General features: G+C 41.5%; 3 protein-coding genes across 3 annotated transcripts; all 3 read right to left on the bottom strand.

Moving 5' to 3' along the window:
- Window positions 1-8,972: 8,972 nt before the first annotated feature.
- Window positions 8,973-29,051, bottom strand: LOC120062115 (leucine-rich repeat, immunoglobulin-like domain and transmembrane domain-containing protein 3). The gene is made up of 4 exons (XM_039011926.1): window positions 28,936-29,051; window positions 27,095-27,561; window positions 10,235-10,540; window positions 8,973-10,021 (listed from the first exon to the last, which is right to left on the bottom strand). The coding sequence occupies exons 1-4, from the start codon at window positions 29,049-29,051 to the stop codon at window positions 8,973-8,975; spliced, it is 1,938 nt and encodes a 645-aa protein (XP_038867854.1).
- Window positions 29,052-35,799: 6,748 nt separating this feature from the next.
- Window positions 35,800-71,224, bottom strand: LOC120061985 (neuronal membrane glycoprotein M6-a). The gene is made up of 7 exons (XM_039011771.1): window positions 70,964-71,224; window positions 49,554-49,746; window positions 40,619-40,775; window positions 39,994-40,147; window positions 39,645-39,721; window positions 39,304-39,369; window positions 35,800-37,943 (listed from the first exon to the last, which is right to left on the bottom strand). The coding sequence occupies exons 1-7, from the start codon at window positions 70,998-71,000 to the stop codon at window positions 37,791-37,793; spliced, it is 837 nt and encodes a 278-aa protein (XP_038867699.1). The 5' UTR covers window positions 71,001-71,224; the 3' UTR covers window positions 35,800-37,790.
- A 17,803-nt stretch (window positions 71,225-89,027) lies between these two features.
- Window positions 89,028-92,879, bottom strand: LOC120061876 (ankyrin repeat and SOCS box protein 5-like). The gene is made up of 7 exons (XM_039011654.1): window positions 92,684-92,879; window positions 90,867-90,946; window positions 90,668-90,775; window positions 90,301-90,451; window positions 89,834-89,968; window positions 89,297-89,488; window positions 89,028-89,155 (listed from the first exon to the last, which is right to left on the bottom strand). Exons 1-7 carry the CDS (start codon window positions 92,877-92,879, stop codon window positions 89,028-89,030), a joined length of 990 nt encoding a protein of 329 aa, XP_038867582.1.
- Between the last annotated feature and the right edge of the window lie 33,730 nt (window positions 92,880-126,609).

Raw genomic sequence — 126,609 nt, 5'->3', positions numbered from 1 at the left:
AATAATGTTATATTTCACTCAAATATAATTACTTCATGCTGTTTGGAAGAGAAACTGTTGACTGAGTGAATCCAAAATCGTATTGTTAAGTGGAAACAGAACATCTCAGACAACCATTGTCTTGTGACACGTTGAAAAGGTTAACAACATGAATGCGAGATGTGTTGTGTTCGATAGCTCTTCCTTTGACCTTGACCCAAAACAACATGCTCATCTAGTCTGACATGCCCATGTCAACACATGGGTGAAGCATCATTATCATGTGCATCCATGGACACCAGTCACTGGTGTTGAGGAATGAAGACAACAATGAATCTCCATAGGCCAGGGGCAGAAAAACAATGAATCATCTGTCTGTGTGGTGGTTCATGAGGTCAATGATGCCCGATGGTGAACTTTAAAAACAGGTCATTGCTAAGTTGCTAGGATACACAATGCAGACCATTTAGGGCCATCCTTGGGGGCCATCTTCGTTTCTGAATTTTTTAAAATCCCCTTAAACAATGGTGGTCATTTTGTGTAAATCATGCATTTATGTAAATGGGAGATATTTGTGTAACAAGTGACATATGTTGACATCAAATTGGAATTTCCCCCTATAATCTAGTACACCTGCCATGGAAGTGACCCAGTCTAGGGGATAACCTCTTGACCATGGAGAAAGCATTCCACAAGTCTTCACTGCGTCCACTACACTTGTCATGATGATGATGGGAGTGGCATGACCCGGTCATAGGGGATAACCTCTCCGGGTGTGAGGGGATAACCCTGAATTAAGCCTCCACTGACACCACTAAAGGCAAGCACTCGTCCAACTGACCAGAGACCAGTACTGTCTACGGCCAGCTAGGACCGGCCCTACCCAGATCACACACTCTGCCCAGCCAGCTCGCTGTGACGCATGAGGAGACCGTCTGTTACCCTCCCACTCACTGTTTTCCCTCAGGGATAAAGGTAACCCTTGTGTAAGGGTCACTATTTACCAACTTGCCACAGCCAAAAACGAAATAGTGTCAGACGCCTTCGGTTACATGTACTGTAATGCATATTGGTGTGGAGACTGACTGAAAATAGTGTAAGGCTAATGTAAAGGAGAGTACTACCAATACAATGTATCTTGTCATTTGTGAATATTAGACAGAAAGTCAATGCTTGATAATGGAGCTCAATATCATTTGTGCACTGGTACTGGTTATCGTTTACATGTGTCAAAGTGGAAGACTTTAGGATGAAGTTACATTTATTAAAGGTCCAATTTGTTAAACTTCGATTTTTCACAAAATCTAAAAATAAAAAGTAAATAGACATAACACTATGCTCCTTAGTCCATACAACCAGTTTGTCTTGGTTCTAGAGTGAACAAAACTGTTACTGTACCAACCAGTGCACACTTTGCTAAAGTACAGATGTGAACCCAACTCACCCACACAGCTCCCATTACCCACACCTGACGGGTTTCCAAGCCAACATGCCTTCCCAGGGGCCGCTGAGGCTCCGTCGTTCTGCACTGAGAAATAGACCAGCACTGCTGCGACCGTCACAACCAACATAATCCTGCGCTCCGTCTCAATCCGGGGAGCCGCACTTTACTCACACCAGCCAGGCATTCCTTATCTTGGTCAGACCGTGCGTGCGAGAACTCCACCAAAACTCTGCGACGGTCGCTGATGGCCGTTGGGCATCCTTCTCCAAGGCCCCGGCGTGAAGAGAGAAAGGAGAAGCCAGTTTCACATCCCAAAAGAGGTGGAAAAAGAGATGGAGGCTGTGGACACAAAAGGGAGGGTCAATGAGTTAGCCAGTGGATTCTCTGCCGCAAACTAGGCTGTGTGGGATCTTTTGGGCTCCTCACTCTGGCTCCCAGGTTGCTTAGCTGTTTTGGAAGCAAAGTATGAAATTCCGGACACCCCCGTGGTAAATTTTACACATCCCGGGCCCGGCTGGGGAAGGATTTTCCTCGAACAGGAGTCGGTGTCTGAAGCAGAATGCAGAATATGCAAGTAATGAGACAAGGACTGCAGCAAAGTCCCAGAAAACAACAGCAGCTCCTAGTCCTCACCCCACCCCCTACCCCTTTGTGTGTATGTGTGTATGTGTGTGAGTGCGTGTGTGCGTGTGGATTCATTAGCATAGATATCTGACTCTTTTGTGGATTCTTTTCAGAAGAGAATTAAGGTGACCTCTGACATCCTTAACCTTCCACACACATCTGTACACACACATAGGGTAACAGACAAACAGACATGCACTGTCAAACACACCTATTGACACGCACCACACACACACACACACACGCACACACGCACACACGCACACACGCACACACACACACACACACACACACACACACACACACACACACACACACACACACACACACACACACACACACACACACACACCACTGTTATACCCTTTCCCCCATTTTCTTCAACAGGGACAGTCATGTAAGGAAGACTCTCTGTGCTCAATTGTACACTGTTGTACAGATTGTACAGATATCGTGTGTATTCGGATTAGAACGTGTACCTTATGTGTGTATCTGTCTCTCCTGTATGACCGTCTCCCTGAGTGAATCAGACTGGATGAGTAAGCGGGAGATCTCGGAGGAGTGGAGGAGACTTGTCAGTGGCCCGCTTGTTTTCTGTTTACTCAGGAGTGCAATCGTCAGACTCCACCAACCAAACCCCTATTCATACCCAGGATGACTAGCATATTGTTAGCAGCAGTGTCACAAGTGGCCGTTGACGTAGCTGTAGGAGGGCTAACGAGGCTGGAAAGGGCTCAGTGTCCACAGCTATAGTTGAGTTGGAAACGTGCCTAAACAATGGCCTTTGTCTTGTGATTTCACCTCTGTTGACCACATTTGAAAAATCACTCTACATCAAATTCTGCACATAGTGGACTCTCATTGTCATCTAAACACTATGATGTATTTGGAAATGTCATTGAATGCACCTTGGAATACTGTGTCACTCTTAACTCTTTCGTTGTATTTTGAGGGACATGGTAACACAATAACTCGTGTTTTTATTACTGTGTTAGCTACTATAATGATTGTATGTTACACTGAAGAATAACTACTCAATAGTAAGAACACAGTAAAGTGTTACCAAAGAGGCAAGGGGGTGTGCTCAGGACTAGCAGGTTTCTGGCCCACTAACCAATCCCATCACCACACCATCCCATCTGTTTGTCAAACACCTTGGCCATTGTCATGTTAACAGAACAGCTGGCATGACGGGCAGAACCCAGACACATGCAGCTGGTGGCATAGGACAGGGTATCCATGGGAATGTCTTTCCGGCTCCACCCATGTTATCGGGATTTACGGCCATGCCTGTTCAGGCACCCAGAAGGCCGTGACCCATTGATTACGGTCCCGCTTTCTCACTGTGCTCGCCAGCCAGTGGGATAGGAAAGGAACACACATGGGTGACAGTGGATATATTTTGACATTTACATGCTCATATACACAGTCACACACATGGTTGGTGTATGTACAGACATCGACGTTCTCAATACCTAACATCTGTGAGACAGTGGAAGTGGGGCTCACTGTGGGATCGACAGAGAGGACAGAGGAAGGGTTGTAACATTGAGAAGTATATATGCACCTGTTGCTCAAGTGAGGAAAGGGCACAGAATCCCATTATTCATGGACAAAGACCAGAGATTATCACATTGGGAAACACCACACCTAATAGACAATAGTGGAGTTGTTGTACAGAGAGCCTATGACAGCACTGTAAGTGGTGCATCACACTGACCAACACTGCCATATATACCCAAATGCTTATATGAAATATGAAGAAATGAAATGCATAAAGATTTGTTTTATTAAAAATATGAATATAATACAATTTTATGTACAAATATATGCAATAGGTCACACAGAAACTGTGGCATTTGTTTGTTGTGCAGGTCAAATATTTTAATATGCTAGGGATCGAGAAAATGTTTTAGGAAAGTAAGGCATCGATTAGCTTGAAGGTTTGACTTTAAGTGAATAATTCTTGTCACCATTGCCAGCAGTATAAATAAATGTGTTGTTGGACTTACATGGAATAGGATAGCGGGTGTGTCTATTGATACCATATTGAGATCAATGAATGTCATATCTGTTTAAACCTGGTACGGTGTAGTGTATAGTGACAAAGAAGTAGGCCATAATGAACACTGAGACATACTATTTGATTACAGTATTATGGAAAATTGCATTCAACTGAGTTTAATTTAAGCACTGAGCTGTATAGACAGCAATATCAAAATTGAGTTGTTACGATACCAGTATCATGAGCCCACTGAGCACACACTGGTTGAATCAACGTTGTTTTCACGTCATTTCAATGAACCAACCTAGAATAGACGTTGAATTGACATCTGTGAGCAGTAGAATACGATGATGATACTATGACAAAGTTTGTTTTCAATAGGGCTGTTTTCCTCAAGAAATTGAAACATGGTTTGTTTACTTGCCACGATACATCTGAATATCGCGGTATTGGTATTGTCACAAACCTACAGTGAGCTCCAAAATAATTGTGACAGTGACACATAGTTGTTTTGGCTTTGTACTCCAGCACTTTGGATTTGAAATGATACAACAATGTTAAATAAGGTTAAAGTGCAGACTGTCAGCTTTCATTTGAGGGTATTGTCATCCATATCGGGTGAACCGTTTAGAAATTAAAGCACTTTCTGTACATGGTCCCCTAAGATGTGGGGACTAAAAGTATTGGGAGAAATTCACTTAAATCAAATCAATTTGTATTTGTCACATGCACCGAATACAACAGGTGTAGACCCCGTGAAATGCTTACTTACAAGCCCTAAACCAACAATGCAGTTCAAGAAATTGAGTTAAGAAAATATTTACAAAATAAACAAAAAAATTAAGTAACATTTTTTATAAAATATTTACAAAATAACAATAATGAGGCTAGATACAGGGACTACCGGTACAGAGTCAATGTGCAGGGGTACAGGTTAGTCGAGGTAACATGTACCATAGGTAAGGGTAAAGTGACTATGCATAGATAATAAACATTGAGTAGCAGTGTAAAAACAAAGGGGGGTTCAATGTAAATAGTCTGGGTCGCCATTTGATGAGCTGTTCAGTAGTCTTATGACTTGGGGGTAGAAGCTGCTTGCACAGCTGCTTACTGCTTGCCATGCGATAGCAGAGAGAACAGTCTATGACTTGGGTGACTGGAGTCTTTGACAATTTCTTGGGCCTTCCTCCGACACCGCCTAGTATATAGGTCCTGGATGGCAGGAAGCTTGGCCCCAGTGATGTACTGGGCCGTACGCACTACCCTCTGTAGCGCCTTATGGTCAGATGCCGAGCAGTTGCCATACCAGGCGGTGATGCAACCGGGCAGGATGCTCTCGATGGTGCAGCTATATACCCATGCCAAATCTTTTCAGCCTCCTGAGGGGGAAAAGGTGTTGTTGTACCCTCTTCACGACTGTCTTGGTGTGTTTGGACCATGATAGTTTGTTGGTGAAGTGGACACCAAGAAACTTGAAACTCTCAACCCACTCCACTACAGCCCCGTCGATGTGAATGGGGGCGTGTTCAGCCCTCCTTTTCCTGTAGTCCACAATCATCTCCTTTGTCTTTCTAACGTTGAGGGAGAGGTTGATTTCCTGGCACCACACTGCCAGGTCTCTGACCTCCTCCCTATAGGCTGTCTCATCGTTTGTTGGTGATCAGGCCTACCACTGTTGTGTCATCCGCAAACATAATGATGGTGTTGGACTCGTGCATGGCCACGCAGTTGTGGGTGAACAGGCAGTACAGGAGGGCACTAAGCACACTTCCCTGAGGGGCCCCTGTGTTGAGGATCAACGTGGCAGATGTGTTGTTACCTACCCTTACGACCTGGGGTTGGCCGGTCAGGAACTCCAGGATCCAGTTGCAGAGGGAGGTGTTTAGTCCCAGGGTCCTTAACTTAGTGATGAGCTTTGTAGGCACTATGGTGTTGAACAGAGCCGTAATCAAAGAACAGCATTCACACATAGGTGTTCCTTTTGTCCAGGTGGGTAGGGGCAGTGTGGAGTGCGATTGAGATTGAGTAATCTGTGGATCTGTTGGGGGCGGTATGCGATTTGGAGTGGGTCTAGGGTTTCCCGGTTGATGGTGTTGACATGAGCCACAACCAGCCTTTCAAAGCACTTCATGGCTACCAACGTGAGTGCTATGGGGCGGTAGTCATTTATGCAGGTTACCTTCGCTTTCTTTGTCACATGGACTATGGTGATCTGCTTGAAACATGTAGGTATGTATTACAGACTTGGTCAGGGAGAGATTGAAAATATCAGTCAAGACACTTGCTAGTTGGTCTGCGCATGCTCTGAGTACACGTCCTGGTAATCCGCCTGGCCCTGCGGCCTTGTGAATGTTGACCTGTTTAAAGGTCTTGCTCACATTGGCTACGGAGAGCGTGATCACACAGTCGTCCAGAACAGCTGGTGCTCTCATGCATGCTTCAGTGTTACTTGCCTCGAAGCGAGCATAAAAGGCATTTAGCTCATCTGGTAGGCTCGTGTCACTGGGCAGCTCGCGGCTGGGTTTCCCTTTGTAGTCTGTAATAGTTTGCAAGCCCTGCCACATCCAACGATCATCAGAGCTGGTGTAGTAGGATTCAATCTTAGTCCTGTATTGACGCTTTGCCTGTTTGATGGTTCGTCTAAGGGCATAGCGGGATTTATTATAAGGTTCCGGATTAGTGTCGTGCTCCTTGAAGCTCTAGCCTCAATGCAGATGTTGCCTGTAATCCATGACTTCTGGTTGAGGTATGTACCTATGGCCACCGTGGGGACGCTGTTGTTGATGCACTTATTGATGCACCAGGTGACTGAGGTGGTATACTCCTCAATGCCATTGGATGAATCCCAGAACATATTCCAGTCTGTGCTAGCAAAACAGTCTGACCACCTCCGTATTGAGGGCGTCACTGGTATTTCCTGCTTTAGTTTCTGCTTGTAAGCAGGTATCAGATTTGCCAAATGGAGGGCGAGGGAGAGCTTTGTATGCGTCTCTGTGTGTGGAGTAAAAGTGATCTAGAGTTGTTTTTCCTCTGGCTGCACATATGACATGCGGGTAGAAATTATGTCCAACGGATATAATTTTGCTTGCATTAAAGTTCCTGGCCACTAGGAGCGCCACTTCTGCGTGAGCATTCTTTTTTTTGCTTATGGCCTTATACAGATAGTTGAGTGCGGTCTTAGTGCCAGCATCGGTTTGTGGTGGTAAATAGACGGCTACAAAAAATATAGATGAAAACTCTCTTGGTAGATAGCGTGGTCTACAGCTTATCATGAGGTACTCTACCTCAGGCGAGCAATACCTCGAGACTTCCTTAATATTAGACATCACGCACCAGCTGTTATTGACAAATAGACACACCCCCCCACACCTCGTCTTGCCAGATGTAGCTGTTCTGTCCTGCCAATGCACAGAAAACCCAGCCAACTGTATATTATCCGTGTCGCAGTTCAGCCACGAACTCGGTGAAACATAAGATATTACAGTTTTTAATGTTTCGTTGGTAGGATAGTCTTGATCGGAGCTCATCCAATTTATTCTCCAGTGGGTGCACGTTGGCCAATAGAACGGATGGTAGAGGCGGGTTACCCGCTCGTCGATGAATTCTCACAAGGCACCCCGATCTCCGCCCCATTTATTTCCGTATTTTCTTCATGCGAATGACGAGGATTTGAGCCTGGTCTCCGAGAAGCAGTATATCCTTTGTGTCAAACTCATTAAAGAAAAAAGTCTTCATCCAGTTTGAGGTGAGTAATCGCTGTTCTGATATCCAGAAGCTCTTTTCGGTCATAAGAGACTAACAGTAACATTATGTACAAAACAAATTACAAAAAATAAACAAAAATAAACAAAATAGCACAGTTGGTTAGGAGCCTATAAAACATCAGCCTCCCTCCGGTGCCATTACGGTGCCACTATTAAAAGAGTAAAAAGTTAAGTATTTGGTCCAATATTCATAGCATGCAATGACTACATCAAGCCTGTGATTCTACTCATTTGTTGGATGCACTTGCTGTTTTTTATTTTGGTTGTGTTTCAGATTATTTTGTTCCCAATAATAATGAATGTCTAGTAAGGTATTGCATCATTTTGGAGTCACTTTTATTGTAAATAAGAATAGGATATGTTTCTAAACACTTGCTTCCATGATTACGGATAATCCTTCATGAATAGTGAATAATGATGAGAAAGTTATGGAGGCATAAATTTCATACCCACCAAAAAATGCTAACCTCCCATGTTATTGCAATGGTCAGAGGTTAGCATGTCTTGCCGGTCTGTAACTTTCTCACTCATCATTATTCACAACTCTTTCAGGACTATCCGTAACCATGGTAGCATCCACATTAATGTAGAAGTGTTTAGAAACATATTCTATTCTTATTTACAATTGAAGTGATTCACAAATGACACAATACATTATTTACCATTAATTTCTATTGGGCACAAAATAATCTGAAATACAACCAAAACAAACAGCAAATGCATCCAACATATAATTATTGCGTGCTAGGAATATGGGACCATATAATACAGGTTTGACTACTTTAATACACATATAAGTGAATTTGTCCCAATACTTTTGGAGGGACTATGTACAAAAAGTGCTGTAATTTCTGAACAGTTCACCCTCAAATTAAAGCTGACAGTCTGCACTTTAACCTCATAGTCATTGTATCATTTCAAATCCAAATAGCTGGAGTACAAAACAACAAAACATTTGTCACTGTCCCAATACTTTTGGAGCTCACTGTATCTCAAAGTTAGTTTTTTTTACAACGAAATTAAGGCTGTAACAAACAGTGATTCATCTGGCAATTATTGTCATAAAGCTTTGAACACGCAAAACCTTGTAGTTTTCCTCAAAAAGATCTCCAGAGTTTGTATTAACTTTCGAGTCATGTTGAGTCTTAATCTAACGCTAGCACAAAAATTCTGATCTGGAACTGTCACTCTTGTATGTCATTTGTGAGTCAATGCTCGACCTGGAGCAGAGGAGCATCCTCTCTTGGGACTCCTTGGTCTGCCTGTAGGTCCACAATTCAGCGGGATTAGCGTGCAAGGTCCTCTGCTTCATTGATATCGTCTCAAACTTCACATACGTGTCTTTAGATAGCTCCTCGTCCGAAGAAGGCACATTGCTCCTGCAATAGAGTGAGAGGATCTTGTAGACCAGCAAACCAATGACAGGTAAAGCCACGGCGCAGGCAAAGCTGCTGATGATCATCAGCAGCTTGTTCGCAGCATTGTCCTCAACAAGGTCCAGGGTGAAGAAGTTGATACAGGGGTCTTTTCCCGCGGCACTTCCCTTGGAAACCAGACAGACCTGGTACCTCATTCCAGAAGTCAAGCCTTCGAGTAGAACTTTGCCACTCCCAGCATCGGTATCCATTGTCCTTTTGGAGTTGTCCTCCTCATCATAAGTGGAGTAAACAACGGTGAGAGGTGCGTTGCTTGGCAAACCTTCGGTCGTCCAGAGTAGAACCGCGCTGTCCTGCGTTTCCTCCACGATCTCAAGATCTTGGACAGACTTGGAAGCATCTTTCTTTTCACTCTGATCCGCCGCTAGCTTCCTGTCGCTGCCTTGCGCAATCTCGGATGGTTTGGATGGTGCTATCTGCTGCACGTTGCTGGGCGTGGGTTTCTTCTTGGTGAGGATGGGTGGCAAGATGGCTGGATGCGTGGTCGTGGGTGGGGCGGTGGTGGTAGATGGGGCGCTAGGGGAGTTTGAGAAGCCAGTTTCCGGAGCAGAGGACGTTGTGGATGGGCTATTCCTTGCAGCCTCTATGTTGGGCCTCTCTGGAGGCATGTTTGTAGTGACATAACCTGCCACAGACAGGGTGATGGCAGCCTCTGCGTTGCCGGCGAAGTTCTTAGCCTTGCAGCTGTACTCCCCGTTGTCTTTGTACGAGACCCCATTCAGGCTGATGATGGACCATCGAACACCCTCTCCTGGAGACTCCTGGACAACTATAGGTAGATCATGAAAATGCAAATACTTAATCATTGCCAAGATCTAGACTTTATTTTATTGAATCACAAAGATTATTTTATTGAATCACAACTGTAGAACATAAGTAAATCTTAACAAAGGAATTTGTTCATTTAAAACAATTTTTGATAAACATGTTGAATAACACACTGTATGCGTTTTCTTATAATAAAATGTTTCACTGTTGATACCTGTGTTGTTGACACGTGAGCCATCTGAAGTAGTCCAGATGAGGGTAGGCGTGGGGTAACCCGTGGCGTCACAGCGCAGGAGCACGTTGCTGCCCTCCGAGGCTGTGATCTTGGTGGCTGACATCATGACGGATGGCTTGAGACATTGGTCCAGTTCCACCCTTTGGAACATAACACCAGCCAGGTTTTCAGGCTCGCTGCAAGACAGGAACTGGTCCATTAGTACCACTGACGTGTCAGACATTTTGGAAAGCTCGATCAGCTTTGAGATCCTGCAGTCGCAGACCCACGGGTTGTCCTGAAGACCTGCAGAGGACAAAAGTGGAAATGTTTGTGACTGTTATGTTAAATTCAACTTACATTTATGTTTGTGAAAAGTTTAGGAACATGGCAGTGGATCCGAGATTAAGAACATGCAAACAATGCTATGATCAATGCTAATGCTAATGTGGCTATTAACGTAAATTGCAGTTTCTCCTAGCTCATACACAAATTATACACATTTTGTATTTTAGTTTAAGTATAACTCTAACATCTCATCTCTATACACATTGTACATATCTAAGTTCAACAAAAACATTCACTGCATAATATGCTAGGATTTCCATGTTCATAAATATTTCCACCCAAATTATAGAACAAAGACTATACGTAGTTACTTTTTTGAACAGCTAGAACTGTAATTCAGTGTTCTGATTCTAGGTATGCATACAGTAGTGTCACAACTGAGCCATCCTTCTGCAATGATCAGATTTACCAAACCGCTTACCCCTTCAAAGTAGGAGGATACATATGCAAATAAAAGATGACTGATCATTGGTCAGAAATCAGATCAGATTGTGATGTCATGTTGTGGGCCAAAAACTCCATTCCACCAGAACATAATGAAATTCTAGGACACTATCATAATTTTCACAATTTCACAGTGTGGAAATATCATTAAAAACTACAGGAAAATCACGTTGTTGATTGCACTGTCCCTTCAAGGCAACACAATTACACAAACTATTATTGAGTAGTAAACCCAAAATGTTAGTGTTTCACAAACACAATTTTAACATTGTTTAATGTATTTGATCATTTGCCATTTTAACCCACTTTGTCAGGCATTGTTGAGCACAGTGCTCAATCCACCAGCAGTAATGGGCTCCCGAGGGGTGCAGCGGTCTAAGGCACTGCATCTCAGTGCTAGAGGCGTCACTACAGACCCTGGTTTGGTTCTGGCTGTATCACAGCCGTGCATGATTGGGAGTCCCATAGGGCGGAGCACAATTGGCCCAGCATCATCCGGGTTAGGGTTTGGCCGGGTAGGCTGTCATTGTAAATAAGAATTTGTTCTTAATGCCTAGCTAAATAAAAAAATATATGAAAAAAATTGGAGGTAGAACCACAGTGTTGCAGCATGCTGTGATTGCCTCTGTCATGAAGAGTGGTGATTGTAGAAATCGGTGGTCTCATCATTGAACGTCAATTTGCCTGACAGTTTTGATATCCGTTCATCATGATCCATTACACCTCATGACACAGCAGGCTGCTTAATACTAAAGTAGAAATACAATTTTATTTCTTAAAACATGCATAAAACGTTATGTCAAATTATCATCAAGTCTAAACATTTTGAATTACCCACAATCCTCTAAAAACGGAGCCCCGTGGCACATTGTTGCAAGAACTTAAAATTATTACGTTTATAGAAATATTATTAAAATTGAGTAAATAATTCACTCAATGTTCTCTCTCTTTGGTTACCCACATCAAGAAATCAAGCACCATATTAACTTGGATTTGTTGTTAAAGGTAGACTCACATAGTCACACAAAGTATCTGTGCATGTACACAGGTTTGCTTCACGTGTACAGTGTAGTAGCCAGGGCACCAGAACAGAGGAGAAGTTGAGCCTCATGCTTCAGAGCTCTTAGTTGTGGCAGAAATGTACCCACTCTACACACACACACACACACACACACACACACACACACACACACACACACACACACACACACACACACACACACACACACACACACACACACACACACACGTGGAAGTGCATCTGTGTTGCAGAAACCCTGTAGCTTTTCCTGCAGTCAAATAATCAAATCTCCCTCTAGTGGCCTCATGGGTGGAATGTTATTAATATTTTTCATAATTTCATAATTAATGAACCAAATTTATTTTCAAACACCGAAAATGCTGTGTTTCTATGTCAAACGGTTTTGTTATATTACAGTCTTTTGTGATGTACAGTGCATTTGGAAAGTATTCAGACCCCTTGACTTTTTCTACATTTTATTGCGTTACAGCCTTATTCTAAAATTGATTGAATAAAAGTTGTTCCTCATCATATACAATACCCCGTAATGACAAAGCGAAAACAGGTGTTTAGTGGCTTTCATCATTCTTAAATGGAAGAAGTTTGGAACCACAAAGACTCGGCGGAAAGGGCCTTGGTCAGGGAGGTGACTAAGAACCCAATGTTCACTCTGACAGAGCTCCAGAGTTCCTCTGTGGAGATGGAAGAACCTTCCAGAAGGACAATCATCTCTGCAGCACTCCACCAATCAGGCCTTTATGGGAGAGTGACCAGACAGAAGCCAATCCTCAGTAAAATGCACATGACAGCCCGCTTGGAGTTTGCCAAAAGGCACCTAAAGGACTCAGACCATGAGGAACAACATTCTCTGGTCTGATGAAACCAAGATTGAACTCTTTGGCCTGAATGTCAAGCGTCACGTCTTAAGGAAACCTGGCACCATCCCTATGGTGAAGCATGGTGGTGGCAGCATCATGCTTTGGAGATTCTTTCAGCTTCAGGGACTGGGAGACTAGTCAGGATTGAGGGAAAGATGAACGGAGCAAAGTACAGAGAGATCCTGAAAACCTGCTCCAGAACGCTCAGGACCTCAGACTGGGGAAATGTTCACCTTCCAACAGGACAATGAACCTAAGCACACAGCCAAAACAACACAGAAGTGGCTTTGGGACAAGTCTCTGAATGTCCTTGAGTGGCCCAGCCAGAGCCCAGACGTGAACCTGGTCGAACATCTCTGGAGAGACCTGAAAAGATACCTGAAAAAAGCTGTGCTGTGATGCTCCCCATCCAACCTTACAGAGCTTGAGAAAATCTGCAGAGAAGAATTTGAGAAACTTCCCAAATACAGGTGTTTCAAGCTTGTAGCGTCATACCCAAGAAGACTCAAGGCTATAAACGCTGCCAAAGGTGCATCGACAAAGTACTGAGTAAAGGGTCTGAATACTTATGTAAATGTCATATCATTTTTTTTTTTTATACAATTGCAAACATAAATTCTAAAAACCTGTTTTTGCTTTGTCATTATGGGGTATTGTGTGGAGATTGATGAGGGGGGAAAACAATTTAATACATTTTAGAATAAGGCTGTAACGTAACAAAATGTGAAAAAAGTCAAGGTGTCTGAATACTTTCCGAATGCATTACAGTGGGGAGAACAAGTATTTGAAACACTGCCGATTTTGCAGGTTTTCCTACTTACAAAGCATGTGGAGGTCTGTAATTTTTATCATAGGTACACTTCAACTGTGAGAGACGGAATCAAAAATCCAGAAAATCACATTGTATGATTTTTAAGTAATTAATTTGCATTTGCAACTGTTGGTGCAATTATTAGAAAATGGAAGAAGTTAAAAAAAAATACAAAAATAGAAGAGGGCCAACCTCTGAACAGTGCTGAAAAGGGTATTCTATCATGTGATGGTACGGGAGGTATCTATATTCTGTACATGGGACATGTGTGTCTTCCTTAGGGAAAAGCTAATCTTGTTTCTCCTTCCAGTCCGCCAGGGCATACAGTACAACAAGCTTTTTCGTCAGGGATAAAATAGCCTGTCCTTAAACACCCCATTACCCCACCAGTGGCGGCCCGCCCATTGGGCATTATGGGCTGTGCCCCACTTATGATTGGTTAAAACATTTTTTTTTTAATTGCAATTGGTCTAAAAAATAAGTATAAATATTTGAATAAAAACTAATTGATTATATAATTAATGGATTATGTTTTAAATGCTCATAAAAGCGTGGTAAATTTGCAAATGTTTCTGTTTCAAAAAGATATTGTTTAAAACAAGCTATTTAGTTACGTACTAATTTGCCCCTCAGTGACAGCCAGCAGCAGCAGCTCTGCCTCTGTGGGGAGCATAGGTCGTGCAAACATTGCTTGGATTGTTTTGCCAGCTATTTGCTATGAGGGGGAACTGCCCCAATGAAATAGCAGGATTTCATAGCATAAATTATAACAGCACAAAGTAAACAGCACAAAGACCATCCTGGGGCGCTCAAATGTGCATCCGTTCAGTCAGAACTTCAGGGTCTGCTCTGGTGTCCAACCCAATGAGTCTCTCGTGCCAGACGGCTTACTTCCACACTTGAGACTAGATCTGCTCTATCAGGTACAGATGACCCTAAAGCAAAAAGCAAATTGTAATTAACTTGTAAATAAATAATCATAACAGTCATGGAATCCTAGGACCTGATAAACCGGACAACTACATCCAACAAGAGTCAAAGGACAGAGGGATACACTAGCTAGAACCTTCTCATCACGGATCTGGTTAGCTCCCATGCCAATGTCTAGTCTTTTTAAACTAATATCTCACTAACTCTGAAATATTAAGTTATTTCAGAATGAAATGTAACTGTCTAGCGCATAATGTTTTGTGACATTATGTTAGTTAGCTATCTCCAGTTAGACAATGTGTTTCCACTTATTGCATCTGCATGCATGTGGCATTCTCGCTGGTTTCCAGTAGTTACCACAGCCACAGCCAAGTCAAAACAGTCTAGGGCCTATATTGTAAAAATTCATGAAAACAAGAATGACCTATTTGGTCTTCATTTAAGGTTAGGGTTAGGCATAAGGTTAGTAGTGTGGTTAGTGTTAGGGTTAAGGTTAGGTTTAAAATCACATTTTAATTAGAGAAATTGTAGCTGTGGTAACTAGTGACGACCATTCTCCCTGGTGCACTCGTTTGTTCGTGAGCTTGCTGTCTGTTCTATATACACTGAACAAAAATATAAACACAACATGCAACAATTTCAAAGATTTTACAGAGTCACAGTTCATATAAGGAAATCAGTAAATGTAAATAAATTAATTCAGGGCCCAGGGCAGGGGTGCAGCCATGTATTTTTTTTGTTATTTTTTCCACCTTTATTTAACCAGATAGGCCAGTTGAGAACAAGCTCTCATTTACAACTGCGACCTGGCCAAGATAAAGCAAAGCAGTGCGACAAAAACAACGACACAGAGTTACACACGGGATAAACAAACATACAGTCAATGACACAATAGAAAAAAAATCTGTATACAGTGCAAATGAAGTAAGGAGGTAAGGCAATAAATAGGCCAATAGTGGCGAAGTAATTACAATTTAGCAATTTACACTGGAGTGATATATGTGCAGATGAGGAAGTAGAAATACTAGTGTGCAAAAGAGCAGAAAAACTAAAACAAATATGAGGATGAGGTAGGTCGTTGTTTGGATGGGCTATTTACAGATGGGCTGTGTACAGCTGCAGCGATCGGTAAGCTGCTCTGACAGCTGACACTTAATGTTAGTGAGGGAGATATAAGTCTCCAACTTCAGTGATTTTTGCAATTTGTTCCAGTAATTGGCAGCAGAGAACTGTAAGGAAAGGTGGCCAAAGGAGGTGTTGGCTTTGGGGATGACCAGTGAAATATACCAGCTGGAGCGCGAGCTATACCTAGCAAAGACTTATAGATGACCTGGAGCCAGTGGGTTTGGCGACGAATATGGAGTGAGGACCAGCCAATGAGAGGATACAGGTCGCAGTGGTGGGTAGTATATGGGGCTTCGGTGACAAAATGGATGGCACTGTGATAGACTGCATCCTATTTGCTTTCTCCCACTGGGGAGATATGCTCACTAACAAGGATGTGATCAACTTTGTGCAAAACATTTGAAGCAAATACGTTTTTTGTGCGTTTGAAAAATTTTGAGGATTTTTTATTTCAGCTCACGAAACATGGTACCAACACTTTACATGTTGCGTTTATATTTTTGTTCCGTTTTTGACATGCGAAAGTGAAATGCTGTTGTTCAAATGTACGGATCACTTTATATACATTATCTTCTCACAGATCACTTTATATACATGATCTTCTCACAGATCACTTTATATACATGATCTTCTCACAGATCACTTTATATACATTATCTTCTCACAGATCACTTTATATACATTATCTTCTCACAGATCACTTTATATACATTATCTTCTCACAGATCACTTTATATACATTATCTTCTCACAGATCACTTTATATACATTATCTTCTCACAGATCACTTTATATACATTATCTTCTCACAGATCACTTTATATACATTATCTTCTCACAGATCACTTTATATACATGATCTTCTCACAGATCACTTTATATACATTATCTTCTCACAGATCACTTTATATACATTATCTTCTCACAGAAACTCTCCGGTAGTTCAAAAACTTGCCATCCTATTTCTGTCATGCTGCTTTGTTGACAAATCCAACCACCTCGTGCCCTGGATATCCAGCCAATCAGCGGCCGCCGCTGTACCCCACTCTTCAAGCTAGTTCTCAGACAGAGAGTGGAAGAGGGAGTGTTTTCTTTAAGCTGGACAATCTTCAGTCATAACAGTCTATACATATTTCTTCAGTCATAATGAAGTCCATATTTTGCAGCTGGCTTAGTTGATAGGTGTCTATTGTACATGTTGTGATCTGAAGAGTATATCACAAAGTATAGTATATTATAAACTGGTTACATTGGTAACCACTTTATAATAGCAATAAGGCATATCAGGTATTTTTGTTATATTGCCAATATACCACGGCTAAGGGCTGTATCCAGGCACTCCAAGTTGCGTCGTGCAAAAAAGAATAGTCCTTAACCAAGGTATAGTCCTTAACCAAGGTACAGTTTATAGGCCATATACCGTATACCACACCCCCTCGAGCCTTATTGCTTAATCAATAATTCATTAATTCATTTTTTTTTTTAAACTATCTATTTATTTGTTATGCTTTATTGTATCCGAATGCTCTTAAAGATGGATACACCAGTGGAAAAATCAGTTGGTACATCAGCTTTCTATTCAGCATCTGACATGTCAATTCAAAGTTGAGTACATCTGAGGGCCTGCTTACACCTTCAGACACCTTCACAATCTGTGAGATTTAGTGTAAAGCCCAAAATACATGGCATGTTTGTGCAAATCGAAGCATGGAAAAATAGCAAATTAGATTTGTCAAAGCCAGGGGTCAGAAAGGACTATCATCGCATGATAACTTCAACTCCACACTTCTTATGGGGTGGATCTAAAATACGTTGACAAGAGGCGCTTTCATGCATTTGCAAACATTTGCTGTGAACTGTGTTTGTTAAAAACATCATTTGTAACGTTTTTTTTTTTTTTGCACAAACATTTGCATTCCGTCAGTTCTAGCTATTCTTGCTGATAACATAATGGACCGACCATGCAAAATGAGTTTATTGGCAAGTGCATCGGAGATGTCGAATCCACCGTGACAATTAAAACCTTTCCTAACCAGAAACCGTGGATTGGCGGCAGCATTCACGCAAAACTGAAAGCGTTAACCATTGCTTTTAATCAAGGCAAGGAGCATGACTGAATACAAACAGTGCAGCTATTCCCTCCGCAAGGCAATCAAACAAGCAGAGAGTCAGTATAGAGACAAAATAGAGTCGCAATTCAACGGCTCAAACACGAGACGTATGTGGCAGGGTCTGCAGTCAATCACAGATTACAAAAAGAAAACAAGCCCCGTCGCGGACATCGACGTCTTGCTACCACTCACCCTTATGGGGCCCCAGTGTTGAGGATCAGCAGGGTGGAGATGTTGTTTCCTACCTTCACCACCTGGGGGAGACCCTGGGTCTCGACCCTGCCCTGTGCAACTGAGTCCTGGACTTTCTGACGGGCCACCCCCAGGTGGTGAAAGTAGGAAAAAACATCTCCACCCTGCTGATCATCAACACTGGGGCCCCACAAGGGTGCGTTCTCAGCCCGCTCCTGTACTCCTTATTCTTCCATGACTGTGTGGCCATGCACGGTTCCAACTCAATCATCAAGTTTGCGACGACACTACAGTGGTAGGCTTGATTACCAACAACAACGAGACGGTCTACAGGGAGGAGGTGAGGGCCCTCGGAGTGTGGTGTCAGATGATTGTGGACTTCATGAAACAGCAGAGGGAGCACCCCCCATCCACATCGATGGGGCAGTAGCAGAGAAGGTGGGATGTTTTAAGTTCCTCGACATACACATCAAGGACAAACTGAAATGGTCCACCCACACAGACAGCGTGGTGAAGAAGGAGCAACAGCGACCTCTTCAACCTCAGGAGGCTGAAGAAATGTGGCTTGTCACCTAAAACACTCACAAAATTTTACAGATGCACAATCAAGAGCATTCTGTCGGGCTGTATCACCACCTGGTACGGTAACTGCACCGTCCTCAACCGCAAGGCTCTCCAGAGGGTAGTACGGTCTGCACAACGCATCAAACTACCTGTCCTCCAGGACACCTACAGCACTGATGTCACAGGAAGGCCAAAAAGATCATCAAGGACAACAACCACCCGAGCCACTGCTTGTTCACCCCGCTATCATCAAGAAGGCGAGGTCAGTACAGGTACATCAAAGATGGGACCGAGAGACTGAAAAACAGCTTCTATCTCAAGGCCATCAGACTGCTAAACAGCAATCACTAACTCAGAGAGGCTGCTGCCTACATTGAGACCCAATCACTGGCCACTTTAATAAATGAATCCCTCGTCACTTTATACAATGCACTCTAAATAATGCCACTTTAATAACATTAACATATCTTACATTACTCATATCCCATGTATATACTGTATTTTACACCATCTATTGCTCATCCATATACTTACATGTACATATTCTCATTCACCCCTTTAGATTTGTGTGTATTAGGTAGTTGTTGGGGAATTGTTAGATTACTTGTTAGATATTACTGCACTGTCGGAACTAGAAGCACAAGCATTTCTCTACACTCGCATTAACATCTGCTAACCATGTGTATGTGACAAATAACATTTGATTTGCAATATCTTAGGTCAATAAGTATTCAACCCCTTTGGAATGGTAAGCCTAAATAAGTTCAACAGTAAAACATGTGCTTAACAACTCACATAATAAATTGCATGGACTCACTCTGTGTGCAATAATAGTGTTAAACATGATTTTTGAATGACTACTTTACAGTATCTCTGTGCCCCACACCTACATTATCTGTAAGGTCCCTCAGTCGAGCAGTGAACTTCAAACACAGATTCAACCACAAACACCAGTGAGTTTTTCCAATGCCTCTCAAAGAAGGGCACCTTTTGGTAGATGGGTAAAAATAAAAAAAGCAGACATTGAATTTCCCTTTGAGCATGGTGAAATTACTAATTACACTTTGGATGGTGTATCACTAACATAGAGAGCCTGCTGCCAACATACAGACTGAAATCTCTGGACACTTTAATTAATGGACTTAATAAAAGTATCACTAGTCACTTTAAATAACGTCACTTTAATCATGTTTAAATATCCTACATTACTCATCTCATATGTATATACTGTGTTCTATACCATCTACTGCATCTTGCCTATGCCGCGCGGCCATCGCTCATCCATATACTTACATGTACATATTCTCATTCACCCCTTTAGATTTGTGTGTATTAGGTAGTTGTTGGGGAATTGTTAGATTACTTGTTAGATATTAGTGCATTGTCGGAACTAGAAGCACAAGCATTTCGCATTAACAGCTGCTAACCATGTGTATGTGACCAATAAAATTTGATTTGGAAACCTTTCAGGTAATTTGCATGTCTAGACGGCCTCTTTGTTTTGATTAAAGTAGACTTAATAAAGTTAACCGTCACGGAAATCCCCAATGATTGCAGCATCTAGTTAGCTATCTATCTATAAGTAATTGCAAATGCACACCAGCCAGCAAGTTAGTTGACCGTCCAGACAGCTGGGTGGGTGAGGTGTACAGTCAACCAACCAGACGGCCGGGGTGTGATAACTGATAGGCTATAAAAATGCAATACCGTACCCAATTACTTTATAATCAGTAAAATTGTTATTTATGCACGTTTGTAATGAGCACGATGTGAGACAGAGAGCTGGTTTCAAGCGCAGGGCGCAGCAGGTGTTTATTTGTAAGGGACCGCAGGGGGAGGCAGGTAGCTGGGTCCAGGGGCAGGCAGAAGGTCATACACAGGGGGTCCAAAAAGGCAACAATACAGGCAGGGAAAAGGCTAGTAACGTCGTCCGGGAGATCAGGCAATAGGTTGATAACAGGAAATCCGATAGGCTAAAGGACAGGCAGGGAATAGGCAAAAGGCGTTGTTAGTGAGGCAGGAAAAAAACTATTATACATGGGAGGATCAAACCTACGGGAAAAACAGAGCTCCGAATAGAAGTGTGTCACAAAACGAACAATACCTCACAATGATGGGGTGCAAAGAACGGAACTAAATAGTGTGTGATAATGACATACAGGTGTGTGAACAGGTCATCAGAATTCAGGTGATTTGGATCTGGAGCGTGAGCTGCGTTCAGGGGATCTACGTATTTGAGTGTGAGTTGGAAGCAGACGTTACAACGTTATACAGTAAGTACTGTATATTATTTATAAGGCCCCTTATCTATCAACACTTGCCAAAAAGGGCACATAATCCAAATGTAGCCTACATTGTGAACAGTAAGACTATAATGAACAATAGATAATTGTATCGTTAATAATTGCCTCTGTGTTACAGTGCTGAAGGACAAAACACTAACATGACAGAATACAATTTTGTTTTGTTTTTCAGATATTGCGTGAGGAACTCAACCCTCTGGTTCCATACAGAGGAGAACGCCTGTAGGATCGCATGCTGGCCTTTCTGTGGCTGTTGGCCAAACAGCAGAGTTCTTGTGGTGTTTCCGACCTCTTTGCAAAGGGATTTTGCTCCAGTAACTGCTCCAAATAGTAGATGGCCTGAACCAGCTTATGACCACCTACATAAAGTGACAAACACCCACCCAGTTTCTAGTTCTGGAGGCTTGGTTCCAGAGGATCAGAGGGTTCCCTGGTGTGATTGGGTGCATACATGTTGATGGCACTCACATTCCCATCAGGGGGCCTTCCGAAATACGGGATGCCTACATAAATCGTAAAGGCCAGCCCAGCTTCCAGCTGCAAGCTGTGTGCGGCATGGCTATGCGGGCAAAAAACGTAAAGGCCCACCCTCTGCCAGAGCAGTACCACCTCTTGGGCTACTGCTTATCCCCTAAGCCTGGATCTACATGTGCCATTCGGGGACAATGGTCAACTATTGGACGAGCACAAGAGATTGAAGCAGATCCACCCAAGTCCAAATTGAGACGTCCTTTGGGCTGTTAAAGTGCAAAGGGAATAGGTTCCCACTTCTGAACATGCTGCTGCTGGAGAAAATCACAGATACCATGGCCAATGCTTGAGTCATCCACAACATTTTAAAATGTTTTTATTTAACCTTTATTTAACTGGTTCTCATTCAACATGGTCCTCATCCATTAGGGCAGTACCAGTCTTACAGTACCAGTCAAAAGTTTGGACAAACGTACTCATTCAAGGGTTTTTCTCTATTTTTACAATTTCCGACATTGTAGAATTATAATAAAGACATCAAAACTATGCAATAACACACATGGAATCATGTAGTAACCAAAAGAAGAAGAACAATTCAAAATATATTTTAGATTTTAGATTCTTCAAGGTACTGTAGCCACCCTTTGCCTTGATGACAACTTTGCACATGCTTGGCATTCTCTCAACCAGCATAACCTAGAATGCTTTTCCAACCGTCTTGAAGGAGTTCCCACATATGCTGAGCACTTGTTGGCTGCTCACTCTGCGGTCCAACTCATCCAAAACCATCTTTTTGGGTTGAGGTCATCTGATGCAGCACTCCATCACACTTCTTCTTGGTCAAATAGCCCTTACACAGTCTGGAAGTGTGTTGGGTTATTATCCTGTTGAAAAACAATTGATAGTCCTACTAAGCGCAAACTAGATGGGATGGTGTATCGCTGCAGAATGTTGTGGTAGCCATGCTGGTTAAGTGTGCCTTGAATCCTAAATAAATCACTGACAGTGTTACCAGCAAAGCACCCCCACACCATTGCACCTCCTCCTCCATGCTTCACGCTGGGTACCACACATGCAGAGATCATCCATTCACCTACTCTGCATCTCACAAAGACACGGCGGTTGAAACCAAAAATCTCAAATATGGACTCATCAGACAAAAGGACAGATTTCCACAAGGTCTAATGCCCATTGCTCGTGTTTCTTGGCCCAAGCAAGTCTCATCTTCTTATTGGTGTCTTTTAGTAGTGGTTTCTTTGCTGCAATTTGACCACGAAGGGCTGATTCACGCAGTCTCCTCTGGACAGTTGATGTTGAGATGTGTCTGTTACTTGAACTCTGTGAAGCATTTATTTGGGCTGCAATTTCTGAGGATGGTAACTCTAATTAACTTATCCTCTGCAGCAGAGGTAACTCTGGGTCTTCCTTTCCTGTGGCGGTCTTCATGAGAGTCAGTTTCAATATAGCTCTTGATGGTTTTTGCGACTGCACTTGAAGAAACTTTCAAAGTTCTTGAAATGTTCCGCATTGACTGACCTTCATATCTTAAAGTAATGACAGACTGTCATTTCTCTTTGCTTATTTGAGCTGTTCTTGCCATAATACGGACTTGGTCTTTTACCAAATAGGCCTATCTTCTGTGTACCACACCTACCTTGTCACAACACAACTGATTTGCTCAAACGTATTAAGAAGGAAAGAAATTCCACAAATGAACTTTTAACAAGGCTCACTTGTTAATTAAAATTCATTACAGGTGACTATGTCACGACTTCTACCGAAGTCGTTGCCTCTCCTTGTTCGGGCGGTGTTCGGCGGTCGACGTCACCGGTCTTCTAGCCATCATCGATCCATTTTTCATTTTCCATTGGTTTTGTCTTGTCTTCCCACACACCTGTTTTCAATCCCATCCATTATCCTCTTGTGTATTTAACCCTCTGTTTCCCCTCATGTCTTTGTCAGAGATTGTTTCCTGTTAGTATTGTTTTTATGTGTATAGGTGCGCGACGGGTCTTTGTACCCATATTTGTTTTGTTCATTTCTTATTTAGTGTTATGGAGCATGTATTTGGACTTACATTAAAAGACTCCATTTTACACTACGTTTGACTCTCCTGCGCCTGACTTCCCTGCCACCTATACAAACGACTCTGACAGACTACCTCATGAAGCTGTTTGAGAGAAAGCCAAGAGTGTGCAAAGCTGTCATCAAGGCAAAGGGTGGCTACTTTGAAGAATCAAAAATATATTTAGCTTGGTTTACTACATGATTACATATGTGTTATTTCATAGTTTTGATGTCTTTACTACTATTCTATAACGTGGAAAATAGTAAAAATAAAGAAAAACCTTGAATAGGTAGGTGTGTCCAAACTTTTACTGGCTCTGTAGATGAAGACCATGTTGTGGCATATATTACATAGAGCCAGTCCATGATCCTGCAGACAACAGAGTGGCCCTCCGGAACCTGGCTGTCCAGAAGAGGGACAACATAATGCACCTGCTCTTCAAAAATGTATAATTGTTGTTGATACATTTTTTCTGGTGTCCATGTTTAAAGAAATAGCACTTTCAATGGTTGAGGTGCTTGACATGCTGTAGAATGTAATGGAATAAAATAACTTTTACAGAAATAACTTAGTTTTGCAGAGAGAACAAGATAAGAACTGACAGGGAAAACAGACAAACATTTTCTATGAGATTGCATACATAAATAACAAGACTATAAAATTGAAAAACATTTAAAAAATTGATTTAATTGACTATAAAATTGAGAAACAATGATCGACTTCAATTAACAATCACTGCTCATAAAAAAAGAAATAATAAGTATTTACTTCAATTTCACAATCACTGTTTCAGGCCTACAATAGATAGTCCTATAATCTAACAATATAATGCTTATCTTTATACAAAATATTCTGATAGAAAATGTACAAATTAGCCTCCTTCTGTACATCTATATCTGTATAGCAGACGCAGTAGCCATCTGACATAAATAAATGCATGTTGGTGTTGTAGCATGCCACCAGCATATCTCTATCTCTCTCTTTCTCTATCTCTCTGGGGTTAGGCCTAAGCTTCTCTTCCTTCATATAGGCTATATATAATACATGAACAAAAGTATGTGGACACCTGCTCGTCAAACATCTAATTTCAAAATCATGGACAGTAATATGGAGTTGATCCCCCATTTGCTGCTATAACAGCCTCCACTCTTCTGGGAAGGCTTTCCACTAGATGTTGGAACATTGCTGCAGGGACTTTCTTCCATTCAGCCACAAGAGCATTAGTGAGGTCAGGCACTGATTTTGGGCGATAAGGCCTGGCTCGCAGTCGGCGTTCCAATTCCTCCCAAAGGTGTTCGATTGGGTTCGAGGTCAGGGCTCTGTGCAGGCCAGTCAAGTTCTCCCACAGAAATCTAGACAAACCATTTCTGTATGGACCTCGCTTTGTACAGACGATTTTTATGCGCTATGCTCTTCAGCACTGGGAGGTCCCGTTCTGTGAGCTTGTGTAGCCTACCACTTCGCGGCTGAGCTGTTGTTGCTCCTAGACGTTTCCACTTCACAATAACAGCACTTACAGTTGACTGGGGCAGCTCTAGTAGGGCAGAAATTTGACGAACTGACTTGTTGGAAAGGTGGCATCAGATGCCATCATTGTAAATAAGATTTAGTTTTTAACTGACTTGCCTAGTTAAATAAAGGTTAAATTACAATAAAAATGATGGTGCCACGTTGAAAGTAACTGAGCGCTTCAGTACGGGCCATTCTAATGACAATGTTTGTCTATGGAGATTGCAGGGCTGTGTGCTTGATTTTATACACTTTTGGCTGAAATAGCCAATGCACTAATTTTAAGGGGTGTCCACATACTTTCGTATATATTTGCTTTAAAATGTAACACTCCACTTGAGCCCCCCCCCCCCCCATACTTAACTAAATAAAAATCTATAAATGGTATAGTTAACACTGCCCAATAATAATTGTGGGATGAGTTCCTGTTATTAGTGGTCTGTGTTGGACATAGAGACTGGTCTGAGACCTGTGTGCCTGGACAGGTTCAGACCTGAGGAGGTCCAAGTCTCCCCTAACCACTGGTACAGGATCAGATTTATTCAATGTTGTAATGGTTAACCTTAGGATGGTGTGAATGTTTATAATAATTGTGGGAGTAGTTACATTTGTCCTTACGAAACAAGATTGCAATTAGAGTGCAGTATAACTGCGGTATGGTGCAAATACTGTGTCCAAAATATTTTTTTTTTACTGCAGTAATTTTGCTGCATAACTGAAGCTGGAGTGCAGTTTAACTTACTCCACAATTACTGCATCCAAAATGCCACAGTCGACTGCAGTTAATGCAAGGGATCCCCCTCCGTAAGGGGGTGCAAGGTGACTGAGTTGATACATACTGTGTTGAAGACAGATAAAGTCATTCATGTTTCCTACTAGCTAACTATGGTGTCTGTGTCTCCTCACTTCATAACTTAACAATAATAACTATGATTATCTTGTAACACCTAACCACAGATGAAATGGGAAACCATTAGCTAGCTAGGTTCACTTTTACTTTTAGCTAGCTAGCGTTAGCTAGATCACATAACGTTGAATGGCTAACTTTATCTTTAGCTAGGCTATTTCATTACCAATATCCATATTTGTAGATCAACTAAAAAAATGAACAGATGGGTATCTAGATAGCTAGCTAGCTAAGTATTTACACGCTATACTGTTACTGTTTTGTGATAGTTAGCTACAAGTTGGCTTACCTTTTTCTCCAGTAGCCCCACAACCTGGTTGTGCATCTCTCTCGCCTGTAACGTTACAACAAGTCAAGAGGGTCAAAAAAGATGGAAAACCTAAACAAAATCATATGAAAGGTCAATAGACGCAAAGTAGAAAAGCCATAAATGATGAATATAATGTCTATTACGTTTAGGTCTTCAATACATATGTAAATAATATCGACTCACTTGAATCCATCTCGGCAAAGTCCATTTTCTCTTCGTCGCCCGCTACCTTTTTGAGCCTCGTTGCCTCAAACTGTATATATTCATTATAAGTTAACGAGCATTTGCTAACGTTAGCGAACGTTCGCAAACTATTCTCCTTGTTGAACACGCCTCCGGTAACCTGTAGGTACTGGACCTTAAAGTCCACTTCCAAAAGTCGTGGACATGATGTTGATAGTCTGTTGATAGTTTTTTGAGCATCTATAGTAGGACTTTCCAAATAAAGAGTTACCCAACTAGGTATTGGAACCTCAATGTGAAGATTGAAATATGCCTTTGGGTTAAAGTTAGCAGTCACTAAGTATACACAATGCATTTATGGGCTATGTAACGACCAAAAACTCTACACACTCCTATGCAGGTAAATCCCATTTTCTGTTATCTCTGAATACCTGCTTTGCTGTAGGGGTGGCCAACCCACCTCCTGGAGAGCCACTGGGAGTGCAGGGTTTTGCTCCAGCCCTGCTCTAATACAACTGAGTCAGCTAATCAAAGTCTTCCTGAAGAGCAGCTGATCAGTAGAAGCAAGTTTGCTAGAGATGGGAAAAAGCATGCACAACCAGTAGCTAGTGAGGGTGTGTTAAGTCCTAACCTTAAACCCTCATCTCCATATCACCCACTCACACCCTATTCTCAGTTCTCTTACCTAGCACCACTTTCTGGGACAAGTTGGAGGAGACGGGCATTCCGTTGAAAGGCAGCCAGATATCCACGAAGTCCGAAGACAGAGTGGTCAGCTTGTTGCTGGAGATATCCAGATAGGTGATGTTGACCAGGTATGGGGTAGCCTCCACGGCCACAGTGTTCAAGCGGTTGTTGTGAAGATCCAGCGTCCTCAGACTGGGCATCTCCTTCAGGGACTTCCAGGGGAAGGTGGAAATCAGGTTCCCGTCCAGACGCAGTTCGTGGAGGACCTTGAGGTTGTAGAAGGCGGCAGCGTCCACAGAGGAGATAGAGTTATAGGTGATCCACAGGTAGCGCAGGTCGTTCAGGTAGTAGAAGGCCTCGGTGGGGATGCGCCGTACAGCCGTCTTCTCCACCTGCAGTTTGACCGTATCTATGGGGACGTTGACCGGAATGTCGGACATGTCTGGGTCATTGCATAGCACCGATCTGAGAGGAACAGAAAACATGGACTTGGTTTAAATATGTTTGTTTATGTGTAACTCTGTGTTTTTGTTTTTGTTGCACTGCTTTGCTTTATCTTGGCCAGGTTGCAGTTGGAAATGAGACCTTGTTCTCAACTGGCCTACCTGGTTAAATAAAGGTTAAATAAAAAAATAAAAAAATAATACATACAAAAGAATTTGTGGATTCGACTATTTCAGCCACACACATTGCTGACAGGTGAAAAGCCATACAATCTTCATAGACAAACATTGGCAGTAGAATGGCCTTACTGAATAACTCAGTGACTTTCAACAGAGTGGAGGCTGTTATAGCGTCAAAAGGGGGGACCAACTCCATATTAATGCCCATGATTTTGGAATGAGATGTTCGACGAGCAGCTGTCCACATACTTTTGGTCATGTAGTTTGCATCACAAATCTTTCCTCTCTCCGTTCCATGGAGTTATCATTTTTCTGGATTGATCAAATCTAGGGATCCATTACATAGCTTCGGCCTATCAAGTCTAGTCAGATAAGTGATTACAATTCAGGGGGGGGGGGGGGGTTCAGTCTGTGTCCTTGAGAACCACAGGGTGTGCAGGATTTTGTTTCAGCCCAGTAGCCTACTAAACTACCTGATTCATCTGATAATCCAGCACTTAATATGTTGAGTCATGTGTGTTAGTGCTGGGCTGGTACAAAAGCCCAGACAACGGACCAGGATTATAGACCTCTGAGCTGGATGGCGTGTAGGCTTATACTTTGTGCTTCCACCTGCACAGTTTATTTCTCACATACTTGGGGAACTTTAGAAAAGTTGTTCTATCATCCTTTTCCTTTATCTACTTGCAAGCAGACTGTTTTTCAAGACTCCAAAAATGTCCAGAACTCTTGAATTCCGGTCATCCTAAACGTGTGATAGATATTGAGAGAGAAAAAAAAGTGCTCCTCTATTGAACTCATAATAAGTCTAAGAGGGGCCTTATGTGAATTATTAGAGACCTTTGGATCACATGTTCTACTACTCTATATCTGTATATTCAATCAAACCTACAATCCAGTTTCCAGGGGAAAACAAACAGCAAACCTCCTACACGTCTGCTAGAATGAATGAATGAATTTGATAAAAATTAAAATAAATACTGAGAAGGACCCACTGTCTTGACATAATAATTAATCCAAATGTAAATGTTTCATAGTTGCCAGATGGCAAAACAGGTAAAATAATCACAATAAAACTGATGAATTATGTTAGTTATTATACAGTCATGGACCATTTTAAAAAGATAGTGATGCTGTATATCTGTGGAAAAGGGTCCAGATTACACTATAATACAATATCTATAGACACCGTCCTCTAAGAAACAATTGTAAATACCTGGTCCCCGTTCCATCACTCCGTCCGTGGTAAACACAAGTGCACTGGGAAGGACAGAAGGAATGGGCCACACTGAAGCAGCACAAGAAGACATGGGCGTAGAGAAGACGATGCATGGTTCACCAAATCAACCCAAAGTGCTCACATCACAAGGTCAGGAGAAAGAGGAGAGGAAAACACATCCGAATTCATTTCGAAAGGTCGAAAATAACTCATCTTAGAAAGGAAAAAATATGAATAGTCCCTGAGTCCTGAACACACAAGAAGTGCTTACAGGTGATCCATTATTAGGATGGGAGAAGGGGGAGGGGGAGGACAGTGAGACCAGATTAGCGTAGGATATTACGGGGCAGACTAGGTCACGCAAGCCAGGACAGGGAGGATGGAAATCAGCCTTGGGGTCACGAGCGCTAATCGGCTACCACACTTCTGCCAGGGGAGGTCCCCCCCCAACACACACACACACACACACACACACACACACACACACACACACACACACACACACACACACACACACACACACACACACACACACACACACACACACACACACACACACACACACACACACACACACACACACAGCCTTTGTCAGTCTATCCAGCCCTGGCCTGCCCCTATGCCTTTACACTGCTGACTCCTCCCTTACACCTCTTCTAACCTACACTGTTATGGCACTAGCCGTGCCCGTGCTGACACTGGGTTGGGCCTTTTCCTAAAGGTTGCGTGAGGGAGCTCCAAGTGACACAAAGGTGCAAGCTGTAGTCTGGGGAGTGATTTATCTCCCTGGAGGGGATGATGGGGGTGGTTTGGGAGGCCAGACTGTACTGGGCATGGACTGACAGCTCAACAACATGGCCTCCAAGAACACACACACATACACACACACAGGAAAATATGACATAAGTAGTGCTTGAGGTTCCATATTCAACTCAGTCTAGAGTAATGTAGTTGATGGACCACAGGAGACAATTTAAGTTTGTGTTTGATGTATTTGCATGTTATAAAAGCTAATTAAAGTACATAAATGGGGCTTAAATATTAGAAATGTATGGGCTGATGTTGAAAAAATTAATGGCTATGCCTGATATTTGGGGGGGAGTCGGGGATATTAGTTGAAAGATTTTATATATTTGTTGAAATATATCAAGCATATAATGTACTGCCAAATATGGTATTTTACATAAGGATTTCCTTCAGTGACGTGCCAGGTGAATATATCAGTAATGTAAGAAGAATGTATCTGTATTGCGTCTGTGTGTAGCTGGTGTAGATGAGTCAGGCGCAGGACAGCAGATATGAGTAATATACGCAACTTTACTCAACAATAATCACAATACACGTCAAATAAATCCAAGGCCACAATAACGGACCGCAATACAATAAACAATCACTCACAAACAAACATGGGGGAACAGAGGGTTAAATAATGAACAAGTAATTGGGGGATTGAAACCAGGTGTGTAAGACAAGGACAAAACAAATGGAAAATGAAAAGTGGATCGGTGATGGCTAGAAGGCCGGTGACGTCGACCGCCGAACGCCGCCCGAACAAGGAGAGGGACCGACTTCGGCGGAAGTCGTGACATTATCTTGAATGAGCTCCACCTGTTATCTAAATCTTAGAGGCGTGATATTCAAATCCACTGGGTAGAAATAGCTACTTCACACATCTATTGCATGGAGAACATGAAAATACACTTATTTCTAGGAAAGAAGGATACGTTTGCCATTTTACTCATCAAAACAGAATAGTGATAAATTATTTGTGATTTTTATATATTTAGCTATGAATAGATCATAAACAAATTGTTGCTGGTCTTAGCTTGATCGTGACTAAGAGAAAGAAGGTTATCTAGTGGTAGAATAGCAGTTGGTTGGGTAGTACTTTTGCCTGTGTGGGTAATACAGCAATACATACATACATACATACATACATACACACAGTGCATTCGGAAAGTATTCAGACCCCTTGACTTTTTCCACATTTTGTTACGTTACAGCCTTATTATACAACTGATTAAATAATTGATTTCTCTCATCAATCTACGCACAATACCCCATAATGACAAAGCAAAAACATACATTTTTTGAAATATCATATTAACATAAGTTTTCAGACCCTTTACTCAGTACTTTGTTGAAGAACCTTTGGCAACAATTACAGCCTCAAGTCGTCTTGGGTATGACGCTACAAGCTTGGCACACCTATATTTGGGGAGTTTCTCCCATTCTTCTTCTACAGATCCTCTCAAACTCTGTCAGGTTAGATGGAGAGTGTCGCTGCACAGCGTTTTTTCAGGTCTCTCCAGAGATGTTAGATCGGGTTGAAGTCCTGGCTCTGGCTGGGCCATTCAAGGACATTCAGAAACTTGTCCCGAAGCCACTCCTGTGTTTTCTTGGCTGTGTGCTTAGGGTCGTTGTCCTTCACACTAGTCTGAGGTCCTGAGCACTCAGGAGCAGGTTTTAATCAAGGATCTCTCTGTACTTGGCTCCGTTTATCTTTCCCTCTATCCTGACTAGTCTCCCAGTCCCAGCCGCTGAAAAACATACCCACAGCATGATGCTGCCACCACCATGCTTCACCGTAGGGATGGTGCCAGGTTTCCTTAAGACGTGACGCTTGGCATTCAGGCCAAAGAGTTCAATCTTGGTTTCATCAGATCAGAGAATCTTGTTTCTCATGGTGTCAGTCCTTTAGGTGCCTTTTGGCAAACTCCAAGCGGGCTGTCTTATGCCTTTTACTGAGGAGTGGCATCCGTCTGCTCACTCTACCATAAAGGCCTAAATGGTAGAGTGCTACAGAGATGTTTGTCCTTCTGGAAGGTGCTCCCATCTACATAGAGGAACTCTGGAGCTCTGTCAGAGTGGCCATCAGGTTATTGGTCACCTCCCTGACCAAGGCCCTTCTCCCCCTATTGCTCAGTTTGGCTGGGGTCGGCCAGCTCTAGGAAGAGTCTTGGTGGTTCCAAACGTTTTCCACTTAAATATGATGGAGACCCCTGTTCTTGGGGATCTAAATATGCAGCAGATTTTTTTTGGTACCATTCTCCAGATCTGTGCCTCGACACAATGGTTTTTGCTCTGAAATGCACTATCAACTGTATGACCTTACATAGACAGGTGTGTGCCTTTCCAAATCATGTCCAATCAATTGAATTTACCACAGGTGGACTCCAATCAAGTTGTAGAAACATCTCAAGGATGATACATGGAAAGGATGCACCTGAGCTCAATTTTGAGTCTCATAGCAAAGGGTCTGAATACTTATGTAAATACGGTATTTCCATTTTTTATATTTAACACGTCTTTGTCATTATGGGGTATTGTGTGTATATTGATGAGGAAAAACATGTATTTAATACATTTTAGAATTAGATCGTAACGTAACAAAATGTGGGAAATGGGAAGGGGCCTGAATACTTTCCGAATTAACTGTACATGCTTGCTCAATAATATTACATTTTATCTGTAAAAAGCTTTTCAAAAACCCAAAGTGCCACAAAAATGTATATAATAAAACATCAGCTCAATAAAAACACATATGGCAGCTCTGCTTCTAGCTCCTAAGCAACTTTGCATTATTTCGTTTTTTTGTGAGTTATTTCTTATATTATTAGCCCAGAATTTTTTGGTGTTAATACATACAGCCGGAAATAACTTTCAATCCTTTGCTCGTACCCCCCAGGGTAATTTCATTTATTCTAGAGGCTGCTCCAAAACACTGCTGGCGGAGAAGAGGTATTTGGAGTGGACTTCTAGTCCGACTCAGGAGGCGTGCACACCATCCACCGCTTCAGAGTAAATTACTCGCTAAATGTTAAGTATCTTAATAATAAAGTAGACGAGCTCAGAGCGATGATCTCCTTTCAGAGAGACATCAGGGATTGTAACATACTCTGTTTTACGGGAAACATGGCTCTCTCTGGATATACTGTCCCCATCCATACAGCCAGCTGGGTTCTCAGAACATCGCACAGACAGAAATAAAGAACTCTCAGGGAAGAAGAAAGGTGGGGGTGTATGTTTCCTGATTAACTACTCATGGTGTGATTGTGATAACACGCAGAAACTCAAGTCCTGTTCACCCAACCTGGAATAGCTCATAATAAATAACCTCTCACTCGACATCAACAAAACAAAGGAGCTAATCTTGGACTTCAGGAAACAGCAGAGGGAGCAAGCCCCTATCCACATCGACGAGACCATAGTGGAGAAGGTGGAAAGCTTCAAGTTCCTCGGCATACACATCACTGACGATCTGAAATGGTCAGCCCTATCATCCAGACAGCGAGGTCAGTACAGGTGCACCAAAGCTGTGATTGAGAGACTTAAAAACAGCTTCAATCTCAAGGCCATCAGATTGTTAAATAGCCATCACTAGCTGGCTTCCACCCAGTTACTAATTAAACTAAAATAAAAAAATTAAATAAAAAGTAACACAATAAAATAATAATGTGGCTATGTACACGGGGTAACGGTTTTGAGTCAATTTTGAGTCGACAACCGTGCGGGGATGCAAGGTTGTCGAGGTCATTTGTACATGTCGGAAGTTTACATACACTTAGGTTGGAGTCATTAAAACTCGTTTCTCAACCACTCCACAAATTTCTTGTTAACAAACTATAGTTTTGGCAAGTCGGTTGGGACATCTACTTTGTGCATGACACAAGTAATTTTTCCAACACTTGTTTACAGACATATTATTTCAGTTATAACTCACTCTATCACAATTCCAGTGGGTCAGAAGTTTACATACACTAAGTTGAATGTGCCTTTAAACAGCTTGGAAAATTCCAGAAAATGATGTCATGGCTTTAGAAGCTTCTGATATGCTAATTGACATAATTTGAGTCAATTGGAGGTGTACCTGTGGATGTATTTCAAGGCCTTCCTTTAAACTCAGTGCCTCTTTGCTTGACATCATGGGAAAATCTAAAGAAATCAGCCAAGACCTCAGAAAAAAATTGTAGCCCTCTACAAGTCAGCCTCATCCTTGGGAGCAATTTCCAAACGGCTGAAGGTATCACATTCATCTGTATGAACACCATGGAACCACGCAGTCGTCATACCGCTCAGGAAAGAGACACGTTCTGTCTCCTAGAGATGAACGTACTTTGGTGCAAAAAGTTAAAATCAATCCCAGAACAACAGCAAAGGACCTTGTGAAGATGCTGGAGGAAACAGGTACAAAAGTATCTATATCCACAGTAAAACGAGTTCTATATTGACATAACCTGAAAGGCCGCTTAGCAAGGAAGAAACCACTGCTCCAAAACCGCCATAAAAAAGCCAGACTACGGTTTGCAACTGCACATGGGGACAAAGATCGTACTTTTTGGAGGAATGTCCTCTGGTCTGATGAAACAGAAATAGAACTATTTGGCCATGATGACCATCATTATGTTTGGAGGAAAAAGGGGGAGGCTTGCAAGCCAAAGAACTCCATCCCAAATGTGAAGCACGGGGGTGGCAGCATCATGTTGTGGGGGTGCAGGAGGTACTGACTGGTGCACTTCACAAAATAGCAAAGTAGCAGCAGTTTAAAAACAATGCGTCTGTAGTTAAATCCGAGACATGTTACGTTTCGTATAGTATTAATTTGTGGATGTCCATCATCCATTTAGTATGATATGTTACAAATTATAATTCGCATGATATGTTACAAATTGCAATGCATACAATATGTTACAGATATGGAAAATGCACAACATGTTACAAATTTGAAAAAAACATATGATATGTTACGAATTCCAATTTGTTGTGGCTAACATTAGCTAGGTGGCTAGGTGGCTTATGGGAATTTTAGGTAGCTGGTTAATGTTAGCTCTAGGGGTTAGCGTTAGTGGTTAGAGTTGAGGTTAGGTTTAGCTAAAAGGGTTAAGGTTAGGGTTAGGATTAGCTAACATGCTTCGTTTATTCAAAGAAGCTAAACAGTAGTAAGTAGTTGCAGAGTTGCTAATTAGCTCAAATGCTAAAGGTGTCCTTGGCATTCACATTATATGCCCACCCACCCAGCCCGACCAACCACCCTCTGTTCCTTTTTTATTTAACCTTCTATCTTTTGTATCCATACCAAACGTAACATATGTTATCATACAAATATGAGTGTCCCCTATTTACGTTTTTTATAGTCTATGATACCAGTCCGGATGATTTGACCAGAGGGAGGGGATGTAGCCAGTCTGCCAGAAGGTGTTTGTGGTTGATACTGGGAGGTGTTTGTGGATAATATTTGCTGGGGTTGAGTGGGAAAACTCTCTGCCAAGGTCCCTGACCAAACAGGTGTATGCAGAGCAGACTGAGCAATAGGTGGATTTCTCTCAAGTCATTGGATGCAGGGGATAGGTTCAGCAGTGCTGGTAATGTTTCTGGGTCTGCACACCACTTGTGCATATGTCAAGCTGCATCGGTGAGGCTCCTGTTGCAGGGTTGGGGCTGTCATGGAGGGCAGCAGTGGCCCAAGCCTGTCCTGTAGATAGCCGTTTGGAGGGTAACCAAATGATGCCTCGGGTCATTGATCTACACAAAATACTCTATAATGTTAAATTGAAAAGAACGTCTGACAAATATTAACAAATGAAAAAATATTCAATTAGTAAAATATATTAAATGTAGACTGCGTCTGTCACCAGGCCTCGACGAGTCTCCACCTGGTGGCTTCTCTGCCACAATACATACCATTATCTTTTTGTAATACTCAGTGTTACACTGTACTGTACTTACTACATTAACCCTAACTCTTACCCCAACCCAATTGGAAATTACAATACTTGTTACATTGTACTTACATGAATAGTTACAGAGTATTACCAACACTGCAAACTGTTAACAGGGAATACACACACAAGACCCACAAACTATTTATTAACAAGTACACAAGTAATTTTTATTTATGCAAGCACATTTTTTCAATTGAAATCCTGCTACGTAAGTAATCTTTCTGTTGAAAGTACAAAAGACTAATTGTAGGATAAAGCCGAAAGCATTGTCAAGTCATTTACTGTAGAAGCGACGTTGGCACAAGAATCAGTTTAAGACATGGTTGATAGCTCATTACAAACTAAACAGAGACAACTCAAACAATACAGTCTAATATCAGTAGTATAATGCTGTTAGCGTGGGGGGGGTTTAGTACTGCACATAAAGGGTTGACACAGCAAGACAGGCAAAGTGTAAATAAAATGACTTTTGAGTTAATAATTCTATACCATTAATGCATGTCCATGCCACGAAAAACATCTAAATTCACAGTCTTTACCTAACATTACAGTTATCCAACTCTGAGTTGAACATCAATGCGCTTACACCTAGAGAGAGCACAGAAATGGTCAAATAAGTTCCCAAAACTAGCTCTTAGAAATACTGATTAAACAAATATTGCCAGGCAATGAAATGGTAGGCCACCTTCGGAGTCCTATGGCATAAGGATGTGTAAGCAAGACAATCACATTTTTGATGTCATAAACATAATAACTAACTGTGTGACACACACTTTTCTTACGTCTGATGAATCCACCAAATAGTGACATGTTACACCAACAACTTTTTTTAGCATCAAGATTTTTGTAAGACTGAGAGATCAGTAGTGGATTCAACCACAGTAACTTATTTTTATTATCTTATGAATTGTCCTGAATTTGTAGTGCTAAACATATAAGTATGCATTTATATCTCAATATATACAGCGCAGAATCTGCAAAAACTTGTTTTATACTAATATTTATAAAGTTAAACTTTATGAAATAAAAAAGAGGGTATGAGAACATATTTGCATGTGCTTGTGTGGCGTATGATTAATAAAGACATTCGAATCATTCCCAGTCCTTGGAACAGGGTTCTCCAACCCTGTTCCTGGAGAGCTACCCTCCTGTAGGTTTTTGTTCCAACCCCAGTTGTAACTAATCTGATGCAGCTGATCAACTAGTTAATTATTAAAATCAGGTGTGCTAGATTAAGGTTGGATTGAAAACCTACAGGATGTTAGCTCTCCAGGAGCAGGGTTGGAGAGCCCTGCGTTACAGTCGATACACAGCTTTAAATTCGCAAGATGCCTCAAATAGTAACAAAATTATTAATTGTTTATCATTTTGGGGGCTAATTTTTTCTTTGATATTGACCTAAGTGTTTCCTGTTTAACAGGCTTGGCACAGCTAGAAAATTATATTTTTTTTAAATAAAAATTTGGTAACACTATCGTGTAACCGGAGTAAAAAATAAAGAATATGTTAAAATATGATTCAAATTTCTTTCACTTCAAAGTTAATATTTAGATCCCTGGCAGTACTGGTATGTAAAGGCTTCAGGAGCTTTAAAAGTTCCCCTGTGTGATTGAAAATATTGAAGTCTTCAAAACTGATCACCCACCATTTACATAGTTCTTTAAAATGAGATCTAAATAGACACACAAACACGAGAAATGTGCTTGAAACCCTTTTAAGCCCCAACTGACCACCTCAAAAATGAAGAGAAATAAATAATACAAGGTGGAAAAATAATGACACTTGATCAAATCCAAATAAAAGTTCTCCAAAGTAAAAACGTATACGAAAAATACTGCTGCTAGCTACTTCTAATTCTACTACGTACGAAACTACCAAATACTATAAAAAACACAATAATACAGGTGATGATGATAATAATAATAATAATGCAGTCCATGAGAGTGATAATGGGGCTTGTCATCTGAAATGCTGTTTGGGGGGGTTGTATGAGGGTCCCCCGGACCACTTTGTCATATGATGCACCAGTGACATCAGAGGGGGCGAGGACCCCGGGCGCCACCCACCCCCCTCTTTAGGGGATGGTGGAGAGGAGGGGAGAGGGTGGCAGGGCCAGGCCTCCCGCTGGCCTTATGTGTAGGCGTTGAGACGCTCCTTGGAGCGGGTGGAGTGGATGTCGTGGAGCTCCTGCTCTTCTTTGGACTTGATGTCCTCATACTTCTGCATCCTGCACGCGTCCTTCACGTAGGCCCAGTTGGCCGAGAGCACCATCAGGTAGTGGATCTGAAACAGAGATAAGTCACCCATAAGTTAATTCAGGGAGAAAATAAAAAATGCAGAAAATTATTGGTCTTTCAATTCTCCACTGACATTGATTTGGGAAAGAAGAATGCCTTCCACGAAATGGAAGAAAGTGTACCCTATTTTCACCATGTACTTAATTGGAAAACACACTTTTTTGGGTCCATTTCTCTTTCAAATGTGGAAAAGTCTTCACAAATGAATATACCCCTCTAATCAAGCATGCTCTATCAGAAGAGAGATGTTCACATCATGACATCATCAGCAGAAATATAAAGTGCTATAATTGTGGCCCACGCCTTTTTTTCAAGCTGAAAAAAAGAGTTACAATAGGTCTTCTCGAGGCGAAAAACAATGTATTGATTATATATGTTCTTTTTTTGATGTACAATTGTGTAATTTCACTGACATGCCAGCAGGTGGCAGTACATTAGAAAAAATGGGCGGTATGCAGGGTTTCCGTGGCAGCAAAGGATCCTTTGAGACACTGCCATTGTGAATGTATTGTGCTTAAATGACTGTGGTTGTTACATTGCCACACCTTTCGAATTGAATCTTGGACATTATTAGCAGCCTGCTAATGGATTTAAATCTACACAAAGACCAACTGGTCTCTAAAGGATTCGAACAAAAGCTGCAGTCTGAGCTGTGAGGACTGGAATAGTGAAAACACTCTACATCCATTCCGTTTATCATCTCGTCTTAGTATTTTGTTTTATTAATCATTTAAATAATCATTAATCGGTGTCTGTATCTGTGTACCACCACTGTTTAATTTTGCCAGCAATTTGTTTAGTTAAATGTTGCGCTGCACTTTGCACCATCATCATTGACTAACGACCACATTCCCTTTCTTAGAAAATGGCTCCTCACAAATTACTGAGTGATGTTTTCACCAAGCTCTGGACCTTTCTTCTCCCAGTTTCCATGACAACGCTGTGACATGCCTTGCATCTCTGAGAGAGCGAAAAATCTTCTCTCTCTACTCCGCCAAATACTGCCTCACTAGCCACACCCACACGCATGTAGCAAAACATAGATTTTTACTGTAGCTATAGAAATCAACCCAGTTAACGCTTGTATTCGACCTATTATTGTCATATGTAAAATGGCCACGTCAAATCAAAACCTTGTACTTCCATTTGTAAGCCTAGTTCAATAAAACAGACATGTCTGATTCATATTTTCTCACATGAGGAACATGAGGTATAATCCATACAGCGGCTTGTACAGATATCAGCGGCTCATACAAATGGCATGGTCCATTAGATGTGATATTGCCTTCAAATGGATATGAATCAACGCTGTAATGTCAGAAAAGTCATTGGTTTTTGTGTCTCACCATAGCAATGACAGCTGCTCCAGCACCAGCCAGGGCACAAATGAACAGGTGGAATGTCATGTCCAGCTGTGTTAAAGACAAAGGAGAGGACTTGTTAGTCAGGCTTCCCCATTAAACTCACCTTTTACTTTGTGGTCAAATGAATTACTTGAAAAACAAAAGCCTTCGTGTAAATGGGAATGTTTTTAAATGCATGGTTATTCTGGCTTTCAAACATCAATATTTCAATATTACTTGAGATGTTTTACTACTTTGGAAGCAAGAATCACATATGGCATAAACAAACATATACTGTACTCACATGGTATGTCAATGTTTGTCAAGTGTTTTATTTGATATACCTCATTTGATTCACACATTTTGTAAAACTTCTCAGAACCAGCACATACAGTTTTCCCCTCCCCAATTGGCACAATACCTGAAATGAGAGGAGAAAAAAAGGCCACTTAGATATTTGCACCTGTTATTTCCACTGTGGCAAATACAAGACCGAAATCAAACTAAACCATGAACCTGTCCTTTACACATCATGCCTCTCCAAAGCTGTATTTCACCTTTACAACCCATTCATGTGCAACAGTAACAACACTTAGTAAAGCTGTCCATCAGTAGCTCACCCCATGGACAATACTGTATGTAGGAAAAACCCCAGAGAGAAGCATCAGACCAAGCTATATCCTGATTCTTTACCATACTGGCGTGGGTCCAAGCACAGAGTAGCCCCCTCCAGGATGGTGGTGTTTTGGCAAATGGTCCAGATGTTGAAGTACATGAAGACGGGGAGGGAGGTGAACGCTGTCACCCCGAGCCAAGCCAGCATGAAGATGTACGTCAGCATGATAAACTAAGACAGATAGAGGAGACTCGTTAGATTCCAGGTTGCAATTGCTATACCGTGCTTCAAAGAACGATTTAGGAATAACATTGACGTCCCACCAATTTCCTATCGGGATTTATTGAGACCGAGTCTGTATCGGTGTGTCCCAAACCTCTCCTCAGGTACTCCCCATTCCACTTATTTGATCTATTCCAGCACACCTAATTAAATTCATCATGGACTTGATGATTGGCCACTTGAAACAGGTGTACCAGTACTGGAATAGAAAGTGGAATGGATGGGGCTACTCAAAAGAAATTTGGGAAACATTATGCCCATTAACTTCTAAATTATGACAATAATTGTGATATATGGCAACAAAAAAAAGATTGGCCCCCTAAGGGCCATCGCATTACATACAGGTCATTCATATAAAACATAACGAGATACTCTTGAATGTCAATAAACCTTATCATTCAGTGATCAGTTATCCCTTACCCAAGCACTGACGCAACGTCCACAGGTGGTGATCTTAAAGTCTCCATACAGGTCCTTGATGGCTCCGCTGGTAAAGAAGCCCTCCACCATCAACAGAATGCCGTAGACAAAGAACGCTGAGGCGATGCCATAGATCACGTACTTGATTATGTCAATCCTAGGGGGAAAAAGGCAAATGTGTACTTTTTTATTTATACAGTAATTATACAAGTGACTTATTCTCCCCCACAATGAAATCGGGGAGGGGACAGTGGATCTGTTCTCCGTCCGTTAGTACATTAGTGCGGTCGTACATTCGTCACACGAGATATCTCAGACAGCACTGGACTGATTTTGACGAAACTTGGGTGAATGACCTGGGTGTCTTGCAATAGAGATTCGTAATCTACAAAATTTCACTGATTGGAAAAAGATGGGTGCTATAGTACTCAACTGAAATTCCAAAATTACACCGATTGGCCCAAGGGAGGGTGCTATAGTGATCAACGGAAATATCAAACTTTGAACAAGCATGTCTCCTGTCATGTTTGAGCTATTGTCATGGAAATAGGTTCATATACAATACCATTCAAAAGTTTGGACACACCTATTCATTCAAGGGTTTTCCTGTATTTGTACTATTTTCCACATTGTAGAAAAATAGTAAAAACATCAAAACTATGAAATAACACATATGGAATCAGTTAGTAACCCAAAAAGTGTCAAGCAAATCAAAAGATATTTTAGATTTTTCAAAGTAGCCACCTTTTGCCTTGATGACCACTTTGCACACTCTAGGCATTCTCTCAACCAGCTTCACCTGGAATGCTTTTCCAACAGTCTTGAAGGAGTTCCCATATATGTGACCCGTTTCAGGAAACTAAACGTATGTCACGGGTCACTACTTCACAGGAAAGACATTTTTTTTTTTTTATCAAAATATCTTTTTGGGCAGAAATGACTTCTTGAAACGTGAACTTTCATGTTTTTAAAAACAAACTTGTATGCCATCTGTAAATACGAATAAAATTGTTAAATTACAAGCCTAGTTGGTTAAAACACAGAAAAAGTTAGCAGCCTTCCCACTAGCCATGATTGGCTGAGATAAAGAGTGGACATGCTGAGCTGGACATGCCGAGAGATGAGTTTGGATTGGTCTGCCATATAGCACGCTTCTGTCAATTTGAGCTGGTCAGTATGTGTAATTACTCCTGTCTAACGCAGCTTTTTTTAATGTATCGTGTAGTTAAACTTAACAAAAGACTCCACTATGCAAGTATCCATTGCAATAGAATGTCACTGCAACAACTGTTTCAGAGCACTCTCGTCTGTGTGTGCCAGAGTGCAAAATAACGGATGAATTTATGTTGGAATGTACAGTACCAGTCAACAGTTTGCACACACCTACTCATTCACAGGTTTTTCTTTATTTTTACAATCTTCTACATAGTAGAATAATAGTGAAGAGATCAACACTATGAAATAACATGGAATCATGTAGGAACCAAAAAGGTGTTAAACAAATCAAAATATATTTTATATTTAAGATTCTTCCACCCTTTGCCTTGATGACAGCTTTGCACACTCTTGGCATTCTCTCAAACAGCATCACCTGGAATGCTTTTCCAACATTCTTGAAGGAGTTACCACATATGCTGAGCACTTGTTGGCTGCTTTTCCTTCACTCTGCGGTCCAACTCATCCCAAACCATCTCAATTGGGTTGAAGTCGGGTGATTGTGGAGAACAGGTCATCTGATGCAGCACTCCATCACTCTTCTTCTTGGTCAAATGGCCCTTGAGGATGACCAGTGAAATATTCCTGCTGGAGTGTGTGCTACGGGTGGGTGTTGCTATGGTGACCAGTGAGCTGAGATAAGGCGGGGCTTTACTTAGCAAAGAGTTATAGATGACCTGGAGCCAGTGGGTTTGGCGACAAATATGTAGTGAGGGCTGGCACACGAGAGCATACAGGTCGCAGTGGTGGGTAGTATATGGGGCTTTGGTGACAAAACGGATGGGACTGTGATAGACTACATCCAGTTTGCTGAGTAGAGTGTTGGAGGCTATTTTGTAAATGACATCGCCGAAATCAAGGATCGGTAGGATAGTCAGTTTTACAAGAGTATTATTGGCAGCATGAGTGAAGGAGGCTTTGTTGCGAAATAGGAAGCCGATTCTAGATTTAATTTTGGATTGGAGATGCTTAGTGTGAGTCTGGAAGGAGAGTTTACGGTCTAACCAGACACCCAGGTATTTGTAGTTGTCCACATATTCTAAGTCAAAACCGTCCAGAGTAGTGATGCTAGTCGGGCGGGCGGGTGCGGCAACAATCGGTTGAAGAGCATGCATTTAGTTTTACAAGCATTTAAAAGCAGTTGGAGGCCATGGAAGGAGTGTTGTATGGCATTGAAGCTCGTTTGGAGGCTTGAAATTAATTAAGGATCGGCATCCCATCAACGGGACAGTTGTAAATCATTCAGCGCGTTTTGTCAAGATCGCAGATTTTAGAGTAAGAACAAATGTCGGTTTATAGAACTGTCTTATATCGGCTGAAAGCTTAAATTCTTGTTAATGTAACTCTACTGTCCAATTTACAGTAGCTATTACTGCGCAAAAATGCCATGCTATTGTTTGAGGAGAGCTCCTAACAACAAAACTGTTTTTTCCCCACGATAGGTTTGATAAATTCACCTCTGAAGGTGAAATGTGTACTTACATTCTGAAATCTTGCTCTGATTTATCATCCAAAGTGTCACGTTCCTGACCTTATTTCCTTTATTTTGTCTTTGTTTAGTATGGTCAGGACGTGAGCTGGGTGGGCATTCTATGTTATGTGTTTCTATGTTTAGGTTCATTGTTAATTAGCCTGATATGGTTCTCAATCAGGGGCAGGTGTTTTACGTTTCCTCTGATTGAGAACCATATTAAGGTAGGCTGTTCACACTGTTTGTTTGTGGGTGATTGTTCCTGTGTTAGTGTTTATGCCACACGGGACTGTTTCGTTTGTGAGTTTGTTCGTGCGTTCTTCGTTGTCTGTAAGTTCTCATGTTCAGGTCTATTTACGTCGTTTATTGTTTTGTAGTTTGTTAAGAGTTTTTTTCGTGTTCGTCTTTCTTTAAATAAATCATTATGTCTTCATACCTCGCTGCATATTGGTCCGATCCTTGCTCCTCCTCAGACGAGGAGGAGAACGAACGTTACACAGAAAGTCCCAGAGATAACATGAAGTGTCGTTTGGTTAGATAAAATCATTTTTCATATCCTAAAAAGGTCCATATAGCATGCACTATCGATTTTGTATTTCCACTCGTTCAATTTGCAAAGAAAGGAATCTGTGAAAATCTCACCCTAAATGTTGTTTCAACGAGTCAAATCACATTCGTATCCATTCCTCAGAGATCCTAGAAGGTAACAAGACTTCACTATTTCATTAGGGGTGTAGTATATCTTATAGGGACCATATTTGTTCAGAGAGCGTCGCCTTCATGGCACACCGATGACGTGTGTGGCCATCTCTTGAACGACTGTATCTTTGTCAAATAAGCACCAATCGTGGTCAAACAAAGCTAGCTAGATAGCCAATGAGCTGGGCTTTATGGGAGTAAACTGTGTATATGTTGTAAAATGTAGTTTCTTACCTTGTATGACACCATGCCTTTTCATTTTGGACAAAAGTATAAGGATATTCAGGGTTATAAAGTTATGAAAACTGGTTGTTTTGCAAATTTTGAACTTATAATATGGCTACTACTACTTGGAAAGCTAAATCAAAGTCCAAGTATACAGATTTGATGACATACTTGCAGAGAAATGGAATATGAATGTGAATGTCTTAACGATTTCCCCAAATGTACCTGTGGACTTCACACTAAAAGTCTTGAGGATCAGTCATACTCCAGGTTATCAATTTGAAACTTTGCACATACACTGCTGCTATCTTGTGGACACTATCTGAATTGTAACCAGAGTGATGGCTATAACAGTCATCTTTCTCTTGCATTTCAAAGATGGTGGTAAAAAAAACACCAGTTGTTTTTTTCTTTGTATTTTCTTCTACCAGATCTATTGTGTTATATTCTCCTACATTCAATTCACATTTCCATAAACTTAGAAGTGTTTCCTTTCAAATGGTACCAAGAATATGCATATCCTTGCTTCAGGGCCTGAGCTACAGGCAGTTAGATTTGGGTATGTAATTTAGAAAAACATTTTAAAAAGGGGACTATCCCCAAGAAGTTTTTAACACAGTGTCCAAAGAAGGGCCAGATGTATACAGAATGGTGTCGTCTGCGTAGAGGTGGATCAGACAATCACCAGCAGCAAGAGCGGAATCATTGATATATACAGAGAAATGAGTCGGCCCGAGAACTGAACCCTGTGACACCCCCATTGAACCCTGTGGCACCCCCAGCTTTCAAATCTTTGGGGATCTCAGACGATACAAAAGAGAGGAGGAACAGGCTAGTAATAGGGGTTGCAACAATTTTGGCTGATAATTTTATAAAGAGAGATTCCAGATTGTCTAGCCCAGCTGATTTGTAGGGATCCAGATTTTGCAGCTCTTTCAGAACATCAGCTGTCTGGATTTGGGTGAAGGAGAAGCAGGGGGGGCTTGGGCAAGTTGCTGCAGGGGGTGCTGAGCTGTTGGCCGGGGTAGGGTTAGCCAGGTGGAAATACGGCCAGCCGTAGAAAAATGCTTATTGAAATGATCGATTATCGTAGATTTATCGGTGGTGACAGTGCAGTGGGCAGCTGGGAGGAGGTGCTCTTATTCTCCATGGACTTTACAGTGTCCCAAAACGTTTTGGAATTAATGCTACAGGATGCAAATTTCTGTTTGAAAAAGCTAGCCTTAGCTTTCCTAACTGACTGAGTATATTGGTTCCTGACTTCCCTGAAAAGTTGCATATCGCGGGGGCTATTCAATGCTAATGCAGAATGCCACAGGATGTTTTTGTGCTGGTCAAGGGCAGTCAAGTCTGGGGTGAACCAAGGGCTATATCTGTTCTTAGTTCTACATTTTTTGAATGGGGCATGCCTATTTAAGATGGCGAGGAAAGTACTTTTAAAGAGCAACCAGGCATCCTCTACTGACGGGATGAGGTCAATATCCTTCCAGGATACCCGGGCCAGGTCGTTTAGAAAGGCCTGTTCGCTGACTTGTTTTAGGGAGCGACAGTGCTGAGGGGTGGTCATTTGACCGCGGACCCATCACGCACGCAGGTAATGAGGCAGTGATTGCTGAGATCCTGGTTGAAGACAGCAGAGGTGTATTTAGAGGGCAAGTTGGTCAGGATGATATGATGTTTACAAATTTAGGGTTGTACCTGATAGGTTCCTTGATCATTTGTGTGAGATTGAGGGCATCTAGCTTAGATTGTAGGACGGGTGTTAAGCATATCCCAGTTTAGGTCACCTAACAGTAGAAACTCTGAAGATAGATGGGGGCAATCAATTCACATATGGTGTCCAGGGCACAGCTGGGGGCTGAAGGGGGTCTATGACATGCGGTAACGGGTGAGAGACTTGTTTCTGGAAAGGTGGATTTTTAAAAGTAGAATCTCGAATTGTTTCGGCACAGACATGGATAGTATGACAGAACTCTGCAGGCTATCTCTGCAGTAGATTGCAACTCTGCCCCCTTTGGCAGATCTATCTTGTCAGAAGATGTTATAGTTAGGGATGGAAATATCAGGATTTTTGGTGGCCTTTCTAAGCCATGATTCAGACACGGCTAGGACATCAGGGTTGGCGGAATGTGTGCTAAAGCAGTGAGAGAAAAAAAACTTAGGAAAGAGGCTTTTAATGTTAACATGCTTCATGCACCAAGGCTTTTACAGTTACAGAAGTCAACAAATGAGAGCGCCTGGGTTATGGGAGTGGTGCTGGGGGCAGAATAGAATCAAGGCATGATGTACAGGCAAGAGTATGGTAGGATGTGAGTACAGTGGATGTAAACCTAGGCATTGAGTGACGATGAGAGAAGTTTTGTCTCAAGAGGCACCAGTTAAGCCAGGTGAGATCACCGCATGTGTGGGGGGTGGAACAAAAGGGATATCTAAGGCATAATGGACAGCGCTAGGGGCTCTACAGTGAAATAAGGCAACAATCACTAACCAAAACAGCAATAGACAAGGCATATAGACATTAGGGAGAGGCATGTGTAGCCGAGTAATGATAGGGTCCAAAGAGTAGCACTAGATGAGTCAGGGAGCCAATTCCGTAGTCACTGCTTCGCTAGGCGAGCTGGAGACACGGTGATTCAGACAACTAGCAGGCCGGGGCTAGCAGATGGGCATCCGGCGACGTCGCAACGGAAGAGCATGCTGAAACCACCTCGGACGGTCCCGCGGCAGACCAGTCGTGTTGGATCGGCGGGCTCCATGTCGGCAGTAAAGGGTCCAGGCCAATTGGCAAAACAGGTGTTGTAGCCCAAGAATTGGCTGGTGGACCTCTTTGGCTAGCCTGGAGATGGGCCTAGCTCGAGGCTAGATCCAGGCTAACTGGTGCTTGCTTCAGGACAGAGACGTTAGCCAGGAGTAGCCACTTGGATAGCAGCTAGTTAGCTGCGATGGTCCGGTGTAAAGGTTCAGAGCTTGCGGTAGGAAGATGTGGTAGAGAAAAAGCAGTCCGAAATGCTCTGGGTTGATATTGCGCTGGCAGACTGGCAGGAATTGACCGGGTTGAGGCTGGCTGATGTCTGAGTTAACGTTGAGGACCGCTAGCAGTGGCTAACTGACTTGTAGCTAAACTCAGCAAAAAAAGAAACGTCCTCTCACTGTCAACCAGGCACTATTTTCAGCACACTTAACATGTGTATATATTTGTATGAACATAACAAGACTCAACAACTGAGACATTACCTGAACAAGTTCTACAGACATGTGACTAACAGAAATTGAATAATGTGTCCCTGAACAAGGGGGGGGGGGCAAAATCAAAAGTAACAGTCAGTATCTGGTGTGAACATCAGCTGCATTAAGTACTGCAGTGCATCTCTTCCTCATGGACTGCACCAGATTTGCCAGTTCTTGCTGTGAGATGTTACCCCACTCTTCCAACAAGGCACCTGCAAGTTCTCGGACATTTCTGAGGGGAATGGCCCTAGCCCTCACCCTCCGATCCAACAGGTCCCAGAAGTGATTGTGACTGCCCGTTCTGTGTGTGATTGAGATCCGGGCTCTTCGCTGGCCATGGCAGAACACTGACATTCCTGTCTTGCAGGAAATCACACACAGAACGGGCAGTATGGCTGGTGGCATTGTCATGCTGGAGGGTCATGTCAGGATGAGCCTGCAGGAAGGGTACCACATGAGGGAGGAGGATGTCTTCCCTGTAATGCACAGCGTTGAGATTGCCCGCAATGACAACAAGCTCAGTCCGATGATGCTGTGACGCACTGCCCCAGACCATGACGGACCCTCCACCTCCAAATCGATCCCGCTCCAGAGTACAGGCCTCGGTGTAACGCTCATTCCTTTGACGATAAACCAGAATCCGACCAACTCCCCTGGTGAAACAAAACCGCGACTCATCAGGGAAGAGCACTTTTTGCCAGTCCTGTCTGTTCCAGCGACGGTGGGTTTGTGCCCATAAGCAACGTTGTTGCCGGTGATGTCTGGTGAGGACCTGCCTTACAACAGGCCTACAAGCCCTCAGTCCAGCCTATTGCGGACAGTCTGAGCACTGATGGAGGGATTGTGCATTCCTGGTGTAACTCGGGCAGTTGTTGCCATCCTGTACCTGTCCCGCAGGTGTGATGTTCGGATGTACCAATCCTGTGCAGGTGTTGTTGCACGTGGTCTGCCACTGCGAGGACGATCAGCTGTCCGTCCTGTCTCTCTGTAGCGCTGTCTTAGGCGTTGCACAGTACGGACATTGCAATGTATTGCCCTCACCACACCTGCAGTCCTCATGCCTCTTTGCAGCATGCCTAAGGCACGTTCACGCAGATGAGCAGGGACCATGGGAATCTTTCTTTTGGTGTTTTTCAGATTCAGTAGAAAGGCCTCTTTAGTGTCCTAAGTTTTCATAACTGTGACCTTAATTGCCTACCGCCTGTAAACTGTTAGTGTCTTAACGACCGTTCCACGGGTGCATGTTGATTAATTGTTTGTGGTTCATTGAACAAGCATGGGAAACCCTTGCAATGAAGATCAGTGAAGTTATTTGGATTTTTACGAATTATCTTTGAAAGACAGGGTCCAGAAAAAGGATGTATAGTTAGCTGGCTAGCTTCTGATGGGGGTTCCGGTTCTAAAGTATAAAAATAGCAGATCCGTACCACATTGGGTGAGGCGAGTTGCAGGAGAGTATATTCAGTCCGTAGACGGAAAGTGACATTAAAATACATACATAAGAAATTAAAATATATATGAAGAAAACGATGTAAACACAATACAGGACGGGACAAGACAAATACACACGTCTGACTGTTACGCCATCTTGGAAGTTATCAATGTCATGATGTCACAGTCAATTCATTGAGATCAACCATTGTGTTACTATCAGTATAGTCTGGCAAGACTACTATTAGTACAAATGTCTGCCCGTAAAATCAAATCATTTTTTATATCAATGCATCTTCCTATCAAGCAGTATAGTCCATTCTCTAACATACCGCCCATAGTCAGCTATCAACTTAAAATTTCCAGCAAAGGGAAAAAATCAAAAAAATTTCTCTCTCTCTCATTAATCCATTAATCCACACAACATACATTGGAATAATTGTCACTAATTGGAACAAAGAAGGAGCGCTGCATCATTCGTGGGGGACATGTTTGTCGACTTGTTTGAGACAGTGTTCTTTTACCAGAATACAATGTTTGTTTTTTCTGCCCCGTCTGCAATTACTGTACATAGCAGCTGCTTGGTATAGGAGTAACTTTCAGTTGGTACACAGCAGTACATCTTGAATGTTTCCAGTGTAGCTCCCAGGTGTGTAGTCTACTCACATGGTGAACACGTCCAAGGAATCCACGGGTCCCCGGACCACCTCGAAGTAGTTCTGCAGGATGGTGACGGTCCCGGAGAGGGCCTCGTGCCCGCAGCCGCAGAACAGTGCCACCCCAGCGTACAGCAGGATGGTAGCGATGAGCGACGGGTACGGGATGCCACCCAGGCATTTGATGCAGCACTCCAGGCATCCTGAGCACACACAGAGGAGAGACAGAGAAGGTCAGACATCACTCATGAAAGATAAAAGGGAATTGTCACTATATGCAGTAAATCGCAGCCATGGGACAACAGAACGTTGGAGAAAAACATGATTGAGAGTATTTGTTGAGAGTGCTGGACAATAATCTTGAGAGGAATCAATCAGACTAACCTGGGGTCAGTTCAAGGCCTTTTTTTGACCACGACAACAACTAAAATGTTGTTATGATAGTTGGTAACCATAGTAGTAGTTACCATAATCAATATGGTAACTGTTTTTAAACATTAATATTATGTGGCTGGGTGGCACACTTCATGGGGTTTCGACACAGGAGATTCTTGCCACGCCCTGACCTTAGAGTTCCTTATTATTTTCTATGTTTGGTTAGGTCAGGGTGTGACTCGGGTGGGAAAGTCTATGTTTTCTATTTCTTTGTTTTTGGCCGTGTGTGTTTCCCAATCAGAGGCAGCTGTCTATCGTTGTCTCTGATTGTGGTTCATACATAAGTTGTCATTTTCCTTTTTGGTTTTGTGGGATCTTGTTTTTTTGTTTAGTGTTTCTGCCTGACAGAACCGTGTGCGTTTGTTATTTTGTTTGAGTGTTTTTGAATATTAAAATCATGAACACTTTCCACGCTGCGTCTTGGTCCACTCTTCATTCAACAAACTAGAGAGGTAACAATTCTTCACCTAAGAACAATGTGGTACAGTATGGTATCTTTATACACAGTGGTCATCCTCTACACATTGGTGAACTGCAGTCTAGGTCCAGAAATTGATATACAGCTTAGTATGAGGAATGAGATGAACTCAACTGAACACCTACTGAACCCAGCAAAGCCCTGGTGCAGTTGACCCTTTCAGCCTGAGCCCTAGGTAAAGTCTGACCTCTAGGCATTCAGGCCGTCCACTCTGTCTGGCCACACATCCCAGGGGATCAGGGGGAATAGTTAATAAGAGTTCTCCGTTCCTCAGTCTGTGTCTTTGTGTCTGTGAATGGAATGTAAGGATGTATTTGACTGGATTATTGTTTCATATTAGGAAAGCATCACACACCCATGGAAATGTTAATGCTTGTGTATGTATCTGGACAGTGAGTTAATCCTATGAGTAATGGCTGCTATGCCAACATACTCTACAAATACATTTTGTACATGCGTGGCTTTCTTTCAGGCTAATGCAATATGCATCAGGTTTGTCCCATTTCAATTTTATTAGTGAACCTCACTCTTTCCCGGTCAGATATTGAGTCAAATAGTATTTGCTCTCCTCCCACTGCACTCTGAAATATGCTCCCCAAATCAATGAACAGCGCTATTGAAATGCACAAATGTAATTTCACGCTCATACGACTGGAGAATTTCCTCCAGTGCATCTACATCGCTTGATGAATTCTTCCCCATTCATCCTTATTCAATCCCCGCTCACGTTTCCCATTCAAAAAGAAAAAGTCTATAAACCAAGCCGAGTCCATTTTTATTGTAATTCTCAAAGATACCAATCAATTACATCTCATCATAGCAGCCAGGCAGTCATTTACTCTATCACGCCTCGTGTTGATCTTCCCTTTCTCTGCGATGCGAACGCAATAGCCCTCTTCTTCCTCCCTCCTCCACACTCTGCTTATGTTTCTATACAGACTGTGAATGGAATACCAAGTAGTCTAGCTAGCTACCTCCGCCACAGCCTGCTAGGTTGGGGAGGGCTGAGAGTCTCAGACTGATCCTCATCCTAGGCTAGCCTATCTGCATCCTCGCAGTTGTAATCCAATGCCAGCCTGTATCGTCATGGCCGATTCACATCATTTCCCAGCTAGGACATCTCTATTTAAGGGCTCTCTTCACTTTCAGTGGGAATGGGTGACAATAAGAGTGTCAAGTGTGCCTAGCTGTAACAGAGACCTCTCTGTTGTATTGAGGGCATGCGACTTAATTGCCCATTGATGTTAATGACTCGTCATGTTCGTTAAAATGGTTTTATTAGGCTTATGCATTATTCAGGTGTGTCACCCATAATTGGAGGACACATTTATTTGAGCTGTATTTTAAAAGGGTAATCTGAAACTTTGTAATGCTTTACACTAAGTTGTGTCTATTTATCATTACAAACCATTAGTATGTTACAACACATGTAAACTACACAAGTTTAAAATAGGAACCTAAGGTAAACATGTATATATAAATGTTTGTCTTCTTTTCATAACTTATACATTTTTTGGCATAGCTTGGCTTCCACACTTCCATTGCAGAAACGTTGCAGGAATTGACATTAGTGTTGATGTATACGCCTGCCATTGGAATCAATAATGAAACACTGTGGCTGCTTATGACTGGACAGAGTTAATAGGCGGTGGTGGGATTTATGGATCACTAGCCACGACAAATACTGTTATAATATCCCTGGGACCTGAACAATGAAGACTAAAGCTACATGGGATAGTGTTGCCATGGCAACTGGGATGGATATGGGTTGATCACATCAAACTCTGTCTCGAGGGATAGGGAATTCATGATTGGCAGGCAATTGAGGTTACGGTATGCTTTGTCAGTATAAAGGCAATTAATTGATGGTATCATATAATGACAAGGATCGGTAGCAAATTCGCATTAGACCAATAGGCCGATAATATACAGTATGTCATCAATATATTGTATAAATAATTCCAACGACCGTATGTATCACCAAAAGATAATATGGCCATATTTTCATTACTCATTCAATATTTATAAGCGGAGATACCATATCTTGGCATTAACACAGATTTCCATGGCACTTTTGTCTTCTAACAAGTTTTCAATCTCAACAACTCTCCACTGGAAAACAACAGCTACTCCTCCCAACAGCTACTCCACAGTCTAATTTCACAGCATTACATTGATCTTGAGATTCCTGACTCAATCTTTGTGTGTTGATGCTATGCTAAGGAAAATGACAACTAGTGTGAATTGACTGAAAGAGCCAGTGGATGCTTTCTTCATAATTTAGCAAGGCAGCACAGGCACAGCACAGCGCCAGCCACTTCCATCCGTTATTCACGGCGGCTGCAATAGTGTTACATTACCTGGGATGAGAAAGATCCCTGTTGAATGAGCTACCACTGGGTGTTCCAATTGATCATGTTCACAGTGAAATATGATTGGGTGTGTTGTTGTTGGGTATCAACTGGCCAAGATCAGTTTAGGTGCACTGTAAAGCTACAGCGTTATACTGGTGCCAGAGTTGCCAGCTTAATGCTGTAATTTTGCTTTACAGCAAAGATGCTGTAATATTTTACAGTACTATTTTCCTTAGTAAAAACATATTACAGCATCCCTGCTGTAAATGTTTTGTGTATATGTTATGAAAGGGAGCATTCACTCTCTCTAGTGCGACGTATTTAGCAAGAAGACAAGGTTTGCTAGCCTACTGTAGGTACCAGTCTGTTTGTGCCATCATGCCACTTCTTGCTACTCCTTGTCATGCCAAAACTGAGAGCAGCTACAGTGTTGCTTGGAGACAAGTTAAATTAACTGTTACATCTGTTTTCACAGAATGGCCAAAGGTGGCTAATGGTTAACAATTACATATATTGTCTTTTATAGCCTACTTAACTCATTTTTATAAATCAAATCAAATTCTAATTTGTCACATGCCCCAAGTTCAACAGGTACAGTGAAATGCTTACTTGCAAGCCCCAACCAACAATGCAGTTAAAAGAAAATTAAAAAATACCTAAAAATATAAAATAAAATAATAAGAAATAAAAGTAACAAATAGTTAAAGAGCAGCAGTAAAATAACAACAGCGAGGCTAAATACAGGGGGTACCGGTACAGAGTCAATGTGCGGGGGCACCGGATAGTCAAGGAAATTGAGGTAATATGTACATGTAGATATAGTTATTAAAGTGACTATGCATACATAATAACAGAGAGTAGCAGCAGTGTTAAAGGGGGGGGGGGGGCATAGAAAATAGTTTGGGTAGCCATTTGATTACATGTTCAGGAGTCTTATGACTTGGGGGTAGAAGCTGTTAAGAAGCCTCTTGGACCTAGACTTGGCGCCCCGGTACCGCTTGCCATGCAGTAACAGAGAAAACAGTCTATGACTAGGGGGGCTGGAGTCTTTGACAATTTTTAGGGCATTCCTCTAACACCGCCTGGTATAGAGGTCCTGGATGGCAGGAAGCTTGGCCCCAGTGATGTACTGGGCTGTACGCACTACCCTCTGAAGTGCCTTGCGTACGGAGCCCAAGCAGTTGCCATACCAGCCAGTGATGCAACCAGTCAGGATGCTCTTGATGGTACAGCTGCATAACATTTGGACCATGATAGTTTGTTGGGGATGTGGACACCAAGGAACTTGAAGCTCTCAAACTGCTCCACTACAGCCCCGTCAATGAAAATGGGGGCGTGCTCGGTCCTCCTTTTCCTGTAGTCTACAATCAACTCCTTTGTCTTGATCACGTTGAGGGAGAGGTTGTTGTCCTGGCACCATACGGCCAGGTCTCTGACCTCCTCCCTATAGGCTGTCTCGCTGTTGTCGGTGATCAGGTCTACCACTGTTGTGTCATCGACAAACTTGATGATGGTGTTGGAGTCATGCCTGGCCGTGCAGAGTACAGAGTACGTGGGAGTACAGGAGGTGTGTTACAGCGTGCAGATGTGTTGTTACCTACCCTTACCACCTGGGTGCGGCCCGTCGAAGTCCAGGATCCAGTTGCAGAGGGAGGTGTTTAGTCCCAGAGTCCATAGCTTAGTGATGAGCTTTGAGGGCACTAGGGTGTTGAACGCTGAGCTGTAGTCAATGAATAACATTCTCACATAGGTGTTCCTTTTGCCCAGGTGGGAAAGGGCAGTGTGGAGTGCAATAGAGATTGCATCATCTGTGGATCTGTTGGGAAGTATGCAAATTGGAGTTGGTCTAGGGTTTCTGGGATAATGATGTTGTGAGCCATGACCAGCCTTTCAAAGCACTTCATGGCTACAGGCGTATTACATCTGGAGTCCTGGCAAAACTGCCATGTCATATTACAACAACAAAGAAGTTAATGCCAACAACAAACTTTTTTTGTCCCTCTGACATCAATGCATGCGGATAGAACAGCACCATATGTATGGGGAGAGTGGTGGTAATGAAACAACAAGGGTTTCTAGGAAACCATACACAAAATGTATAATTTTACCAAATATTTAGGAAGAGGTGAAGGAAGAAACCACATAGAGAAAGTTAGGTAAAAAAAACAAGATTTTCAACAAAGTCAAATTAATTTGTGTTAAAGGTTGCTTGATGCTTGTATCTAAACCAAAGTAGATACTTTTAAGATTGTTCTATACATCAGTTGGGGGCTCAATGATCTTTGATATGAGGTCCAAACCTAGCATGAAAGTGCATCCTTGTGTGGGATAATATAATCAAAATGATTGCCTTGAGTTGAGTTGAGCCAATGGTTGAGACAATGGAAAGCTGAGACAAAAAGTTTTCTTCCCAGGCATAATGCAAGGCGTCGCTGGGATAGGAGGTAACATCAGGCCTGGCCTATGTTAAAAGTGTAAGAAAATGTATAAAGTGTTTGTTAGGCGTTAAGCCTGTGTTAAAAGATGCTTAATTAAAGAGCGACTGCCCCTAAAAAAACAACTAATCCCTTTGAAAACAGCCTATGTGGCATCGATATGAGTCAAAAACATGTATTCTAGTGTCAAAATTGGCTACAAAGTGTAAATAGGATAATTTTGGTCATAAAGTCAGTCTCGTCTTAAACAAAGTTTGGAACAGTGCGTCCAAATGAGTAATTGAAGGTTGGGTTTGGATTATAATTATCTCAACAAATCATGCCCCTTTTTGCCAAGCTCCACATGCAAATCACCCCCACGCCCACTTTGCTTCCCTTCGTTGAATGGGGATCTGTTTCATCACCCCCAACCAACGCGTTCAAAGGACCACTGCCGTTTGAGACTGAAAAGCCCTATATGGATTGAACATGCAATGTATGCTTCCAGCAGGATGCACAGCCAACAACTATGGTTGGAACCTGTCATGATGCGGAATAGATGGTTGGAGTTTGTTGGTCCCCAGTGGTGGTGAGTATACCAGCAGCTAGACCATAGACTGCTGGTTATGTATTTGGTAATCTTATACACCTGTCAGCAACGGGTGTAGCTGAAATAGCCAAATTCACTAATTAGAAGGGGTGTCCACATACTTTTGTATATATAATGTATTGTTTTACGAATTCTGCCAGTAACAGTAATGGCAACATTGCCATTTAAAGTAAATTTGACCACATCATATGGCAAAGTTGTTTCCTACTAATTATTTGCCTACTTTAGCAATGTCATCATATTTCCATGCCACTGTAACTTAGTGTAATTTAGACTGAACAGTCACCAGCATCCGAGGTGCAATCAATGTCTATGGCACAAATAAATATTGGATGCAGCTATGGTGGTACTAGCTAACTCATGTCTGACTACTGTACAACAGTGTACTAACTAGCAGCAACAAACTCAAACCAACCCAGGGCCATAGCAAAACATGTCACAGTTGGTTGCATACTGTAACGTATTCACTGGCCTGAATCTAATTCAATCTGGAGCCAGTCAGTCTACATCTGGCATTATGGTCAGATTTGCCAATTGGAGGGTGAGGGAGAGCTTTATCTGTCTCTGTGTGTGGAGAAATGGTGGTCTAAAGTTTTTTTTCCTCTGCTTGCACATGTGACATGCTGGTAGAAATGAGGTAAAACGGATTTAAGTTTGCCTGCATTAAAGTCCCTGGCCACAAGGAGCGCCGCTTCTGGATGAGCATTTTCTTGTTTGCTTATGGCCTTATTCATCTCGTTGAGTGCGGTCTTCGTGCCAGCATCGGTTTGTGGTGGTAAATAGATGGCTACGAATAATATAGATGAGAACTAATGTCCCATTGGTAGGACAGTCTTAATCGTAAATCGTCCAGTTTGTTTTCCAATGATTGTACGTTGGTCAATAATATGGAGGGTGGTGGTGGTTTACCTACTCGTTGGCAAATTCTTACAAGGCACCCCTTTTTCTCCTTTTCTTCACGCGGGTGACTGGGATTTGGGCCTTGTCTTGACAAAGCAGTATATCCTTCGCGTCGGACTCATTAAAGAAAAAATCTTTGTCCAGTTTGTGGTGAGTAATCGCTGTTCTGATGTCCAGAACCTCTTTTCGGTCATAAGAGACAGTAACAGCAACATTATGTACAAGATTAGTTACAAACAATGCGAAAAAACAAACCAAATAGCACAGTTGGTTAGGAGCCCATAAAAAATATGGGACACCACACAGGAAGGTATGACCACTCTGACATGTTTCCAAGGTAGCCCTATTACCACAGGACGAAATGCCGATAGCCATTGTATCGGCTGGGAATGACAATGAAAGATGAAATGTGCACATTGTTATATTAGCAGAACACTGCTTCTATAGTATTATATAAAGGTTGTTTATTCTACATGGACCTGTTACTACATTTGACAGTTATCAAAACACTTAGATTAGAATATCTACATAAATTCAGCAATTGCGTTCTTCTCACATTACACTGTAGGCTACTGACCTATTCAAAGCTTCCTTTGGCATCTCACCATACACCTGCCTGTAGTTATTGAACTCAACTTGCAGGAGGTTTGTTTGTCTGCAGGCAAGGTTCTGACAGATGGGTGTGTCTTGGTGGTGGAAAGCACACACCCAAGAAACACCCACATCAAACCACACCCCCAAGCCAAACCGCTCCGAATGTATAATTACTTAGGTGTTGCCAGCTGTGGGTATGTGGGCAGGATTAAAATGAACTCAACCCAAGGAACACTGTTACGGTACCTTCAATTCCGTGACATACAGTACCAGTCAAAAGTTTGGACACACCTACACATTCAAGGGTTTTTCTTTATTTGACTATTTTACACATTGTAGAATAATAGCGAAGACATCAAAACTCTGAAATAACACATATGGATTCACGTAGTAACCAAAAAAGGGTTAAACAAATCATAAAATATTTTATAGTAGCCACCCTTTGCCTTGACAGCTTTGCACACTCTTGGCATTCTCTCAACCAGCTTCACCTGGAATGCTTTTCCAACAGTCTTGAAGGAGTTCCGACATATGCTGAGCACTTGTTGGCTGCTTTTCCTTCACTCGGCGGTCCAACTCATCCCAAAAGATCTCAATTGGGTTATGGTTGGGTGATTTTTGAGGCCAGGTCATCTGATGCAGCACTCCATCACTCTCCTTCTTGGACAAATAGCCCTTACACAGCCTGGAGGTGTATTGGGTCATTGTTCTTTTGAAAAACAAATGATAGTCCCACTAAGCGCAAACCAGGTGGGATGGCGTATCGCTGCAAAATGCTGTGGTAGCCATGCTGGTTAAGTGTGCCTTGAATTCTAAATAAATCCGTGTCACCAGCAAAGCACCATCACACCTTCTCCTCCATGCTTCACGGTGGGAACCACACATGCGGAGGTCATCAGTTCACCCACTCTGCATCTCACAAGACACGGCGGTTGGAACCAAATATCTCAAATTGACAGATCAAAGGACAGATTTCCACCGGTCTAATGTCCATTGCTCATTTTTCTTGGCCCAAGCAAGTCTCATTTTCTTATTGGTGTCCTTTAGTAGTGGTTTCTTTGAAGCAATTCGACCATGAAGGCCTGATTCATGCAGTCTCCTCTGAACAGTTGATGTTGAGATGTGTCTGTTACTTGAATTCTGTGAAGCATTTATTTGGGCTGCAATTTCTGAGGCTGGTAACTAATGAACTTATCCTCTGCAGTAGAGGTAACTCTGGGTCTTCCTTTCCTGTGGCGGTCCTCATGAGAGCCAGTTTCATCATTGCGCTTGATGATTTTTGCGACTGCACTTGAAGAAACTTTCAAAGTTCTTGAAATTTTCCACATTGACTGACCTTCATGTCTAAAAGTGATGATTGACTGTAATTTCTCTTTGCTTTTTTGATCTGTTCTTGCCATAATATGGACTTTTTTTACCAAATAGGGCTATCTTCTATATATCCCCCTACCTTGTCACAACACAACTGATTGGCTCAAACGCATTAAGAAGGAAATAATTTCCACAAATTAACTTTTAACACATGTTACACATGTTAATTGAAATGCATTACAGGTGACTACCTCAAGAAGCTAGTTGAGAGAATACCAAGAGTGTGCAAAGCTGTCATCATGGCAAAGGGTGGCTACTTTGAAGAATCTGAAATATACAATAAATGTCGTTTTGTATAACACCTTTTTAGTTACTACATGATTCAATGTGTGCTATTTCATAGTTTTGATGTCTTCACTATTATTCTACAATGTAGAAAATAGTAAAAATAAAGAAAAAACCTTAAATGAGTAGGTGTGTCCAAATGTTTGACTGGTACTGTATATATATTTTTTCTAACTTCTCGCAAATCTCAGTTTTGGAAGAGACTGACTTTATGACCAAAAGTATCCTATTTACGCTTTGTAGTACATTTTCACTATAGAATAAATGTTTCTGACTCATATCGATGACACAAAGGTCATGTTCAAAACAAGAAGTTTCTTTTTAGGGACAGTGTGAGATTCTGGTAGACTTCCAGTCATTGTGCTTATGCTAGTTAGCATTGGCTCGCAAAACTACCAACAACTTCCTTCAAACTGCACGTACAGACATAAAAAATGGTATCCATGAGTTCATCTGAGTCATCTGCTTAATTGCCAGAATCTTGCACTATCCCTTTAAATGATGATCATACTATGCTCTTGAACTTTATTTGTATGAAACCTTCAACTTAGGACACCATTAAATATAAAATGAACTTACATCAAAACATGGCTACATGTGGATAAGCTTTAAGCTACAAATAAATGCTGAATCAAGAGACAGGCTCCACCTTCAATTGACCCTTCACTATGCCCCGTCCCAGAATTTGGAGCAACCAATCGCAATGTTCTGGTGGATAGCAACTGGCATCAAGTCCAACTCCTCGATCAAGCTCAGCTTGGTTGATGCCAATGAGGGCAATGGCAAAAACAGAGTTTATCAAATGACAAATTGTTTAAATTGGCTAAATAATTTAACAGTGCACCAAGGGTACTTGCAACTGTGATTCCTGAAATGCAAGGCCTGTTGGAGTATTTGTTAATCTGAAATTGCTTGGTTGCTGGTTAGCTAGATCTCAGTCTCATTGGCCACCATTGAAAGTGTTTCTAATGCTAGAACGCCAGATAGTTAGTTAATATGATTTGTTTACTCCAATTGAATGTTAGCTAGCTAAGTTAGCTAAACTTCGCAAAAAAAGAAATGTCCTCTCACTTTCAACTGCGTTTATTTTCACCAAACTTAACATGTGTAAATATTTGTATGAACATAAGATTCAAAAACTGAGACATAAACTGAACAAGTTCCACAGACATGTGACTAACAGAAATGGAATGTGTCCCTGAACAAAGGGTGGGCAAAAGTAACAGTCAGTTTCTGGTGTGGCCACCAGCTGCATTAAGTACTGCAGTGCATCTCCTCCTCATGGACTGCACCAGATTTGCCAGTTCTTGCTGTGAGATGTCACCCCACTCTTCTACCAAGGCACCTGCAAGTTCCCAGACTTTTCTGGAGGGATGGCCCTCACCCTCTGATCCAACAGGTCCCAGACGTGTTCAATGGGATTGAGATCTGGGCTCTTCGCTGGCCATGGCAGAACACTGACATTCCTGTCTTGCAGGAAATCACGCACAGAACAAGTAGTATGGCTGGTGGCATTGTCATGCTGGAGGGTCATGTCAGGATGAGCCTGCAGGAAGGGTACCACATGAGGGAGGAGGATGTCTTCCCTGTAATGCACAGCGTTGAGATTGCCTGCAATGACAACAAGATCAGTCCGATGATGCTGTGACGCACTGCCCCAGACCAAGACGGACCCTCCACCTCCAAATCGATCCCGCTCCAGAGTACAGGCCTCGGTGTAACGCTCATTCCTTTGACGATAAATGCGAATCCGACCATCACCCCTGGTGAGACAAAACCGCGACTCGTCAGTGAAGAGCACTTTTTGTCAGTCCTGTCTGTTCCAGCGACGGTGGGTTTGTGCCCATAGGCAACGTTGTTGCCGGCGATGTCTGGTGAGGACCTGCCTTACAACAGGCCTACAAGCCCTCAGTCCAGCTTCTCTCAGCCTATTGCCGACAGTCTGAGCACTGATGGAGGGATTGTGTGTTCCTGGTGTAATTAGGGCAGTTGTTGTAGCCATCCTGTACCTGTCCCGCAGGTGTGATGTTCGGATATACCGATCCTGTGCAGGTGTTGTTACTCGTGGTCTGCCACTGCGAGGACGATCAGCTGTCCGTCCTGTCTGCCTGTAGCGCTGTCTTAGGCGTCTCACAGTACGAACATTGCAATTTATTGCCCTGGCCACATCTGCAGTCCTCATGCCTCCTTGCAGCATGCCTAGGGCACGTTCACGCAGATGAACAGGGACCATGGGCATCTTTCTTTTGGTGTTTTTCAGATTCAGTAGAAAGGCCTCTTTAGTGTCCTAAGATTTCATAACTGTGACCTTAATTGCCTACCGTCTGTAAGCTGTTAGTGTCTTAACGACCGTTCCACAGGTGCATGTTTAATTTTTTGTGGTTCATTGAACAAGCATGGGAAACCGTGTTTAAACCCTTTACAATGAAGATCTGTGAAATTATATGGATTTTTACGAATTATCCTTGAAAGACAGGGTCCTGAAAAAAAGGGTTTCTTGTTTTGCTGAGTTTATATTATGAATAGAACTCTCATCTGCTGTCGACATCAGAATACGATTTGAGAGCAAGTTAGCTCCAAGTGGTTAATAGCTTTGACTGTATGCTTACAGTGCAATTGTAATAACAGTCCACCACAACATACCCAAGAATCTTCTGATTAGCAAGGGGTAGTCTGTTTAATTTCACTGTGTAATACAACCACAATTTGAGATCATTGAAGAGGGGTTTTCTCTTGTAGTTTGAATGAGGAATTGGGTTTCAGAGGGAAATGTTGTCTGATGTTGCAACAGTAACCAAGGGGGGCGGGCTTAGAGAAGGATCAATTGTCCCCCACAGAAAAAGCCCCTCTTCAAAAATGTAAGCCTGTAATTTGGCCGTGACTAGTCTCTCCAGTCCAATCAACAGAAGGCGTCTCGCTCTAATACAAAGAGAAAGGACAACCCCCTCCCATGCCCCCTCCCCATTCCCACCTCTCTCCCATCTGTCTGCACCATGTCCGACAGGCAAAAGGGGTACACAGACACACACAAATGCACATAAGCACACAAACGTGCACGCATGCACAAACCCTCAGAAACCCATGACTCATATAAATGGTTGAGGTTGCCATCATATAATGGTCACCTCTCATAAAACATTGATGATGCAAAGTTTGATGATGAAGAGGTGAGGAGACAGAGAGAAGGAAAGAGAATACATGAGAGAAAGCAAATGAGTGCGGTTGGAGTGGCTTGTGGTGTACGTAAGGTACATTTGCACATTTATTTTTCACTAGATCTGGAAGCCTGGAGACTTACACTAAGCAGTGGTATGGTTGGATGTTTTAGTCTGTGAATGTCGGAAGAGTTCGTGTCTTGACGCTCGCTTTCCCTATACCGTTCGTTCGGCCTCTTCCCCTGCCTGGAGCAAGCAGGTTTTCAGAGCTCTCCACACCCCTTATTACTCTGCACATGTTTAATCAACCAGTATGGTTACCATGTCAACCACGGTGCAAAATCTGAGAATAGACAGGGTACTTCAGAGCTGTGACCCAGTTACTGTGTGTCAACAAATTCACTAGGACAATGGGTGAATGAGACTCATTACACAGATAACCCTCTGGGGTGAAGTACAGTACAGGCCCAGGTCAGGTCTGAAAGCCCAGGCATTGGTTTTGAAAGGGACTGAATTAATCAAGCCCCCAACCGATGTACATGCTTCTGTAATGGTTGGTGAAATATTTAACCATGCTAGCAGGTTTCTCCAATGTGTGATTTTAAGTTCAGTCCAAAATTATAAGATTTACCATTAAAGTTTATAGATGCTCAATTCATATTTCTGGTAATATGATCACATCATATAAAATCATAACTTTCGATAAAAGATAAGACATTCCCGACCGAAAAGTTATTGAAATATGTTGACGTGTTTTTTGAGCACCTGCTGGACATTATTGAGAACAATGAGAAAACCCTCAGACGTTGGCCATTAGGGGAGAGTGGGGTAAGTTGAGCCACCCTTTATACGAAACGATATACAAAATATATAATTTGACCAAATATTAATGAAGAGGTCATTTCATGGAGTCTGTGAAGAAAGAAACCACATGGAAAAGTGGTAAGCAAGTTAGGTCTGAAACTGATTTTCACCAAGTCAAATACATTTATTGGGTTAGAGGTTTCATGATGCTTGTATCTAAACCAAAGTAGCTAAAGATCTAAAGATCTCTAAGCTTCAATATGAGGTCCTAAACCTAACATGAAAGTGCATCCTTGTCACTGTGTGGGCTAATAGTCAAAATGTTTGCCTTGGTGTAAGTGGCATATGTTAAAATTGTAAACAAAAAGTACAAAGTGTTTGTTAGGTGTTAAACCTGTGTTGAAAAGATTAAAATGCTTAAAATGATTGGAAGACAAAGTGATTGTGATTGTGTCGAATTGTGTTTACAGAACATTCTGAAATATATAGGACCAGTCAAAAGTTTGGACACCTATTCATTCAAGGGTTTTCTTTATTTTTACTATTTTTACATTGTAGAATAATAGTGAAGACATCAAAACTATGAAATAACACACATTAAATCATGTAGTAAACAAAAAATTGTTAAACAGGTCAAAATAGAAGATTCTTCGAAGTAGCCACCCTTTGCGCACTCTTGGCATTCTCTCAACCAGCTTCATGAGGTAGTCACCTTGAATGCATTTCAATTAACAGGTGTGCCTTGTTAAAAGGTATTTTTTTTATTTTAAATAATGTTTACCCCCCTTTTTCTCCCCAATTTCGTGGTATCCAATTAGTAGTTACTGTCTTGTCTCATCGCTACAACTCCCGTACGGGCTCGGGAGAGACGAAGGTTGAGAGCCATGCGTCCTCCGAAACACAAACCAACCAAGCCGCACTGCTTCTAAACACAGCACGCATCAACCCGGAAGCCAGCCGCACCAATGTGTCGGCGGAAACACTGTACACCTAGTGACCTGGTCAGCGCGCACTGCACCCGGCCCGCCACAGGAGTCGCGATGAGACAAGGATATCCCTACCGGCCAAACCCTCCCTAACCCGGACGACGCTAGGCCAATTGTCCGTCGCCCCATGGACCTCCCGGTCGCGGCCGGCTGCGACAGAGCCTGGGCTCGAACCCAGAGTCTCTGGGGACCACTGCGCCACCCGGGAGGCCCGTTAAAAGGTCATTTGTGGAAATTATTTCCTTAATGCGTTTGAGCCAATCAGTTGTGTTGTGACAAGGTCGAGGTTGTATACACAAGATAGCCCTATTTGGTAAAACACCAAATACGTCCATATTATGGCAAGAACATCTCAAATAACCAAAGAGAAACGAAAGTCCATCATTACTTTAAGACACAAAGGTCAGTCAAGTGCAGCCGCAAAACCATCAAGCGCAATGATGAAACTGGCTCTCATGAGGATGGCAACAGGAAGGGATGACCCAGAGTACCTCTGCTGCAGAGGATAAGTTCATTAGTTACCAGCCTCAGAAATTGCAGCCCAAATAAATGCTTCAAGTAACAGACACATCTCAAAAACAACTGCTCAGAGGAGACTGTGTGAATCAAGCCTTCATGGTCGAATTGCGGCAAAGAAACCACTACTAAAAGACACCAATAAGAAAAAGAGACTTGCTTGGGCTAAGAAAAACAAGCAATGGACATTAGACCGGTGGAAATCTGTTCTTTGGTGTGATGACTCCAAATGGGATATTTTTGGTTCTAACCGCCGTGTCTTTGTGAGACGCAGAGTAGCATTCTGCAGCGATACGCCATCCCATCTGGTTTGCGCTTAGTGGGACTATCATTTGTTTTTCAAAAGAACAATGACCCAATACACCTCCAGGCTGTGTAAGGGCTATTTGACCAAGAAGGAGAGTGATGGAGTGCTGCATCAGCTGACCTGGCCTCTACAATCACCCAACCTCAACCCAATTGAGATGGTTTGGGATGAGTTGGACCTCAGAGTGGAGGAAAAGCAGCCAACAAGTGCTCAGCATATGTGGGAACTCATTCAAGACTGTTCGAAAACCATTCCAGGTGAAGCTGGTTGAGAGAATGCCAAGAGTGTGCAAAGCTGTCATCAAGGCAATGGGTGGCTACTTTCAAGAATCTAAAATATATTTTGATTTGTTTAACATTGTTTTGGTTACTACATGATTCCATATGTGCTATTTCATTATTCTACAATGTAGAAAATAGTAAAAATATAGAAAAACCCTTGAATGAGTAGGTGTGTCCAAACTTTTGACTGGTACTGTATGTAAATATCTTTGTTAGAAAGTGTATCATATTTCCCTTGGCGGAGTGATGCTGAATGTAAAAGATGGCTCAACTTAACCCCACTCTCACCTAATAACTGTGACAACATTTTGGGGAACAATTGGTGGAATTCCCTTGACCTCCATAGGGATGCAGCTGGAGTCCAAAACAATGGAAGTGGAAGAGCAGGTCAGCTGGCAGTGGAGAGAGCCAGAATTCACTGTGTGAGAAGATTAACTCCATGGATAATCAGTTTTGGGGAGAGGGAAAACCATGTATGAAACCATGAAATGTCACAGGCCATGTTAGAGGGGCTCAAAATGTGCAATGCTGCATTATACCACAAATGTCCAGTTTGTAGGGGACAATAGAGCATATGATGTGTGGTAATGGTTCCAGATTACACATTTCATTAGTTTAAATGTAATATACTACAGCAATACAATACCTGATTTTTCCCTCTATTGAGCCTAGACTCCTGAGCACATTATCACACATTGGCAATAAAACTTGATCAACCGAGTTGAACAGAAGGAGATCTATTTTCCTTCCCTTGGCTCAGGTAGTCTTAACAGGTGGGCCCTACTCAATTTTTCCTTTCGTTCAGAGCTGGAGCAGTCACAGCAGTATGTCATTACAATTGCTACCTAAAGTGGAATTGATTCCTCGGTATCAAGCGAGGACAGATGATTATGACTTAATTTAATGTTTTGACATAACATTCGTTTTGATTTAAGCCATTTTTATTTTGGGGAATTAGGGTTGTCCACTGTTGTTGTCGGTGACTTGTGGCACGCGGCATGAAGCGCTACATTTGGCTAACAGATGAAGAGAGCAGCTGGTGCATCTGACTCACAATCTGAGATTTGCAGTCTGAGTAGGAGGACCATAGAGATCCCATAATACAATATTTTCCAATATTTGATCAGTTTCTTGAACCCTACAATAATTGTAAGGCCCAATCTATAACTCTGTAATTGACATTATTATTAATAAGTACCCCTCTTCTCTCTCTTACGGAAAGCTAAACTACATCTGTAATATCAGTAGCAATATAACAGAAGATCAACACTAAGATGATCAATTCCTGTCACATGACAATTGAAAGTCCCTTAAAATAGACCTTGTAACCCTTTGTTAATGGTAAAAAAAAAAAGAATGTGATGCAAACTATTTGTGGGTGTTTATTGTTATTTTGAGGATTTACAAAGCAGTACTGAGAGGTATAAAATATGCTCTTTTACAATGCATGTACAGTTACGTTGTGTCTGAAAACCATTAAATGTCATGTTACGTACAGTACGTGCATGACATTTGCTCTTCTCTCATGTTAGCCCCCTGGCTAGTCCATGGTGCCCCTAATGCCAGGAAAGGGCTCCAGATGACCTATAGAGCTCTGGTCCACATATAACAGGTGACCTCATAGAAGGTGACAGTTGGTGGAGGAATGACCCCAGAGAAAGTGCACTTACAAGTGATTGTCCTCTTAAATACATCATGGACTCAGGGTTCTCTGAGGTTGGGGGGTCAGATTGTGACCAGACACCCCAAAATGATAGGTTTGGTCACATAGACTATTAAATAAAAGCATAACTGTTTAATGACGCTGCTTCCTGAGAGTTTGCTCAGATTTCTGGTTACAGCACAGAGCACATAACAACACTGTATATATAAGTGGGGGGGGGGGGGGGGGGGGAGCATGATAAAAGCTAGGTGGCATGACTAGTGAAAGATCAACGACTTCAGTTCAGACTAAAATCAACGCTACTGTAGCAGTGTTTGTCGTGGATAATCGTCTCAGAAATATAACACTCTTATAAGAACTTGTAAAATCAATAAAGACTTTTAATACAATGTATCACAAGCCGGGGTGATCCGCGGATCACACACCTTCCCAGAGCACTGGCTCTGTCTTATACACACACACACACACACACATGAGATCATTACATACTTTAATTAAATTACTTCTCCTAGGTCATCTGCCACTATTATCCTTCATTTCAGGCTTCCTGCTTGTTTACGCCCAATAACGCCTGTATCCGCTCTTGATTAGATTATAATGGTGGCAGGACCCTCCTGTCTCCTAAAATTAATATATGTCTATCTTACCCTAAGCACTTATGGCCTTTACCCTAAGCACTTATGGCCTTTCCTCTCTATTTTATCTTCATAATGGTGTCCTGCTGTAACGACCAGAGTTCTTATGTGTTTTGCTTGTTTAGTGTTGGTCAGGACGTGAGCTGGGTGGGCATTCTATGTTGTGTGTCTAGTTTGTCTGTTTCTGTGTTCAGCCTAATATGGTTCTCAATCAGAGGCAGCTGTCAATCGTTGTCCCTGATTGAGAATCATATATAGGTGGCTTGTTTTGTGTTGGGGATTGTGGGTGGTTGTTTCCTGTCTCTGTGTTTGTGTTCTGCACCAGATAGGTCTGTCTCGGTTTTCACATTTGTTATTTTGTTATTTGTATTAGTGTTACCGTTTATTAGTCTAATTAAACATGTTGAACACTAGCCGCGCTGCATTTTGGTCCTCTCCTTCATCCCAGGAAGAAAACCGTTACACCTGCTCTTTCCATAAATGCACTTCAAGGCACGTATGGCTTTGGCCATCTGCTAATCTTTGGTTTCCTGTATTTACCAGAATGGCAAATGCACTCATGTCTGCCTTCTTCTCCTATTTTCTAATGTACACCTGTCTATTGTTTAATAGTGTGATATCTGCCTCCATATGTAACAATAACTCCTACATGTTCCTGTTCATTGTTTGCAACAATGTCAAATGATCTCCACAACTCCTAAGAATGTCAAACGGAAAATAATTTGTCATCTAAGAAAACACCAAAAAACATTAAATATAGACATCATAAAGCCATTTGAGAGGCCCTCAAGGCAGGGACTCCAAGTCATTAATTGTCCTTCCTCCCAGGAGGGTTTTAAATCTCCGCTGTCATGTGCTCTTAAGCCAGTCTTTGATAACAGCAAGGTGACCATGCTGTTCTTTTCATCTAGCACCAACGTAGTACAATTTGCAGTGGGCATGTGAATAATTGTCTCATCCAAGCGACAAGAGACTTAGAACTCGTAATATAAGAGAAAGGCCCAATCTTCCCTTTATGAGGGGTTGTTGTTTTATAGGTAGTTTATAGATCATTATTAGATCATGTAGTGTGTTAATCATTATTACATAGTTATAACTCAGTGTTGTTTTCGTGCTTGCCAAATAATAGGTTTATTTATGGCTGCACTGTGGATTACTACTGTTATTTTTTTTAAGTATACCATAAAACACACAACCTCACTGTGAGGGTAATACTGTGAGACCATACTCAAGTCCCCCTCAATATGGCTACTCTAGCTGTGCATAGTCAAATGTATTTTCCTTGTGTCAGTACTTGAAATGTCATGACAGTTTTGGGGCAATTTTCTGTTTTTTTGATGTTGCTTTTTCTGTTTGGGGGGGGGGGGGGGGGTAGGGATTAGGTTTGCGAGGTGGAACCAAACTGCAAATATTAAAGGAGAACCAAAATTCCATTATTTTCTAGTGGGCAAGACACACTACATATACTATAGCAGCATGTAGGCCAGCCTATTACATTGGCGCTTACATTATTCATGCATTCGGACCTCATAATTGCAAACAGGAGCATCAAATCATCTTGTTTCAAGCACTAGACATCTAGCTAAGTGTCCCTAGATGAAGTTCTAGCATGTGTAACAGTGTTGCTTCCGTCCCTCTCTTTAGCCGAACCTGGGCTCGAACCAGGGCCCCTCTGAACACAGCAACAACCGCCACCCACGGAGCTCCGTTACGTATCGCTCCACAAAAGCCACGGCCCTTGCAGAGCAAGGGAAATAACTTCTTCAAGGTCTCAGAGCGAGTGACATCACCGGTTGAACACTACTAGCACATACCGCTAACTAGCTAGGCATTTCGCACCGGTTACACCTGGTCTGTTTGTGCTGTATCCAACTCCTATGATCATTGTCCTGGTTTAGCATGACGTAAGGCCATAGGCGTTGGATGTACAGCACAAAAAGGTCTGGGACCAGGTTACTGAAGTTCATCAGTCAGTGTGTTGATTCAGTGAGGAAGCAATAAAGAAGAACGTTAATGTGAAGCAGCACTCAGGCAAACTGATTTAGTGCCATGTTTTATGTATAACTTTCCAGATTTGATGGAGAAGATATGTGCCAGTTGGGCTGCAGAACCAGTAGCGGAAAGCGTGGCTGGCTAAGTAATTATATGTGGACTAACTAGCTGGTTCCCTCAGCCAAATGAATGGATGTGGTGTACTACAGACATGCATGTAAAGCCTGAGTGCTCGTCTCTTTCAGATGGATCAACATTGAGGGAGATTGCCAACTGTATGATGTGACAGAATGGGATTCAAGGATATAGAATTCACACAGAGTGCACACCTAGTAACGGTGACTGATCGGTATTTAATCAACACTGCTATCAGGAAGTTTCCGGTAGTCATCCCACAGGTTGGAGACATTATAGTCTTATAGAGTCATGAACCATACTGTGAAAATAGAATTCCTGAGCCAATGTCATATTGCAGCCACTAATGGTATTAACACCTTACCAGACAATAAAGGTATGCCACTTTGCAATAAGTATTTCTAGGTAAACTAGCATCCATGACACTCACACACACACAAACACACTCATATGCACACAGACACTGAGTAAACTGATTGGCCAGGGTACCAAAATGTAATCTGCAGGAACGGAGCAGAGAGTAGCTGCAGGGATGATGACTAGACTTGGCCAGTGCCATGGTAACTGTTTCAGCTCTCACTCATGCCTGTGAAGCACTCACTGGTTTTCAGGGATGAGAGGAAGGAGGGTGGGAGGGACGGGGAGGAGGGGAGGAAAGAAGCACAGACGTATGAAGCCCTGTCACGTGCACAGAACTTGGGATGGAGGGAAAAAAGGAAGGAAGGAGGAGTGAAGGGGGGAGACACACCTCAGAGAATGATAGCATCCTTTTGTCATACAGTGAGCAATTTTATTAATATGGAGGAATGCAAATTCAAACTAATGCCAGCGCCCTGGTAAACAAATGTATTTATACAGTACACAGCTATTTACCCCTCAAACATACACTTAACACTGGTTTAGTGGGAGGCGGTGGGTTTGCATTATAAATAGCAACCCCTCTGCACAAAGCAAACAACATACCCTGCATGCACATGAACAAGAGAGAAATTCTGACATGCAACAAATCCAGATTTTTTTTTTGGGGGGGGGGAGTTTGTTAAAATAATAAAAGAGCTTTGATTTAAATACAATAGCTGGACATGTGGATAGTCTGGATACAATGGTTTTATTAGTGAACGGAGCTGGCTCGAGGTCTCTTGTCTTCAATGTTCCCCTGAGCCATCTCGACAGGCATGCGAGAGCCTTACCGAGACGCCTGTGAACAAAGACAATTCTCCCTGTGCTTTCACAGTCAACGCTCATAGAAGCCGTTCACACCACTCTCTGACTGTCTCGACAGCGGACGACACACAAACACACTTCAGTCAAGCAGACACTCAGTGGACAAAGGAACAACCATAACAGATGCTCTTTTATACCCAGAGTATTAACCAACTATTTACCCAATCCTTTCTGAATAAATAGTCCACTGACAGACAGACAAAGAAATTAGGGGAAGATTTTACTCAAAGGGAATCTCAATCCATCCACTTAAATGTAAAAAATACTCTCTCTTTCCTTACCTTTCTGAGTCTGACCCTCATCCAAATCTTCTTCCATCTTGGCTATTCTAGATGTAGAGCAACTAGAGATGTGACAGAAGCTCCTTGGTTTGCAGGTTCAAAACCCTGTTTCTTTGTGTCAAAGATAGTCCACAGAGTCCTCCTTCTCTCTCGCTTTCCCTCTTGCTCTCTCACTCTCTTTCTCGGTCTCTCGGTTCTGTGTTAAGACCGCTTGTCAGCAGTGATTTCATTCAAGTGGTCGTGCCGTGAAAGAGATCATTGCATCTTCACAGCGCTGTCCATTGCGAGCAGCTCTGGCAAGTGCTGGAAACCTGTTCTCTACAGTGGAGAAAAGGGGGGGGGGGGGGGGTCTCAGTAGGCATTATGTTTGCAGGAGGGCGGGCTAGCAAGCGCAGGTGCTCAGAAAGCAGAGAGAGGCAATGGTAGAAACAGTCTCAACCATGAACACTGACCCGAGCAGGCGGAGGAGTTGCTTCGTTGGGTTGAATGTGTCCTTCGCTATCAAATAATGTTTTAAAACATGTTTTTATTCATAATGTCCATAATTTTCCACCTGTGGGCTGCCATTGTAGTACTCCATTCAAATACTGGTTCACTTTAAGACATAAATGGTCATACATGGTCATACAACAAAGAATAAAACTGTATTTAGTATATAATATCAGTTTAGTTGTTTACCTTAGGACGTGCATTAACCACAGTGATAAAATAATAAAATCCCCAAATTATCCTGCGGCATACTCTCATAGAAAACAGGTGCTAAGTAGAACCAAAAAGGGTTCTTCTGCTTGTCTCCATAAATATATACAGTCCCTTCAGTATGTATTCACACCCCTTGACTTTTTCCACATTTTGTGTCACTGGCCTACACACAATACCCCACAATGTCAAAGTGGAATTATGTGTTTAGAATTTTTTTTTTTTACAAATTAATAAAAAATAATAACCTGAAATGTCTTGTGTCAATAAGTATTCAACCCCTTTGTTGTGGCAAGCCTTTAATCAATTCAGGAGTAAAAATGTGTTTAACAAGTCACATAATAAGTTGCATGGACTCGCTGTGTGCAATAATAGTGTTGAACACGATTTTTGAATGACTACCTAATCTTTGTACCCCACACATACAATTATCTGTAAGGTCCTTCAGTCAAGCAGTGAATTTCAAACACAGATTCAACCACAAAGACCAGTGAGGTTTTCCAATGCCTCGCAAAGAAGGGCACCTATTGGTAGCAGACATCGAATATCCCTTTGAGCATGGTGAAGTTATTACTTACACTTTGGATGGTGTATCAATATACCCAGTCACTACAATGATCCAGACATCCTTCCTAACTCAGTTGCCGGAGAGGAAGGCATTCGGTCAGAGATTTCACTATGAGGCCAATAATGACTTTAAAACAGTTATAGAGTTGAATGGCTTTGGTAGGAGAAATCTGAGGATGGATCAACATTGTAGTTACTCCACAACACTAACCTAAATGACAGCGTGAAAAGAACGAAGCGTATTTACAGAATAATTTTTGGGGGAAAACATGCATTCTGTTTGCAATAAAGTAAAAGTAAAACTGCAACAAAACCAAATGTGGCAGAGAAATACACTTTATGTACTGAATACAAAGTGTTATGTTTGGAGCAAACACAACACATCACTGAGTACCACTATTCTTATTTTCAAGCATCGTGGTGGCTGCATCATGTTATGGGTATGCCTGTGATCGGCAAGGACTAGGGAGTTTTTTTAGGATAAAAAGAAACAGAATAAAGCTAAGGCACAGGGGCAAAATCCTAGAGGAAACCCTAGTTCAGTCTGCTTTCCAACAGGCACTGGGAGATTAATTCACCTTTAAGCAGGACAATAATCTAAAACACAAGCCCAAATATACAATGGAGTTGCTAACCAAGATTACGTTGAATGTTCCTGAGTGGCCTAGTCACAGTTTTGACTTAAATCGGCTTGAAAATATATGGTAAGACTTGAACATGGCTGTTTAGCAATGCTCAACAACCACGTTGACAGAGCTAGAATAATTTTTTAAAGATTAATGTGCAATATTGTACAATCCAAGTGTGCAAAGATCTTAGAGACTTACCCAGAAAGACTCACAGCTGTAATCATTGCCAAAGGTTATTCTAACTTGTATTGACTCATATAAATGCGTCGAAAAACCCTTCTCGCCTTCCAAAGATTCCATCTTGCCTTCCAAATAATCATCACGTAACCCTTTCGTACAAAAACAGTTCTTAGGATGAAAACATTTCTAGTCACAAACCACAAACCACTTCCCACATGAAAATATACTATGGTAGAAATACTATGGTATTCACTGTAGTGAATAAAGTCCTCAAAGATACTACCGTGAAAACGGTGTTATCTGTTGGATGTTGTATGAAAACGGTATTTACTGTTGTATGCTGTAGTATTTATAGATAACTAAATACTGGATTGGATTGATAGGGTGGATTGATGGATGGATGGATGGATGGTAGACACTGAAAGTCCCCCAAAAAATGGTTGATGCTTTTAAGTCCGGGAATATGTCAGTATCAGACAGGAAGGGTATGACGTATTGTGTTATTGTATCATGTTATGAAAGACAACCCTGAAGGGGTGTAATGACGTAGCATGCATTAATGTTGCTAAGTAAAACTACAGTGTGTCTGAAGTGATTTCAAAGAATCACATACCAAGCATTATTAATGCAAAGTACTACGTAACATACATTATATCTTAGGTGAAACTGGAAATCTGTGCGAAGATGATTCTTATCACTAGGATGATAACAGATAGATTACCACAATGTCTCACCTGATATCAGTTTACCATGCATTTGAACTGGGGTCCCTGATGATCTTCTTGGCCTTCCTGCGTAGGTGTCCTGGAGGGCAGGCAGTGTGCTCCCAATGGTGCATTCGGCTGACCGTACCACCCTCTGTAGCGCCTTGCGGTCAGCAGTGCAGGTCAGTATGCCCCCTATGGCGCTCCTGTAGAACACTGTGACAGCCCTCGGGGACAGGCTGAATTTTTTCGGCCTCTTGAGTTTGAAGAGACTCTGTCGTGGCTTCCTCACCATGGTGTCCATGTGGTTTGACTGTTTCAGCTCCTGAGAGAGGTGTACGCCGAGGAACTTAACATTTTTGACTCTCTCCATGGCGGACCCATTGATGAGGATGGGGGCGTGTCCAGCCTGGTTCCTCCTGAAGTTCACAATCAGCTCCTATGTTTTGCTAATGTTGAGGGAGTGTTTGTTTACCTGGCACCAATCTATCAGAGTGCCCACCTCCTCCCAGTAGGCCATCTCATCATTGTTGGTAATCAGGCCTACTACTGTCATGTTAGCAGCGAACTTGATGATGGAGTTGGACCTGTGACAGGCCACGCAGTCATAGGTATACAGGGAGTACAAGAGGGGATTGAGGATGCACCCTTGGAGGGCCCCCGTGTTGAGGGTCAGTGTGGAGGAGGTAATGATGCCTACCTTCACCACCTGGTGGTAGCCCGTCAGGAAGTCCAGGACCCAGTTGCATAGGGAGGAGTTTAGTACCAGGGCCTTGAGCTTTGTGGTGCGCTTGGAGGGCACTATGGTATTGAATGCCGAGCTGTAGTCGATGAATAGCATCCTCACATATGCATTCCTTTTGTCCAGGTGTGTGAGGGCAGAGTGCAGTGTAATAGCGATTGCCTCATCCGTGGATCTGTCGGGGCGGTAGGCGAATTGGAAAGGGTTGACTGTTCTTTGACTAGCCTATCAAAGCACTTCATGATGACGGAAGTGAGAGCTATGGGTTGGCAGTCATTCAGTTCAGTTACTTTCCCTTTCTTGGACGCGGGGATGAAGCAGGTGGGAGTAACTGCCTGAGCTAGAGAGAGATTGAAAATGTCTGAAAACACAACAGCTAGCTGGTCTGCAGACGGGATGCCGTCTTGTTTGAACGACTTACCTACGTCCTCCGTGGAGACCATAGCTCAGAGTAGTTATGCTCGAAGCGAGAGAAAAATGTGTTTAGCTCGTCCAGTAGGGCGGCGTTGGTGTCCGCGAAGTGACTGGCTTTCTTTTGTTATCCGTGATCCTGAAAAGACTCTGTCACATATACCTCTTGTCCGACCAGCTGAATTGCTCCTCCATTTTGTCTCTATACTTGTAATTCGCCATCTTGATCCATCTGCGTAGGTCGTATTTGTACTGTTTAACCATACACTTGTCCCCGGTCACAATCTCTCTCCTTCAATTACCGACAAGGCTGCCATCAATCCACGGTTGTTGATTCTTGTAAGTGTTGAAAGACACCATCGGTATCACGTCATCTATGCTCTATGCATTTTTTTAAATAATTTGGTGACTGAGTCGGTGTATTCATTGATGTTATCCCCAGAGGCGACCCAGAACATATTCCAGTCCATGTGACCAAAACAGACTTCACCAGAACTTACCTCTTCAGTTTTTGTTTGTTGGCGGGGAGGAGCAAAATGGAGTCATGGTCAGATTTACCGAAAGGAGGAAAGGAGAGGGCTGGTAATGTTCTGGTAATTATGTGAGCTGGCTAGCTACAGATGTAGGATTATAATTTGAGCCAGTTTTCTACAGCAGGAAAATAACCCTGCTGCAAAAGGAAATGTGAATTATTATGTGGAATATAATTGACATTTCTGCAGGGGTTGATACATTTTCACAGACTGTTCTCTCTGCTACCGCATGGCAACCGGTACCGATGCATCAAGTCTGGAACCAACAGGACCCTGAACAGCTTCTACCCCCAAGCCACGAGACTACTAAATAGTTAACCAAATAGCTACCCAAACTATCTGCATTGACCCTCTTTGCACTAACTCTTTTGACTCACATACACTGCTGCTACTGTTTATTATCTATCCTGTTACCTCGTCAATTTACCCCTAACTACAGTTCCTTCAGAAAGCATTCTCAACACTTTACTTTTTCCACATTTTATTGTGTTACAAAGTGGGATCACAATTGATTTGTCATTTTATGTCAACGACCAACACAAAATACTATTTTAATGTCAAAGTCTGAAAAAAATCCACAATATGTAAAGAAATGTGTAAAAAATGAAACACTAATATATCTTGATTAGATACGTCTTCAATCCCCTGAGTAAATACACCTTTGGCAGCAATTACAGCTGTGAGTCTTTCTGGGTAAGTCTCTTACAGCTTTCAACACCTGGATTGTGCAACATTTGCCCATCATTCTTTTCAAAATTATTCAAGCTCAAATTGGTTGCTGATCATAGCTCTATACAACCGTTTTTAGGTCTTGCCATTGATTTTCAAGCAGATTTTAGTCAAATTTGTAACTCGACCACTCACGAACATTCATTGTCTTCTTGGTTAGCAACTCCAGTGTATATTTGGCCTTGTGTTTTTGGTTATTGTCCTGTTGAAAGGTGAATTAATCTCTTAGTGTCTGGTGGAAAGCATACTAAAACCAGGTTTTCCTCTAGGATTTTGCCTGTGCTTAGCTCCATTATGTTTATTTTTTATCCTGAAAAACTCCCCAGTCCTTAACTATTACAAGCATACTGTACTCATGACATGATGACCAAAATATAACACCTTGTACTGAGGACAAAAAGTAAATTGCTTTGCCACATTTTTTGGGGGCAATATTACTTTAGTGCCTTCTTGCAAACAGGATGCATGTTTTGGAATATTTATATATACTGTACAGGCATCCTTATTTTTACTCTGTCAATTAGGTTAGCATTGTGGAGTAGCTACAATGTTGTTGATCCATCCTCAGTTTTCTCCTATCACAGCCATTAACTCTAACTGTTTTAAAGTAACTCTCTAAACATTTAATGCCTGTAACTTTGTAGTGACTGGGTGTATTGATACACCATCCAAAGTGTAATTAATAATTTCCCCATGCTCAAAGGGAAATTCAATGTCTGCTTTTTTTATTTTTACCCATCTACCAAAATGTGCCCTTCTTTGAGAGGCATTGGATAAACTCACTGGTGTTTGTGGTTGAATCTGTGTTTGAAGTTCACTGCTCGACTGAGGGACCTTACAGATAATGTAGGTGTGGGGCACAGAGATACTGTAAAGTAGTCATTCAAAAATCATGTTTAACACTATTATTGCACACAGAGTGATTCCATGCAATTTATTATGTGAGTTGTTAAGCACATGTTTTACTGTTGAACTTATTTAGGCTTACCATTCCAAAGGGGTTGAATACTTATTGACCTAAGATATTGCAAATCAAATGTTATTTGTCACATACACATGGTTAGCAGATGTTAATGCGAGTGTAGAGAAATGCTTGTGCTTCTAGTTCCGACAGTGCAGTAATATCTAACAAGTAATCTAACAATTCCCCAACAACTACCTAATACACACAAATCTAAAGGGGTGAATGAGAATATGTACATGTAAGTACATGGATGAGCGATGGCCGAGCGGCATTGGCAAGGTGCAATAGATGGCAGAAAATACAGTATATACACGTGATATGAGTAATGTAAGATATGTTAACATTACTAAAGTTGCATTATTTAGAGTGCATTGTATGAAGTGACTAGTGATCCATTTATTAAAGTGACCAGTGATTGGGTCTCAATGTAGGCAGCAGCCTCTCTGAGTTAGTGATTGCTGTTTAGCAGTCTGATGGCCTTGAGATAGAAGCTGTTTTTCAGTCTCTGTCCCAGCATTGATGCACCTGTACTGACCTCGCCTTCTGGATGGTAGCGGTATGAACAGGCAGTGGCTCGGTTGGTTGATGTCCTTGATGATCTTTTTGCCTTCCTGTGACATCGGGTGCTTTAGGTGTCATGGAGGGCAGGTAGTTTGCCCCCAGTGACGCGTTGTGCAAACCGCAAAACCCTCTGGAGAACCTTGCGGTTGAGGGTGGTGCAGTTGCCGTTCTAGGCCGTGATACAGCCCAACAGGATGCTCTCGATTGTGCATCTGTAAAAGTTTGTCAGGGTTTTGGGTGACAAACCAAATTTCTTCAGCCTCCTGAGGTTGAAGCAGCGCTGTTGCGCTTTCTTCACCACACTGTCTGTGTGAGTGGACCATTTCAGTTTGTCTGTGATATGTACGCCGATGTGGATAGGGTGGAGCTCCCTCTGCTGTTTCCTGAAGTCCAAGATCATGACATTGAATCAGAGATTGTTTTCCAACACCACACTCCGAGTCCCCTCACCTCCTCCCTGTAGGCTGTCTCGTCGTTTTTGGTAATCAAGCGCACTACTGTTGTGCATTCGTGGGTGAACAGGGAGTACAGGAGGGGGCTGAGCACGCACCCTTGTGGGGCCCCAGTGTTGAGGGTCAGCGAAGTGTAGATGTTGTTTCCTATCTTCACCACCTGGGGGTGGCCCGTCAGAAAGTCCAGGACCCAATTGCACAGGGCGGGGTTGAGACACAGAGCCTCCAGCTTGATGATGAGCTTGGAGGGTACTATGGTGTCGAATGCTGAGCTGTAGTCAATGAACAGCTTTCTTACATAGGTATTCCTTTTGTCCAGATGGGATATTCAGTGTGCAGTGTGATGGCGATTGCGTCGTCTGTGGACCTGTTTGGTGCGGTTTGCAAACTGAAGTGGGTCTAGGGTGGCCGGTAAGGTGGAGGTGATTTGATCCTTGAGTAGTCTCTCAAAGCACTTCATGATGACAGAAGTGAGTGCTATGGGGCGGTAGTCATTTAGTTCAGCAATCTTTGCCTTCTTGGGTACAGGAACAATGGTAGCCATCTTGAAGCATGTGGGGACAACAGACTGGGATAGGGGGTGATTGAATATGTCTGTAAACACACCAGCCAGCTGGTCTGCGCATGCTTTCAGCTTTTCATTATTAATGAATTTGTAATTTTTTTTTAAAACATGCATGTGGGGACAACAGACTGGGATAGGGGGCAATTGAATATGTCTGTAAACACACTTTGACATTATGTGCTATTGTGTGTAGGCCAGTGCTAAAAAAATCTAAATTTGATCAATTTTAACTTCAGGCTGTAGCACAACAAAATGTGGAAAAAGTCAAGGGGTGTGAATACTTTTTGAAGGCACTGTATATGTACATATCTACCTCAATTACCTCGCCACAAGACATGCCACGAGGTCTCTTCACAGTCCCCAAGTCCAGAACAGACTATGGGAGGTGCACAGTACTACATAGAGCCATGAATACATGGAACTCTATTCCACATCAAATAACTGATGGATTTTGTATTGTAGATATGTGGCAGTGGTGGAGTAGGGGCCTGAGGGCACACACTGTGTTGTGAAATCTGTGAATGTAATGTTTTTAAAATTGTATAACTGCCACTTAATTTTGCTGGACCCCAGGAAGAGTAGCTGCTGCCTTGGCAGCAAATAATGTGTATACATAATAAATACAAATAACTCTGCACTTCGACTCAATACTGATACCCCGTGTATATAGCAAATTTATCATTAATTATTGTACATGTTTTCTTTGTGTTATTATTATTGTTGGGAATGGCCCTTAAGCATTTCACTGTTAGTTTACACTTGTTGTTTACGAAGAATGTGACAAATAACATTTCATTTGAAGCTTGACATTTCAAAGTGGAATTTACAAACTTCAGACGCCTTTTTAAACCTCAAATACACTACAAGTTTTACATTTCCTGCATTGAAGGAAAGTTCTTCTGCAACAGGGTGATCAAATTAATATCCTACATCTGTAGCTAACAAGATAGCAATGAACCAAAACATTGTGTAGAAAATAGCTTTTAGTTGCCTGGCTTGTCCTAAATACATTTTGAAACAGATCAGGGAGTTTTCTGTGTGGAACAAAATAGAGCATGTCATTCCGTTTCTGTGTTTATACTTAGGACAAGTTTGATGTCGGACAACAACAAAAGAATGTTCATGATTTATTGCGTGCCAAAAGCCAGTAAGATGAAAGCAGATGCTTATACTGAGGCGTTAGCGGGACTTTTACATACAGTATATTACTGCACTCATGACTACCTCGGTTGGCGGAAATTCAACTACAGGCTTTGTTACTTTCCAGATATAAAGAAAAGGTGGCAAAACGTTGACAGATTGGTCCAATTGGCGGCTTTTCGTCTTGGTTTGAAAGGGGTATAAGATCAGTCCCACTGTCCATGTAGTCTTATTCGTGGTGATCTAAAAGGCAAAACTGATCCTAAATCAGCGGTCCTACACTGAGTAGCTTGATACATTTGGGGAAAAAGACACCTTCTGTGAATGTTCTGAGTGAAATTCAAACCATTGGTCAATGATTGGGAACATTAATTTAAATAATCTAACAACATATTAATATATTTGTTCACATCTCTGATGAATTTTTTTTTTTTTTACAAAAAAAACAATTGCAGTATCTCTGTATTTCATTGTGTTTATATTCCACTCATATCTATTCCCAGTATAGGTTAAACGGGGGGTAGATCTGCTCCACTGTCTTTTCACAATGATATGCTATATTTAACTTCTATAGAGAGAATAAAAAGGGATCAATTTAGGGCCTGGTGTTACAGTGTAGGTATGGGGCCCTGTCAAAGGGCATTATTGGCATTATTAACATGGAGTTATCTAAGGTTAGATACAGTGGCAATACTGGTAGAGTGGTGGGAGGCTGCCACTAAATGTCACAAGATAGCTGAATTTCACAGTTTACATTCCAAATTTCACCATATTACCCTTTATAGTGCACTACTTTTGACCAGGGCCTGTATAGGGAATAGTGTGCCATTTGGGGCAAAGCAGTGTCCTCCCACTACATTACTTTTTCATTGGACTGTCATTGACAGTTTGGTAATTGCTGTTTAAATTTTTATCTCAGCGATAAGGGGAAATGTATTTGAGCCAGCCTTATGAGAATGTAGCATGTACAGTAAAGTAGCTGACAGCTAATTAGTCATGAATGCATGTTTTTTTTACCAAATTTAATAAAATATGTAAATAAGCAACTGTGGTTCATTGCCTACACAATTATAGAACACTATATTAGCATTTGCTATAAAGGATGCAGCGCTAAATACACACACACACACACGCACATACACACACGCGTATAAACACACACACACACAAAGTGCCCCTCCCTTGGCTTGGATACCATTGCCTCACACACACAAGCCTGCCGTGGCTGCTTTGCTAATAGGGCTGGGAGATTTGCTGTTGGGGGTTGCCATCTTTTCTGGGGGAATCCTTAGCTCGCAAGCCCCCGCAATACCACCCTGGCTAGTCATGTTCCTGTCTGTGCTTTCAATGAGGGGGCTGACCTCCTCCCTCCTCGTGCCCACTTCCCTCCCTCCTGTTTAGCACTGTCGGTATCGATGGATGGAAAGAGAGAGAAAAAACGGCAGATGGCGAAACGCTCAGTGAGGGCATCTAGGCAGTATACATCCCTCGTCAGTTGGCTGGCACTGCCAAGCCCTGTGTGTGTCAGTGTATGCGTGAATGTATTTGTGTACGTGCGTCCATTTTGAAATGATATGCCAGCGTTTGTTGCTCATCACAAACAGAAGGAGCCAAAGAAGCTCACAGTAAGCTTATTACCTTCCCTGGTTGCTCTCCATGTGCTCACACATTGCCATAGCAACCAGCCCCAGATATTGTTCAATAGGAAAGATGAACAGGTATGGAATAAATAAAAACAGCTCCTCTGTAACCTCAGCCACTTACTCTATTCATCATTATGGTTTAATCCTACTCATTTCAGATGAACACATTTTTAAAAATTCAAAATATGTGTTTGTTCAGTGGCATTTTTTTCTTTCCATTGAAATCTACTGTATTACTTGCTCAACCTCGAAAACCCAGCAATTCCAATACAAATCACTGGGCAACCGAACAAGCCAAGAGAGTGTTCGGTGTTAAGTGCTAATGTGTGTTCACGCCCAGTCGAGCTGAGAGAAATCAACAGAATCTGAAATATTCAAGAGGTCAAAGTTTACAGAACACCAGTGAGGAGGTTAATACTTGAATAGGGCTTTGGTTCTCTTTGACAACCATGGTAACAAGACGGGGGTTGTTTGAATGAAGCCATGGAGAGAGAATTTATGTTTCCTTTTAGGGAAAGACATTACAACACCACTATGGGGAGGTATTTAGTATGACTCATGTTTGCTGCATATCAACTAACATGCAGCTGACACTTAAGAAATGCTGCTAGTAGATTGCATATGATTTGTCGATAGACATCATCTGTGGGTGAAGGGTAAAAGACCACATGCATATCCAACGGCTTTGAGCAGATGCTGGTTATCAAATAGCCTCAATGTTCAAAGGAAAAAAATAAGACTTGCCAGTATATTGTAGCAACATTTTGACCTTTAGATTTACCTGAAATATTGGTGCAATAAACACACTAAGCTATGTACAGTTAATGCATAAAATCTGAAAATGTATACATCTTCTGAGGGAAAATGGTAAAACATACACTGAGTGTACAAAATATTAATATTGAGTTGCACCCCCTTTTGCCCTCAACCTCAATTCGTCGGGGCACGGACTCTACAGGGTGTCGAAAGCATTCCACAGGGATGCTGGCTCATGTTGACTCCAATGTTTCCCACAGTTGTGTCAAGTTGGCTGGATGTCCTTTGGGTGGTGGACCATTCTTAATCAGTGGTGGAAAAAGTACTCAATTGTCGTACTTGAGTAAAAGTAAAGATAACTTCATAGAAAATGACTCAAGTAAAAGTGAAAGTCACCCAGTAAAATACTACTTGAGTAAAAGTCTAAAAGTATTTGGTTTAAAATATACTTAAGTATCAAAAGTAAATGGAATTGCTCAAATGTACTTAAGTATCAAAAGTAAAAGTGTAAACCATTTCAAATTCCTTATATTAAGCAAACCAGACGGCACAATTTTCTTGTTTTTTTGTTGTTGACATTATTTTCTTTAGTAATGTAGTGAAGTAAAAGTTGGCAAAAAATATAAATAGTAAAGTACAGATACCCCAAAAAACGACTTAAGTATTTGAAGTATTTTTACTTAAGTACTTTACACCACTGTTCTTGATACACACGGGAAAATGTTGAGCGGGAAAAACCCAGCAGCGTTGCAGTTCTTGAAACACTCAAACCGGTGCGCCTGGCACCTACTACGATACCCCGTTCAAAGGCACTTAAATATTTGTCTTGCCCATTCACCCTCTGAATGGCACACATACACAATCCATATCTCCAATTGTCTCAAGGCTTAAAAATCCTTAATTAACCTGTCACCTTCCCTTCATCTACCCTGATTGAAGTGGATTTAACAAATTCCATCAATAAGGGATCATATCTTTCACCTGGATTCACCTCGTCAGTCTATGTCATGGTGTTGCTAATGTTTTGTACACTCAGTGTATATCACAGTATGCAGTCTCTCCCTTTCTTCACATTATCTCCAGGAGATCTCTAGCCAGATAGATGGGTGTCAAGCCTGAGGAACCAGACTAGCAGAGCAGTATCCTATCTGCTAAACCACAGGCTTCACAGACCACATGAAGGGCTGGGCACACAGACAAAAACATGTATCAGGCTGTCATCCATAAAAATAAGTTTACAGCTCAATTGTGAATTGAGCATCAAGGGCACAGGCTGCGGTGAGATTTAGGACCTTCAGAGCAGCCCATCGGGAGTTAGAATTGGCTTTCAGTGTAATCTGACTACTCTCAATCGAGGGGGAAAGCAAACGGCAACAGCAGCAAGTGCTGAAGATTCTAAAAAGGGGTTTGTCACAAAATATTCCCGAATAATGCAGGATGATAAGAAACTCTTCCAAACAAAAATAATATAAGTGGTTATGAAGGTAAATCTTTACTTTAAATGTTGTACTGTACAAAATGCTGTCATACAATGACAGCAGATGTCATGACAGTTGACAGTGTATGGCAATTGCCGTGACACAGTCTTGTGGCAATGAAAATCGTTATGATGATGCAATGCCAGCAGCAAGCAGGCATATTAGCTGACCTAACAAAGGTTTGAAAGCATCTGCTAAGTGTCATATTTAAAATACAATTGTAACAAGTGTATAGTCAGTTGATATGAGCAGACGCCAGCTCTGGCAGTTGAAACATCAGATCAGTTCCAATCAATTAAAAAGTTGTGTAAAGAAAATACCGTCCTAATAATTAGAAGCATGGTTCTGTTCATAGCCGTGGAAAGTAGGAGTGCTGAGGGTGCTTTTTTTTAACAAAAGTAGTGCACTGGGCCTTTACTACTCCTGTATTCAGGGCTGGTCCTCGCCATTCTGCTGCCCTAGATGATACAAAAATATTTTTACAAAACTAGAATAGTCTCAGTAAGCAAAATGACATTGAAGCTAGGTTCAATTTAGGTTCGGAATGAAAGGTGAAAGACGTTGAAATCAGGTTCATTTTCGGTTCTAAATGAAAGTTGAAAATATGTATTTTTCATTCATTGAAAACACATATTTTCCGGACAATGAAAAAATACATATTTACGTACGTTGAAATTAGGTTCATTTTTGGCTCTGAATGAAAGTTGAAAAGATATTAATGTCTATATTTCAACCAAATCAAGGCCGGTGTAGACCAATTCTGAACCAAACACAGAGGTCTATGTTTGGGCCAAATCAAGGCTGGTCTAGACCGGACCAAAACCCAACGTCCGTGGAAATCAAGGCTGGTCTGGACAGGAACAAAAAAATATGTCCAAAAGACTTTGGCTTCGGTCCGTGCTTACTGGGGTGTAGCCTTCTGGTGTCGGCCTGCAATGGAATGTTATGAATGCCCATCCATGCGGTAGGCCCACCGTTTGTAAAACAGGCTGTTTCATTGGCTTTATTAGTCCTGATTCCTGTAACTAATCAATTTGGCTATTTAAGCTCTGAATATCAGCTACCTCACTTTATCAGGAGTTATCCTGAGCCTATTTGCAATGTGTTTACACAGCGGGAAATGCGTAAGTATTTTATTTTTTGCTATGATCAGCTCATACAAACTTGAAACCATTGATCATGACATGATATTTGATTGGGCGGCATTTAGGTTAGGCTATTTGATCGGAGAAACCGGCATGATATAAAACATGGCTGTCTTATTACATTGTCATACATTTTATCTCCAGCCTGTAGGCTACAGAAAAGGGCACATACTCGTTCTACCATATAGTATATCTTCTACATGATGTATGCCTCTCTCCAACAGCACCCTGGAGCTCTGGGAATGGACAAGCAACATGTTTTGCGCCTCTGCCCTTGACAAAGTGGGCACTGCTGATCGCAGGGCGGCATCAGCGCTCACCCAAAAAGCCTAAATGCCACTGGTTGAGAGAAATTGTCATTGGGCTGAATTATGTGAGGTTTTATGTGTTGTTGGAGGTGCTTTTTGGTCAGTTAAGTTCAGAAAATGCCTTTCTCTTCAATCTGCCACCATAGGCGGCCGCCTAATCCTGACTAAATAGCGTGCCTGCCTTGCCTGTATTAGCGGACCGATATAGCCCATTGTATAAGCTGTGCAAACAAAGCACACAATGGATTCAAGACAAGGTCGTTTTTATTGATCCCAGATTCTAAGTTTGTCAGTATCAAAGTAGCCTGTCATTTTGATAATTTGTAAGGTATTAAAAAAAAGATTCTACTAAAGTCTGGAGTCATCTAAAATTACGTAGAATTGTGTGAAATGCATTTCTAAAAGTCAACATTTTCCCTGGACCCTAGGCTACAAGTTCAAACATGGTTACTATTCATTTCAATTTTTGTAATGTTCTGGCAACGTTCTCCAAATGGTTTGACATTTGGAATGTTCTCAAATGGTTCAGAGAATATTAAGAACCAACGTTGTTCTGTGAGAATTTTAGTATTTCAGCATAACAGTTTTCCTCGTGGTTCTATTTAAAGTCATGTTCTCAAATTGTTATGAGAATGTTAAGAAAACTTTACATATAAACCATAAGAAAACTTTAGTAATGTTCAGAGAAAGATCTGAGAATGTTTTTTAAAAAACATATACATTCCATTTTCAGCATCAATAAAACTATCTCTATCCTCTATCTTGTTAAGTGTGCTCAGATGTGTTGGCTGCCCACACTAATTGACCACACCTGATCTTAATGAGTGCTTGTTTCCTTTGAAATGGGGTTTGTTTGAATAGACTAAAAGTAACAGCTTTGTAAGCGTAAAAAAACAGTCAGATGTGAGCTCCATCCTGGTGGTGCAGTTGAGTAGGGGACTAGCGGAATTCTATGATTCGAGTACAGGACACTATAGGTTCAAATTTCACTGAAGCCGTGTCACAATAAAAAAGAAGTGTGTTTGCATAATTAATGTGTAAGGAAATGTGTGTCCTATCTGTGCTTGGAGTTCAAAAAGGTTAAGCTAAAATAAGCTAGCAGTGTTACAAAGTCTTATTCAAACATTCAGTGAAAGTTGTAAGCAAGTTATTTAAAAACCTCCAAATAACCTATAATTTCTATATTCAGAGTGTTAATAAAACCTCCCAACAAAGCTTTCAAGGAACCAGAGTAAAGCATTCTCCGAACCTCCATGCAACCTAAAAAAAAAACGTTCCCAGAACAGGCAAAACTTTCACGACTGTTCTCAGAATGTTATGAAAACCTTTTACCTGTCAAGAAACGTATGGCTTCGTTCCAACAACTCCCAAGGAACCAAATGTGTTATCAACATGGTTGAGATAGACGCACTGGGCATATTACTTAGCACTAAAATATATTGTAGTAACGAGACTTGACGCTCCAAATGAAATGAGGGAATTGGCAGACAGACAAGAGAGGCTGACAAATGTCCTATTCATAATATTTTATTAAACGATGTGTATGTTATAACTGGAATGTTAATAGATAGCACGGAGCTATAATACAGCATGCATTTTTCAAAACTGCCATTGGTCGTGCTTTGATTTTCAAACTCCCCTTGCCCATTATTTTTAAACCAGTCACAGCACTGCCACCTGCTGGTAACCAGCTGAAATTGTAATTTTAGAGCAAATACTAATGATTGAGCTACTGTAAGTGTAATGAACTAGTGAATAACTAGATAATACTGTAGCGACCCGCACAGACAGCTGTGTGTTATGTGTTAGGCTAGTAGGTGGTTGTGTTGTACTGACCAGTACCCAGTGTTCGCGGGGTCCGACATGTCAATCAACCTGCTATCTGCCAATCACGGGAATGCCTGGAATGTTCTGATGCCGGGCATCCTGGCGATTGGCGGAGTGGCGTGTAGGGGGGTTGGGCAGGGGATGGAGCATTGGAAGTTAAGACCAGGTTTAGCCTTTGTTCTCTCTCTTACGTCTGGGCTTCACAAGAGAAGGTCACGGTTGGCTTGTGGTTATCTTTCATTTATTTGGCGTGGGCTACGGCCAAACAGTAGTCTGTGTAAAGTTGGTTTAATAAACCGTCAATTCGCAAACTCAATCCTCTGTCTGGATAATTGTTCAATTATGATCTAGTCAGGTCATTACATTGGTGTCAGAAGTGGGATCGGACCTCGCATCCACGACAGGGCGTGTGCTTGGCCGGTGAGCGCGTTCCTGTAAGACGTAGAGTCGCAAGCTAGCGCGAGGACGCGCTCTTTGAAAGGGAGGGAGTAGTGTTTATAAGTAAGGGTTTATCAGCGCGGAAATCGACTCTGCCGCACGAGCATGCTTTTGCGGCACAGTCGATAGCGCGCCGGACCTCGGGCTAGAAGGTCGAGGGTTCGAGACCTGCTCCTTGCTGTTTCATTACAATACCTTCCATGATAGTTATTAAGAACTGATGTGCTTTTATTAGAGCTATCGTGTCAGAGGCAAATCGGAGGCATCTCTCACAAATACACACCAAACGGCTGCATCTCCTGGCCTTTTAATTTGTAATCAGCGAGTGTCTGTCTGATACACCTTAATCTCCCTGAAACAGACGACTTTGCTCCCGATGGATGATTCACATGACTCTAAAAAAGGGAAAGTGAGTAGAATTGAAAGACAGCCTACAGTGAAGACCTAATGGCTGTGGAGGGAAAAAAATGCTAATAAATGTACACTCACTTGCGCATATTCTTTGAAGGAAATGACAAATCCAGACTTTGTAGCCACTTGAGAACTTCTCGTGGCAATTCTGTCTTTTAGGTAGGCTGTGCAAACGCCATTGTTAGTTAGCCAATCAGCTGTAGCTAGCTTCTATGAACCAGCCACATGCTTAAAGACATGACACAAAAATATTATTTACTATTGCTTTTCCAATTCAGTATTTAGCTAAAGTTGTTGCTATAAAATACTGAGTCTTGTAGAAATATTTTGGTTAACGAGCTAGCTATGTTAACCTGCTTACTAGCCCATATATGATACATTTCACATGTTGATCAACAGTTCTATGGCAACGGACCTACTTCTTTCTCCCGGGAAAGTGAATGTTTTCACGGGAAGGCACATTGTTGCAACCCACTGGACATGGAAAATGTTGCCACGCACTGAAAGCAGCTTGCTTTTGAAAGACTTGCGTAATGCAAACTAAACCTTGAATTCAAAGCGTTTTAATAAGATAATAGCTCGCACCTCAGACAATGATATTGCACATAATAAAACACATCAAGCAATCAAAAGTATGTCTATATTTTGGAGGATATGAATGCATGAGTGAATTGTTCTCCATAATGGTAAGGATTTTGGTGAATTTCAAGTTTTGCCGATGTATAGGTCTAACGTAAATCACAGAACAAGGTGATAAACCATTATGTGTAATAATCAAAATTAAGCAAATTTTTTCATAAAACGCATGCACTTTAAATTGTGCTATTGTACAGTATGAGCATGTGCCAGCCATTTTTATTGACTAAATAGTGAAAAGAGGCACTCATTTTCTAAGTGTGTTTAACAATTGAGCTCTGGATTTACATGAATCTCTCCCTTGAAAATGTTCATAGCAAACCATGGTTGTTGGTCATTGCTCCAATCCCAAATTTGAGCGTTTGATCTTGTGAACCACACTAAAATCCAGTATAAGCTATATCAAGTATGTATTTCATTCCTTAAAGTGCCAGTTGTGTCAAAAGTGCTCCTTCAACCATTGCAGGCTGTTGAGTTCCCATGAATGATTGACAACATGGAAGAAGCCACCACCACAGCGTATGGAATTGTGATGTTCTCTGCTTATCATCTGTACTGGAGGTAGTTCTTGAGGGGATTGGGCAGGGGTAGATGGTTGACGAGGTGAAACCTGTCGCGGCCCACACAGTCACGGATGCGCTGTCGACACAGCTGACTCAGTGGTTGGGGCGTGGCTGAAAAAAGGAAAAAACATATCATGATGGATATAATGGAAAGCTAGTTGGACTTGGCTAATGAAGCAAAAACACTACGAGACTTTGGCTATAGGAATTTACAGATTTCAAAAGATGACTGGATAAGCCTATAGAACTTACCCTCATAGACCAAAAGGAACCCCTCTGTCAGGCTGCTGGGGGGAGCGGCCTCCACAGGTCTCTGGAACTCCATGTTCCTGGCGTTGATATCTGCCCCGAAGTCCAACAGCAGCTTAACAATGGCTGTGCAGTCCTTTTCAGCGGCAGCATGTAAGGGAGATTCCATATATATACCTTTCTGTACATTTGCTCCTGCGTGGAGGGAAACCAAGGTAAGCATACTATGGATTTGATACACATTTAATAGTCCTTGGTCATTCAGTTACAGGAATTGAGTACTCTATGGCTGGTATAACATGATGTATTTAGACTTGTGTGCACTTTTATGCAGGTGGGTGCAACATATTAGTGGTGTAGAAAAGAGCAGACGCTCCGAGCTATCCCACCAAGGCCAAGCTACTACTGCATAGTGAGAGTGTTATACATATACTGTACATTTCACTACTTTGGGAGACAGTAATAATCTTACCACTAGTTTTCACTCCTTCTCTCATCATACTATGGTGCTTTGGCAGAGAAGAGGTGCATGTGCCTCACCTTCCCTCAGCAGCCTCCGGACACACTCTATCTCCTGAGAGACACAGGCGGTGTAGAGGGGCGTTCCCAGGTGAGGAATTTCAAAGTCCACATCTGCTCCCCATTTGACTAGAGTCTCCACACACTCACTGCTGCCTGCCCACAATGGGCACATACATGGAAGTCATTAGGATCGACTTTCCGATTACTGCGGTGTGTGTCTTAGCTAATTATTTCTGCACCCGTAATATCCTCTAAGCATTATGGGACATACACAAACATAATTCAAGTCAGAGTATCTCAAACTTGCACTGTTACGTCAAATACTGTACTCTGATTGGTGACATTTTGATTCAGATTTTTAAGTTTAATATATTTGCCTCAATCCCAAGTTAGAATACAGCGCAAAGGTCAGTGAAGCATACTTCAAGGTTTGTACTAGATGAATTAAGATAAGGATGTTGGAGTGATACAGGTACTGGTCATACCTTTACTGCTGGCTTCGTGAATGGGCGAGGGCTGAAATACCAGCGCCTCGGGTTTGGCCCCGTTCTCCAGGAGGACCTCTGCACATGATACACTACCCACTGAGCACGCGTTGAACAGGGGAGTTACCCCGTCAATGGTGGTGATGTTCACCTGCACAGAGTCTCATGTTAACTCTGACCGCTCAGCTGAATAACATAGCACCATTTTGGGGCAGAGGAAAAATAACAAATTACAGAACAAGAAGTATTTTCAGAAGCCTTATTGACACATTTCTTAATTCATTGTTTACTGATAATTATTATTGTTTCATAAAAAATTAAAAATATAGTATTCTTGATTATTACTGTATCTTCTCCAGTGACTCACATTGGCTCCTGCAGCGATCAGAGCTCTGGCACATGCTACATGGTCTTCAAAGCAGGCCTCGTGGAGAGGACTCACATGGTCTATAGTGACCGCATTTACATTGTGGCCCTGTGGGAGCAGCAGAACACGACCATAGTACATTGCAGAAGGTAAGCAGTGGGTGCACACACTGAATTGAGTTGGATTACCTTTGGCTCACCTGTAAAAGGAGATTCCTCAGGGCGAAGAGACGACCTTGGCATGCAGCATCATGTAAGGGTGAGCGGTCTGCCCAGGACCCTGCAGCAAACATAAATGCTTATGTCACTCATAACAACTTAAAGTCTTACAGTTTTGATGAATGATTCCATTTCACTGGGCAAACACACACACCTGGGTCAATATCCAGAATAACGCCAGATGTGTTCCAGACTGTCATCATTGTTGCCTCCCTCCATATCACTGATCTATAACACTGCTGAAAATGTTGTATTCTATTTCTCTTAGTTTGAGGTAAAGTACTAAAGTTCCATGCAGTCCAATCATGGGATGAGTATATGCTGAGCCAATATGTCTACACTGGGAATAGCCGTAAAATCGCTTGACTCTCGTTTCAAGTTATCTTGAAATAACCTGCTTGATGTAGCAATCAAAGACCAAGCCACTGTAAGTCAGAAACAAAAGTTATGTGAACTACATCGCTGACCTTTAATGAAGCACAACAATATTTTACTTTGTGTTTCTGTTTGCTGCATTGGTGCTCCCTTTCCATGGACCAAGCATGTTGGCACACTTGTCTGTCACTGACACTGAGAAGTGTTGTTTTGGTCTGCAGGTCTGTCTACTGTACACATACCTTATTCGTAGATGCTAACTGCTTTAACGACTATTGACGATAGTATCTTCTGACTGGGGGAGTTTGTTAAGAGCCTTGACGCTTGCTCTAAACATTAACACGCAACGCTTGCGGTACGCTTTCGGAAACATAAGGAATGTATCTTGGGTTCCCGAGTGGCGCAGCGGTCTAAGGCACTGCAGGAGGTGTCACTACAGTCCCTGTTTCAAATCCAGGCTGAATCACATCCAGCTGTGATTGGGAGTCCCATAGGGCGTTGCGCAATTGGCCAAGAATTGTCTGGGTTTGGCCGGGGTAGGCTGTCACTGTAAAATAAGAATTTGTTCTTAACTGACTTGCTTAGTAAAATAAAAAATAAATCTTTCATATCAGCGAGAAATAATTTTCTAAAGACAAAAGTTTACATTTCTAAATACCTTCATAGGGTTAGTGTTCCCACACAGCCATATCTCCACGTTACATCACTTGTTTACGGAAGCCAGATGGAAGACATAGACGGCCACCTGTTCTAGTTAGCGATCTAGCGTGCTCGGAACACCTGTGTGTAAGCGTAACACGGAGGAAATGTAGTTTGTCAACTGGAGGACCACACAGATCTGTGCACAACTTCTACAGTAAGTGTCTTTTTTATTTGAAAGATTATTTCTCGCTGATTTCGAAAACTGTTTTGAAGCAATGATTTTTTAAACTTTTTTAAACGTTAAAACACAGCATCGGAAATGTAGTTCTCATGGAGCCAAATGTGGCCGAATGTAACCGCTGAAAACCCTACATAAGGAGAAGGGTATTCGAGAGCTATAGTACACAACAGTCAGGAATGGAAACTAGGGCAAGGGGGTGGGGAGGCACCGCGTGGTCCCGTTCTATTAATACAGCAAGGTAGAAATTGAACTGACCAGTATGTACTGTGTATACACAGTCACGTTTCGGGTACTTTTCATGTTATTAGGGTCAATAAAGTGAGTATATGCGTTATTCTCAGTATTCAGTAGCCTAATCATAAAACAAGAGACCCATTCCATCAGTTAATCTCTTCCTAAATATGAACTCTTCAGTTTACAAGGCGAAATGTAACGGCAAATATAAATAGCACAATCATTTGAATATAGTCAGTATTCCAATGTTCCATTTATTTTTATTTTTACAATGGATCAATGCAATTGAGAGATGTGTGTACTCACTGTGTCCTTGACCAAAATCATAGAACTCTGCAGATATCCTGGCTGCCTCCTTGCGGTTCCCTCTGATGATGTAAAAGTAGGAGAGGCAGTTGAGGCTTATCTTAATAAAGAGCTTGAAGCAGAACAGTGCCAGAATGGTGAGGTAAACATTGGAATAATGCAGCGAAGCAAACGGATTCTCTGTTGCCTCTGTCATATTGCCCCCTCTTTTGAACATGGCTCTGCTCTACTGAGTGGATCATATGCCACTCTCAAGTAGTCCTCCACTGAACTAGCTGATATAATATTGTCCAGCTGCTGTTTCTGTGCCTGTATTAAAATAGTGGCTCTCGTTGTCATTGTGGTGCAGTGGAGTGCCATTTCTATGACGGAAGTCAATATCATCCTGTAATCATGATACATATTTTTTTGAACAAAGCATGGAGCAGTGTTCATTTGGTTGCAATGCATTTTAGGGGCTAAATTCATTGCAACTTGTAAACCAGACTGTCAATGGTCCAAAATAAAGTTATTCCATAAGGATTAGGTGAATGGTAAAATGACGAGTGCACTTTTAATCCAGGAACAAGGAAAATGCCTTCAAGGCTACATTTCCAACTGTACATAAATAAGACAGATCCTTTTTAGTATGTTGTATATGCAGCAGAGGGCAGTATAGGTTAGCCCATGGGGTTGTTGACTAGATATAGAGATCAACCTTATGTCAAAATTGACCTGTCGTAACAGGTTAGGATAACTTGCAGTTTAGGAGAATGAACGTAGAAGGTTAGGAGAATTGCATTAAGGTTAGATAAAGGGTTAGGGTTAGCTAAAATGCAAAAAATGAAATTTGACATGCACTGTATCTTTTCTAGATCTGTAACTGGATGAAAATGGGGGAGGGTTATGCTTTTTCATTTTCAGTGAAGGGGAAGGTTTAGTAATTGAAAATCTAATCCAGGGGAGGGTCATGTAAATTATTAAATCTGATTTTGAATTAGTTTCTTACTAGGTTATATATTGATGTGTGTCCGATGCCACCCCTCATCTCTGATTCTCAGCTGGGCACTCAATATCAAGTGCGCCGATAGGCTATTTAGTGTGGTCTCAATCAAATGATCCATAGGCTATAGGCTACAAAGGGCATGCACAGAGCAAAGTTATATTTCAAAGATAGCTGCTGGGATGGTATAAATTAAACTAGGCTGCATCACACACTGCAATGGATATTACAACCCTGAGCCTCAGCCTGTTCAACTTTCTTGTTTGCTGTTTAACCAATGGCTGTGCTGTGTAGGGCTACGATGGGAGTAAAATCTTCTTCAGATTTTTTACATTTATTAGGCCTAGTCTAAAAAATTCAATATCTTGCGCGCGGACTACCCTATAGCCTATGTTCTGTTCAGTTTGAGAAGGAGAGTGTTAAGTGAGAAGGAGGACCGGAGGTCAACTTTGATAGCTTTCTACTACTATAATTGATTTTCTTGCCCATGTCGGCCTATTTATCCGAGTTATTTACCTCACAATAAGCCAGATTCGAGTAACTTACATTGTGGTGCTGAAACTCAAAGCAATCAATCGGAAATGGACAGCTCATGGTGATGAAAGTAGGCGAATTCGAGTAGGCATAATTCATTTCAACAGTCTTCATTTGAATCCGACTTTGCTAACCACGAGGGCTTTGTGTTGGAGCCTATTTCTTCCTATTGAAGAAATAAAAGGTAGGCCTACCTGTTTGACAGAGGAAATTAAGATACAGGCTGCTATATCCATAGATTTGTCGGTCAATTGCTGTGTCAGTGAATGGCTATTAAGTTAAAACCAAGACTTGAAATGAGAGGGTATGCCATAGGCCTACCTTTTTATTAAAGAAAATGGCAAAAAGCACAGGCTTGTTAGCTTTAGACTTGGAAGAAAATGAAACGGATCCTAATATATTTAAGTGATCTATAACGGAGCTTAGGTCCTTTTGATGCTTTATACTACAAACAAGATGTAAAATACCCGGGAAAGACGTGACTCCGATACACATGGGGATATCATTGTTTCGTTAACATTCAGAGGCTGAGCTACAACCTATAGCCGAGGAAACAAAAAAATGACTTTGCTTGAGAAGTATTCTAATTCCATCACTATCAGTTGATTTAAGCCATTCACTTTCTGTGCAATAGACGATGATTAAACACAGACAGCTTTTAGGGAAACACTTGCGACCTCTCGTTGGGTAGAAGAGTAGCCAGCAGTTAACCTTTTGTCAATAGGGGGAGCAGTTAGCATTTATTTTTTCTGGGTGTTGCCAAATTAAACTGCCTCGTACTCAATTCTTGCTCGTACAATATGCATATTATTAATTCTATTGGATAGAAAACACTCTCTAGTTTCATAAACCGTTGGAATTATGTCTGTGGGTGACCCAGAACTCTTTCTACAGCGAAATCCATGACAGGTACTGCGAAGGTCTGAGAGCGAAGCTCCTGTCTCAGATCAGTTTTAAAGGTCTGTGTGTATCCTATGGAACGACATGAACTGCACCCGCCTTCCCCTGGATGTCAGTAACCAATGAGAAGTGGAATGGGCTTGCTACGTAGCTCTCAGAGGTTATAAAAGGCCAAGGAGTGAGGGTAGCCTTCTTTTCGACGCTGACCATTACGCAGAGAGGGACCTCAGGATGCCATTTTCAAACGCTCAGTTATCAACGTTAGATGTATCCGTCTGTAATTTAATTCGATATAGGTGTTAGAAACATCATAACGAAGCTATTTTAAACCGAGTTATATCAGATTATGCGAGTATATTGCTATTTTTCGGAATTTCCTCAGTATTGCGTCTTGAGGATTTGGACACGTTGGGGCAAAATAGCTATTGTTAGCTATTGTTAGCTGCTATATCAGAAGTTGAATGCAACGTTTTACAACCAAGCAACGATTCTTTTGGACAAAGGACCACTTGGCCAAGATTCTGATGGAAGCTCGTCGAAAAGTAAGAGCTATTTATGATGTTATTCCGTTTTTATGTGGAAAAATGTAAACTCAATAATGGCGATTAGTGACGCCATTATTGCGGCACTAGTCTGGCTGTAACGCACACTGTATGTCTAGTAACGTTAATTTTAAAAATCTAACTCAGCGGTTGCATTAATAACTAATGCATCTTTCATTTCATGTCCAACCTGTATTTTTTTAGTCAAGTTTATGAATAGTTTTCGATAAAAATAGTTGTATTTTCAAAATGGCGCCAGGCAGATTGCTTGAGTAGTTGGACACTTTTTCCATTGTGTAAGCACGATTTGTGCCGCTAAATATGCACATTTTCGATCAAACTCTATATGGATTGTGTAATATGATGTTACAGGAGTGTCATCGGAAGAATTCTGAGAAGGTTAGTGAAAAAATTAATGTATTTTGGTGATAACGCTATAGCCTATTTTGCCTTGAATCAATGCTCGGGTAACGTTTGCAAATGTGGTATGCTAATATAACGATTTATTGTGTTTTCGCTGTAAGACACTTTGAAAATCTGAAATATTGTCTGAATTCACAAGATCTGTGTCTTTCCATTGCTGTGAGCTGTGTATTTTTAAGAAATGTTTTATGATGAGTAAATTGGTCATACACGTTGCTCTCTCTAGTAATTCTAGTCGCTTTGGGGAGATTTGTGATGGTGGCTGCAATTGCAAACTATGATTTATACCTGAAATATGCAAATTTTTCTAACAAAACCTATGCTATACAATAAATATGTTATCAGACTGTCATCTGATGAGGTTTTTTCTTGGTTAGTGGCTATCAATATCTTTATTTGGCCGAATTGGTGATAGCACCTGATGGAGTAAGAAACTGATGGAGTTAGAAAAGTGGTGTCTTTTGCTAACGGGGTTAGCTAATAGATTTACATATTTTGTCTTCCCTGTAAAACATTTTAAAAATCTGAAATGGTGGCTTTATTCACAAGATCTGTATCTTTCATTTGGTGTCTTGGACTTGTGATTTAATGATATTTAGATGCTACTATTTAATTGTGACGCTATGCTAGCGATGCTAATCAGTGTGGGGGGGGTGATCCCGGATCCGGGTTTCTGAGGCGGTAAAAGTTAAAGCCTACATTTTTTTGCATTGGTAGGTCTACTCTGTTTGGGGTGGAAAGGTAGGCCAAACGTTTGAAAGTACCATGCTCAGATTCCTAATGAATGCAAGCATGGACAGTTTTGTTGCGATCAAGAAACGCTGATTTGGCATTGGAGAAAAATTATAAGATGAACACAGAGGCCTATCTCTCTTTCCATTCTTATAGGGAACCCAAACTGGCTGCGCACGTGCGCCATCGTGCATACATTTATTTTGTCCCCCCACACCAAACGCGATCACGACACGCAGGTTAAAATATCAAAACAAACTCTGAACCAATTATATTAATTTGGGGACAGGTTGAAATGCATTAAACATTTATGGCAATTTAGCTAGTTAGCTTGCACTTGCTAGCTAATTTGTCCTATTTAGCTAGCTAGCTTGCTGTTGCGAGCTAATTTGTCCTGGGATATAAACATTGAGTTGTTATTTTACCTGAAATGCACAAGGTCCTGTACTCCGCCAATTAATCCACACATAAAACAGTCAACCGAATCGTTTCTAGTCATCTCTCTTCCTTCCAGTCTTTTTCTTCTCTTGACTTTATATTGCGATTGGCAACTTTCATAAATTAGGTGCATTTAAAAAATTATGTTTGACCAAATACAATGCTATTTCTCTGTAAACAAATTAACAACAGACTTTCAACATGCTTATAGAGAAGGGCACTCGACATGTACTGCACTGACACACATGACTGATGATTGGTTGAAAGAAATTGATAACTGTTGTTGAAAAAACTTAAGTGCTATGGCTTTTCAACCTCTGCCATATCGTGGATTCAGAGCTATCTATCTAATATAACTCAAAGGGTTTTCTTTAATGGAAGCGTCTAATGTCAAACATGTAATGTGTGGTGTACCGCAGGGCAGCTTTCTAGGTCCTCTACTCTTTTTTTATTTTTACCAATGACCTGCCACAGGCATTAAACAAAGCATGTGTGTCCATGTATGCTGATAATTCAACCATATATGCATCAGCAACCACAGCTGATGAAGTCACTGAAACCATTAACAAAGCGTTGCAGTCTGTTTTGGAATGGGTGGCCACTAATAAACTGGTCCTGAATATCTCTGAAACTAAAAGCATTGTATTTGGTACAAATCATTCCTTAAGTGCTAGACCTCAGCTGAATCTGGTAATGAATGGTGTGGCGTTTGAACAAGTTGAGGAGACTATATAACTTGGCGTTACATTAGATTGTAAACTGTCATGGTCAGAACACATAGATTCAATGATTGCAAAAATGGGATAATAAAGAGATGATCTGCTTTTTTGACACCACACTCCAAAAAGCAAGTTCTGCATGCTCTAGTTTTGTCTAATCTTGATTATTGTCCAGTCGTGTGGTCCAGTGCTGCAAGGAAAGACCTAGTTAAGCTGCAGCTGGCCCAGAACAGAGCGGCACGTTTTGCTCTTAATTGTAATCAGAGGGCTGATGTAAATACTATGCATGCCAGTCTCTCTTGGCTAGGAGTTGAGGAGAGATTGACTGCATCACTTCTTCTTTTTATAAGAAACATGAATGTGTTGAAAATCCCAAATTGTTTGCATAGTCAACTTATACACAGCTCTGACACACACTTATCCCACCAGACATGCCACCAGGGGTCTTTTCATAGTCCCCAAATCCAGAACAAATTCAAGAAAACGTACAGTTTTATATAGAGCCTTTATTGCGTGGAACTTCCTTCCATCTCAAATTTCTCAAATAAACAGCAAACCTGGTTTCAAAAAACAGCAACACCTTGTGGCACAACGCCTCTCCCCTATTTGACCTAGATAGTTTGTGTATGCATTGATATGTAGGCTACGTGTGCCTTTAAAAAAAAATGTATGTAGCTCTGTCCTTGAGCTGTTCTTGTCTGTATTATGTCATTCTGTATTGTGTTTTGTGTGGACCCCAGGAAGAGTAGCTACTGCTTTTGCAACAGCTAATGGGGATCCTAATAAAATACCAAATACCAAAACTGCGTGTCCTGATCGCAGCTGGTGTGGATGGAAAAAATGTAAGCACGCGCCCGCCCGCCCGGTCTCGTCAGCATGTAAGGCTCTGGTCTGGCCAAGAAGTGATGGTAAATGGTAGACATGTTCTCTGCTATCCACTTTGTTTTAATTATTATTTGGGGTGTAGTGGAGGGTCACTTTTTTTAAGCGTTCAGGGAGGGTTTAGGTAAAATATGTTTCGCTGAACAGAGGGCCGTCCATTTTCATTTCAGAGAGATCAAATTTTCTCCATGTAACCCTTATTATAAATAACGTTCACTCCCTTATTGGAGCTAGCTAACGTTAGATAATTGTAACACTAACTAGCTAACGTTATTTGTTGCAGAGGAAGGCCACCAATAACACCTTCTGGATCTTCAGTGGCCGTCAATACACAGTTGAGACCCTTTGAAAGGGACTCTTCATGAACATTGGCCAAAGAGCTCTAGGTAGGTAGCTAACTAGCTGTTATTATGGGGTGACATTATTTGATTGATATGACTGACATACCACCCTTGTTAAATGCATTTCTGAACTTCTTGCATTTCATGTCGTTGCTGTCTTTATTTCTATTTGATATATGGCAGAGTCCACTTTGGTATGGATGTCTCTATGCGAATTAACCCCACTGAGCAAAATCAGAAAGGGATCATCCCCCCTGTGCTGGAGATCCACCTCACCAATGACATAGTCTGCGTCTTTGACTCTACTGTGGAAATCACCTATGGGGATATACTGGGCTAATTCACACTGGGCTGGAACAAAGCCTGCAATCTCAGCAGCCTTCGAGGATTGCAGTTGCCTATCCCTGCCACAAAGCACTACTCTTTTGTTCTTGGCATGAACCCATATAGTTCCAGGTATGCCTTTTGATTGCAATCATTCTAACATGACATTTTGTCCTCTACCACACACAAACACACACTTTTGATCGCAGACTGACGGAGGACTGTGAACAGATAGTTAAAGCTATGGAGATGCTGGATGTCTTCTCTATGTTCAACTTCTCCCACGCGAAGGAGATGGTGAGGAGGCAGAGCTGTAGGTGCTGTGCTCCTAGACCAGGCCATCCTACCAGGAGTGGGCTACGTCATTAAGAACAAAACCCTGTTTTACCCCGGTCTTCACCCTTCTATTAAGGTGGGTAAGGCTGATACACCATCATCATTTCAGACAAACACATTATGAGCAAGCTCAAGTCATATTTTGGATTGACTCTAGGCTGTTTAGTGTGGTTTAGAAATGGGCTTTGGATTAATTTATTCATCACTGTTGTGACTGAGTAGTGTACTGTAGATTCAGAACAATGATGCATTGTTATAATTTTGCTAAATGGTTCAGATTTCATAATGCTAATTAAAATGGAACCAAATCAATGGCATGCGTATAACTGTCCAAATTTTGATTGCCATCTTTTAGGTCAAGCAACTCATGGAAAACAAGGTCCACCATTTTGTGAAAATGACATAAGATTTCACTCTTCTATTTTACAAGGTAGGCTACACATATCAATACAATGGAAGCAATATCCTATATGCTAAATTACCACTTAATTTGACAGACACTGTACAGTACCGGTAGTTTAAAGATCGTGTATTATCAGCCAAAGTGAAAACAGTTTTTTTTTTTTTACTGAAATACCTTATTTACATAAGTATTCAGACCCTTTGCTATGAGACTCAGAATTGAGCTCAGGTGCATCCTGTTTCCATTGATCATCCTTGAGAAGTTTATACAACTTGATTAGAGTCCACCTGTGGTAAATTCAATTGATTAGACTTAATTTGGAAAGGCACACACCTGTCTATATAAGGTCCCACAGTTGACAGAGCATGTCAGAGCAAAAACCAAGTCATGAGGTCAAAGGAATTGTCCGTAGAGTTCAGAGGCAGGATTGTTTCGAGACACAGATCTGGGGAAGGCTACCAAAACATTTATGCAGCATTTAAAGTTCCCAAGAACACAGTGGCCTCCATCATTCTTAAATGGAAGAAGTTTGGAACCACCAAAACTCTTCCTAGACCTGGCTGCCCGGCCAAACTGAACAATCGGAGGAGAAGGGCTTTGGTCAGGGAGGTGACCAAGAACGTGATGTCACTCTGACAGAGCTCTAGAGTTCCTCTGTGGAGATGGGAGAACCTTCCAGAAGGACAACCATCTCTGCAGCACTCCACCAATCAAGATTGAACTCTTTGGCCTGAATGCCAAGTGTCATCTCTGGAGGAAACCTGGCAACATCCCTACGGTAGAAGCATTGTGGTGGCAGCATCATGCTGTGGGGATGTTTTTCAGCGGTAGGGACTGGGAGACTAGTCAGGATTGAGGCAAAGATCCTTTATGAATCCTTTATGGTAACCTTCCCCAGATCCTTTATGAAAACCTGGTCCAGAGCACTCAGGACCTCAGGCTGGGGCGAAGGTTCACCTTCCAACAGGACAACGACCCTAAGCACACAGCCAAGACAACGCAGGAGTGGCTTCAGGACGAGACTCTGAATGTCTTTGAGTGGCCCAGCCAGAGCCAGGACTTGAACCCCTGATCGATCATCTATGGAGAGACCTGAAAATAGCTGCGCAGCAATGCTCCCCATCCAACCTGACAGCGCTTGAGAGGATCTGCAGAGAAGAATTGGAGAAACTCCCTAAACTTTTACTTTCACTTTACTACATTCCCTGATACCCAAAAGTTTGACAGGAAAATAGTCCAATTCACAAACTTATCAAGAGAACATCCCTGGTCATCCTTACTGCCTCTGATCTGGCAGACTCACTAATCACAAATGCTTCGTTTGCAAATTATGTCTGAGTGTTGGAGTGTGCCCCTGGCTATCTCTCAATAGAAAAAAAAATCTTAATATAAGGAATTTGAAATGGGTTTATACTTTTGATACTTAAGTATATTTAAAACCAAATACTTTTAGACTTTTACTCAAGTAGTATTATACTGGGTGAGTTTTGCTTGAGTCATGTTCTATTAAGGTATCTTTACTTTTAATCAAGTATGACAATTGAGTACTTTTTCCACCACTGATTTTGTATATTGTAAGAAATATCGAGTATTGGTGAACAATAATTATATGTATTTGTGACTCGCATCAACCTTGTGTCTTCCTTATACTTTCTATTCTTTAGCAAGCTCCCATCCAGGAACAGTTTAGTTGGCTGGGCTCACCAAGGAAGCATCGGGAGCAACGATCATGTGGCCAAGAGAGAAAGAGGAGTGAACCTGTACACGCTGTACTCTGATCAACCAGCCAATGAGGGGAAAACTGATAATTAGCTTTTATTGGCAGAGAAGTTTGGAAATCTCTTTCTTATTTTTCTATTAACTAATTTACTGCATCGGGATGTCACCATGGAAGGCCAAAACTCCATACCACCAAAACAGGCTGAAATATCAGGCGGTCTTTACAAACAGCTCTTACACTAAAAGGGAATTATCATCATTTTCACAATTTCACAGTATTATTCAAACCTCATAGTGTGGCAATGTATATAAAACATTGGAAAATCACGTTTTGGACTGCACTGGGCCTTTAAAAGATAGGTTGGTTAAAAATCAGATGGGTCTGCCTCCTAAGCAAAAGAAAACAGTAGTGTGTGATTGAGCCCCGCAATTCAGGGTGTTCCTGCATGAATGCCCCCCCCCCCCACCCCCCTCGAGCACGACATCTTCATGTTTGTGTGACACTTGATATTCTGAATTTCCACTGATTGTCTATGGGATTTTAAAATTTGGGTCAAAAGGGAAATGTAAAGTATTATCTGAGTTTTTACCGCCTCCTGTGTACTGGAGTCCTCCTTGCTTGCTTGCTAGCTACTTACAATCAGTGAATCCCACACACAGTCAGTGAATCGCAAACCACTCCCTCGCCCCTACCATCTCGCTCAGAGCGCCCTCCGTTGTCCATAGCCACGGGAAGTAGGGGTGCTTGAATTAAAATAAAATCTCCACAGAATTTGGCCTTTACTAGTCTTTTATTAGCGGACCGATATAGACCTCTGCAGTGCGGGCAATACTTTTTTTCAGCATCTCAGCGTTGGCAAAAAGAAATTTGGTATTTTTCAGGGTTCAATATTTGAAATTGTAAGAGTTGTTGCCCTGTCCCTTTCTCTGCTATCATCACTCTAATGGAATCCAGAAAGAACAACAACATGTCCTCAAACATTTACATCGAAAGGTGCAAATTTATGGGCAAAGACCCAAAACATCCAAATTTTTCTTGATCGAATAACATGGAAACCAACTACTTTTTCTACAGTATTAATTTACCATCCTTACAAACCACTTAATGTAAATGTATATTACTGTATTGTACATAGACTGGTCATCTATGTTTGTACCTGTAGACTTTCCCTCACTATGAAGGAAAAACAATGCACAATACAGTAATTACCTACATTGAGAAATCAAGTGGTTTGTGATGATGTGGCTCAGTTGATAGAGCATAGCACTTGCAACGCTAGGGTTGTGGGTTCGATTTTCATACAAAAAAGTATAAAAATGTAAATACTCACGATGGAAAGTTGCTCTGGATAAGAGTGTCTACTAAAATGTAAAAATAATGAATAGACCATTTCAGTTCCCACAGAAATAAGTTGCATTTGCAAAGTATTTCAAGAAACTGGAAAAAATATATAAAGTATTATCAGATTGTTTTGTACAGATAATTATCAGACTCAAGTTACAAATACTGGTAAACACTGAAATACCAATACAAATTTTTTCACTAAAGTATTGCACTGGGCAGATGATATAGATCAATATGGGATCAATAAACCCATGAATTTCGGGACACACTCCTGACTTTTCTTTTACATATATATACTACTGTTCAAAAGTTTGGGGTCACTTAGAAATGTCCTTGTTTTAGGCAGAGTTGCCAAGAAAAAGCCATATCTTAGACTGGCCAATAAAAAGAAGAGACTAAGATGGGCAAAAGAACACAGACACACTGGAACTCTGCCTTGAAGGCCAGCATCCCGGAGTTGCCTCTTCACTGTTGACATTGAGACTGGTGTTTTGCGGATACTATTTAATGAAGCTGCCAGTTGAGGACTTGTGAGGCGTCTGTTTCTCAAACTAGACACTCTAATGTACTTGTCCTCTTGCTCAGTTGCGCACCGGGACCTCCCACTCCTCTTTCTATTCTGGTTAGAGGCAGTTTGCATTGTTCTGTGAAGGGAGTATCTTGGCAATTTCTTGCATGGAATAGCCTTAATTTCTCAGAACAAGAATCGACTGACGAGTGTCTGAAGAAAGTACTTTGTTTCTGGCCATATTGAGCCTGTAATCGAACCCAAAAATGCTGATGCTCCAAATACTCAACTAGTCTAAAGAAGGCCAGTTTTATTGCTTCTTTAATCAGGTACAACAGTTTTCAGCTGTATTATCATAATTGAAAAATAGTTTTCTAAAAAGGGTTTTCTAATAGCCTTTTAAAATGATGAAACTTGGATTAGCTAACACAATGTGCCATTGAAACACATGAGTGATGGTTGCTGATAATGGGCCTCTGTACGCCTATATAGATATTCCATAAAAAATCTGCCGTATCCAGCTACAATAGTAATTTACAACATTAACAATGTCCACACTGTATTTCGGCTCAATTTTATGTTATTTTAATTGACAAAAAAATGTGCTTTTCATTCAAAAACAAGGACATTTCTAAGTGATCCCAAACTTTTGAACGGTGGTGTGTGTGTATATATACAGCACCAGTCAAAAGTTTGGACACACCTACTCATTCAAGGGTTTTTCTTTATTTTTACTATTTTCTACATTGTAGAATAATAGTAAAGTCATTACAACTATGAAATAACACATATGGAATCATGTAGTAATGAAAAAAAGTGTTGAACAAATCAAAATGTATTTATATTTGAGATTCTTCAAAGTAGCCAACCTTTGCCTTGATGACAGCTTTGCACACTCTTGGCATTCTCTCAACCAGCTTCACCTGGAATGCTTTTCCAACAGTCTTGAAGGAGTTCCCACATATGCTGAGCACTTGTTCGCTGCTTTTCCTTCACTCTGTACGGCCAACCGGCCTCATGAGACCAGCCACCCGAGCAGCTGTTGAAACAGTGGGTTTACACAACCAAAGAATTTCTGAACAAACTATCATAATCATCTCAGGGAAACTCATCTGTGTGCTCGTTGTCCTCACCAGGGTCTTGACCTGTCTGCAGTCCGGCGTTGTAGCCAACTTCAGTGGGAAAATGCTTAACTTCGATGGCCACTGGCACGCAGGAGAAGTGTGCGCTTCACAGATGAATTCATTTCAGTTGACTGATTTCCTTATATGAACTTTAACTTGGTAAAATCACTTAAATTGTTACATGTTGCGTTTATATTTTGGTTCAGTGTACAAATGGATAATGACAAATTACTAAATATGTAGCAGAGGTACCTGTAACAAAATAAAGGAAACACCAACATAAAGTGTCTTAATTGGGCCACCACGGGCCAGAACATCTTCAATGCATCTTGGCATAGTTTCTTGGATTAGAATGCTAACCGGTGATATTTCAACAACTTGGACTGTCCACATCAACTCAGAAAATAACATCTAAATATTTTAAAGGTCCGCATGGATCTCTTGGCCTGGCATGACAGATCTGGTGCTGTTAACCCAACAACCTAATGAATGTCTTATAGCCAGAGATGGGCAGTATGTATTTTAATTACTTCTGAGTATTTTGTAATTTGAATTACACTGGCCTGAAGTACACTCCAATGTATTTTGTATATTCAAATACTATAATTTGCATTTTAAAAATACAAAATACACAAACTGTGTGTTCCTCATGGGTTCTTTGGGAAGGGTAATTGTTCTATGTGGAACCATAATGATTCAAAGAACCCTTTGAGCTCTTCAATGGTTCTTTGAAGTTCACAAAAGAGTTCTTTGTTCTTTTAGTGATAATTAAAATGTTGGGGAGGTGGCTCATTAGAATATTTTGGGGTGTGGTTTTGTCACAGTGCTTTTTTTTGCAACCAGGACTGAGGGTGGCATTCCAGTATATCTAATGTGTTGTGTAATGCCATTGCACAGATACTATTACTGTGGTCAGTGATGGTGTCTTGTGAAAGACTCACGTATGACCTTGGGTCAATTGACTAAATCAGTCTGTGGTTCTCAGTTTTCTTCTTAGGCACCCCCAGCTGTTCCAGAGGTAGCTCACTTGATTCAACTTGTCAATTAACACAATACTAACAACAAGGATTTTAACAATATGGCTGAACAGAATAAAAAAAACCTGTATGGTTCCTCAAAATGATCTACAAATAACCTTTATCCATGAAGGTTATATAAAGAACCATAAAAAGGGTTCAATATAGCTCCAAAAGGGTAACCAAAGCAGAATCCATTTTTGGTGCTACAAATAACCTTTTTTAATGGTTCTTTATAGAACCTTTGGAAAGGGTTCTTTCTTTAGAGCACCATTCAGGTTCCATTTTGTCACGAATATCACCGAAGGTGGCTCCCCTTCCTGTTCGGGTGGCGCTCGGCGGTCGTCGTCGCCGGTCTACTAGCTGCCACCGATCCCTTTTTCCTTTTCGTTTGTTTTTGTCTAATTGGTTTCACCTGTTTCTTGTTGGGTTTTTGGGGTGGGTACTATTTAAGTTCGTTTAGCCTGCTTGTGTTTGTGCGGGCTTGTTGTTATTGGACGTAGGAGGTGTATTGTTGATTTTGGGTTTTCGCTGTCCGGTTTATGTAACAGTGGTCTGTGGGTTGTGTTTGCGCCTGTGTTTTGGCTTCACCCATTTTTGTACCTGTTCCTGTTTACTGTGGACATTAAAGCGTTTTTTCCCCGTGAAACTTCTGCTCTCTGCGCCTGACTCCACACCCATCATTCTCCTGACGTTACACATTTAAACTGGGATAAGCTACAATCTAAGCTAGATGCCCTCAATCTCACATAAATTATCAAGGAACCTACCAGGTACAACCCCAAATCCGTAAACATGGACACCCTCATAGATATCATCCTGACCAATTTTTCTATTGTGTTATTGACTGTATGTTTGTTTATCCCATGTGTAACTCTGTGTTGTTGTTTTTGCTTTTTCTTGGCCAGGTCACAGTTGTAAATGAGAACTTGTTCTCAACTGGCCTACCTGTTTAAATAATGGTGAAATAAATAAAATGGGGAAAAAATGTTGAACCTTATGAGCATGGTTTTTTATTGTAACTTTAAAAAAGGGTTCTATATAGCATCAAAAATGGTACCGCATGCGTTCAGTATTTTCAACTCGTGCGTTGCTTTACCATGCGGTGGTACAAGCGAAAGTACACACACAGACTCTAACTAGCTAGCTTTTAGCTAGTTGAAAAGCGAAGGACATGTGTGTCAAGTATGGAAAATGTGGGCTAGACATCCGGCACAACAAAGTGCATATCCATCTGGTGGACATCAGGCATGACTTGCTGTAAGGTTTTGGAAAGATAAGGAACATTTCTTTCATATCAGCAAGATATAATTTAAAAAAATCAAAAGGTTACATTATTACACCAGTGGAGGCTGCTGAGGGGAGGACGGTTCATAATAATGGCTGGAACGGCGCAAATGGAATAATACCTTTCCACCAATTCCGCTCCAGCCATTACCACGTACCCATCCTCCCCAATTAAGATGCCACCAACTTCCTGTGCTTCACACCTTTCTTTATAGGGTTAGGTTCCCACAAGGCCAAATTTCCATGTTATGTCATTTGTTTATGGAAAACAGACGGAAGACAGGTGTACCTGTGCTAATTGGCTATCTGCATCTCCAAACACCTGTGTGTAAATGGAAGACGGAACCCAAAAACGTGTTGTCACTGAAACAAACTGTCAGCTGCAACTGTTAAAACCGGTTAAAACAGTACAGTAAGCTATATTTTGCATTTGTGAAGTTATTTTGATGTGATATGAAAGTAGGGAGCTTTCTGTTTCCATAACCATACTGCAATTGTGAATCAATTCACGTTTTCATGGAGTATTTGGCTGTTTGGGCTGCCAGAGCCAACTCGTCTCTGAACAGAATATGTACAGTACAGCAGCTAGCCAAGGTCCTTGGACTATAAGGAGTGAACCTTAGGCTCCAGTCCATTATTGGGCTACGACATTTTTACAATAAAAACGATTTAGTTACCTGCCGTGGTAGCATGCTGTAATGGCCATGTGTGTATAACAAGCGGCAATGTTGTATGTCCAATGGTAACATAAAATGTTTAATCAGACACTGATGCATTTTTCCAAAATAAATGGTTTTCATTTTCCACTTTGCATTTTTCTCTGAGAACGTGTTCATTGCAGGTCTGAGAACGTGTTCAGTGCAGCTCAATAGAACACAGCCAGTGGGAGTGGCATTTTAGTGGGGCCAGCATATTTTCAGTATGGGACTTAATAAAGTGAATCATAAAAAAAGACCATGGCTGTGTTCGAATACCCATACTAACATACTGTATACTACATAGTTAATGAGTATAAGGTTGAAGTCAGAAGTTTAAATACACCTTAGTCAAATAGATTTAAACTCAGTTTTTCACAATTCCTGACATTTAATCCTAGTAAAAAATCCCTGTCTTAGGTCAGCTAGGATCACCACTTTATTTTAAGAGTGTGAAATGTCAGAATAACAGTAGAGAATTATTTATTTCAACTTCTATTTCTTTCATCATATTCCCAGTGGGTCAGAAGTTTACATACACTCAATTAGTATTTGGTAGCATTGCCTTTAAATTGTTTAACTTGGATCAAATGTTTCGGGAAGCCTTCCACAAGCTTCCCACAATATGTTGGGTGAATTTTGGCCCATTCCTCCTGACAGAGCTGGTGTAACTGAATCAGGTTTGTGGGCCTCCTTGCTCACACACGCTTTTTCAGATCTGCCCACAAATTTTCTACAGGATTGAGGTCAGGGCTTTGTGATGGCCACTCCAATACCTTGACTTTGTTGTCCTTAAGCCATTTTGCCACAACTTTGGAAGTATGTTTGGGGTCATTGTCCATTTGGAAGACCCATTTGCGACCAAGCTTTAACTTCCTAACTGATGTCTTGAGATGTTGCTTCAATATATCCACATATTTTTCCGTCCTCATGATGCCACCTATTTTGTGAAGTGCCACTGCAGCAAAGCACCCCCACAACATGATGCTGCCACCCCTGTGCTTCACGGTGTGTGTGGGATGGTGTTCTTCGGCTTGCAAGCATCCCCCTTTTTCCTCCAAACATCCCTAGGAGATAGACCGTGTCTCCTTCCTGAGCGGTATTACGGCTGCGTGGTCCCATGGTGTTTATACTTGTGTACTATTGTTTGTACAGATGATCGTGGTACCTTCAGGCATTTGGAAATTGCTCCCAAGGATGAACCAGAATTGTGGAGGTCTACACATTTTTTTCTGAGGTTTGCGCTGATTTCTTTTGATTTTCCCATGATGTCAAGCAAAGAGGCACTGAGTTTGAAGGTAGGCCTTGAAATACATCCACAGGTACACCTCCAATTGACTCAAATGATGTCAATTACTCTATCAGAAGCTTCTAAAGCCATGACATAATTTTCTGGAATTTCCAAGCTGTTTAAAGGCACAGTCAACTTAGTGTATGTAAACTTCTGACCCACTGGAATTGTGATACAGTGAATTATAAGTCAAATAATCTGTCTGTAAACAATTGTTGGAAAAATTACTTGTGTCATGCACAAAGTAGATTTGCCAAAACCATAATTTGTTAACATTTACATTTACATTTAAGTCATTTAGCAGACGCTCTTATCCAGAGCGACTTACAAATTGGTGCATTCACCTTATGATATCCAGTGGAACAACCACTTTACAATAGTGCATCTAAATCTTTTAAGGGGGGGGGGGGGGGGTTAGAAGGATTACTTTATCCTATCCTAGGTATTCCTTAAAGAGGTGGGGTTTCAGGTGTCTCCGGAAGGTGGTGATTGACTCCGCTGCCCTGGCGTCGTGAGGGAGTTTGTTCCACCATTGGGGTGCCAGAGCAGCGAACAGTTTTGACTGGGCTGAGCGGGAACTGTACTTCCTCAGAGGTAGGGAGGCGAGCAGGCCAGAGGTGGATGAACGCAGTGCCCTTGTTTGGGTGTAGGGCCTGATCAGAGCCTGAAGGTACGGAGGTGCCGTTCCCCTCACAGCTCCGTAGGCAAGCACCATGGTCTTGTAGGGGATGCGAGCTTCAACTGGAAGCCAGTGGAGAGAGCGGAGGAGCGGGGTGACGTGAGAGAACTTGGGAAGGTTGAACACCAGACGGGCTGCGGCGTTCTGGATGAGTTGTAGGGGTTTAATGGCACAGGCAGGGAGCCCAGCCAACAGCGAGTTGCAGTAATCCAGAGGGGAGATGACAAGTGCCTGGATTAGGACCTGCACCGCTTCCTGTGTGAGGCAGGGTCGTACTCTGCGAATGTTGTAGAGCATGAACCTACAGGAACGGGTCACCACCTTGATGTTAGTTGAGAACGACAGGGTGTTGTCCAGGATCACGCCAAGGTTCTTAGCACTCTGGGAGGAGGACACAATGGAGTTGTCAACCGTGATGGCGAGATCATGGAACGGGCAGTCCTTCCCCGGGAGGAAGAGCAGCTCCGTCTTGCCGAGGTTCAGCTTGAGGTGGTGATCCGTCATCCACACTCCAAGAAATTTGTGGAGTGGTTGAAAAACCGAGTTTTAATGACTCCAACCTAAGTGTATGTAAACTTCTGACTTCCAATTTAGATACTGTGGTCCATAACCTCGAGAGAGAGAGAGAGAGAGGACAGACCAGAACAACAGTTTAGTTTAGGGCATTTGTAATTCAGGAAATCCACACAGTTGATTGTCTTATTGATTGATTGTCCCAAATTGTCTTATACTCCTGTATCATCTTGCCAATCTCACTGAGGCGTTACAGGTCAGGGAGTCAGAGGGCTAATCCGTAGGGAGAAATACCGACCATCCAGCAGACCCAATCTGGTGAGATTTGTTATTGAAGCAGGACAAAAACTTGAAGTGGGGAAAACTACAATTAATTTGAAGTAACTGTCATCCATTACCAAAGTCTATTTTTCCCTTTTACTTGCAGGCATGTGAATAAAATCTATTTGAATATTTACTAAAGGGCCCCAGGGGACAGGTAATTCCCTCTTTGGACACATGACTCACATCGTGATTCATGCATCCTAAAAAAAAATAACAACACTGCCTGTTAAATCAAAAAATAAACTAATTATAATAAATCAAATCGAATTATCTCTTGATAACTCTATAAGGAAATAATTGTATCCCATAAGGTAATGGTAAAATAGACTAGAGACAGCTCTCTCTCTCTCTCTCTCTCTCTCTCTCTCTCTCTCTCTCTCTCTCTCGTTGGCCGAATCACACAGGACTTTGATAAATTATAAACTTCTTCTTAATTATTTGTTTTTACATAGCCCATAAACTATGTCTGATGTCTTCCAAGTAAACGTGATCAGGCCTCACCAGGAAGTCAGAACAGAGGTCAGTCAGCCCTATTAAGTGAGTGTTTCCTGTACTTCAGACATTAACCACTAACAAATATTTCATTAACAGGTGGGTTGTGTGTGGGTGCTGGCATGTGTGTGGCAAAAATAGTAGGGTAAACACAAACAAAATGGACTTGCTTAATTTGGGAGGTCTCTAACCAGCTGTAACTGGGTGCTTTTAACCGCTCTCCCAAGCCACCTGCCCCAGGAAGCCCTTCAAAGGAAGAGATACAGAATCATTGATAAACATTTTAAAAACTTGGTACTTGCAATTCCAGCAGTCCTGGAAGAAAGGAAATAAACATGTACTTATTTTTCACTATGCTACATTTTAATCAGTCCTAAAAATTCTTAATCTGTTTTTGAGTGTTCTGCCTCTTGGGCAGGAAGTCTTAATAAATCCATGTGTATACAGAATTATACTTCAGACACATTTATACTTCAGACATATCAGATGATACGGTGTACCGTATCTGAATTGGGCACCTTCTAAAGTAAACAACTCTCTTCTAATCTTAATCTTTTTGACCTGTTTCATTGATATACAATTCTGTACAAACTGTCCCTAATTACCCCTCTGTGTCTCTTACAGCCTGTTTGTTTGAGTTCAGTGTGTACTGGCGGCTATCTATTGTTCCACAGGTAGGATATCTCTAACCCAAACAACAGAATACTTAAACACGAGAGCAATGGACCAGGCGTTGAAGAGTGAGCAGCCTCTAATTTAAAATCAGTCCCAATGCTAAATCCCTCTGTTTTACTCCTTCAAGTTAGCAATCCAATAATTCAATATTTTACTATCTAAAAGCCAATTACCATTCTTTGTTACTTTCACTCATCTCCATAATCTATTTCCTTCAACTAGGACTCCTTTCTTCCCAGTACGAATACCTCATCACTAATACTTAAACACACAGATCACTCTCAAACCACATTTAGCTTTTTTCAACTATTGCAAGGGTTAAAACAAAACAAACATGATACATTTCTCCATATTGGAAGGCATTGATTTCATTTTAGTATACTTTCAAAAATTACTCTATATTGTTATTACCAATCTCTGTTGGCTATTCACTTTCTGCTTCAATATTTATTAAATGTCTATTAGTTTAAGATTCATATGTAATGCTCTGGAGAGATCAATATGTATTAACTGGGTTGGCACTGTCTCAGTCCCCAGTAGATGTCACACTCGGTCCATTATAAGACTGGCACCTGAGATAGCAGGGGAACAGATGCAGTATCCATTTTGCCTTCTCACAAATTGGTTTAGAACATCATCATTTGGGATATCAACGGATACTCCATCGGGAGTACAATAAATTGTATGCATTTAATAATAGTTAACAGAACATCATGTTCAACATTCATTAGTTCTATTTAACAGGGGGCTTATTTCAATGCAGTACCAGGGTGGAGGACATCTTCTAAGAGTTCATTAGTTATATTGGTTAGGAGTAAGTCAAGTCCTGTACAATGCTTTAAGCTTATCATACAAATGATCCATCAAGGAACCACTCTGTACGGAATACTTTTTACTCCATTTATGTACGTCTACGTGTGGGTGTGCTAGTTGTATATTATTATTTTTCTATTCTTACTTCAACAGATCATCACAATAACCCATTATACAAATATCATTTACAAATATTCATCTCTAGTAACGTTCATATCTCCTTACGCAATAACGTTATACATCAAACTCTACCTGTAGATCCAGCGGCGGCATTGGACAGACCCCTAGATAACGTTACAGATCGAAAAAATCAGCTCACAGAACTGGTTGGCGCGTTCACTCACCTCTTTCACACGTGAGCTAGTCCCTGGCAGCTCTCCTTCACTCCATACTTAAAAGCTCAATTTCAATCCTCTAATTATCCACATTTCAATCAATAATTATATTATCCAATTTCCTATGAGCTTAACACCCACATTTCAATCAATCAGCTTCACACTGGGGCTAGTCCCCTGTTCAGTTAATTTGTCAAGCACACAATACTCTCATCCACATTCACTTAGTACTATTCCCAAACCCACTCAGTAATCTCCCTTATTACTCGTCGTTACGTCTTATGCATACATGTGTCTTTTGCGGTTCCTCTATAGTCTCAATAGTTACCATAGTCTCTACAGTATCTAAACTCTCTACAGTGTCTGTAGTCTCAGTAGTCTATGTAGTCTATAGTCTCTACAGCATCTAAACTCTCTACAGTATCTATACTCTCTACATTATCTAGAGTCTTGTGTCTCTTATGTAGTCGTAAATGCCATAGTCTCTGTAGACTCCGTAGTCTTATGCCGCTTCCCATACATACAGAATAGCATCTAGTGCACCTTACGCTATTCTCAGTGGTTCCCCGACCACATAGACACTTCTCACCAATGCCTAAAAATAACACCTCATGCTATTACCTGCCATGTTTATCTCACTGCGTCAGGGTATTTAAGCCTACACATACTGTAGATGCATGGAAGATAATTTGGCCGATGAACAGTGTGAACCTCAACACCCCCTCTAACCGGCTGAAAATGGCCAAAATGGCGCTCAGTATGGGCCTTCACCACTTCTACCGTGAGACCCGAGTCCGAGCCAGCAACCTGTACGCAGCAGTTGAAGCAGGTGCTTTTTCTCTCAGGAGTGCGACATGGATGCATGTGGAGTGAGCATGGAGAGAGATCCAGTCCAGACTTCTCTCATGCTGCTGGTGTGCTGGTAGGAAAATGGACAAAGACATAATGACTGTAAAGGATAGTGGGGGCACAAGTGATGAGTGATGACCACAAGTGATGAGAAAAGTGAGGGTCTTAAATGAAAGTGATAGAACCAACTTGAAGCACAAAGGACTGTCATTCTAAATTTGGGTTGGATAATAGTATATCAATAGTTATAATTATTTGGAATGGCGAGGCTTCTAGAGACAGAGCTGTGCCCTAAAAAAGGAGGAGAGACACTAGATTGTAGCTTGGGCTAACCTTGCAACCATCTCATTCTTAGCAAGGTTGGTGTGAAACTGTTATAACATGTGTTTTTTCTTTCTCTTCCCTGTGAAACATTATTAACCTGCTGTAAGGCGATCTGTGCCTCTCTGGCTGATCATCTTTCAGCGGTTATCTTGTTTTCTACTCCTCCAGAGAACGGTGATACAGTTAGACGCCGACTCTGGATGAGCCCCCATATCCCCCTTTAGATACAGACAATGAGTAATGATTGTAGGTTGTTTTCTTGGTCATCTAAACCCTTGGCCTGTTTACATCACGTGGAACACTGAGCTGATGAGCCAGCACCAACCTTTTGAAGGTCTTAGCAGAATTGTTAAACAACTGGGTTTTCTATTTTGACTGGTTGATGTCCCAGGGACAGTTAGTGAAAAACATAGGTCAATGAAACCCGATTAAACAGCCATCACTAGCATAGAGAGGCTGCTGCCAACATACAGATTCAAATCACTGGCCACTTTAATAAATTGATTTAATAAAGGTATCACTAGTCACTTTAAATAATGCCACTTTAATGATGTTTACATATCCTACATTACTCATCTCATATGTATATACTTTATTTTATACCATCTATTGCATGTTGCCTATGCCGCAAGGGCCATCGTGCATCCATATATATATATGTACATATTCTTATTCTATCCCCTTACATTTGTGTGTATCAGGTAGTCGTTGTGAATTTGTTAATTTACTTGTTAGATATTACTGCACTGTTGGAACTAGAAGCACAAGCATTCGCATTAACATCTGCTAACAATGTGTATGTGACCAATAACATTTGATTTGATTTGGGGATTGTGGTAAGAAATATGGAAACAATGGTTAAAATTGAGAGATTTATTGACTCCTGAATCTACAGATCCGTTGTGTATGTGTGTGCATTTTTGATACTCACTCCCATTACTAAAGTGTAACCTTTATTATGATAATAGCATTACCATACTAATTTGATTGTACATCCCAGAATGAAGGGTTTGAAATTATGAAGTGTCTGGGTTTTTTCTGTGTTAATTTACTTTAATAGAGTATAAAATATTTTGATATAGAAGCTAAAATCTAAATGCTTACATTAAAATGTAATGATTATTATCACACAAGTGATAAGAGGATCGAATATAATGGGAATTTTAATGTTTGTGCTTTTCTTATTACTAATTTCTGTCTGCTACTCATGTGCTGTTCTAATAACCAATGTATGTGTTCATGCAAGTGGCTGACTACAAATCCTCACTATCAGTAGCTGCAATTTGGCAGTACGCCAAGACCATGTTTTGAGAACAAAAGAAAGATATCTCAGTTTAGGTAGAAGAAGCCTTGTGAGGTGTTGGTCTGTCACGTGTTATGAAACAGTATTGGTCGGTCACATGAATGAAACAAAACGGTAATGATTAATTAATTATGCTAAATAAGGCAAATATTCTAGAGGCGAGAGAAACGCACACCTATTTAGGCGAAGTGCTGGCTAGCGGAGTGGAACACTTAAAAAAATAAAGGAGAGCCGCACACTAGGAACTCAGATGCAAAAATATTTATGTCCAATGTTTCGACAGACAAGCTGTCTTCATCAGGGTATAAACAATAATGCAAATATAACTTGTCTGTGTATAGCTGTGTATAAGTGTCGTGATGTTGCTATCATTAATGTGATGACATGCTATTTATCGAATAATTAACTATGTTTATTATTACGTGATTAAATGAATCATGTAACAATTAACTCAGTAACCTGGGGCACCACGGGAAAAGTTTGTTTAATGAGTTACCGTTTCCCAAATTAACTCAAAGAATATATCAGAATCTCTATCACAGCAGTCAATCATTTCTTCATATCAGTCTCATTCTGAACGTCGCAAGGGCTTTTAAATCTGCACAAACCCCGGGTCTCACTAATCATTCCATACCACACAAATTGAGTTGATTATTTATTTACTAACAAGCTAAATGATAACATAAGATACACACACACACAGTCTAGGATATTGATTGGAACTTAATACAATGACAACAGATCCCTTGCAGACCAACACAATATGACACGTGTTACACAAGACGGAGATTTAAAGAGAGCGAGAGAGAGAGAGATAGTTTACAAATGTATATGTTGCTTTTCTCTCTATGCTAAGTTTAGCCCTAACACCTTGTCCCGAACTGCCGCTCTTATTTACGTGTTGAAGGTCTCAGTTGGGTATCTTTGAATTGTCTGGTCGTTCTCCGTTATCGGGTGTAAGTCACTGATTGTTCACAAGATATCACAATGTCCTTTCTCTTAGCTGTCTGTTTCCTTGCTCTCATTCTGTGAGAGCGGTCTTCTGAGGAGGCTTATCAGCCATGTCGACGCTTCCAGCTTGGGAATGAAAGCTGTGTAGACAACCGGTGACTTGAAAATAATTACCGGGTGGTCCTGCTTGAATTCACCTTCTTAGATACAGTACTCAACCATAGCATTGATTGTTAAGAGGTTCCTTTGTCCTCTTCAACCTCGTGTTGCATTTCGGGGTTGTGACAACTCGTGGACCTCGGCTGCAGCTCGTGGTCTTCTAGTCCAGTATGTTAATTCTTAACTCACATGCTTTAAACCCTCGGGTCAAAAGGGGGCGTTTCCGTCTTTATGACAAGCTCTCTGGGTTCCCTAGGGCGTAGCTCGTTGTGAGGCAAGGTATTCGAATTTACTACGATCTCGTTTAGACAACTAAAATCACCGTTCATTGTCACAAAAACATTCTCTTTAATCTGGATATTTTCTACACAATGTAAAGAATGTAAACATCATATACACATTATGAAAACTCTTCAAGTTCCAATGTTTTCATTACAACGTCCTCATTTAACTCATTTAACAGAAAATCGACATTCATTTTCATATTCCATCTATCATTGTTGCCACCATTTTGGCTGATGAAATACAGTATAATGTCCCAAAGTAAATTTTTTGCATGTTACAGTTCTGAGGTAAACTCTCCATAAGGCCCACACAGACATTCCAATCACCAACAGTAAAGGAAAAAGGATTTGTCCTCCCCTCCAATCCCCCCCCTTCTCCCCTCTATGTGGGAGAGAGGGAGAGCCCTGTATAGTTGATCCACGGTAACCTGATCCTCACAGGCCAGTCATGACAGTCCCCCTCTGGTGAGTTCAACTTGGAAGGATCCTGCATTTTGCAACCCACCATAAGAATGACCATTGGATGTCCTGGTTTGTGGATCATTGTAGCAGTCCCCCCCTGGTGGTTTAACCTGGTAGGATTTCTGCAAGCTGCAGACCACCACCAGAATGGACCTGGGAGGTACGGCAGTGGCTCAGTGTTCCGGCCCGTCATCCAGTTGTAACCGGCTAGTGGATCTAGGCAGTAACTTAGGCAGACGTTAACCTCTCTGGGACAGTGGGACGCTTGCGTCCCACTTGGGGAGCACCCCCCACCCACCCCCCACTGATTAGCATCGCTAGCATAGCGTCACAATTAAATAGTAGCATCTAAATATCATTAAATCACAAGTCCAAGACACCAAATGAAAGATACAGATCTTGTGAATAAAGCCACCATTTCAGATTTTTAAAATGTTTTACAGGGAAGACAAAATATGTAAATCTATTAGCTAACCACGTTAGCAAAAGACACAACTTTCCTAACTCCATCAGTTTCTTACTCCATCAGGTGCTATCACCAATTCGGCCAAATAAAGATATTGATAGCCACTAACCAAGAAAAAACCTCATCAGATGACAGTCTGATAACATATTTATTGTATAGGATAGGTTTTGTTAGAAAAATGTGCATATTTCAGGTATAAATCATAGTTTACAATTGCACCCACCATCACAACTCGACTAGAATAAATACACAGAGCAACGTGTATTACCTAATTACTAATCATAAAACATTTCTTAAAAATACACAACTCACAGCAATGGAAAGACACAGATCTTGTGAATTCAGACAATATTTCAGATGTTCTAAGTGTTTTACAGCGAAAACACAATAAATCGTTATATTAGCATACCACATATGCAAACGTTACCCGACCATTGATTCAAGCCAAAGAGAGCGATATCGTTATCATCGCCAAAATATATTAATTTTTTCACTAACCTTCTCAGAATTCTTCCGATGACACTCCTGTAACATCATATTACAACATACATATAGAGTTTGTTCGAAAATGTGCATATTTAGCCACAAACAACCGTGGTTATACAATGACAATACTAGCAAAACTAGCCTGAAAATGTCGGACGCCATCTTTCACAGTGATCTTGTCTCATGGATAACTATTCATAAACTTGACTAAAAAAATATAAGTTGGACAGCTATCGAAAGACAAATTAGTTCTTAATGCAATTGCTGAATTACATTTCTAAAATTATCCTTACTGTGCAATACAGGGTTCGCCAAGCGAAGCTATACCAAACAAAATGGCGGAATATGCGTTTAAAATTTTTCGACAGAACAACGATTTATCATCTTAAATATTTCTTACTATGAGGTGATCTTCCATCAGAATCTTGGGCAATGTATCCTTTCTTGGGTCTAATCTTCTTTTGGTCGAAAGATGTCCTCTGTCCGTCGAAATGCCCACTAACGTTCGACCGGGACCCCGAAACGTGCCCAAAGCTTCAAAGAGCATCACATAGAAATGCCTCAAAATCGCACTAAACGGATATAAATTGCTATAAAACGGTTTAAATTAACTACCTTATGATGTTTTTAACAGCTATAACGAGTAAAAACATGACCGGCGCTATATTACTGGCTAAACCAAGGCTTGGAAAAAGGCCAGTCCGACGTCCTTCTTGCGTTGAGCGCAGGGTCCAAAAGAACGCTACTTCCGGTATTTGGTGATTTATAGAGTCCCTGATTGCGCAATCGACTCCATTCAAATTGTCACCACTTATTGACATCTAGAGGAAGGCGTGGGCAGTGTTTGTATCCTCATAGGATTTACAGGGACTTTAAAACTGATCTGGAACCAGAGGCCAAGATTTCTGAAATCTCACACACTGGGAGAAAAAGTGCTGTAGAATGAGTTCTGTTTCACTCAGAGACATAATTCAAACGGCTATAGAAACTAGAGAGTGTTTTCTATCCAATAATAACAATAATATGCATATTGTACGAGCAAGAATTGAGTACTAGGCAGTTTAATCTGTAGAGCAAATTATGCTAATGCGAAACAGCACCCCCTATATCCCCAAGAAGTTAATAACACTCATGCAATACATCATTACATTTCTAACCCAAATGAGCAGCATTGTGGCACTAACTGCTGGTTGTATGGGGAACTTGTTTATGGCTCTAAATACATAAACAAAAGATAGAAAATATAGCTACCACACCTAATCATCTAATTTGGACTATGTTCTATATACGTCCAAGGTCTTGGCTAACTGACTAAATCATGGCATTGTCTCTATTGTCATATCTAGGGCGATCCTACTTGAAGGTGGGTAGTTAAGGCACTTGGAAAAATGGAACCCTGAATGACAAAGCTTACATTGGGGACATTACGGTGCTGACCTAGCAAATTTGGGAGAGGAGGCTGGTGATGCTGTGGATGGACCCCTGATGGGGTTTCAGGATCTATTGGCAGCTTTCCGAAAATCGGGATCGTTTCCGTCCTATGGGTGATCCTAGTATAAGACCTCATTAGGTCTTCCATTGCGCGTGTGCACCTGTGTACGTAGTTGGTGCACACGCCAAGGGAAATAAGACCAAGGATCCTGGTAACAGTCAGGATACTGTCCGGCACCGTCCAAGAGCGGGTGACAGACCAATCTTTTGGCTTGTAGTCAGTCGGGTCAACTAAAAGTGCCTCATCCAGTATGCTAAGATCAACAGTCATTGGTCCCTCGTACTGGATTTGGCTTTGAATGACTCGTGGTAACTCAAGGGAACGCTTAGCAAAAGCGTCAATATCTGTGTCTATCCTGTTGTCAGGAAGTTGGTATAGACCGAGGTCGTCTATGTGGATAATCACCCACTCTATGTTAAGGTACCAAACAGTCTGGTTGGGGAGGTTCAGTTGGGTGGTTGAGTCAGGACATTCGTAAGTCATAGTGGCGGACGCAAACGGTGTGTTGACCAACCATCGATTCCCTACCACCTCCACTTGTGTGGTGGTGGCACCATCCCTTGCTGTTAGTTTGGCTCTACAGCGTTCTTCGCTGGTGATAGGCTTAAGACCACAAAGACAGTCAGTGTTATCCCTGACTAACGGTTTGCTAGGACAGAGGTAGTGGACATCTTTGGTTAGAGTACACATTAACAGGTTAGGGGTGAGATAGAAATCTGGATTGTTTTTCTGATAAGCTACGACTGGGGGTGTGGCAATTTTCACATGGGTGCTGTCACGACAAAACTCTACATTTAGAACCATTTTCAATCTATAGATATTCTCCAGTTCAACAACCAGCAGCGTCAGTAAAAATCCCACTTCATTGCGGCCAATATCAACGTGTATTGGGATTGCCAACCCCAGACTATAGGCCAAATATGACTGTAGTGGCCTTATCGGGGTTGTGGTAGCTGAGGTCAATTATGTCGGGAACCATTGAGAGGGGCACTAGATATGAGGGGATTCTATTCATGGCCAAGTGGTCCATAGAAGAGCTAACTTCACCAAGAGAATCCTCCAATAACAATCAAACTAATTGAACATGGGCATAGTCATGGTTCATGACCTCTGCTACCTTTCCTACAGACAGGAGGGTTTTGTTCAGGAGAGTAGAGTGTGTGTTTACCACCAGAATATTATCCTAGAGAGACTTTCCCACATGTTGCAACCTGAGTGCCTGTGCTTTCATCTGTTGTTGGATAAGTGGTATCTCTTCAGTAATCTCTCTAACATTTCTCTTGACTGTGGCTAGACTGAATGCATTAACAGTTGTACCTAGGGCAAATAGTGACCCTATGGCTGCACCTATCGTGAGTAGCACCCCAACAAATCGTTTTTCTCGCCTGGGCTCTGCTAATTCTGACTGGGTGACGGTGAACTTTTGGAGTTGGGGCAACATATGGGCAGTGTCTAGCTGGGCATGCTCAACTGACTGGGACTCCCGTAGGGTGTCCGCTCGTGAGTACATCTGTTGGGTTGGTTTTGACCAGGGCGCAGAGTGTCAGGATCGGCCGTAGGAACTCCATCCTACGAAACACATAATTCGAGATATTGTTTAATATTTTCAGTTATTTGCTTTTGTAAATGAAAAATATTTTGACACAACAATTTGTCTGATTTTCTTATTTTGACCAGCACAGCACAGGATAATATCAACAGTGACAACAAATGTATATCTTGTAGATGGGAAGTTAACACATACTGAAAGGAAATAGGGAAAAATAAGGAAAAAAGGAAATGTCCTCGATAGGTTAAGAAAATATGTTAGGTGCAATGCATTGATCTCCTGGAAGGGATCAGCTGAGGATACTAAAGAATTTTCTTAGTACCTCTGACTTGCTAGGTTTCTGTCTATTCAGTGTTGGCTTGCACCCCTTCTATTTCCATGGGGGTAGTGTACAACTTGACTTGGTTCCTGTGGACCACTTTAACGTGGTGTTTTGTCAACCCTTGCTGATTCTGATTTGATAAGCTACAGGTGACAGTTTCGCCACAATCTCGTGTGGCCCCATCCAGTGGGACAGGAACTTTGTTGTGACGCCCGCTGGTTTGATGTATATGTAGTACCACACCTTATCCCCGACCTCGAACACCTGGTGTGAGGCCTTTTTGTCGTAATGGGTCTTGTCACCTTCTGCACTTCTTTCCAACTTTCCTTGAGCGTAAGCAAAGGTAGTCTGGAGGTGGGTTCGCAAGTCCGTCACATATTGATGAGCCGTGTAGGCGGTGGCTGCGGCGACATGTCCCGGTTGGTACAGGAGATGCAGTGGAAGTGTCATTTGCCGGCCTGTCATCATCTCGAATGTTGTTATCCCAGTAGACCTGTTGCTTGTGGGTCTGATGCCATCAGTACCAGTGGGAGTTTGAGGTCCCAATCTTTGTGGTTGGATGCCACATATTTCCACAGGATTCTGATGATTGTCTGGTTGCTCCTTTCTACCCTGCCGGAGCTCCTAGGGTGATGCGCGATGTTGAGTTTATCTTTGACTCTCAGGAGCCGCCACAGTTCGGTCATTACAGCTGCTTGAAAAGTGGGTTCCTCTGTCACTGTCCACGGTTTCTCCTGGCAGGCCGAAACGTCTGAAAATGTGGTTGAGCAAAAGAACGTCTGTGGTGTCCGGCGTGACACTGGTTGTGGGCAGGCACTCCACCCACTTTGTGAATGTGCAAGTCATTGTGAGGAGATACTTGTTGCCTCTGGCCGACCTGGCAACTGGGCCAGTCGATCTGTTTCGAGCTCCAGGGGTAAGGGTGCAAGGGTGCTCTGTGAATTGGCTTGGAGGGTATTGTGCCATGTCTTGTTCCATGTGAGGCCAGTGGGCCACCTGTCGCAATGTTTCACATGTAGCCTTGACCCCCCCCCCCCTATGGCCTCCACATGATTCTCCACATGACTCTCTGGTGGGCATAGTTAAGTGCTAAACTGGAGAGAACCTTCACAATGCATGTGCCTGATGGTCTATTTTGGAGAGCGTCTGTCGCAATTTCTGCAGGTTTTTTTGCTTGTGGCATCAATATCTAACATTCTCAGCCCTTCGGCATAGTTAGGATTTGCATCGCTGCTGAGGTCAGCGATCAATCTTCCATGGGTTGAGGGTTCACTTATTAGTGGGGGAATGGGTGGCAACCCATCTGACCCACCTGCTGCTTTCAACTCTTAATGATCGGCTATGAAAAGCCAACTGACTTTTATTCCTGATTATTATTTGACCATGCTTGTCATTTATGAACATTTTGAAAATCTTGGCTCTCTCTAATTCTCTCCTTCTCTCTTTCTTTCTCTCTCTCGGAGGACCTGAGCCCTAGGACCATACGTCAGGACTACCGGGCATGATGACTCCTTGCTGTCCCCAGTCCGCCTGGCCTTGCTGCTATTCCAGTTTCAACTGTTCTGCCTGCGGTTACGGAACCCCTACCTGTCCCAGACCTGCTGTTTTCAACTCTTTTTTTTTTAATTTTTTTTATTTTTTTATTTTTTTTTAGGGGTGGATCAGCTTAATATTGCGGAAAGAATGTTGCTTCCAATGTAATTGTCTGCATCATTTCCAATCCCCCATATTTTTTTGGGTAAATATATATATCCATACACGTATGCATACATATACACATATATACATACACATACCTATATAGACATACATACTTTTTTAAAGAGTATACCTTTATTATTATTCCCCGCAAACCCTACCACCGATCCCCCAATTGGAGTAAACTGATAAACATTTCTGTTTTTACCTTCAATTTATACATCTTATACACATTTTACAGACACAGTCTACTTTATAATAGTTCTCTCTTGTTTGTTCTTAGTCCTTCCTCTATTTCTGTTGTCCATCCAGTTTGATTTCCACTTGTAACTGTGCTATTTCACAAAGGCTCCGCACCTATACACATTTCACAGATCCCGTATGCCCTACATTGTTTATCTTGTTATTAGTCCCACCCTTCAGCTCCACTCAACCCTTCCCATCTATCTTCCAACATCATCCATTTCGGATTTTTATTTGCCATATATTTTTCAACTGTGCTGTGATGCTTCACAAAAGATTTGAATCTTCCTATTCTCATAGCTTCCACGGATTGTAAATAAAAAATAAACATTTTTGCTAAAATAATTATTATATTATTGATTGATTGACTATGGCTTTTCAAATCCCCCAGTATTGCTATCTGTAGCGTTAGTTCTACGCAAATGTTGCAATTCTTCAACCATTCCTGGACCTGTGACCAAAAACGAGCTACATACGGACAATACCAAAATAAATGATCTAATGACTCTGCCTCCTCACAGCAGAATCTGCAGAGCTGGGAAGATTGTATCCCCCATATATATAACATTCTATTAGTTGCAAGAATTTTGTACAATAATTTAAATTGAAAAATTCGAAGTTTTGAATCCGGCGTTGTTTTGCGTATCAATTCATAAACCATGTGCCATGGAATGGGTACATCGAAAATCTCTTCCCAACTATTTTGCAATTTATATGGCACAGCTGTCAGTTTTTTGGTCCTTAAATTAAATTGGTATATGTTTTTATTTATCACACTTTTCTTTAACCATTTATATTCTTTAATATAGGGCCGACATACAAGTTCCTTACTTTTTTCCCCTTCTACTTGCCTCTTCCATTTTTGTGGTAATGCTGCAATTAATTGGTTGTAATTTTGGGTAGAGCAGACATTTCCATATGTCTGTGTTAGCTGCATGTGTGACATTACTCCACCAGTCCTATTTATGATATCATTCACAAAAATTATACCTTTTTTAAACATTTCTTCGATAAATACAGTTTTTTTATCAATTACTATATTTGAATTTAACCACAATATTTGTTGTACTATTTGTTCCGTCCTTTCAGGTGGATTAAACTGAAATTGCAACCAACTTTCTAAGGCTTGTTTAAAAAATAAAGATATTTTGGAGATTATTTCCTTTTCAAACAACCGAAAGTGAGCAGGTGTAATCTGAATAAAGGGAAAAAGGCCCTTCTTGAACATAGGATGAGACATTCGTACCAATCTACTAGAGAACCAGTTTGGATTTAAGTATAACTTTTGTATGACTGATGCCTTTAGTGAGAGGTCTAATGCTTTAATATTTAATAATTTCTGCCCTCCGAATTCATATTCGTTATATAAATAGGCCCTTTTAATTTTATCTGGCTTGCCGTTCCAAATAAAATTGAATATTTTTTGTTCATATAATTTAAAAAGCAGGTCACTAGGTGTAGGCAAAACCATAAGCAAATAGGTAAACTGTGATATGATTAAAGAGTTAATCAGGGTGATTTTCCCACAAATAGACAGGTATTTTCCTTTCCATGGTAGCAAGATCTTATCTATTTTTGCTAACTTTCTATAAAAATTTATTGGAGTGAGATCATTTCTTTCTTTTGGGATTTGTATACCGAGTATGTCCACATCTCCGTCAGACCATTTAATTGGTAAACTACATGGCAATGTAAAATGTGTATTTTTTAGTGATCCAATACGTAATATGGTACATTTATCATAATTTGGTTTTAATCCAGAGAGGATAGCAAATGTATCTAGATCCTCTAAGAGGCCGTGGAGAGACTCTAGTTGTGGTTTTAAAAGAAAACATGAATCATCAGCGTACAATGACACCTTAGTTTTTAGGCCCTGGATTTCTAATCCCTTAATATTAATGTTTGATCTAATTTTAACAGCTAACATTTCGATGGCAATAATAAATAGATATGCCGATAGTGGACAACCTTGTTTTACTCCTCTAGATAGTTTAAAACTTTCTGAGATGTAGCCATTATTTACTATTTTACACCTAGGGTTACTATACATAATTTTAACCCATTTTATAAGAGATTCCCCAAAATTGAAATATTCTAGGCATTTATATATAAACTCCAGTCGTACTTTATCAAAAGCCTTTTCAAAATCAGCTATGAAAACCAGGCCTGGTGTCCCGGATATTTCATAGTGTTCTATTGTTTCCAGTACTTGCCTTATATTATCTCCAATGTATCGTCCATGTAAAAAACCTGTCTGATTAGGATGAATAATATCTGACAAAACTTTTTTTATTCTATGCGCCAAGCATTTTGCTAGGATTTTTGCATCACAACACTGAAGTGTAAGAGGTCTCCAATTTTTTAAATGGACTGGATCTTTATATATACCACTTGGGTCCTGTTTCAGTAATAATGATATCACACCTTCTTGTTGCGTGTCTGATAATCTATCATTTATATAGGAGTGGTTAAAACAAGCTAATAATGGTCCTTTGAGTATATCAAAAAAAAAATTGTATACTTCCACTGGTATGCCATCCAGTCCTGGAGTTTTCCCATCCTTAAAGGCCCCAATTGCCTCAAGTAGTTCCTCCTCTGTAATTAGGCCTTTACATGAGTCTTTCTGTACAGATGTTAATTTTACATTATTATTAGGGAAAAAATCCATACAATTAGTTTCAGTTAGTGGAGATGGAGGAGCCTGAAACGAAAACATATTCTTAAAGTACTTTACTTCCTCTTTCAAAATATAATTTGGTGAATCATGCGTGACTCCATCATTTGTAACAAGTTTTAATACGTTTTTTTTGGTAGCATTTCTATATTGAAGATTGAAAAAGAATTTGGTGCATTTTTCCCCATATTCCATCCAGTTCGCTTTATTTTTATAATATATTACACTGGATCTTTCTTGAATAAGTTCCTCCATTTCTTTTTGTTTTTCCTCTAACTTATTCTGTGCCTCT

Source organism: Salvelinus namaycush, chromosome 17 (genome assembly GCF_016432855.1).
Source record: "Salvelinus namaycush isolate Seneca chromosome 17, SaNama_1.0, whole genome shotgun sequence".
Taxonomy (NCBI): Eukaryota; Metazoa; Chordata; class Actinopteri; order Salmoniformes; family Salmonidae; genus Salvelinus; species Salvelinus namaycush.
This window is presented reverse-complemented; position numbering and strand designations above follow the sequence as displayed.

What these genes read in the sequence shown, in the direction of transcription:
- LOC120062115 (XM_039011926.1), bottom strand. Translation starts at nt 29,051, where the DNA reads ATGCATCGTCTTCTCTACGCCCATGTCTTCTTGTGCTGCTTCAGTGTG. An exon ending in GTCCCAGAAAGTGGTGCTAG is followed by an intron (nt 10,541 to 27,094) that starts GTAAGAGAACTG and finishes TGTCCTCTGCAG; the next exon opens with GTCTTCAGGACAACCCGTGG. An exon ending in CTCACGTGTCAACAACACAG is followed by an intron (nt 10,022 to 10,234) that starts GTATCAACAGTG and finishes ATCTACCTATAG; the next exon opens with TTGTCCAGGAGTCTCCAGGA.
- LOC120061985 (XM_039011771.1), bottom strand. Translation starts at nt 71,000, where the DNA reads ATGGAAGAAGATTTGGATGAGGGTCAGACTCAGAAAG. An exon ending in TGAGGGTCAGACTCAGAAAG is followed by an intron (nt 49,747 to 70,963) that starts GTAAGGAAAGAG and finishes GTGTGTGCTCAG; the next exon opens with GATGCCTGGAGTGCTGCATC. An exon ending in GACGTTGCGTCAGTGCTTGG is followed by an intron (nt 40,148 to 40,618) that starts GTAAGGGATAAC and finishes TATCTGTCTTAG; the next exon opens with TTTATCATGCTGACGTACAT.
- LOC120061876 (XM_039011654.1), bottom strand. Translation starts at nt 92,879, where the DNA reads ATGACAGAGGCAACAGAGAATCCGTTTGCTTCGCTGCATTATTCCAAT. An exon ending in TGATTTTGGTCAAGGACACA is followed by an intron (nt 90,947 to 92,683) that starts GTGAGTACACAC and finishes TGTTTGCTGCAG; the next exon opens with GGTCCTGGGCAGACCGCTCA. An exon ending in GTTCCTTTTGGTCTATGAGG is followed by an intron (nt 89,156 to 89,296) that starts GTAAGTTCTATA and finishes TCCTTTTTTCAG; the next exon opens with CCACGCCCCAACCACTGAGT.